The sequence below is a fragment of the Nicotiana sylvestris genome, chromosome 1 (genome assembly GCF_000393655.2).
Source record: "Nicotiana sylvestris chromosome 1, ASM39365v2, whole genome shotgun sequence".
Taxonomy (NCBI): Eukaryota; Viridiplantae; Streptophyta; class Magnoliopsida; order Solanales; family Solanaceae; genus Nicotiana; species Nicotiana sylvestris.
The window spans coordinates 99,404,698-99,548,876 of NC_091057.1; the positions used below are offsets into that span (position 1 = coordinate 99,404,698).

Below are 144,179 nucleotides of genomic sequence, written 5' to 3' on the forward strand. Positions count from 1 at the left end.
CTCCCAGAGTTTTACCAAATCAAGGATATGCCAGTGCTATTGTTCCTCCCCGAATCCGGGCGGGGAACTTTCAAATCACAAATGTTATGCTGACCTTGCTCGAGCAAAGAGGTTATTTCACGGGTGCCTCCGATCAAAATTCCTACAAGCACTTGAAGGGGTTCGTGAATACATGTTGGGGTAGCAAGCAGACAAACATGTCCGAGGATGCGTTGAGATTGAGGCTTTTCCCGTTTTCTCTTCGGGGTAAAGCATTGGATTGGTTAGAAAGGCTCCCCAATCATTCTATTACAACATGGGATGAATTGGTGGACAAATTTATTGCCAAGTTCTTCTCTCCAAGTCATATGGCAGCTCTTCGGGATGAAATTCTAGCTTTCAAGCAAGATCCAACGGAACCTTTTCATGAGATATGGGAAAGATATAGAACAATGGTGAAAGAGTGCCCTAATAACGATATGACCGAGGTTATGATTCAACAAACCTTTTATCGGGGCATCAATACCACAAATCAATGCATCGTGAACCAATTGGCCGGAGGGAACTTTATGAAACTTTCTTACCAAGAGGCATGTGATGTACTTGATGAAATGGCCGACACCTCTTCGGCATGGCAAAGCCGAGCAAACGTGCCCCAAGGTGACCCCACGGTCATCCATTTGCACAAGGAATTGCACGATCAGGGCAAAGAGGGGCAGCTGTAAGCACGTGATTTTTGCCCTATATGAGAATTACTCCCAAAAAATTCAAAAATAAAGTAATTTTTCTTGGTGTGCAATTTTGTGATATTTTGTGATATTTTTGAATAATTATTTGTATTTATCTGTGCATGTTTATTTGCTAAATTAATAAAAAATACAAAAATATGTCACATTTGCATGTAGGATTTAATCCTATAATTGTTAGTAATTAAGTTTGGTTTACAAAAAAATAAAAATTACAAAAATAGGCATCGTTTGCATTTTTAGCATTTAATGTCCAAATATACAATTTTATGCTTAATTATTACTTAATTGTGCATTAATTATTATTGGGAGTTAATTTGCGCTTTTATAACTTAATTTAGTTCTTAATAATAATTTAAGTATTTTTATAATTTAGTTTTAGAAAAATAAAAGAAGAAAAAACCCTAAAAAAACCTAAAAATGGTCCCCCCCCCCACTGTTGCTTCTTCTCCTCCAAAACTCCAAAGCATCAGCCATGGCTGCCCTCAACCCTTCACCTCCATGGCTAACCCCTTCTTCGTTGACGACCACTCCCGTCCTCGACGCTGCTGCTTCTGTTTCAACCAAACGACCTCTGAACTCGACCGAACCAGCAACCTTCTCCAACCCCGTCGTTGCTTCGTCTTCGACAACCAACAACCAGTCCGTCGAGCTCCACTATGAAAGCCCACAGTTGAGCTTTCCGTTGCTGCATCCATTTCTCACCATGGCCAGCTGCTTCTGCTCGAAGCTTCTTCACGCAGACCCAAACGGACCTCGTCGCCATCGCTGCCTCGCCGCAGCTGCTGCTTTATCTACTGCCCCGATGTCGCCGTTGTTTCTCCTCCTTCCTCTGAGCTACTGGCTGCTCGTTTTTGCTTTGGGCTGTTGCATGACTGCTGCGTCCATCCACAGATCGTCATCGCCAGCACTCTTCATCGAGTTTTAGTTGAGTTCGTCAAGTTTAAAAGGGAGGTGAGCTCGTCGTTGAGTTCGTCGTTTTTTGGTCGAGCTTTGGTCGATGGTCGTCAAAACAGTCCCCACCTAGTCGAGTTCGTCGTTGATTCACCTCCGGTTAGTTGTTTTTGAGTTTTATTTTTTGTCCGTATTTTATTTTGATATTTTCGAATCTAAAATCGGCAAATATTTGTTTTGTTCATGTATGTCGTTTGAATTAATTTTTATTTATTTTTTTTTTAGTTTGTTCATTTGCTTTGTTAAATTAATTTTTCAGATTTCAAATGAAAGATTCATTAGTTGTTTATTTCATGTTTGTTTTGTTGTTTAGGTAAAAGTTGTTAGTCCAATGTTGGTGAGATACAAATTGAAGTTTAATTAATTGTTTCTTCAATTTGTTTCATGTGTTTATGTATTTTTGGAAATTGTTAATATTGTTAAGTTCAAGTTTAAATTCATAATTGTTTCTTCTTAGGTTTTGTTTTGTTATTTGCCTAAAAGAATTTAGTTGTAACAGGGAAGTATGTTGGTTTTAATCATTTGAATCCGTCGTTTTTATTTTTAGATTTAATTCATGTTCATATTATGTTTGGTTGATCTTGAATCCGAAATTTGTATAGTTTGATTTCTTGTTTATCATTTATGATTATTTCTTGAATTTGTTTCATAATCTTGTTTAAGTTTAATATAGGAATTATTGTTGTAATGTTGTTAGAGTTGATTTTAAGTTCAATATTATTGAATTTAGAAATCTAAATATACTTGTTTGTTGTTGTTGTTGTATCCGAAAATAGGATTGGTTGTTGCTAAAATATTGTTCAATAAAATTTTAGTTGTTCTTTATTGTTCAATTTGTGTTCATGTGATTTGTTGTTGAAATGTTGTTGAAATCATGTTCATGTGATTTGTTGTTAAAATGTTGAAGAAATCATGTTCATGAAATTTGTTGTTTGAACATTGTTAGAAATTAATCATATTGTCTATATTTTGGTTAAGTTTGATTAATGGATGTGTTATAGCTCGGGGGTAAAATAGTAATTTGTAATAAGGTCGGAGGGGTAATTTAGGAATTGTACATTTTGTAATTGTTTATATAAAGCATGGGGGACAAAATGTATTGGAGTGGGTTGTGATATAATTGTTTAATATAAAGGGGGGGACAAGACAAAATTTAGTGGGGGAAATCTTGTATTTGTTTATGTTAGGCATGGGAGACAAAAAATAATGGGGTGTTGTGATATATTTATTTAATGTAATGGGGATAAGTGGGAAGATAATGGGTTTGGTAGAGAAAATGGATTGATTTTAATTGATTAAAGGGTTGAGATTATATATAGGAAGTCTTGAAATCAGATTTTGAGAGGACAGACAGACGGGAAAAAATACAGATAGAAAGGAAAAAATCTGACAGAAAGAGAATAAGAGAGAGAAAAGAAGGTTGAACATTTAAGAGAGAGAAAATTCCGAAAAAAAAAATATTTAAACTTTCAAATAAAAAAAAACTAAAAAAAATCTCCTGCTTTCTTTCATTGTTTGAAATTAGCATTAATTGTTGTTGTGTCATCAAAGCTTGAAGCTTTGTTTTGGGATTAATACTCCACCGGTTTGCAAACTCTGTTCCTGGGTTGTTACTGTTGCTGGATTGTTGCTGCTGTGTTGTACTGTTATTACTGCTGCTGATTCTCATCTTCATTTTCTTTTGCTTCCAATATCAGGTACACAACTGAAAGTTGGTTTATTGTAATCCGAAATATGAAGCATGAATACGAAAAATGAAGAGTTGAAATTCTGAATTATATTCAATTATATTCTGAATTTTGTTTGTATAAATTATTTAGCTTGCAAAAAATCAGAATCATGTAGATATTTAATACATATAGTGGAACATTCGACGATAGCTTAACAAATGAACTATCTACATCTATTGCCTAAAAATAAATAAATGGTGTAGTAATTCCGTCGAGTCAAAAATCAAACGAATAGGCCATCTAGTAGGAAGTTGGTAGAAATATTGTTTAGTTAAATAATATTGGTTAATTTCAGCATGTAAATGGTCTAGGATTAAAATTAGAATTGCTATGTTTTTTTTTAATTTGACAAACTGAGAACATGCCTAGTATAATGTAACTAGGTAATAACATGTAAATAAATTAAGATATTTCTCCTTTATTTTGTAGAGACAAATTTCAATAAAAAATGTAGGCATTTTAGGACTGTCCTTTTAAAAATAAAATGAGATGAGCCTCGCCCAATAAAATGCACTAATTGCGGGGCCCTCAATAAATGTTTAATTGAGTATTTAGAATTCGGATGGACTGTTTAGTGAATTCCACAGTCTTACCCATAAATAATAATACGCTAATCGCTTTAGGCACGATTTTAATAATAATACATTCTTAAACACAGGTGCGCATTTATGCGACCCAAATCCAAATCCCAAAACATTGAATAAAAATACGTTCCGGATCGCGGGTGCATTTTATGTGACGCAATCCAAAGACATGTTTTTAAACAATGTTCACATTCTTGTAAAAATAATTAAAAAATAATAAAAGCGGTAAAAAGATAAAATTTGCACATAAGTTCATATTTGTATAAAATCAGATAATCAAGCCGAATATAACAGTTGAGCGACCGTGCTAGAACCACGGAACTCGGGAATGCCTAACACCTTCTCCCGGGTTAACAGAATTCCTTATCCGGATTTCTGGTTCGCAGACTGTAATACAGAGTCATTCTTTTCCTCGATTCGGGATTAAATTGGTGACTTGGGACACCCTAAATCTCCCAAGTGGCGACTCTGAAATAAATAAATAAATCCCGTTTTGATTGTCCTTTAATTGGAAAAAACTCCCTTTGTACCCTCGCGGGGGCGGAAAAAGGAGGTGTGACACTTACAACAACTATGAATCAATTGGAAAAGGCGCAATTTCAACAAGTCCAAAACCCGCGCCAAGTCAACGCAATGGAAGGTGTTTCTATGTTGAAAAGGAGGCAAAGAGGACAACAACCTCAAGCTAATTGTGAACAATATGACAACAACAATGATGGTGGTAGTTATTCAAATGAGTGCTATAATGATCAAAGCGAAGAGGTCCAATATGTCAACAACTATCAAGGGAATAGAGGTAACTCTTCAAACCAACAATGGCGTCCTCAAGGTAATTGGGGCAATCAACAACAAGGCGGAGGTAATTGGAATAACAACAACCAAAACAACAATTGGGGTAATCAAGGAAACCAAGGAAATTGGCATGGTAATAACAATAATTGGGGCAACAACAACAATCAAGGAGGGTGGAACAATGGCGGGAACCAAGGCAACCGGGGGCAAGGTTTTCAAAGGCCCCCATGTACCAACAACCGAACAATCCACCCCCTTTCCTTCTCTAGGTCCGAGTTCGTCCAGAAGCGAGATGGGGAGAATTGAAAGCATGTTCGAGCAAATGATGAAAAAGAACCAAGATTTTGAGGCCCAATTAGCTTCGCATAACACATCTATCCAGAACTTGGAAGTGCAATTAGGCCAAATCTCTCAGTCTTTAAATACTCGCCCAAAAGGTGCTCTACCAAGTGATACGGTAGTAAACCCCAAGGGTGGGCATAATAATCATGTGATGGCAGTGACAACGCGAAGTGGAAGAGGCGGTGATATGCATGCCTTAAGAGGAAACCAAGTTACGGTGGATGAAGATGAGTTACGAGATAATAAAATACCTTTGGTTGTTGAAGATGTAGTTGAACCAAGTGTGAGAGATGATGTGCAGATTGATGTTCATGAGGTTGAGGAAGAAACATAAGAGGTCGTGAACCCGTCTAGGGAACACGTGATTGATATGCCCGAGCCGGTGGTGCCCAAAGCTCGAGCACCCTTACCTCGACCTCCTCCGCCCTATCCTCAACGGTTGGCCAAGCAAAAGGGTGACAACCGATTTAATAAATTCATTGAGATGATGAAGAGTTTGACTATCAACGTGCCTTTGGTGGAGGCACTCGAGCAAATGTCGGGATACGCAAAGTTCATGAAAGATTTGGTTACAAAAAAGAGATCAATGGAGTGTGAGACAATCAAGATGACCCATCAAGTGAGCGCAATTGTACATTCTATGGCTCCGAAACTTGAGGACCCCGGTGCATTCACTATCCCATGTACCATTGGAAGTGCCGACTTTGCAAAAGCCCTTTGTGACTTGGGGGCAAGTATCAATTTAATGCCATATTCGGTCTTCAAGACCTTGGGAATCGGACAACCTCGTCCAACTTCTATGAGGCTTCAAATGGCGGACCGGTCAATGAAGCGACCTTTGGGGATTATTGATGACGTCCCTGTTCGTGTTGATAAGTTCATATTGCCGGCCAATTTCGTTATCTTGGATTGTGAGGTGGATTTTGAGGTTCTAATTATCCTTGGAAGACCTTTCCTAGCTACTGGGAAGGCTTTGGTAGATGTCGAGGTGGGAGAGTTGACCTTCCGTGTTGGTGATGAAAAGGTGGTGTTCCATGTATGCAAATCTATGAGGCAACCGAATAGCACCGAGGTGTGCTCATTTGTTGACATTGTCACGGTGGTGATAGTGGATGACACAAATGCAATGGTGAATGTTGAAAACCCACTTGAAGTCATTCTCTTGAACATGGATGTTGATGATGATGCTGGGAGAGTTGAATATGTAAACGTTTTGCATGGTATGGGCTCGTATTCTTATGAGCCTAGGAAGTTATCTTTGGATCTTGAGAATCGCAAAACTCCCCCAACCAAGCCATCTATTGAGGAGCCGCCGGTGTTGGAGTTGAAACCACTTCCTCCTCACCTCAGGTATGAATACTTGGGCCCTAATTTCACTTTGCCTGTTATTCTTTCGTCTTGTTTGACTAACGTGCAGGTTGACGCCACTTTGGCGGTTCTACAAAAGCGCAAGAGGGCAATTGGATGGACATTGGCGGATATACGGGGCATAAGCCCCGCCTTTTGCATGCATAAGATCATATTGGAGGAGGATGCGAGGCCCTCACTTGAACACCAAAGGAGACTCAACGAAGCCCCAAGAAGTGGTCAAAAAGGAAGTTATCAAGTGGCTTGACGCCGGTGTGGTGTATCCTATTTCTGACAGCTCATGGACTTCTCCGGTGCAATGCATACCGAAGAAGGGAGGGATGACTGTGGTAACCAATACCAACAATGAGTTGATTCCTACTCGGAGGGTGACAGGATGGAGAGTTTGTATGGACTATAGAAAGCTTAACAAGGTGACTCGAAAGGATCATTTCCCGTTGTCGTTCCTCGACCAAATGCTTGATCGTCTTGCGGGTCGGTCGTTCTATTGCTTTTTAGATGGGTATTTGGGGTAAAATCAAATTCTCATTGCCCCAGAAGATCAAGAAAAGACGACTTTTACATGTCCCTACGGCACATTCGCATTTTCGAGGATGTCGTTTGGATTGTGTAATGCCCCAACGACCTTTCAACGATGTATTATGGCAGTTTTCACCGACATGGTGGAAGATATATTGGAGGTCTTTATGGATGATTTTAGCGTGGTGGGAAACTCCTTTGAGGAATGTTTGACAAATTTGGACCGAGTGTTGGCCCGATGTGAAGATACAAACCTAGTCCTCAATTGGGAAAAATGCCATTTTATGGTAGAAGAGGGTATTGTATTGGGTCATAAGATTTCAAAGAAAGGTATTGAAGTTGACAAAGCCAAGATTGAAGTCATTTCAAGGTTACCTCCCCCTACTTCTGTCAAAGGGGTGAGGAGCTTTTTGGGGCACGCGGGTTTCTACCGAAGGTTCATCAAAGATTTCTCTAAGGTAGTTAATCCGTTGTGCAAGTTGTTAGAGAAGGAGGCCAAATTTGTTTTTGATGAGAAGTGCATGGAGACTTTCGAGCTGCTAAAACACAAGTTGACAACAACCCCTATCATTATCGCACCCAATTGGAGCTTGCCATTTGAGCTCATGTGTGACGCTAGTGATGTTGCGGTAGGGGTGGTCTTGGGCCAAAGAATTAACAAGATGTTCCATTTGGTGTACTACTCAAGCAAGACGATGAATGAAGCTCAAAGAAACTATACAGTCACCGAGAAGGAATTGCTAGCTATTGTGTTTGCCATGGAAAAGTTCTAACCGTACCTTATGGGGGCCAAAGTAATTATCCATACCGATCATGCCACCCTTAGGTATTTGATGACCAAGAAAGATTCAAAAGCAAGGTTGATGAGATGGGTGCTTCTTCTTCAAGAGTTTGATCTCGAAATTATGGACCGCAAAGGAAGTGAAAATCAAGTGGCGAACCATTTGTCCCGCTTGGAAGAAGAGGGGAGGCCTTCTGACGACCTTGAAATCAATGATGCGTTCCCGGATGAACAACTCCTTGCCATATCTATACATGATATGTCGTGGCTGATGTGACAAATTATCTTGTGACCGGTATAATCCCGTATGAGCTCTCTTCTAACCAAAGGAAGAAGCTCAAGCGGGATAGTTTGGATTATTATTGGGATGAGCCATATTTGTTCAAGATTTGAACCGATGGTGTGATTCGCCGGTGTGTCCCGGAAGAAGAACAATTGAGTATTTTGGAGGCCTGTCATTCCTCTCCCTATGGTGGCCATCATGGCGGGGTGAGGACGGCTTCTAAGGTGCTTAGTTGCAGTTTCTATTGGCCCTCCTTGTTTAAAGATGCCGGTGATTTTGTCAAGAGATGTGATGAATGCCAACGAACCGGTGGGATTTCTAAAAAGGATGAGATGACTCTCAACACAATTCTAGAGGTAGATATTTTTGATGTGTGGGGTATCGACTTTATGGGGCCGTTCGTGAGTTCTTGTGGGAACACCTATATCTTGGTAGCGGTTGATTATGTGTTGAAATGGGTCGAAGCCGTCACTTTCCCCAACAACGAAGCTCGAAGTGTGGTGGCATTCTTGAAAAAGAGTATCTTCACAAGGTTTGGCACTCCACGTGCTATCATTAGTGATGGTGGCTCTCATTTTTACAACCGGGCTTTTGATTCATTGCTTTCCAAGTATGGTGTAAATCACAAGGTGACCACTCCTTATCATCCTCAAGCGAGTGACCAAGTTGAGGTTTCCAACCGAGAGATCAAGAATATACTGTCCAAAACTGTCAATGCCAATAGGACCGATTGGTCGAAGAAACTAGATGACGCTCTTTGGGCCTATCAGACAGCTTACAAGACCCCAATTGGTATGTCTCCGTACCGGTTGGTGTTTGGGAAAGCTTGTCATCTTCCGGTGGAATTGGAGCATAAGGCTATGTGGGCTATGAGAAAATTGAACTTAGAATAGGATGTCGCTGCGAATCTCCGGGTTGAGCAACTCAATGAGCTAGATGAGTTTAGATTTCATTCCTACTCCAGCTCGTCCTTGTACAAGGACAAGATGAAGTATCTTCACGATAAGTATGCCTGGGGGAAGTAATTCAAAGTTGGTGACATAGTTCTTCTTTTCAACTCCCGGTTGAGGTTATTTCCGGGAAAGCTTAAGTCTAAGTGGAGTGGTCCATTTGAAGTTGGCGGTGTAACCCCATTTGGTGCTATTGATCTCAAAAACAAAAATGGTGAAGTTTTCCGGGTCAATGGGCATCATGTCAAGCATTACTTGGGAAAGTTTGATGACAGTACCGTGGTGGCACTCATTCATTTGAAGTGACTGATGGTAACATGTGTCGTGTCGCGACGTTAAATTAGGCGCTTCTTGGGAGGCAACCCATGTCTTTTTCTTTCTTTTTGATTTCTGTGGTAGATTAGGATTTTTGAGCTAATGGTTTGTGAGATGTTGCAGGAATTGCGATTGAACCAGTGCAAAAACAACTGTGTAAAACAACAGTCTCTGAACAGTGATCGACGCGGCCGCAATCCCACTTTGCGTGGTCCGCACCGGCCAAAGAAATTATTGCCAAGTCTCTGAACTGTGTTCACGCGATCGCGTCCCACTTTGTGCGACCCGCTTTGTACTCATGCGGCCACATCCCATTTCATGCGGTCCGCGTGCTTTCGCTACAACTTCAGGTAAAAAGGTTAAACCCCAGTGCGGCCCGCAGTCGTGTTCACGCGGCCGCACTGGACGGTAAGTGATGGGCCCCCCTTGTTTCCTATAAATAGACCATTAAGTTCTTCAGTAGAACTTTTCGCCAAAATTCACTCCTGAGCCCTAAAAGTTACTGTTCACCTTCAGAGATCCTTCTTAGTGTTAATATCAACGGAATTTCTTAGCTTTCCTGGTAACATATCTCTCACATTACTCTTTACTTAGCATTAATTTAAACTTTATACATGTTCCCCTAGTCATAACTTCTTCAATTTTTCTTTTTGATTTTCATTTTTTCATGATTAGAATAGTTCTATAGTGTTCTTGTTGCTCTTTGAAATTGTGGGCATGTTATAAATGAGTAGGGACAAAGTAGGATGCTAAAACATGAAAGATTTGAGCCCAGTAATTAAAGCCCTAGTTGCCCCAGTATTTTCAGCTCAGCGCGGTCGCGCACCCTATTTGTGCGGTCCGCGCCATACCCCACGCGGCCGCATCAGTCTGTTACGCGGTCTGCATAAACCTTGAGCCCAAAGGTTGATTCTCTTAGCGCGGCCGCATGCCGGGTTTGTGCGGTCCGCACCATGTCCATGCTGCCGCATGCCATGTTTGTGCGGTCTGCATGGGTGAGGTTCAGAGGGCATCACTTTTCAATATTATGGCCAATGCAGCCGTATGACCAGTTTGTGCGGACCGCATTGACTTCCATGCGGCCGCGCACCCTGTTCATGCGGTCCGCATGATTCCTAATCAGAGAGGTGTTTCCAAAGTTGGTCAGTGCGGTCCGCATGCCTAGTTTGTGCGGTCCGCACTGCTGTCAGCTATTCTCTATCTGTGTTTTTGTTCTGTACTTAAACTCTGCAACTGCCTGAACTAACAATGTTAGAATTATTTATGTGCAGAAAATGGTTAAACAACGAGGTCGTGGAGCTAAACAGCTCGGACGAAGAGGTGACCCCTCCCTGGGAGGTAAAGCTAAATTGAAGAAACTCACTCCCCAATCAAAGCTAAAAACAAGAAAGCAGGTGGTGAGTGATGAAGAGCAATCGGGGAGTGAGTACCTCCCCTCCCAGGATTTCTCAATGGGTTCGTGGAAAGCCCTAGCAGGCCCTGCTAAAGCTCTAATTGTTATACAACCTGAGTCGTCTGAGGGCTCAAAAGCAGGCAGTACCAAATACTTCACCTCCCCCACAACTTCAGAATCCAGGGAAAGTGCAGAAGACAAAAACAAGAATGAGGAGGAGGTCCCGGACAGTGGGGTACCTAGAGTTGGGGGAATTGAAAGAATTAGAAACCCAGCTGTATGGCAGGATAGATTTTTCAGCGAGGTAGCCTTTCATAAATTTCGGGAAGTGTGGACAAAGAAGAAGCTGATTCCAGAAAGAAGAATAGTCACCCGGGATTTGTTACCCTACCTTCCCAGAGTCTATGGTCAATTTCTTACTAGAGTAGGGTGGGATTTCTTTAAAGATGAGCTGATCGATGCAAATGAACATATGGTGAAGGAATTCTACTGCAATGTATCCCACACCAAAGAAGGGCCAATTGCAACCAAAGTGTGGGATAAGACGATAGTGTTTTCGGCAGAGGCGTTGAACGAATATTTGGGTTTCAACGAGGAGGATGCACTTTGTACAGAGAGAAATTAGCATTGAAAGAGGAAGCTCGTCCTTGGGTGGCACAATTCTTAGCTCAGCCGGGTACCATTAAGGAATGGATTCAGGTGGGGAAGAAAATATTGAGAAAGGACCTTAATTTTGAGGCGAGAGGATGGTTAACTTTTGTATGCAACAGGTTGGACCCTTCGTCCCATGACCAAACCATTCCAATCGCCCGAGCGGTTCTCATTGCGTCCATCATGGTAGGTTTCCCCATCAATGTGGGGAATGTTATGTATAGTGTGATCACATCCGTTGGCATTGATACGGACAGAAACTACCCCTACCCGAACACCCTCACAATGTACTTTGAAGATGCAAAGGTAAAAAAATACCCCTTCGATGTTGAAGTCCGGCCGGTGTACCCATTCTCATGGTTTAATATTCAGGGGACGGACAACCCGAAAGGGGGATAAGAAGGGAAAAGCATCCACCTCTGCCCCGACTGGCCAGTCTGAGGAGCCAGTTGCGGTAGAAGCCTCTGTTGAGCCACCCACTCCCGCTGCCACTACTGTTCCGGACATCCCATCCTCCTCTACGGGTCCCAGTTCTTCAACTGGCCCAGTGGTTCCCACCTCCAAATCCAACCCCCTCACGGCCCAGCAATTAGCAAAGACATTGGCCAGCTTGAACAACTGGATGTCAGTCTTGACATCCAAGTTGTCCACTTTGGCTACCACAGTTGCGGCCCAGTCTGTTCCAACCACAGTTGAGATTCCTCAGTCCACTGAGGAGACATTGAAGACACTCCTGGCCAACCAGGAGAAGATTTTGGCTACTCAGGCTGCCTTGACAAAGGCAGTTGATGCACAGGGCAAAGCTCTAAAGGAGCTTGCCCGAGAACATAAAAAGGATGAGAAAATCCCGGGCATCCAAGGATGAGGTGAAGGAGCTCCGAGCTGAGGTTGACAAGCTAAAGGCAGACCAACTGCCTTTAGACTTGTTCTTTGATGAGTCAGCACCTCCACCATCAGTAGTTGTACTGGAGCCACAGCAGGAGGAGGAGTCTAGGCACCCAAGGAAGAAGAGGAAGCTTCCTAGCACTGAGGGTGTTATGATAGAGGTAGCACAGGTTCAGAAGGATACTTCCAGTGCTCCACCAGATGTTCAGTCGGTCCATGACCCGGCCCCTATCCCAGCAGCAGAGCAGCAGCAGGTTGGAAACCAGTCTGAGGTTCCCGCCAGTACAGAGGACCAGGGGACCACTGATCAGCCCATGACGACGGATCAGGCTTGAGGAGCCACTATATATCCTTTCTCTGTTTATATGCTTATTTTGGTAGTTGGCATTGGGGATAATGCCAGCTTTTATTCGTGGGGGTGCGCCCTACTATTTTGTATTTTGATGATTGATATATTTGGGATGACTGTACATATTTATTTGATTTTTAGCTTATGTTGCTAGTTGATAGTTGGCCTGTATATAACTTTTTATTCTAGTCACTTTTCTACTTTATGTACATATTCATTCCCCCCGTTGTATATTCTACTCCTCTATTGTACATATTCATTCATTTTTTTTTCGTTAAAATTTTTCGTTTGTAGCTTCATAGTTAGCTCGTAGCCTTTTTGTTTTGTTTTGGCATTTGCAATAAGCCCTTAGCTTTCTTAATGTCACGGTTCTTTCCAAGGGTAGAGTATTGTGCGAACCGGGTGGCTCTTCCCAATGATAGATGGCGTGACAACCTTCTTAAGGGTTTGAGTCCGTTTTTGATTTTTCGTTTTTTGATTTTCAAGTTTTGCAGTCAAGGATACCTCAGGCAAAACTTCACTTAGGCCTAACACATTTGCCTTTGATCCCATGGTCAAAGACATTAATGTTGTGCTTAGGATGGTGAAAGTCGTGGCCTTGAGACTCTTGTGTTGACAAAACAGTCATCATGTGGTCGTATTGAACCATTGTGCACTTGAATCGTAACTAAGATCGTTGTGGGCCCTCGACTCGACATCTTTAGCAATCCTTGAGTGTGTGTGGTGAGAATTCGATTTGCGAGTCCAGGTCCCGAGCTGATGGTCTAGAACTTGCCTCGAATGTTTGTTGAGGTGAAATCTTAGGTGAAATTTGGCTTGAGAAGTGATTGTAGGCTCTCCTTGATCCAAAATGCTAAGATTGAAAAATTCCATGACCTACCAATGAAATGATCCCTAGTTAATCCTTTTGAGCCTTGAACCTTCTTCTTTCAAGAACCGAAGCTACAAGCCTATACCCGTTCTTAACGATACCCTCTCGTGGCACCCAAATCTTCCCTTGAGTAGATGGAAAACGTCTAAGTTTTGGGGGGGGAGACAAGAAAGAAAACAATGTGGTAAAAAGGTACAAAAGCAAAAAGAAAAAGAAAAGATAAGACAAAAAGAAAGACCCAATTGAATAAGGTCAAAAAGGGGATTCAAAGAAAACAAAAGTGAAAAAGGGTGTGGAAAAAGTAAAAAAGGAGAAATGTGTTGAATTGCATGAAAAAGGGTGACAATGTGTCTCTCTAACCCCTTGAAAAAGAAGTGAATACTCAAATGAGTCAAGAAAGTGTGCCGAAATGAATCAAAAGAAGTGCTTAAGGGAATATTGAACCCACTTGAACAAAACTATGTCCTACCCTTACCCAAAAGCCTTCACAATGACTCCATAAAAGCCCTACATGATTTTGAGTTGAAGGGAACCTACATTAGTGGATACTTATATAAGGGGCAAGCATATGGTACTTAGAGCCGAACTTGTGGCCTCTTCCTTGAGAGAGATGAGTGGAAATCCATCAACCTCGGTTTGTGTGATAATACTCAAAATGGTGAGGTTTGCTTAGGGAGAGTTGAGGGTGTTTGAGTTTGGGTTCCACAATGGCCACGGTAATTGAGAAAAGTTCTTTGATGAAATATGTCAACTCTTGAAGCGTCACACTAGATCCACAAGTTTTCAAAGTTTAAAAGTGTTAATGATGCATTCGCATTGAGGGCAATTGATAGTCCCAATTGACGCTTGTTGAGGTTACTTTAGGATAAGCTGAAATTACTTGGATGTTGCCTTTGAGGGGTGGGTTTTGTTTTGTTCGCCTGAGGACAAGCAAAGGTTTAAGTTTGGGGGAGTTGATAAGTAGGATTTTAACATGTTTTATACCCATACTTGCCTATGCTTTGAGTGTAAATTGCTACAAAATAGTCCCAAAAAGCTTACAGATTGCGCTTGATTGCAGGTTTGAGCTATAAAGTGACAAATCATCAAAGATCGGCTCAAATTGGAGTGAAACCTACTCAAGTGCCAAAGATCAGTAGAGTGAAGACATTCAGAACTTGGTGCGGACCGCACCATCATGTCATGCGGCCGCACCATAGAAGTTCAGAGACTGTAAACTTACAAGACATGCCCCATGCGGCCGCGTCCCAATTCATGCGGCCCGCGTCTCACTCATGCGGCCGCATAATTTTGCTATGCGGTCGCGTCCCATAAGTTCAGAGAGTATTATATTCCAGAAGCAAACCACGCGGCCACGTCCAACTTCATGCGGCCCACGCGGCCACGTCCAACTTCATGCGGCCCACGCTCCCCCCCCCCCATGCGGCCGCACTCTATAGTCATGCGGCTCGCATCAGTGAAGTTCAGAGAAGCTGCAAAACTTTTCATGCGGCCGCACAACAACTTTGTGCGGTTCGCGCCAGTTTTCATGCGGTCGCACCCCAACTTTGCGTGGTCCGCATCACCATTTTCAGAGAGCAAGATTCAGAGGTCAAGCAACCCAGTGCGGCCACGTGCCATCTTTATACGGTCCGCACTAACCCTGCAGGGGCATTTTTGTCCAGTTTTTCCAGCTCACTATAAATAGAATATTTTACCATTTTTAGGTCAAGTTTTGTACAACTGACAGCTGTTGCACTCGTGAGACTTATGTTTTGGCCTATCTTGGGCATTTTTAGCTTAGTTTCATCATAGATTATTGTAGTTTAGCATTAGCAATTAATTAATATGGTTGTTTCATCTTCTATTTCTTCATTTTTGCTTTAATTATGTCTAGCTAAACCCATTAGCTAGGGTTGTGGCTCAACCCTAGTGTGGGTAATTAATGGGTGTTGCTTCTTACTGATAGATTGATATTGGGTGTTTGTTATTTGGGTTAATTTTATGGTTTAATTAAGGATTGATGGTTGCAAACATTGATTCTAGCTTAGTGGGTCTTGACCTTTCTTGAGAAAGAGAGTCTATGACCCCAGAATTGACCCAACAAGGGATTGGGGTGGATCCATGAGAAATGGTAGTCCCAATTAACGGGTTAAACCTCGAGAGAGTAATCACCCTACTTGAACCCTAGTTGCTTGGTCTAATTGGCCTACCCAATTGATCTCGAGAGAGTCAATTGGGGAAAATCGCTCTCTCTACCGAGAGGTGTGAGAGTGAGTAAAAATGTGCACGGTTATAACATTGATCCCAAATATGTCAATCTATTATTAGTAACCTCTACCCGTTAGTTAACCACCTAGGTAATACCACGACCCTAGTGCCTTCTCTATATTAATCACAACTTAAAACATACCATTTTAGCATAAATTAGCTTAAACTTGTAGTTGATAATAGTAGTGATTAAACAAAAACCCAAAAAATGGTAGAAGTACAATTAGGAGCAAACACGCATTCCTAGTCTAAACAAATACGCAACTCCATTCCAAGCTCCCTGTGAAAATTGACCCCGATACCACTATTCGGGTAAAAGTATTAGCGCCCGCTCCTCCTACCATTGTGTAAGGTTGAGTTCGCCGCGATCAACCCTCACCAGCTCGTCGTCTTTCTCCTTCAACTCATCACAAAGGGACTGCAAGTTGCTGCCCTCGCCAAAACACCTGCAAATCTCCCGGTACTTACCGCGATACTCCAAATACTTGTGCTCCTAACTTCTCAAAAATTTGCTTACGCCTCTCCTCCCTTCGAGTGCTTTCAATCTCCAAAATCATGGTATGTGAACATAAGATAAAGAAGCAAAAAATAAAGACGCCCCACAAACAAAGACAAAACACAACAAAAATGCTAGTCGAAAGATGAAACCCTAAAATACTCACCCTAAGGGCAAGGTCGGCTATGCTCCTCGATAGAGTGATGCCATCCAGCTCTCTAAGGGTTTCGCCTTCCACATCGGAGCAAAGAGGGGCGAGATAAGGGACTACATTCTCCGTATTCTTCAACAGATCACGATCCATAGGATTGCAATAGTCCTCGTATACCCCTCCAACCTCACCTAGAGTTGGGTAAACCCCCTTCATCATCCTAAGTTTAGCGACGCCGATGTCTGAACCTGTCTCATAACCATCTTTGGAAATACCTTTATCTCTCCCATAGGAAGACAAATAAATATCATCGGTTGGTTGCGAAGTCGACGACCCTCTTGCCGCAAAGTATCAGAAACCCTAGCGGCCGGCCCTTCAACTTCCATCATTGCAGAAGGAAGTGATATGCCCTTAACGGCTTCTGCCAATTTTGGAACCTCGGACACCAGTTCAACGTCGTCTTCAAGAACTACGGTCACTGTCTCACAAAGGGTAAAATCATCTATCATAGAATCCACGAGTCGAGCAATCTCGTCGCCAACATCCACTGACCTCCTCTAACGGGGCACCAAATCCCCGTCACTTGGCGATGATTCCCCCTCCTAGTCCACAAGATGGTACAAGGGGGAAGCCTGAGGCTCTACTATCTAAATATTCACAGATGGAAAAGAAATTGATGCTAAAGCAGCAGTAGGTAGGACCGAAGAGTGAACATACCTAGCTGCGGTTATAGAGGGGGCAGAAGCCAAAGAGGAAGCAACGTTCCCCTTACGAAATGCAGGTGTGGGAGCTTTCGGCCTCCTCTAAGGCCCTCGGGCTGGAATTGAAAGAAGCGCAAAATAAAAGGTCAGCCATAACAAACTATAAAAGGAAAACAACTAAGAGGCCAAAACAAAGAAACTCACTGGTTAAGGAGGGAGGGAGCCCGAATTTCTTAAAAAAGCCCGTCCACTCACGAATTCCCGCGATGTAAGAGAGGAGCCGACCGACCTAATCAAAAATGTCCCCGACCAAAGGAGGGGGCATAGTCTTGGCTGCATAAGAGAAGAGCAAAAGATTAGAACCCACAACTAAGCAAGTAAATCAAACGCCTCAATGAAGAGAAGTTAGACACTTACGAGTATGATTCCAAGTTTCGGGAAAGCCGTCTGCATTGGCCACCACGTCCTCGATTCTAACAAAGAAAAAATTGTGCCAAAACTGAAGGTTCGCCTTATCATTCATCTTCACACCTAGACACTTTCCCTCTCGGTGACGAACATTTAACATTGCCCCCTTGTAGAAACTGGGGGCAAAGAGATGCATCAAATGTCGTAATGTGATATTGACCTGGACAATTCTGCAAACTTAGTAAGCATCCTAATGAGCTTGTAGATATATGGGGCGAGCTAAGCCGGGTAAACGCCATAGTAACGGCAAAATTCCTCCGCCAATGGGAGAAGGGGAAGAGTGTAGCCGACATGAAAGGGGTAGGCGTAAAACGCACAATACCCGGGGCGGTGGACTTGTACCACATCCCGCTCTGCAGGGACCAACTCGATGCGAGCAGGAATGCCAAATTTATCCCTAAGCTCTAATAAATCGGCCTCTTTCATCGCCGCCTCATAGACCTTGGGCTCAGCCTCAAACGCCTTTGAAAAATTAGACCTGACCTTCTCACCACGAGGAACTGTCTCCTCCACCGTAGGGAAGTTCTCATCCTCAACGACAATAGAGATGCCCTCCATGTGGGGAGGCAAAACTATCGCCAAGGGAACCGGGCTATTTTCCTCGCTGGGACCAGAAGATACGTTAGCATAGTTCTGACAAAAGAGAGGGTATTCAAGTAACGAAGAATAAAAAACAATAAGGATCTCTAAAGCAGGAAAAGAAGATTCCCAACAATGGAATAAGAAAAAGGCACAAGGCTTCAATATGGAAAATCCATAAAACGCGAGTGTGTGCCTTCATATCCCTATTTATAAGAGCTCAAACATTGAAACTAAGAAATTATGCCATCATTACTTAGCACCAATATCGAAGCAACAAATACAATTGACAGATGCACACGAAACGACGTAACGCATCGAGAAGATGCACCATAATGACGCATGACATCATGACATCATTTTGATCCAGAAATAACGTAACTCCTAAAGTTGCGGCTCACGAAAGACCACACTGTCAGCTCATCTCAAACATCACAACCCGACCCACTCGTTCCACATTCTCGACCACGATAAACAGAGTTCGCTTATCAAGGTCGTCTAATGCCGACCTTAATAAAGGGAGGGACTAACTGTATAGGCTAAAATCTGCCCTAAAGTAGACAAGATAACTCTAAAGGAAGAGTCTTCAAAGCGTCATTAGTCGAGGCCGACTAGGAAGCAGCAAGATTCGTGGTCGAGACGTCAACAATGGTCAAGGTCGAGCACCATTGACAGAGCTATAACAACTAGTTTTCAAAATAGGGTATTAAAGAGAATATTCTATTGGATATTCTCTACACTTGTACTATTAGAGTTTGTTAGGGATATGTCTTATATAAATAGAAAAAAAAGGCAATGATGCATGGCAAGTAATATTCATTGGTAATAATACGCTTTGATAAAAATATTCTCTCTCTCTTACTACGATAAAAACAACACCTTTTTTGTCAAGATTCTTGTCCACATTATTCCATACTTTCTAATAGATCCGATGATAATTCGAACATTTAAGAATTTGTCTGCCATTCATTAATGTCAGGAGGAATAACATCCAGCTTCTTTTTTATTGGGTGAATCATTCTTTTATTTACCCAAATGCCATTTATTATTGTTCATTGCTATTTAATGCTCATTTATTATGAAAGATTACACACAGTTATTATCTTTCTACTAAATCTGTTTGACATTAATCAAGCTTTCATAACTCTCATCTAAAAATATTATTGTTAACTAGGTTTAACCCCTTAATATATAAATTAAATTATTTGAGCCAAAGAGTCACACTTTTTGGTCAAACATGACTCACTTCATGAATGTTCGAGTGAACTGAACTCATATTATTTCGACTCACTTTATTAACAATTAAATCATAAAAATTTGTTACAACTCGTTATGGATTTTCCTATTTATGTTAACTCTTGTGGAGTTGTGGTTCTTTCCATTACAATGTGCCTGATAATAGTAAATTTTCAGCTGCACTTTCAACTAGGGGTATTAAATGGGCGGGGTGAGCCGATTTTGGGTGGGTCAAAATGGATTGAGTCAATAATTGGTCGGGTTATTTGACCCGTCCAAAAATTATTTGGGTCAGGATGAGCTAAAATTTGAGTCATAGCTTAACCCGTCCAACTCCTGTCAAGCTTTACTTAATACGTTTCATTTTCTTATGAATTGTATAGTTATTAAATTAGATTTTCTTTTCTTTTGCTATGGTCATATATAACATATCAAATAAAAAAAATATTTTAAAGATTTTTTGGTAAAGTTATTCATGGATCAATACAAGCCAAACTTTAAATGAGTTAAGTCAAGATGGACTGAGTTTAATAAATAAGCGAGTCAATAACTAGCCCAACCTTGAATGGATTGGACAAGTCATTTGAGCTTGGACCAAATTTGACAACCCTACTTTTAGTTATAAATACTCCACCATATAACATCCTTCTTTCTTATTTCCAAAACTTGACAGTTCCTTCCTCCTCTAATTTTCCCTTCTTGGTCCCAATGTGTCACTTGTTGCAGTTATGTTTCTACTCTTTCAACAATTCTAATTCTTGTTACATCCTTAAATTGTGACAATTGTCTGTATTTATTCTCAATAATTTCGTTAATGAGTTAACTGTGAAGGCACACGATGAATTACCTAAACGTTTTATTCGTGTCCCAATCTTTAAGTAAAACACAATATAAAAATATCTAGAGAATAAATAAACCTCATCTAAGTTTTTTTTTTTACTCTGATTTCTAACTTTTTAGTTATACCTTCTCTTTCGGATTCTCAACTATAAGAATGCTACTCAGTAGTTAGGCGTATTATAATATGTTAGAGTTCGATTAAGTTTGTATAAACTTGAATGAGTGATTTTTTCTATCATTTAACTTGTTGACTTATAGTTTTTTTTTTTTTTTTACACCTTGGAACGTTGTTTATCTATATATCAATTATAAAAAAAATACTGTTAAATTGCCATCTACTTATCTCATTATTTCACATAGGATTCTTAAGAATATGAATGCTTATTTCAAATGAGAATATGAGGTTAAAAGTTATTTAAAATATTAAGAAAGTGATATGACAAGTATTTTTGAAATTTATTTGACAGAAGAGTATTTTTGAAATTTATTTGACAGAAGAAGAAAACACTTGGGGGTCGTTTGATTACCGGAATAAAGATATTAATTCAAATACAAAATTTTAGATTATAGTTATCATATTTTAATTGTGGATATTAGTTAATATCATATATTCCATAATTATAATTACGAGATATCCCATAACCGAACCAAATGAACCTTAAAGCTATACAACATTTTTATTGGGAAAACTACCAGTTATGTCCATTTATAAGTAGCTCATTATAAAAATTGACCAATTCATAAAATATTACTAATATTAGCCAATTAACTATTTGTAGCAAAAAAATAATTAAAATTCTGCTTTCTTTTGAGTGTTATTAGAATAGACTGAGCACATCTTAAGGAGCTTGAATATCGTTTTGGGATGATTTAGTGAAGTTTTGAGGTGGTTTGAATTGAAAATCCGAAGTAAAAATTGAACATGAAAAAAATGATATGTGTATTATTTGTGTATCATATATGTATCATATTTTATCAATTGTATATCACATGTATATCCATGTATACTAGTGTGTGAGATACATGCGTGATACATGTTTGACACATTTGCTGCAGAAGAATTTTTTGAACTTGATGTAATTACGACTTTTGATACAAAACCAGTTCAAATCACCTCCAATCTTCCTCAAATTTTGTATATTGACTTGTCTATATGTTTTCAATGAATTTCAACTATACCTATTGAAAAGGTTCCTTTTTTGCTTAGATTTTTTGGAATATTGTATTTTTTTTTTGTATTTCATCACCTTATTTGCTATATCATCCATGAAATTGCATTTCCGTCTTGCATCTAACGTTGCTAATAACGCTTAAAAATAGAAAGAATTACAAGAAAATACACATGACTTCATACCATAACAAAAAATGGCCCATGTTTTTAAGTTTTATCCGACCTAGCATTGTACATATTTTGAAAACACTAGCAAATTTAAAATTTGTGTTCTTACAACCATTGCTTCTAAAAGCTATGGAGTTAAATCTGTATTCTCACAACTATTGCTTTCACTCTTTCTTCTTCTTACATCTTCTACATAAGCTTCAAGGGGACGTGTATTTTTTGCTTCTCCTCTTGTGTCACTTGCTTGCAATGTAAGAAAATTGAAGAGTAGAAATCCACCATTGAAGACCATTCAAAGCTTTGGTATCGAAAATGGAGTTTTTTGAATTTGTTAGTTGTTTGGATTTGGTGTTGTTCCAAATGATTGAATATATCAAAAGGAGTTTAAAATTTAAATTTGAAGTGATTTGGAATAGATATGAGCAAGATTGAGTTAAAATTCAGAAAATACGCAAGGAAGAAGACGAAGTCAATTTTTGTATAATTATGTATAATCTTGTATAATAGTATATATGAATGTAGAAACACACCTTATACACTATTATACACTTTTATACACCTTTACAAGCGTATGTAGACGAACTTCTTCCATAATTTTCAGTTGCAATTCCTGTTCAAAATCAGTCCAAATCTCCATTAAATAACTTCAAATTTTATATACAACCCCTTATACTATTTCTAACAAGTCTAAATAACACCCACTCCAAATTTCTCACAAAATGAAATTTGAAATTTAAACCCACATATTTAAGCTTGTTAAAAATCTAATTTTCACCACCCAAATGAATTTTAGCCTATTATTGAAAAGCTTTCAACTAGCCCAAAATATTTTAGCCAATATTTAAGTTTGTTGAACTAATATTTGAGTCACACGAAAATTAATTTAAAAGCTTGAGGAATCTTTTTAAAAAATTAAATAGTAATTTTGAGAACCTATTGGAGTTGGATGTTGAATCTTAACATATTATTTTTGGGTTAGTTAGTTGTAAATTGAAATATGGGCTATAAACTTGAAAAGTAGGGAGCCCAGTTGTTCTAATGTGAAATATTCCCTTAAAAATATGAAAGGTGATTTTTGCATGTGATTCTTTGAGAGAAGGAAATTTATTTATTTGGTTTTTTAATTTTTATATGTACTTGGCTAATTTTGATAAGTTTATGACTAATGGCTGAAAATTGGTAAGTTGAGACTTATTTGGGACATTTGCGTAAGTTTCCCAATAAGCACGGAACTTGTCCAAAAAGGCCATAAAAATGTTCTTTCACGAAACTTGTCCAAGAAGATCAATAGCTAAATGGGCCTGTATCCGAGAGAAAACTCCCTACTGGGCTGTAGGGCAAAATCCATGTTAGGATCAATTGAAAGAGACTCGAACCGGGCCACTCATATAAAAGCACCAAAGCTTAGCTGATTCTTCGTAATCTAGGGTTTAATTGCAGCAGCCGCGGCTTCTTTTCTCTTCCATCAGGTCTCAGGGTGCTTCTGTAGCTCGCCAAAATGGTACTCTTTACTGTTAAATCAGACGAGCATTACTTTTTTAGATATTCAGTTATTTGCCATTTAAATAAATATACGACGTAATTGTTGAATGCAATTTGTTGGATTTCTTCTTGTATTGTTTTAATGGCAATGCAACTCCTGGGTAAAGTGTCGGATTAATCATCAATTAGGTGAAATGTTTGGTTAAGTAATTTTGTTGGTGCCTTTGTGTTTCTCAGTGTGTACCATTTACAGTGAAGTGCTAAGGTAGCTAAGTTGAGGGTTTTAAGCTTGTTGTATGAGCCTTTAATTTGTGTTTGGTGTTCAACCATATAAAAATGGGTGCTAATGTTCTTCCACTGTATCACTCCATTAGCTGGTTATTACATGCATAGCTAGGTCTAGAACATGTAATGGGTAAGGAGACTTATGATTTTTCTTATAGGTAATGAGACTCTTGTGATTTTGTTGACATGGCTAACATTCTCTGCCTTTACATTCTAGAATCTAAAACCTACTATTATATGTATTTAAAATATTTTTGACTAAATATATACACATCCACATTACAGTTTGAGCCTAAGGCAATGGGTTTGTGTGAATCCACTGTTGTATAGCTACATCTTCGCTGGCTCATACTTAATGGTTGCCTGAATAGGATCAAGTATATAGCTGTCTAACTGTTTTGGGTTGGTGATGTATTGATCTTTGGTGTAATCTCTTATCTTTTCTTGTTTGGCTGCATGGATATTTCTCAAACTTTTTCATAACCTTTTATATTATCATTTTAGCTTGACATGCTTGTTAAACTGTACTTTTATTTCGACACAGACCAAGAGAACCAAGAAGGCTGGTATCGTTGGGAAGTATGGTATGTGTCTAAAATGCTTCTATGATTTGTGTTGCTTTTGTATTTTAATGGTGAAGTAGTGTATTCTAGAAGATTTCATGCCTTAAGAGGAAAAAATGAATGACATTTGGATTTGCAGCTTAAAGTTAATTTAAATGTTTTTCTCGTAAAAAAAATTGTGATAATGTTTTGCTAAAACGTTTAGTATAACAACCACACTTATATTAATGTAAGTGATATCCTCTGAGAAGTCCCCCCCCCCCACAAACAAGTTAAGGGGAGGTGCATATTTGTTTGTTGGTTTGTCTAATGAAATCTTTGAATAACCTCCTCTTTCTCTTATAGGTACCCGTTATGGTGCCAGTTTGAGGAAGCAGATCAAGAAGATGGAGGTTAGTCAGCATAGCAAATACTTCTGTGAGTTTTGCGGAAAGGTACAATTCCCATGTGTTTTTATACGATTGTTTGCTATTGAGCACGATTCATAATTACATCAATAATAATGTCACTATGTTCTTATGTTTTAGTATGCCGTCAAGAGGAAAGCTGTTGGAATTTGGGGTTGCAAAGACTGCGGCAAAGTGAAAGCTGGCGGTGCTTATACATTGAAGTAATTATCATCTGGATTCTTGCTGTTCTTTTTCTTGTTATGTGCTTGAAGTACTAATTTTTTTCTCCTTTCTTCCAGCACTGCTAGCGCTGTTACCGTAAGGAGCACTATTCGAAGGCTTAGGGAGCAGACAGAGAGTTAGAGTCATTTAGCTGCTTATTGAAACTTTAAGGAAGTGAAGTTGAATCTTGATTTTGCTATTAAAGAGTTGTAATTTGTACTGTGTTTGAAAATTTTGATTTATCCTAAGGATTGGAACAATTTTCCCAACGTGACATGTCAGATCTTACTCATATCTTAATCAAGTTGAAATGGTTTCATGTTTCCTAGCTTTGCCTGTGCTTATGTGGTGGGCACTAAAGCTGCATGATTATTTGCTGTTTGGTGTTGCCTTGTTTGGTATGTCTGAAAGAACCATTTTCTCTGGAATTTACCCAACTAGGAAAAAGTTTTCTTTACAATAATTCTTCAGTTTCTACCTTGCTAAATGAGTTGCTAACAGCAGAATATTTACAGTAAGTTATTTGCACTATATTCAGTGTTCTATGAGGAGTTATCCAGAATGGCAAAGTGGCTTTATTTTAGTTATGAATGAATATTAGTGATGGGTTTGCATAATTGCATTACTTGTCCAGAATAGCACGAGAAGTGTACGTGGCTTATGAATGAATATTAGTGATGATTTTGCACTAGTTGAAAAAACAACTTTGTTTCTCTTCTCGTAATTCTTAAATTTGACTAGGGTTTTCTTCTCTATCAATTCTTCTATTTTTGGTCTGTGCAGTTCTGTTGATATGATAATAATCCTGATGTAAAAATTTACTGTTTCAAAAAGGTGTTTTGGCAGAATTATAACTCGTGTCGTGATTTATGGACGATCCTGCATTCCTGCTCAATAACTTGTCCTCTCGCTCCTGCATTTTTGTCCCATCTCTATGCTTTTCAAACAATTCTTTCAAATACTTTAATAATTCTTCACAGCAATTTATTTCCGGACCTACTTTTTTAATTTATTATAAGTAATGGTCAACCAACTTATGAATTTGTACGTGAATCAATTGGTTCCATGGCTTTATTTTTACCTTCACTTTGCCTCATGAGAGGGGGTTAACGGATTGCGATATTAACCCTAATTGAGAGAGAAAGGAAGAAGAGTGAGAACGAGACATACTAGTTAGGCAAAAATGATAGTCTATATAAGATTTGAGAACTAGACCTATTGATATGAGGCCACATGTGAAAACGTGGTTAGCATTGTGCAAAAATGAGACCGCGTATGCTCAATTGATATGTTTATTCGTAATAGGAGGCTAAGTTAGCGTTTAGACACAGATTTGGTTTAAACTTTAAAAAATAAATTGAAGTTGTGTTAGAAAAATAATTTTTGAAAGTTGAAGTTGGGTTTGGACATGCATTTTATTTAAAAAAATGTTGAAACTCTCTAAGTTGAAGAAAAAATTTCATCCATTTTTTTTCCCTGATCATATTCCATAAACAAATAATGTTTTCAAATTTTTTTGAAAAAAAAATAACCAAAATCTATGGCAAATTGCTAGTCACTATTTTATAAACGTTACTTGAAAAAAATTGTAATACTTTATAACTGGATGATACTTTTTCTGCCCAAAACAAAGTTAATTATAATCGAATTTACGTTTTTAATAGAAAAATGCTTGAAAAAAAAATTATTTACTTTAAGATATTGTAATCTAACATATCAAATAGGTAGAGAGACTAGCAAATATGAAAAATTATACCACTCACGGTGGAGAATATTCTATTAACATTTTCTTGAAATAGAAAAGTTATTTTTATTTAAGAAAAAAGTTAATAAAAGGTGAAAATTTGTACAATATGGTTAATTACAAAGAATCATTATTCCAACTTAGTGATTAGTTGAATTATATAAATTTCCTATCAATTGATAACTTAATTTTAATCGAACTTAACAATTTTTTAATTATGCACACCCAACACAAGTGTGTGCTAAATTAAATAAATAAATTGGCTAGATGGAGTTTCTTTTGTTTAGTATCAAAGCAAAGAAGTAAACTAGAACCACCAAAGTATTTGGTGCGAGACTGCTCTTCCTTAACTAGAGGTTTCGGGTTCGAGCTCTGGGTATGGAAATTTTTTGATAGGGAGCGCTTCCCCCGAATGGGACCCTACGCGACACGAATTCGGATATAGTCGGGCTCCAATATGGATACCGGACAACGGTCGAGAAATCCAAAAAAAAAAAAGAAAAAGAAAAGCAAACTAGAGAGTGAATTGAGCAAAGTCGACCCGCCTAAAGACCGTTATTTGTATAGTCCCCCTAAAAACGGAGGAATTGAGGAAGTGGTCATAAAATTGCTAAAACCCTACGCTTTCTCTCTCACACCCATAGCGAGGAAAAGTAACCATCTCAGAATTTTATTAAGGTACCTTTGAACTGTTCTAGGTACCTGTACAAACGTAACCCTCTTTTTTGTTTGTTTTGGGATGGATACCTCGTTGTATTCTTATGGAATTTGTAGTGGATGAACTAATAATTACATCTCCTTGATATCTTGTCACTAATCATTTACTCCTTTTTTTAAAATCTCAGTTTTTTTTTTTTTCATTTCTTGCCCAGGAAATTTTTCTTTTTCTCCCACAGTTCACAATAAAATACAGAAGTTCCATTGAGTGGTTATCTTGGTCTGGACTCTGAATTTATTAAAAGATATGAACTGCTGTTAATAATTGTAAAATTTGGATCTTTAGGTACCTCATTGGATGATTATGGAATTTGCAGTGAAATGAATTAATAATAGTTAGCTGCCCTGACGTTTTGGCATTTGATCTCGCTCTTTTAAGTCGACTGGATGTTGATAAAACAGCCATGTTTAATTCATTCCCTAATGAATGACACGGAGATTTGTCAATCTACAGTTTTGACTCTGATTCAAGTGTAACAAACATACTCACGAGTTAGGAAGGTTTAAATCAGATGAGTTAGGATTGTCAACTCCCAGCATGTAGCTGATTATTACAAATAAAGAATTCCTATCCACCTCATAACAGAGCTAACAAGCTCTCACTTCTGTACTTCTGCTATTATGCATCTACTTGATGCCATTTATAATACCACTTACTTCATCAAAAAGAATTCCTATCCATTCGCGTCCAGTGAATAAATTCACAATTTCTTGTTTTTAATAAAAACTAATCATTCTGCGTGGAATTCCTTTGCTAAATATGTATGAAGCTGATCATTATAGTTAGAATTCTATGGCGACTTTCAACAAATTTCACAAGGTGATGTATTCTGTGAGTTGATTCAGGTTACTTCGAGCATGGTGTGGTGTGGTTATTGTGCAGAGAACAGGCAATCCAACAATGTGGATGGTAAAATGTGAGTCTTGTCTCCTACGGTGTTGTTCTTTCTTCTTCTTTATAATACTGTCGTTCATTTCATTGTATATGTAAATAGTTCATTCATTCTAAGATGCTTCATTTGTATATATATGTTTTGTTCTAAGATACTTCATTCTGTTGCATTACAGATGTTGTTCCTTCTGTGGAAGAGTTCTTGATGAAGATAATTTTTCAAGTGAGCCCACTTTTGTTAAGAATGCTGCTGGACAGGTTAGTTCTTTGTTTCATATTCTTTCTCGATGCATATGGGGTTGATATATCTTAGACACAGTTCGTTTTTGTCCCCTTCAGATTCAATCCTATCTAGTTTGGGAGGTGTGCTTAATCTGGCTTTATGCCATTGTTATTAATTGTTAAAAAGGATTTCTCAAGGTGCAGCGGGAGCAGCACTAAGAAAGTCAAGAAAATTTCATTTTAAAAAATGAGGAACATGTGATTTCTGATAACCTATTTTTTTTTTTATAAATATGTCATTGCTTAAAACTTGCTGGGTTGTTATCGTCAGATGCCTAGCATATCTAAAGGTGTGACCTAGCGGTCAATAAGTGGGTCAAAACCATGGGAAACTAGGGTCCAAATTCCAACAGAGACAAAATACCCTAGATGATTTCTTCCCATCTGCCTAAGTCTTGGTGGGCAGAGTTACTCGGTACTTGTGCGGGTGGGAGGTAACATGTACCCAGCGAAATAGTCGAGGTGCGTTCAAGTTGGGCCATATACCATCATTATAAAAGCAAATACCTTGAAGATCAAATAATCTGAAAGTATTTTTGAGACTCTAGAAATTAGACAATACAAGAAACCTATTTTCCTCACTCCGGACAATAAAAATAAAGAAATCTAGTTTCTTCACTGCCTTTATTACATACATCTGGCAAGCTAAGTTTCTCCGACATGGCAGTTTAGGTGCCGCACCCGTGTCGACACGACTCTAGTATGGGTGTGGGTATGGGATCCATACCAGATTTGGTCAGACAATTTTGGGTACTTTGACTATCCAGACGGAAAAATTCGAGACGAAATACAACATGATTCCCGAAAACAGAACCAAAACTAGGGTAAATTTGAAGAAAATAGCATACCTTATCTAGGAAATCAATTCTTTACTTATCTACAACTTGAGAATAAGAGAAATCCACATTTTACAAGCTATACATAACTATTCCACAAAATTTCTCATAATTTAGAGATAATTTTATATTTTTGAATTATTTTTGGCCGGATCCCCGCACCCGTATCTAAGATCCATATCCCCGAATATTAGAATTTACATCATGAAGGATCCGATCTCTAGACCTGCACCCGGTCGGACACCCACACCGTGTCCGAGCAACTTAGCTGGCAAGTTTATATGTTTACTCAACTGTTTAAATATGCTTACTTCTGTTGTTGAAAAGTTGTACCTCATTACCTGGTTGGTGGAACTTGAAGAAAATACACATGATAGGAACATGTTTTGTATAGAGTTCTTTAATAACAGGATCATGATGTGAGAAGGGAGGGACAACCTTGTATAAAAGGCCAATCTCCTCCTCATGAGGTTGGGTTTGAGTTACCAAGAGAGCAAAGTGGAAAAGCCACTATTTGGTTTCTGGTAGGAAATTTTGTTATGGGGTTAAAATATCCGAAAAAAAGAATAAGAAAAACTCTGATGTTTAAAACGCTTCAGTGGAGAGAAAAATGGACTCCCATCCCAAACGTGTGTTTTGGGAGAAGGTGGAGAAGTTGGGAGAGGGAATAGAAGCTAGTTGTATAACACCACGATGCCTATATGTTTTAGTGTGAAGAATGACCTCCTTGCATGTAATATTGATGTAGTTCCTTACTTTCATCAACTATTCCATTTTTTCTAATTCAAATATACATATCCAATTGAGGAGATAAATAGTACTAAAATGAAAACAAGGAAAAGGAGCAGTTATATGTGGTGACTTGTAAACTACATTTTTCAATTTGTATTCCATCAAGTCTAACTTAAACCATTTGCAGAGCCAATTGTCAGGGAACTTTGTGAGGACTGTCAAAAGTGATTATTCAGCTTCACGTGAAAGAACACTTAACGAAGGTATTCATGTACCTCTAATTCTTGTTTCCTCACACTGACTTTATACTCAGTCTACCTATTTGTTTGATACTTTGATTTCTATTATTCTTTTTCCAGCTGAATGATTAACAGAAGTTATGTCTTTCTACACTACAGTTGCATTTGCTTTGCATCAAAGTTGGTCTACATAACTTATATCGTAAATGTTATATCCATGGTTTAGTTGGTCTTTTTGTCTAATGTGAGATTTTGAATTTTAGTTTCTTGAAAAACGGGTGATTGTGCTGTTCATTGCCAATATAGGCATTCTGGTGTAACAATTTTTGGAAGTCTTGCAGTAGAGAAACACTCTAATTTTGTCTCAAAATCAACTAACTGCACAGCTCAACAACGTTTCATCTATTTATCAGGTTAATGCTAAATAACCTTTCATCTACAAGATAAGTTCCAGGAAATGTACCTACCCAAACATTTATGTGGAGGATATATTAATATTCCGTGGTCAAAGGTCCTTGTTTCTGATCATCTTTAAGGTTCAAAGATGAGCCCCAAATGATAATTTTGAAAGAATATGTGAATAGTAAGTGTTTTGTTCTTGTTGATTGGTGGCAACACTGTCCTGATATACTGATATGTCAAGAAAGAGGTTTTGTTAATGGGACAAGTGCTACACAGCACTTAGAGTTGCTAATTTATGTAGCTATTCTAGGAATAAACTGACAAGATTTGTTGTATAGATTAATCTGGTTAGTATGATTAGCGTAACACTCTACTTAGAGGTGCATAAGTTATGTAGTTTTTGCTGATACATTTATTTGTTTCCCTCTTCCTGCAGCATATAGTGATATAGAGAGTATGGCTTATGCATTGGGAATTGATGGTGGTGATTCAATAGCTCGTCCAGCTTTGGCCTTCTATACGGTATGATTCATTATGCTTAGATTATACCTTTACTAGCATGATATATCATTCTATGGCTGAATCTGTAACTTCAGATAGCAGTTGAGAGGAATTTCACAAGGGGGCGTAGGAAAGAGCAAGTTGAGGCTGCGTGTCTTTACATTGCATGCAGGTGAGAGATTGTGTTTTATGATATTCTTTTTCAACATATCTTTTGTTCCCTAAGGGAAAAAAGAAGTGGGAAAATTGAGTTTTTTTTGTTTGTTTTACAATAAGTATCATTAATTGTTTGAATATAATTTATAACAAATAAAAATGACTGAAAGTTAAGTAACCTAGCCATTCATTTTGACAGTGGTTCAGATCTGCACGTTGAAATACTCTTTTGTCTTTGGTGTTTAGCTTTCTTGAGCTATAGAATCAGATGTCGTTCTCTTTAGTTTTTGTGTTTTTGTTTGAAATTGAGGTTTTGGACACTAAAAAAGTGTGTCGGACTTGCTTAATCAGTGGATAAAAAGAAAGGTGGAAGACAAAAAGGAGACCAAGTTATCATTATGTCTCCCAATTTACCTGCTTTAAGCTTGCGTAGTTACACTTGTATAGTTGAAAAAATAACATCTGCATACTAGAGAAAGTGGAATTATTTTTGCTTTATGCTATTTGTTATATCTACTTTCCTTATCGTAGTATTACCGCTTTAATATCTAGTTGTTTGGGGCAGTAAAATACTGTTAAATTTGGTAAGGCACCTGTCTGAATTTATGAAAATTTGAAGGAACACAGTTGGCTAATATCAGTTCTGTGTTGTCTGCATACAATTATGTATTCTGTGTACTTAACCCAGAAAATTTATGCTCAAGTGTTGACCTGAATCCTGTGCTGATAGTACCTAATTGTTAATAGGGAAAATGACACTGTACCTCAAAATAATAGCCGAAAAATGTATATTTTGTTTTGTATATATATACATTTTGTATGTTATATGCAAATTTTATACACTTTTTCGGCTACCGAATGTATATAGTTTCTGGCGTGGGCTAAAAGTGTAAGAAGCCCTAATTAATACGGTAGCTAAGTAAAAGAACTGATACATTATAACGCTTGACCTGGTTAATAGTGCATGAAACTATCAACTATATTATGCAGCATGGAAGGATGCCAAAGCAACAAAGTTGTTTGTACGTAGATAGAAAGAGGAACAAAAGGACAGTATCATTTTGGTTCAATCTTTTATTGTAATTTTTCTTGGCCCATGCTACTTTACTAGTGACGAAGTGGGGTTTCTTTATGTTTATTCTTGCAGGGAGAACAAAAAGCCATTCCTACTCATTGACTTTTCTGAGTACTTGAGGATAAATGTGTACGTAAGCTTCGCTTTCTTTTGATATCACACTTTGGATCAATAATCTTGAGCAAGAACTTAATGGTTGCCCTTTTGGCTAGCAATTCTTATTATCGTGTTCAGTAATATGATATTCTATTTACCCCTTAGCTCCTTCTTGTCTATATGGTGAACTAGATCTCATGTGTGAGTCATGTGCAGTCAGAGTAAATTACACAAATCTTGCTTCATGTTGAGCTAGACATTAAAGTAGTCTTACTTTCTCAAAAAATAAAAAGAAACTAAAGCAGCCTCATGTGAAGTATATTCAGTCTTGGGTTTGAGAAAGATAAAGGAGCTTAATATCTTCTTTTTAGTGGGAAGAAAAATATAGGACAACAGTGGAATTGGCTTTTGAGGAAGTTACTGAGTTATATGTTTTACTACCGGTCTACTCTTGATTAATCTTCAGTTTGACTGAAGAGAATATCTTCTTTGGTTATATTAGGCTTTTGTATTTGAAGACAGCTTTTCTTCTGCTGCAGTTAGGGATGTCAATGGGGCAGTGCGGGTGCGGGGCGGGGCGGAGCGGGTCAACATAAAAACAAATTCAGTTTTTTGCGGGTGCGGGTTAGGATTTAAAATTTCAAATAAGTACAACTTTTCAGCTATCGATCACTAATATTCAACCAAGAAATATTTGTTTTCCAGTTTTGAACTTATAATTCTGTTCTCTTACGAATTGGATCGTTGTAGTCTCAAATTGATTTAGTTTTTTAAATTGATTCATAGTAGACGTCTATTCAGTTGATTGTAAATATCAATGCTTCTGCTAATTGCATCACTGGGAAGAAAATTTGTTTTATATTTTATTTACTGCTCTAAAGTTTCACTTTTAAGTTTTTACTATATAGTTAATTTGTTTTAAGCTAAGTTCATGTGTATGGTCTCATTACATTGTACAATCTGAATTATGTATTAGAATGACATACTAATAACATTTGGTAGGATTTATAGTTATTCCCTAGTTATGGCTATTCAAAATATAACTTCCTTGGTTTGCCACTGGATTCTGATGGAAACTTTACATTAGCAATGACATATATAAACATAATTGAAAAGACAAAAATAAAAATAAGACAAATTGGAAAGGAAAAAATAAAAGAAGAGGAAAATTTTACGGGGCGGGTAACACAGGCGTGGATGCAGGGCGGGTGGATGCGGGTGAAAATGCAATGCGGGTCGGGGCAGGTTGAATTTTGTGGGTTAAGGTAGAACCCGCCCCGCACCGCACTGCTTGCCATCTCTAGCTGCAGTACCTCTTCTCTCTACTTCAATAAGTTTCCTTTACCTATCAGAAAAAAATCTAGGTGACCCTTTGCACATTAATGACTTCACAAATTGTTAATCTTTATTGGCCAATTTTGGAGGTTTTCTAGTAAATACCTTCTTACAAATCTAGAACAGTATCCTAAACCTATTGTCTTTTGGTCATACATGAAGGGTTATACCTACGGTTGGACAGTTGGGAAAACATTTACCTAATAACTATCTTTATTATGGTAATTGAAGCCTGTTCAACCCGTTTTCTTATTAAAATGCAGGTATATTTTAGGTGCTGTGTTCTTACAGCTTTGCAAACTTCTAAGCCTTGAAAATCACCCAATTGTTCAAAAACCTGTGGATCCGAGCCTTTTCATTCATCGATTCACTGATCGTAAGTATTTATCAAGATTTGATTTGCTGATTAGCTTTAATCTTGCTTCTTTCTTGACCACCTTGTCCCAGGTACCAACCTTATGGTGGAGTTTATATATATTTTTTCAATTTCCCCTTTGGTTTCTTGATTACGTTTCGGATTGAAAAGTTCAAGGATCTTGATTTATAAGGATTTTATTCTGCAAGCATGATATTGTGCCCATCGTTCTGGGCCTCTTGCAAGTTAATTCAATATGGATGCTTATTGGATGGATCCTGGTTGCATCTTTTTCTTCCTCTCATCTTTGAGCCAACTTTGTAGCATCATTTATATATCAGAATCTCTTTCTATTAAATAGAAGAGCAAAAAGATTTTAGAGTAGCACTAATAGGTTCTTGATCGGTATAGCGAGGACCGCTGAACGGAAAACGCATCACTAGTTGATATGTGGGCAAGAAATGCACTTTAAAGCAGTTGAGGTTTATCGTTTGGCCTTGGAAAGCCTTGCTGATCTTTCCGCAAACCATCACAGAAGCATCCAGGATGATGTCCTCTAGCACTTTGGTGGGGAAACCAGATCTGTTCATGTCACCTTCTGCAAAACCTCTTCTCTGTTAGACGACTCATTTGTTGCTGGCTCCTGCTGTAGACTAGAGCTATTTGTGTTGTGGTCTGGGCAGAGTTAGCATCATTAATTCATATAAAAAAATTAGTGCGGCTTGTTGGTCAAACCCATACTAATAAAGATTATAACCATGAAGATATTCGGTTATAGGCTTCTTAGATGTGTGGGGTTTCATAATTGGTATGGCCTGTATGGAAAATTAATGGGTTTTATGTCAGAGTTGGTAAGAGTAAATCATGATGTTCTTAACTATTTGTTGTGAGATCAGTAGTGTCCTAGGAGAATATACATATTCACAAGATTGAGGCCAATACCCCTTAATAATTACTAATAGTTAAACAATTAGGAGTTGTTTAATTTAGAAATAAGTTATGAATAGATTGTAATGCAAAACTACTTTTATCGGGCGTTTGATTCTTTGTATTAAAAATGGGATAAACGGTAAAATTTAAAATATGAGATTATTTTTCAAACTTAATAAAATTGAAAGGGTGTTATGATGGGTTTGAGGAAATGATAAAGGGTAGTTTTCTTTTTCGGTGTTTAATCCATGTATTAATTATCCATGTAGTGTATTCCATGTTATATTAGGTACAACATGATACCCCAATTGGTGTATCCTAGGATTGGCTATGCAGGATTTAAAATATAAACCAAACACTGGATAACATATATCAAAATTTATACCAAGATTACTTCTCTAATACATCAAATGAAACGAGTCCTTGGATTATCTCACCAAGGTACACAAAAATAACAACATTATCTCCAAATGGAAGAGAATACAACAACACAACTCAGTAAAATCCCATTAGTGGGGTCTGGGGAGGGTAGAATGTACGCAAACCTTATCTCTACCCCGGAAGGGTAGAGAGGCTGTTACTGGGAGACCCTCGGCTCAACAGAAGAGACAATAATATCAGAAAAGAATAAAAGAATAGATCCGTAACAACAAAAGAAACCAGAAAAATAATAACGTCGTAAGAGACAGCAAGTAAGTGGAAGGGCAATAAACAAAAAAATAAATAAATAGATAGTGTGAGTACAACATAAACCGCTAGCATTCCTAGACAAAAACGCTCGACTACCCCCTAGCCTACACCCCTAATGCTTGACCTCCACACGTTCCTATCAAGAGCGTTGTCCTCGGAAATTTGAAGCCACGTCATGTCCTGCCTGATCATCTCGCCCCAATACTTCTTAGGCCGCCGTCTACCTCTTCTCGTACCTGCCAAATCCAACCGGTCACACCTCCTAACCGAGGCATCTAGGCTTCTCCTCCGCACGTGCCCGAACCATCTAACCCTCGCTTCCCGCATCTTGTCGTTCGTGGGAGCAACGCCCACCCTCTCCCAAATATTTTCATTCCTAATCTTATCCAGTCTAGTATGCCTGCCCATCCATCTCAACATCCTCATTTCGGCTGCTTTCATCTTCTGGATATGTGAATACTTGACTGGCCAACACTCAGCCCCATATAACATAGTCGGTCTAACCACCGCTCTGTAGAACTTACCTGTAAGTTTCGGTGGTACATTCTTGTCACATAGGACTCCAGACGCTAGCTAACCGCCATTTCATCTACCCCACCCCAATACGTGCGTGACATCCTCGTCGATCTCCCCATCTCCCTGGATATTCCCTAGGTACTTGAAACTCTCTCTTGGGGAATAAAAAAATAAAATTATGAGAAATAGAGAACTAATGCCTGAAAACCTATTTCAAGTGAAGACATGAAGTTTGACTATGTCCCTTAAGAAATGTTCGAATAAAGCTCATCCGCACGATGTTACCAATCATAGTATGTGATCTTCGGGCTCGAGTTTGAGTTACGGTGTTCTAATACTTCATATTTGAGATAGATAGGAGGACTTTTAAGGAATAAAGGAGTTAATTAAAGAATGAGAGTCGATTCTGCCAAATAGAAAATTTGCACATGATTAGCATAAAAGATGATGCACAATCTTGGGCGTTAGGCGTGCTTGCGGTGTAGAGTCGAGCACTTGTACCGGGAGCTCGAGAGACAAGCACCTCCCACGTGTGAGCGCAAGTCCTGGACGAGTACCAGATTGCTGTTTATAACTGATTGTGAGTTGGAAAGAACTCTGCAGCTGAATCCTTTGAGAATTTCTCAAAATCCTCGGTTTCCAGATATCAAAAATAAGGGCGAGCCAAACCTCATTTTATCTCTCTTTTTTTTTAATCTTTGATGTGGTATGTTGTTTTAATGCGTTAAGTACATGTTAGCTCAATTTTCCTCCACAGTAGTGGGTGGTTCCTGGTTTTATTGGTATGTGCAGAAGACCCGTTCCATCCTGAAATTTATTTGTTGTACCTGCTGGGCACCTGTGCAATTACACCGTACTTACTATGTTGCCTTTAGCTCTACTATTTCCTTTCCTTTCACTCTTTGTTTTTATTCTTTCAGCAATATAAGATTTCTGTTAGCTTGCCGCAGTTCACCAGTGAAGACTATCATCTATAATGTAGGTTTATTTGGGGGAAGGAAGCCAAATATTTCTAGAACTGCACTTCACATTGTGGCTAGCATGAAGCGAGATTGGATGCAGGTTGTATCATTTTTCTGTGGGTACAATTTATATGGTCGAAAGTTACTGGATTATTGTTGAGGAACTAGATTTAAGATTGTTCCACTTTAGTTGAGAGAATAAGATGTCTCATATGATCTTGGACAGTCTTCACCTCATAAAAGTTAAGCTTTTAGGGTTGAGTTAGATCCAATGTCCATTTTCTTGTCATGGTATCAGAGCCAGACACACTCTATTGGTTTACCTAGTGTTGGGCCTACGTTGTCCATGCTCCAGATAACTAGGTTTGGGTGTGCTGGGAGGGGTTTAGATTGTCCCGCATTAGTTGAGACTTGATAGAGTGGTGTTGTCTCTTATATGGTCCTAGGCAATTCTCACCTCACAACTAGCATTTGGGGTTGAGTTGGACCTAAGGTTCATTTTCTTATCAAAGATAAAAATCACCTACATTTTTGCTCTAATCTTTAAATGTTCTATAGACAGGGAGAAAGCCGAGTGGGGTATGTGGAGCTGCATTGTACATCTCTGCTCTTTCATATGGACTGAGTTGTACTAAATCGGAAATTGTAAGTGGTCTTTCTAGATTTTCTTAATTTTGATGGAAATTTCAGATTTACATATTAAAACAATTGGATTTCTTGCACTCAATGGTGTGTCTAGTGGTCAATGAAGTGGATTGAGAACCATGAGGTCTCGGGTTCAAACTCCAGCGGAGGCAAAAACACTAGGTTCCATCTATCCAAGCCACGGTACCTGTGTTGGTGGGAGATAGCAGGTACACCTTGTAGTCGAGGTGCGCACAGGCTAGCTCGGACCCGATGGTTATAAAAAAAATCAGATTTCTTTATACACGGGCTCATGTTGTAATCTTCTTATTGCTTTGAGAAACTATCAAGTGTTGTAGCTAGTTTTCAAGGACTACTTGTTCTTGGTCACGAAGTTTGGACTTTTTCTTTTCATTGGACTTGACAACTATTCTCGTTCTACTTTCTCGACTTATTTCATGTTCAAGCCTATATAGCACTAACACCGGCACTAGTTGCCGACTCCCTAATTTATTCTACTAGGAATATTTCCTTTTTAACTTTTTCTTTGTTCTTTTGCTCAACAGATCAAAGTCGTGCGCATTTGTGAAGCAACATTGACAAAGCGTTTGATTGAATTCGAAAACACAGAATCTGGAAGCTTAACGGTATGTACAATCGAGGCTGGTAGGATGGACATTGCTAATACTTTAATATTCACAACTTGAAAAGCTTCATGTGCATGTATTTAGTCATGTGCGCAATTTTGGTGGGAGGCGGACCAGCTATTAAAGTAAAATCTTGAAAAGCAGTTTCGTATAGTGAGGTGCTTACTCCTGTAATGCTCAAATTTCGTTTTATCTTTCAGTTGGATATGTTGTGAATACTGAAAAACATAATTAGGAAAAACAGGCATCTCAAAGGAAGAGCAAGCATAATGGAGTTTGGGTTCTTATCTTAAGTTGGTATGATAAGGTGTATATCGTAATTTGTTACCAATGCTGAAACCAATATTGTAAATCTTGTGTTGTCATATACAATCACGTATGGAGAGAAGCGTGCTGACATTATTGGGTGAGAGATTGACAATTTTGCCTCTACTAATGAATATTTATGTTTCTTAATGCTCTTCATAAAAAAATCTTCCATTTACAAAGGAGAGCAAATAAAATCTAGTGTGCAGCTGTCATCAGATTTTGGTATGCCATGAAGCCAACCAATGCCTGCACTATGGAGAAGATTTTAATTTCATCTGCCTTTGGCTTCTTGCTTCTTTTCTCTTTTTCCTCTTCTTGTTCTACTAGTGGGGGTCTTAAAAGAACTCACCTATGGGCTGGGCACCTCAGGCTTCGAGGCATTTTGATGCTCACGTCATGGAGAAATCGTCACCAGTGATGTGCTACTTTTTATGATCCTGATGTGCTTGATGTTGTATTTTTATTTGCAGTTCAAACAAATTTGCCTGGGATCTAAAAAGTTTTAACTCCATCCTTTTTGCTTGACACATTATAGTTGGAGTTTGATGCAAGCTGCCTCTGTTGTGATGGCGTGTTAGCCAAAAATTTCCTTTCTGAGTTTCATAGTATTACTTGAATTACTTGCAACTAGATTGATGAGTTCAATACAAGAGCTGAGGAGCTTGAGAAAGAAGAGAGGCTGTCCGTGCAACTTTATTCGGCGTCGAAAGGATCTGGGATCACAGAAGTGCTATGTGAACACAAGAAAAGCGTTGAGCTGCCCTTTGCCCATGGTCTTTGTGAAAGTTGTTATACTGATGTAATTACTTGCTACCCTGACCTTTAAAACTTTAGTAGTACTGCCAAATCATATATAAAACTAATTACTGTGTTTGCAGTTTGTAAAACTTTCAGGTGGGCTTGATGGAGGTTCTGAACCTCCAGCCTTCCAACGCGCTGAGAGGGAAAGATTAATGGCAAAAGAAGCTGCTGAAGAAAACGCTGAGGATCCAAATATTCCCATGTCCAATCAGGTGGAGAACAATGGTGGCGAGTATCTGGAGGTACTCATTGGAGCTGTTACTTATCCAAAGCATTATTACCTTGTAGTTGGGAAGTAGAATCTTATGCTTTCAAGAAAGCTTTTGACTGCTGCAGAAGACACAGCTCAGGTTTTAAAAGAATTCCAGATGGAAGAATAAATTTGAAAGAAAAGAATAGACATCTATAAGAAAATAAGTGGTAGGGAGAAGAGGATCTCTTCTTAGACACTAGATTTTCTTGGGATCGACTTCTAAATTATGGGCGTGCTAAAAAGAGCTTAAAAGCACATCCTGCAGAAAGATAAAAATTGTGTGTTTCTTACAGCATCTCCTATTAGTTTTCTGATCCATCCTTTCCACCTCTTAAGGGACAATGAAGGTTCATTCCCTGTCACTCACATGTATGGTGATGATCTACTTTTTGTTAAACTAAATTTTATCTTCTTTATAATCATTGTTCATTTGAGTGATCTTTGACATAGTACTCAAGAATGAAATGAGTTTCAATTTAAAAAAAAGAAACAAGTAACCCGGAGCTAAGCTGCTGCACATGAATGAGTGAACTGTATGATTGTTGCATAAAAACCTGCAAGAGCTACTTTATAATTACTAACTAATGTGGACGTTTTTGCTTTGGCGAAAGATCCTTTCAATGGACTCATAATACTTTCCTTTGTTTCCGGATTTCTGAAGATACTAAGAATGTAGTAGACTTCTAAACATCTCATTACCCAAATATAGAATCCAAATTCTTAGTTTCAGATGATATTTTGAAGAAGTATCCACCATTTACTGCGATTTCTTTTTGAGCAGTCTTTCCTTAGGCAACACCATACTGTCACTAGTGCCAAATTCTTGAATTTAGTTGGTATTTACTGGAAATATGCCGGCCTTTTCTTGCTTTCTGAATAGTGCATTATTTATATTTTCTCTTTTTTTCTTTTGGTTGATGATAAGCCTGAAAAGGGAGGGAACACCTTGAGTGTGACTGGAAGTAAATATTTGCAGATATCAGGGTCTGAGATGATAGGTAAATGTTTATTTTCTTCAAGAGCTAAAATTTTGGAGAGACTTAGTCCTGAGTCCTGGATCAGGACTAGAGAATAAGTCACTTTTCTCTCAATTGCAGGGGCACAATCAGTGGCTAAAACTGATGATAATGCGACTCCTGATACATTACATGGCTTGGATGGTATGGGTCCTGATGATCATGACGAATCAGAGAACTTTTCCGATATCGATGATGCAGAGGTGTGCTACTCCACTGGTTACTGATCCCTAAGTGCTTTCATAAAAAAACAATGTCAGTCTAGATGCAAATGCTGTGATTTTGTCTTTATTTTGTTATTTCGTCGGATTTCATCCTGCCAGACCTCATCGCGTGATACTTAGCAAATCAGTAGGATACTACCTGACCCTGCTTTCATGCTTTGCTTAGAAAGCATCATTCTGTTATATGGAAACTAACATGTAATAGATACTGGAAAGTAAGTAATTGCACATTAAAGACTGTTTTATAGCAGTTTGTTAGTGAATATATGAGAACTATTCTGCTTCAATGGAATGCGCTGCAAATTTTTCTATGAATTGCAGTTTACTTGGCATGGAATTAGTTGTACATTTATGGGCATGTATTTCCTGGTTCACTAACTTGTCATGGCTATTACGTTATACCTGCATTGCTGTCAGGTTGATGGTTATCTTCACAATGAGGAGGAGAGGCGTTTTAAGGAGATCATTTGGGTAAAGATGAACCGAGAATATCTTGAGGTGAATTAGTTTATCTTCTGTATGATTCACCATGTAAAATCGGTATGTAAATCGCAAGGTCTTATACTGGTCTTAGGATTTATAAATACATTAAGAATATCTTGAGGTGGATTTTTGGTGATTCGTTGGTCTGTTCTACTGAATTGATTGCGGCTAAATGATAAGTCCTTTGGTTTACTTTTGCTCCCTTTTGGTCCATCTTTACAGTGATCTTCTTATCACATAACAAAGTAATCTGCACTCACTTCCTTATCTGCCTCTCCCTTTCTTCTTATGAGTGAGCTTGCCGATCAATATTTATAGGAACAAGCGGTTAAGCAAGCGGCTGAATTAGCAGCAAAGAACGATAAGGAGTTCAATTTAGCTAACTGTTCGGAGGATGTGCAAGCTGCACAGGAGCTTGCGGCTGCTGCTGCTGCTGCTGTTGCAAAATCAAGAAAGGTAGTACTCTGAACTTATCTCGAGTTTGGTACCTGTTGAAAATTGATTCTCAGAGTTTTTTTTTTTTTTTTAATTTTATTCCCTCCCTCCAAGAGCTCCCCACCTTGCTCTTGGGGTGACTCGAACTCACAACCTATTGGTTGGAAGTGAAGGGTGCTCACCACTTGAGCAACCCACTCTCAGAGTTCCAAGTTGAGGAACTAAGAAACTATAGAGAAGGGAAACTTTGCTGATGTCGACAGTAATTAAGAATTTGATTAACATATGCAAACTCAGAAAATATTTGAAACACATCTTGCATTTTCTGCTATGTTTCTAAGAACTCAAGGCTTGGGTACATTGATCTAAAGTTAGACAAAAGCATTCAGCTTCCTGGGACGGTCGGACTTTTGAGATTTTTTCCAATATTCTTGCATGAGAATAGATATTTCTAGTTTCTTAGTAAGTTCGTGAATGTTAATTGCCAATTTTGTGTGTTTTGATCTTTTGTTAGTGATGCACATTTCTGTAATATAAAAGGAATGGCAAGAATGATCTGTGGTTGTGATATTTCTCGTCTTTTAAATAAAAAAGATATTTCATTTTTTAAATAAATAAAATCATTTATTGCACTAAGATGGTACTAAAAATTTACATTTCCATCTGCAGGGTTGGCCTTCACAAATGTCTAGCCAAGTGTCTCTAACATCCTATTTACACCTAAAGCATAAAAAAAATATCAAAGGAACTCCTAGTCCTCCATAATAACTTTCCAATTCCTTCAAATAGTCATCTGTTCCTCTCTAAAAATCATCCAAAATATACACAGTGGGGCGATCTTCCACACGCCTGTACCTCTCTTCCCAATACCGCTGCTCTTCCAACTCGTTAGGTCTTCTCTTATTAGATCTTATCAAATACCAATTCTACAATTGAAGTACGAGTAAATAAAACTACACAAGCCGGTCAAAGTAGGTGGGATCTGTGTCTTCCCCCATCCACTCCGCTTAAACTTACAACACCAACTGATTACTACATGTTCTCTTTTAACTTGCCACAAGAACAGCACATGCATGTGACCTATCAAAATAATTAAGAATAGCACGGCATGTGACATTTCTATACATGATACTTGCTCTAGAAGCCTCCTGGAATTAGCTTACACTTTGCTTAATGCTATCATCTGCAGGAAAAACAACAGAAAAGGGCTGCAGAACTGAAAAATTCTGGTCCCGCTCAAACTGCTGCAGAAGCAACGAAGCAAATGTTAACTAGAAAGGTGCGTATGATAGAGGCAAAGGAAGTTACAATATTTGGCATTCTGTTTGCAGAAATCTCTGCATTCTGTCAGTTTCTTACCTTTTCCTCGAGTGTTCTCCAAAAACTATAGTATCTTCGTTGTTATCTGAAACCATGCAAGTTTTTCACTCACTGTTGCTCTATGTTTAGCCTCTACAATATGGTTATATTCACCAGGACAAGTGAGAAAGAGGAGTTTTAGTGTTTAAGGAACATACCTTTTGTTCGTTTGAGTCAAAAAAATTCCAAATGTTTCTTGGTATCTTTTATTAATTTGTATGGATATGCAGTTTCAGATTGTAGTTTTTTACCTTAACTGTAATTTCTCGGTTTAAATATAAGGAAAATCACACACCATACTAGAGACATGCAATGCTAACGAGAAGCACTCTTAAACGCTTAGTGTTGGAATGAAATGAGCCTGCATAGAGCGGAACGATTACAGACGGTTCGTATAGCCGACCTCGACTAGTTTGGGATCATGTTATAGTTGACTGATTGATTCTTATCTTCCTCTACTCATTTTCTTGCTTGTTCATTTCTTCTAGGCAATGCTTTGTCTCCTCCAACTGTAATGAAGAAAGTATATTTAAATTCCGGGACTTCTTTTCGTCGTCTCTTTCCATTGATTCTGAAATAGGAGGAAAGAATTATAGGATGTACAAGCACGGTAGCATAGACAATGAGAAATATATGATGCTGTGAGTCACAGGATTCTGCTTTCAGGTGATACGGTTACTGCAGCTTATATTTGGTTAGGGAAGTTGGAAACTTTTTCTTCAAATTACCATTAACTTTCAAGATAAGATAGAAAATGCATCGAAAAGATGGGTGAAAAGAAAGGTACTTATATAAGAATTAGCAATTCTAGACATACTAGGGATTTTCTTCCACATTGGTTCAATGCTTATGCATGGCTTGATGTTTTCTTCAAATGAACATTAACTTTCAAGATAAGATAAAAAATGTATCGGAAAAAATGGGTCAAAAGAAAGGTACTTCCAGAAGAAACAGCGATTCTAGACATACTAGGGATTTTGTTCACATTGGTTGTAGGCTTGCATAGCTTGAGAGTTGTAGTTGTTGGGAATACAGGGTCAAGCACTTTGGGGATGCTTGCAAGTGAGTATCTTTTGGTATTTCTTGAGTTTGTAGTTTGCTGTAATCACTCCATTTGCTATTACAAATTTAGACATCTTAATAAGGTATAAGTTTCCTGGACTTCAGCTTTGCTGATATCACAGATTTGCAGCATGTTCCAGTTTTCCTTGTTGTTGAGTGTTTGTTTTGCTCAATTTCAACACTTCTGTCACGTTTGGCCTAAATTTGGAAGATTTTTTTGGGATTGCAAATGAGCTTGCAAGTCCACGTATATGTAATTACGTGAAGCTCACAGAAAAGATCTAGTTTCTTCCCACTGGTCTCAACATTTATTTTCCTCTTTGTTATATGTTTGTATTGCATGGTATATCTTCCTTTTTGTATGAGGCAATATTCATCAGATTTATCGGTTGTTTTGTTTGCATCTTACGTTGCTTTATGTCACGTATGCAGAGGCTGAGCTCTAAGATCAACTATGATGTGCTAGAGAAGCTTTTTGATGAGTCTGTATGTGCTTCTCCCTATCCAAAATTTCTTGAGAATTCCATTATACCTTCTGTTACTTTTAATTTTTACTCGGATGTCAATTCCTTTGGCAGACTACTGTTTTCTTCATTCAGAATCTTCAGTTTTGACCTTAATTAAAAAATATAAACAGAATCTTTGGTGTTTGGGTTGGATGGAGATAGCTGGTGTTTGAGACACAATTATGCATAATATTGGATATTTAAGAAACAGTAACGAAAAATAAATTGTGCTGCATCAAAAAATTGTAGAAATCTCACCCCAAGGCTTTGTTTTGGTGATAAGAGCGCAGCTTGTGGTGTGTGGGTTAGACGCACATCACGGGTTCAAATCCTACCGCAGGCAGAAGCTCGGTATTTAAGTGGAGAAGGTTAAAGGAGTAGGCCCACTATCGAACCTTGTGCCAGTAGCCTTTTGTAGATTTCTCGGTAATCAAGTTCTTTTTTTTATTTATTTTTTTGGGTAGAATTCTCCATCTTTTTTGTTTCTGCTGCTGCTCATTTCATGACTACTGGGAGTTGCATGTGAGAAACTCTGTTGTTACACTCACAATTTTTGTATCCCGAGATATAGTTTGTTCTGTTCTTCTTACGAAAGCTGAGTTGTAGTTTCTTGAAAATGAGAAAGGTATCATTTATCTGTGGATCCGATCTTGGTTCACCCTCTGGATTTTCTTATTATTATTTAAAAAAAGATGTGTAACCAACATATATGTCTATCGGCTTAAAAGCTGGAAGAGAAATAATATACTTTAAAATCACTCCAATTCCTGGTAGGAAGCAGAACTAGATGAGAAGTCCTGAAGCACTCTGAACTATTGTGGTTGCAGGATGTGCGTGTGTTCATATAAAGGGCAAATTACACAAATGGTTTGTTGCTGTTGTCTCCATAAATATGTTTCAACTCATGCTCATATTATTTATGCAGGCAAAACTTGAGAACCCAAAGAAAAGTCGAAATGTGGATGATTCAATGGATGATAACATGGTAAAGAGCAGCAAAATTGATCCGGAAGTAGATGAGACTTACGAAGAAGCATTTGGCGAGGATGTGCAATATGATGAGGATTTTGGAGGATATGACTATGATCAACACTACGATGATGATGAATATTGAATTAATCTGCATTCCATATGGCTGGTTTCCCTATAGAAATGGAGGATATAAGCTATCAGATACCACATTTTCCTTCACTTGTATATTAGGAATTGTTAGTCCTGATAGCTAATTGCATTTCAAGCTATTTTGTTTTAGTTATCATGATTATTTTATTTCCTGGGAACAACTTCCCATCACTGGAATGTTAAAAGAGTGTGTCAGTTTTACTAGTAGATCTATGCTCGACTAGCGGAAATAGATCATTAAAGTTTTATATAATTTAAACAAGAAAGTTAGGACCCTCTTCGTTATTCCTGTGTCCACCATTGAAGATCGGAATGCCCGGTTATATTGTGAGTTTTTTAACACAAATCGTCCCTCAATTATGACGATAAGTCTAATATGGTCCTTCAAATATACACGAGCAAATTTAGTCTTTTCAGTTATATAAAAAATAGAACATTTTTGGTATTTGTTAACAGAAATCCTGTTAGTTAAGCTAATGGATTCTTCACGTCAAATACAGAACACTGCTAATACAGCAGTCTATGCCTCTCAATTCCCATCTGTTGTTTTTGCATATGTTGCAAGTACTTGCTGTAGACCAGTCAGAGGATTATAGGACCCATCAGAACAGGATTAATATCTGCAAACTGCTTTGTAAAAATATATATAAACCACAAACAAGATAATAAATTACTACCCTCTTGTTCAACTGAGAGCATTTCCTGTAAAGGTACTCTCTTTGCAACCTAATGTTCTTTCTATACCTGGATTTTATACTTATGATTGTGTTAGTTATGTAGGCGATTTCGGGAACCCAAAGAAAAGTTCAAATGTTGTATAATGATGAGAAAGTAGGAGAATATGACTATGATCAACACTGATTATTGAAATACAATGCATTCCTTGTGACCGATTCCCCCTTGCAAACATAGGGGCACGAAAAGTCGGATAACACAATATGCTTGGTGTCCGAAAGGAAGATTTGCGAATTGATTCATAATTGAGAAATTTCCATGAAGCACTACCTTTTAGTAGTAATTAGCCATCTATAGATACCATGTGCTATATTACGAATTATAAATATATTTTCTATGGTTATAAGATGTATTTGATGTATTTAAGCTATTGTATTCATAAATACAGTAGCAAAAATAGGCGTGAATCAGAGAAGTCCAGCTAATCAGTTGTTGTATTCGAGTATATTCGACTGTATTCATGGAGTGAAATGTGAGATTACAGTTGGACAGATTATTGTATTCGACTATATTCACAGCGTGAAATAGGGGATTACACTGTTTTTAAAACGGAAAGTGAATCAATTAACATAATAGACTCCTAATATAACTCAACAAACTCAATTATAACACACAAATTTTGTATTTTCAGTTATAAAAAAGATTCTCAACTGGAAAATACACCAAAAACATAGCAATCTTCAGAGAAATTATATAATACATCCTAATACATAAATTATATTAATTAAAAAAACATATGAATACATTCATGGCATATAGCGAGACAGTGAATACAATGAAATACATAGAATACAATGGGATACATTGAAATACAATGAAAAAAGACTGTAAATTCAATGAAATACAACGAAATACATTGAATTACAATGAAAAAAAAGACGATGAATACAATGAAAGACATGAAAATACAGCATGATACGTTGAAAATACATTGAGATATATTAATAGAAAAACAAGTTGCTCAGCCCCAAAATCCGTCGTCTTTGTTCAAGAACAAACCCTAATTTCCGACGAATCCGCCGTCGAGCAAAAACCCTGAATCTCACTGTTCCCACGCATCCTGTACATTGCTTTTGACACATCAGTACCATCGTAGCTTTTGTACCACTCCTCGCAACTCCCAGGTACGAAGCCATGATCAAACTCACCAATCCAAGTTCAGATTTTCATCTGTATTTATCCAAGAATACCCAGGTACGAAGCCATGATCAAAATCTTGGATCAAACTCTCTTTATCTGTATTTATCCAAGAATAATCAATCCAAGTTCAGATTTTCTCACTTTCCAGTAGCTACCTGCATACCCATTTTAGAGAACCAAAAAAGAAAATCCAAGATTTTCACATTAGGGCAACGAACCAGAAATTGGCTTTTTCAGCCACGTCGAGTTGAACCAGAAAAGAAATCTATGCTATAACCACTAGGGCAACGAACAGAGGCAACAATCGTGGTTTTGTGGGAGAAGAGAGTAAAGTGTATGCAAAAAGAGAGAGAACGTGGTTTGTGAAATTTACCGTAGTTATGTGAGAGAAAATTTGAAAAAGGAGAGAGAAAAATATTAATTAGCATATATGGTGCCTCAAGTGTAGGATATAACTATAATTAGATATTTTGCTATAAAGGGTAAAAGGTAGCTATATAATATAATTTTTTAAAATGGTATTTATTTAAAATAAATAGGGTATTAAGCTTTTTTATAGGGTGTAAATTTCCTTCATAATTCACTTACACTATTCACTTCCAACAAAATACATAGACAACCCATTAAACTTGGTCCAATTTTTTATTTTGGCACTTTTAACTCAGTCTTGTTCCATTTTGGCCCTCCAATCCCATTTCTTTTGTTCCACTTTGACACAAAAGCTGACTAGATTCCATGTGTGATTTACCTCACCCTTGTAGACGCCTGAGAGCCATTTTTTAAGCCAAATTTCATACTCCCAACGTAGAGGCAGATCCACCCAACGTAGAGGCAGATCCAGAATTTAAATCCTATGGATTCAATTTAATGTTTTTAACATTGAACCCATTATATTTCTAAAGTTATGGGTTTATATCTATATTTTTTTTTTACAATTTTAATGAATTTTTACATACAAATTTTTACTCCGCAAAGAAAGTTATGAGTTTAGTTGAACCCGTAGTTATTACTGAAAATATATAAAAAAAAATATATATTTTTTTGCGCGGGGCGGGGGGGGGGGGGGGGGGGTTTGTGCAAGCAACTAGGTATTTGCACGCGCTGCATTTTTACCGGGGAGAAAATTTTTTGTGTCAAAGTGGAACCAAAAAAATAGGGTTGGAAGGCCAAAATGGAACTAGACTGAGTTAAAAGTACCAAAATGAAAAATTGGGCCAAATTTAATGGTATGTGCATGTATTTGGCCTTTATACAAGTTGAACTCAAAAAGTTTCAACTGAGGGACGTGTGGCATTCTTACTAGTTTCTGTAAGTTAAATAAAAAATGGTGCTTACAATTAAGCAGATTAAGCTTTTATGCTACGAAAAGATGAATAACAGCAACGAGAAGCTCTATGGAAGACCATTAATCCGGTAGTCGCCATGCCCGACTTCAGTTAAGATCAAGAAATCTTTCTCATCGAACTGAAAAAAAAGGTGGCAATGATCTAAATAGCAGACATCCACAAATGATATTAATATACAGTACAGTCAACACTGCCTCAATTTAGCCTCTCATCCATCGTCTTGGCATATATTGCAACTTTTCCGAAAAAATATGTGATGAATCCATCGCCGAACTTATGTGATTCTACTGCAGACACCACGTACACAATATACCACGCATTGGACTACGTGAAGGGAAATGTCTCCTCTACCCAATCCTGTAACAGCAATACGAGAATCTCACTGTACATTCTCAACGAAATACATGTCAGACAACAAACCAAATTCAGAGAGACCGGCAAAATGAAACTTAGCATAACACTGACACAGCCACTTCAAGATGGCATTCCCTAGTATAAAAAACTAGAGCTGTTTCTCGAGGATAAAACCTAGCTTTCCTTGCACGTTAATTTGGAAGAAACTATCCATCAGAACTCGATTGATACCCCGCATACTGCATAAAATATATATATAACCATATGAACAAGATAAAATACTATCAAATTCCTACCTCTTCTTTAACTGAGGCAACCTAGAAATCTTAACATGTCAGCACTTGAACTTGATGAAGTTTCAGCATGCTATTTCTTCCTTTGAGCAGCCTGTGATTAGTAAAACCGTATTTGTAAGAAAATTCCTAAAGCTTACTTGTATGATGGGTGAAGAAGCACTGATATTTTATTTTTTTTTGGAGATATAGAGGTAACAAGAGACGAGTAATAGTAAAAGAAGAGGAAAATGGAGCATTTTGTAATAGTAGCAGTAACAATTCAAGAAAGGACATATAGAAATAAGAAACTCTGATTAGGTTGTGTTTCAATCCATTCGCACACCTGTAAACCCTCCAAACGTACTAGCAATGAGCATTCGAGCACATAATACATTCTTTATTACGAATATACTATTGTTTTCATTATCAAAACTTGGTGGATAATAGGTCTTGGCCCTCTGCTCTCCGATTCAATTCCAGAATTGGTTCACCGACTAGGATTCGAACACAAGACTTGACCCTACCACACATTCTACGTTGTACTATCATTGCCGTTGAACCAATGCCCTACGGACATCAAGCACATAATGCACAACATAATCAGGAAATTGTCACCTCACATAGTTGTTTTAATGTTACTAACTCCACGTGATAAATCCACAGTGGAAGGACCAACACAAGAAGCTTTCCACGTCATCTCACATAGTTGTTTAATGAACACATGAATTGGATGGTCCACAAGAAGATAACCAATCCTAGTTTCCTGGAGTGGAAGAAATGGATGGTCCCAGTTCTGTCTCCAACTTTGACGTCACAAACACACTAGTACCCAACAACAACAACAACCCAGTGTGGTCCCACAAGTGGGGTCTGGGGAGGGTAGGATGTACGCAGCCTTACCCCTACCCTGGAAGGGCAGAGAGGCAAAACACACTAGTACCCAAGCATATAGATATTGATCATAATGAGGAGACACTGTTATTACCCACTACACAGAAGCGGCACTGTTAGCAGTCATCTAAATATCACCTAGACAACCATTTTTGCTCCAATGAGACATCAAAACTCCCATCCGACTTGGTCCTATTCTCGAGCATAGCTTAAATCTTTCTGTAGATAGTAAGTTCCTCTTTGTTTTGGATACTTTAGCTAATAAACAATAGTTCTCATATGGTGGTGCTAAACCTTATTTTGACCTATAATCATTTTACTTCAGCTTCTAACCGCAACTTTAGGATAAAGTAGAAAAGGAAATTCGGAGTAATATTTCGGTGATATTACCTCTTTCTTTTCAACAGTCAAACAAAAAAATGCTAGAAAAATTTCTATTTCAAATCATGTCAAATCTAATTCAAACTCCTGGGTGCCAAAGTGTCTCATCTTCTCTTCGTCATTACTCATTCCCGAACACTTCAGCCTTCCCTTATTTGAAATCTCTCCCTATCGTGTGGTTGACTGAAGAAAGTCAGAAGAATAGTAAATGGACAGGTTATACCTAGTTGGATTAGCAAGCCGCTAGTTGACAAATTAGAAAGATAAAGATGTCATCATCAAACTTTGCAGCAGTCTAGTCTCTGTAGCAACTCATAGCAGAATCAGATTTTCCTAAAGTCTATGCAGCTACTGAAGAGTTAAAACGAACATACTAAAAGCGGAGTGAAGGTAATTAGACAATTCACCAAAGTCTAGTAAACTAAGGTGATAGTGAGACGGTTAATTCACTCTGAGATTGGGAGTTCCGTCTGCTCTTATGTTGGAATAACCATTATAATACGATGAAAGCACCTCATTAACAAGAAAGTCCTTGCTCTCCTCTTAGCAATGACCTGTCTAGGGCTACTTTTAGAACTGCAGATTCTGTAATAAGACTATTCATGGGCATTCTCCGACTTAGAATCGAATTCATACCCCGGCAACTTACGATCTACCCGGCGCCTTATGTTGAATAGACATAATAATACTTCCTCTATCACTTAGCAAAGTCAAACCCTATCAGATTTCCTCAGCAGAAAAAATTCATACATACTACGTATTTTCTAATAGAATTTAAGATACCTGAGTCAGAGAACTTCCCAAAGATTTTATGCCACAGATCAAAGAACTACTTTAGCTGGAAGCTCACTTGGAATTACTTCAAAAACTTTGTAACAGTTTACCACTATTGATTTCTCAGTCCAAGTTGCATATGTAGAAGGATTTTCGACTTAAGGTAAAATTAATGAAAAAAGTTCAGATAGAATATTCATATAATACAGAGTCTAATACTGAGTTTGAAGCAGTTCATACCTTTCTCATTTTTTCTAATACTGAGTCTTCAAATTTCTGGTATCCAGCACCTACAAGATTACTCAAACTTGGGCCCTCAGGTTCTCTATCTTTCTCAGCGTTAAAAAATGGAGATGGCATTGTGGGTTGAACTGTTGGCTGAAGAGGCACAATTAAGAGAGGATTTGATAGATCCCCCAAGACATTTCCACAAACAGCTTTCTGAAAAAGAGAAAAAACCCGTTAGTGAGGTGCTACTAACTAAAGAGATGAACGATTAAAATCAATACTCAATTTCATGAAGTACTCACAGCTGCGTCCTTGGAAGACATGACAACAAGAGCGGAGCCTTTCTTCTTAGAACTCTTGATTACTACATCTTCAACCTCACCAAACTCACTAAATAACTCTCTCAATCTTTGGGCAGTATAATCTTCACCAATCTTCTCCCAAGATACCTTAAGCACCTTTTCCTTGTCCACACTACTCCCCTTGCCTTCTGTACTCGCCTTTGCCCTTGCATGTGTCTCTTTCTGTGAAGGATCTGTAGCAGTAGGCACCTTCTTTGAATGCATTGCACGAATTCGAGCAATTTCCTCTTTAAGCTTTCTAGCAATTTGCTCCTCCTCTTGTCGAGCTAGAGCGCTGGCATCAGGTGCAAAAGCAGCACGTTCTCTTGCATCAAGATCTGACATCATCTTTCTACGCTTTGAATCTTGTTGTGATTGGCGTTGGATCTTCTCACGTTTCACACGAAGTAGATCATCAAATAACTTCCTAGCTTTCTCATCCTTGAGAACCTCGTATGAAGTCTTCAGCTTTTGAAAGTTCAAGTGAGCATTTGGGTCATCAGGCCTCTTGTCTGGATGCAACTCTAATGCCTTCTTCTTATAGGCTTTAGATATGTCTTTCTCAGAAAGTTTGGCTCCTTCCTCTCCCGAGGGTAAATCCAAAACAGCATAATGATCAACTTCGATATCCATTTCCTACCCAAATCTTTAACTCTGCAACAAATGCAAACCAACTGCATCAGAAAAATTATGATATTCAAACTACAAAATTAAATTAAAAACAACCCTGAACTTCTCAAGATAGCTTTTAGCTAACCAAGGAGAGACTCTTCCAATGACACACACATCAATAGATCAATAAAGGTTCCAGCCACCAATTAAACAAGTTCAATTAGTGCAGATCCTGCCACGGATTCTAATCCCAAGTTTAATGGTGTTATGATAAGGCAAAACAAACATTTGGCTCAGAAAGGTTAAAAAACAGCCGCACGGAATTCAATAACATAACTGAAAAAACATTAGAGAGCAGTATTATAAACTCAAAAGCAGCTTTAGCCCAGAACTTCAATAAGCTATTTTATCCTATAAAAGATCTTGTTACATGAGAAGATTTTGAACAGGAAGATTGATGCAAAATTAGCCTCAATATCAAGAATTGCCTATGTCATAGGTTGTAAGGCAACACTAAGCCGTTAATTTTAGTTCTGCAAGATAATACTAATGGAAAAGGTCCAAATTTCAACAAAAGAAAAAGGGCAAATATAGATTAGCGCACAGAATGCTCAAGATAGTTTTCAACGAACAAAAGAAAAGGAAAAAAGAAGCACGAGAATGGAGCAACCAGCAATTTTAAAAACTCACACCAGAAGGTTACATAAGGAATTAAGCAAATTGGAAAAGAACAATAAGATGTTGAGAAAGCAATTGGATAGTACAATTAGATGATTTTCGCGTTTAAAGATGGGGATTTAGCTATAAGAAAAACTTACCAGTAGCCGTTGAAATTGGGAGAAATTTGGCTATAAGGTGATACCTGAAAGTGGTAGGGTTTGGGTACGGGTATACTGTAGATATTTTAGAGACTGAAGCAGAGAATACGGGTTGAGCTTGGGGTCGTTAGGGTTATTTTGGGAGTACTGAAATCGTTTTAGGGTTGGGCTGTCTCAGAATGAACCTAACACGAGAACTGGACAACTCAAGTTAATGTACTGCTGGCATTGTCTTCTGGATTAATGACAAACACTATAGGCACAGTCATATCTAAAAGAGGTCGACTATAAATTCCATTAAATAGTTCAACAAATTAACGGTCTGGTTCGACTTGAAAAATGACAAGATTTATACAAGTGTGTGGTGAGTGTGCTGCGTCCGTATTTAATTTGTATATGTTAGGTTCCGGAGGTATCCATTTTAATGGTACTCTAATATTTTTTTTGTATTTTATGTGATGAGGCGGCTAGATAACAGAATTCAGTTGCTTGTTGCGTGGTGAAATTTTTATTAATGAGATCATGCTTGCCCTCGTACATTTTTTTGTTTCTAGTTATCCAAATATTCCAAAGACTTAATGGAAGGTAAGTGCGCCTATTTAAATTATAGGAAAATTTCTTTTGACTATAATTTAGTAGCGGAATTAACCACTCCTGGGGTGTGCTATAAGTTATCAGACTATTTATATAACTCCTCATGCCTAGCGTATTCCAGAAATTTTTTGTATTCGTACATGTAAGGAACAAATGATTTAAGGATTCTTCTTCTTTGTGACAGTAAGAGCAATCTGCATTATCAGTGATGTTACGATGATGTAGGTATTGCAAGGTTTGTACCGTGTTGTGGTTAAGTAACCAAATAAAATATTTGATTTTTGGATGTATTGGCAGGTCCCAAATTCATTTGAATTGGACATTAGTATTATGGTCATTATTAAGATCATTGTGAAGGGCTTTATAGATTGAATTTATCGTAAATTTCCCATCCCTAGTTAATGCCCAGAAGATATGGTCAGCTTCGCACTTGTACTTAGATATATAAGTGGTCTCAATTATATTTTTTAATTTCTCCGGGAATTGGAAAGGGAGGTTATTCCAGTTCCAACTATTGCCCTTGTATATTGAACTTATATTATTATTAAGATGAGCACTTGGTAAAGGGCCACTTATTAACGAACGAACAGTAAGGTCAGGCTTTAACCACGTATCATCCCAGAACTTTATATGCTTTTCTGTACCAATTTGCCACTGCAATCCTATTTGGCAAGATTTCCAACCTTTTACTATGTTACGCAAAATAGTGGAGTGATTGGTGGCGAAACTTAAAGGAACATATTTATTAATTAAAACTTTGGCCCAAAGACTTTGATTCGAATGAAATGCCCTCCATGCTAAACTACCTAGCAAAGCAGTATTCTTTTGCTGAAGACTTTGAATACCTAAACCTCCCTTTTCAATTGGCTGGGTTATCGTTTCCCATTTAACGAGGTGAATCTTTTTTCTTGTTGTTGTAGATCCCCATAAAAAATTTCGTTGATATTGTTCCATCTTTTTTATAATTGACACTGGAATGTGAATATATTGCATAATATGATTTGGCAAGTTATTAAGAGTAGATTTGATAAGAGTAGATCGTCCTGCCATTGTAAGAAACTTAGTTTTCCATCCTGCTAATTTAACTTTAAAGTTATCTAACAGAAATTGAAGGTCCGCCTTTTTTTGACGTGTGTGAAACATTGGAAAACCTAAATAGCGTCCAAAATTTGTTCCTTCCTTAATATGGAAACAGTCTATAGCTAATATCTTGTCACTATTCGTGCTATTTTTTGAAAAGAATAATTTTGATTTCTCAAAATTTATTCTTTGGCCTGAATGTTTACTAAAATGATTAATCACATCTATGATTGCATTACAACTTTTAGTAGTAATTCTTGAAAAAAGAATTATATCATTAGCGAAGAATAGATGTGAATGGACCCTTTCTTGCTACTAAGTGGTTGCCATTGAAGATAGTCTACAGACAAAGTAATACTACGCGAGAACATCTCCATACACATTATAAATAAGTATGGTGATAAAGGATCACCCTGTTTAATGCCCCTCGATGGGCAAAAAAATTCTGTATGTGATCCATTGATAAGAATTGAAGTGAAAGTTGTAGTGACACAGTACATGATAAGCTTAGTAGTATTTGGTAGGATATTGAAATATTGAAGAGTTTTCCTAATAAACGACCATTCCAACCTATCAAACGCTTTTTCCAGGTCTAATTTGAGTAACATGTAACTATTATTTCCTTTTATTTTTGCTAACTGATTAATTGCTTCTTGTACTATTATTGCATTGTCAGCAGCACGTTTTCCTTGTTAAAAACTAGTTTGTGTTGGCCCTATTATCAAAGAAATAATAGGCTTAAGACGACTGACAAGTATTTTTGTAATTAGTTTATAAGTAGTATTACACAGACTGATAGGCCTAAACTGGTGAATTGATTGAGCCTGCCTTACCTTTGGAACAAGGCATATGTAAGTCTAATTGAGTGAATGAGTTATTACATTTGATTCAAAAATATCATGGCAAAATTGCCTAACCTTACTACTGACATCAGGCCAAAACTTTTGATAAAAGAAAGGATGAAGTCCATCCGACCCCGATGCTTTGTAAGGACCAAAGCTAAACATAGCACGATCAATTTCAATATCCTCAAGAGGTGTTTGTAGAATTTGAGTATTCATCTTACTAACTGAACTGAAATTTGAATTAAAAGTAATATTAGTAGACTGATTGTGGTCAGTTGTAAATTTTTTTTTATAATAAGAGAGTATGTGATCCTGAATAGCTTGGTGGTCATAAAACCAATTTCCAACTGAATCTTTAAGAGAGGTTATTATATTTCTCCTACTTCTTTACAACGTAGACATATGGAAGAATTTTGTATTAACGTTTCCTTCATTAAGCCAAGTCACTCTTGACTTAAGCTTCCAAAAGTCCTCCTCTAACCTAAGTATATTACTAAATTCATTATTCAATTGTACTTCTAAATTTTGAAGGAAATAGCTAGTGGGGTAGTGTACAGAAGACTGGATTCCAGCAAGTCGAGCTAGTATTTTCCTCTTCCGACTATAAATGTTTCCAAAAGTAGTATGGTTCCAATCTATGAGGACCTTCTGAAAATTTGTAATAGTTTCTAAGATTGGTGACTTATCATGCCAAGCAGTTTGAACTAATTGATGGAATTGTGGGTGTGATACCCAAATAGTTTCAAATCTGAAAATATTTCTAGGTGGTTGTTTCCTATTGTCTAAGCTAAGTAATAACGGACAGTGATCAGAATAAGTACGGGGTAAATATTGCACTGTAGCCTCAGGGTATAGATTGAGCCATTCATAATTAGCCAAAAATCTATCTAGTCTTTCTAGTATTGTATGCCTCTTTTTTCTTTTATTAGTCCAAGTAAATCTACTACTTTTAAACCCTAAATCTATTAAATTACAGTAGTTAATACAATTAAAAAATTTGTCAGCCATACTAATATTAACAGGAAGCCCCCCAAATTTTTCATTAGCATATAAAATATCATTAAAGCCTCCTCCAATTAGCCAAGGGTACTTAAGATTATCATGCAAATCCATAAGACTCTCCCAAAGTTCATTTCGTGTATGGCATAAATTCTTAGCATATATAGCAGATAATATCCATTTAAGGTTAGTGGGACCTACCTGGACGAGGCAATGAATTTCTTGCTCAGTTACCCTCAGCTCCTCAACACCAATTGCAGCCTCATTCCATACTACAACTAACCCTCCTTCAAGCCCATTTGCAGACACTTATGCCATATTAGTGAATCCAAAATCATGTCTAAGTCCTTCATGGTCCTGCATGTGCGTTTCAAGCAGTATTGCTAGGACTGGCCTATAGTTGTCTAGTAGGGATCTAAACTGCCTCCTAAACTCCGGGTTATGGGATCCTCTATAGTTTCAAACTATTATATTCATACTATAGGGCATTGTTTGTGTGACTGTTGGAGTAGGCATCAACGGGTTGAGAAACGTTGATGACATCCGGTCCTGCGAATCCATCAGTGGTGGGAGCTGATGAAGAGTTGGAATTATCACCATCGAGTATTTCCCTGCCTCTTAATTCGTTGTGACACGGAAGTTCATATTGCATGAGATCATCTCTGGTGGACACTTTAGGATGAATTTTTTTGCAAATTGCTCCTTTAGATTGTAAAGATGTATCCCTTTTAACCATAAGAACTCTGTCCTTGTCTCCCTAATTTCCGCTATTATTTCTGCTAACTCCTCCCTTGTTTGCACATCTAGTTTGTTGGGAGATGGTGGTGGACTACGTGGACTGTCTGGGGGAGACTGTGTCTCGAGAGGACTCATTGGACTGGTATATGGGGAGAGAGGATTGAAAGAGTGGAGATGCTGGAATCATGGTGCATAAATCTGCCCCATGTGATGTGGTGGGTAAAAGGGCAGTAGGTTTGTCGTGGCTGGAACTGGTATTTGTAAGTACATGGGGTAACTCCACTGCTGGGGATTCGAACTTGAAGCCTGATGATCCAGTAAGAGGGGTATTTGTGTGTTGTACCATTGTTGTTGAGCATACCCCTCCATCCCTAGTCTCATTCCCTCCGTAACTATCTCTTCCAGATGCGATGGCTTCTGCACAAGAAGGACAATCTCCTGATTGTTCAATTCCATTGTAAACACAAGAGCATACCCCTGTAATCCCATCTCTACCCAATACTCTAGAGGAAGATCCATTGTGTTTGCCTAAGACGTGTATATCAGTGGGGTGTTGATATGTGGAAGCTGAGGTCCTTCATACGTAGTCGAGGAAGAAAAAAGAGTTGATTGTTGTTCCAGTTTCTCAGTACAACAGGGTTTGTATTTTGTGAGAGTGTTGGTCTATGCATCTTTGTTTAGTTGTGCAGTAGAAGGTACAAATTTAATAAGGTCAAAAGAAGATGGTTGTTGTTCTACGATGGATAGTAATAAAGAGTCTTTATTTAACTGAGTAGGATCTGATTTGTTTGTAGTGAAAGGCCCTTAAGGTTATCACATGAAAAGTCATTATTTGGTTTTTGTTAGAGTTGGGGTTGGCTAGGATTATAGGCTACTGTAGCATGTAATACACTATTGCTGCCACTGACGTGGGTTGCTACTGAGTCCTGTTGGCCATGCACTGGAGTCGAGTTGTCTTCTAATGGCTGGTTATAGGTATTATGAATTGGTTTGGTTAGCTCATGATGGGGTGTAGACAGTTGTGTTAACGTATTTTGTGTATTTAGCTAGAGTTGATCATGAGAGTTGAGTAGAGTTCTAGGGGGATAAGTATTGGTATTTGGTGTTGGAGATATTATTTGGTTTGGGATTATCTGATTTGCTTTGGACTTTAGTGAGGAGGGGATGTTTCTATTGGGATGGTTAGATGTAGTAGGTAATTTATTGTCAATGTCTTTCTCGGTTTGGCCTTTCAATTTAATATTGTCCAAATCCATGTTGTCTAAGTCCTCTAACTTGTGAAACTTGTTATTGAGTACGTTTGGTTCAGCCTTGTCTCTTGCTTGTTTGTAGGCTTTCAGAGGCCCAATTTTGATAGTCGACGAGCCTGCTTCCCAGTGTTGCCCTTGCTCCACCGTTCCCAGCTCCGCCCTAAAGTTCGCCGCATTTCTACCATTGTTGTTATGTTGCGTCGATTTTTTTGGGAAACTAACTGTTTTCCACTCCGTTTGTTGGGCCGTATCTTTCTATGGAGTAGTAGCAGTGTTTAGATTTAGATTATTCTTTGTTGTATGTGGTGTAAAGAGACAGCTTATTGTCGTATGTCCAAGTCGACCACAGCTTGTGCATAGTATGTTTAGTCCTTCATATAACAAGCTCTGTCTATGGTGGCCTATAAGAACATGCGACTTTAACGGCTTCTCTAACGGTACCTCTATACATATTCTTACATACTTGCCCCTAGTTGTAGAAGACGTGCAAGCATCCACCTTTAACAACTGTCCCAATTTTGAACCCACCTTATATAAGATTTGTTCATCGTAAAACTCAGTAGGGAGCTCTGGTAGGCAGACCCATATTGCTGAGTATGTGAGTTGGGTTGCTGAAGCTATGAACTTTGGCTCCCATTGCCTAACGAATAGGAAATGATTCAAAACGAACCATGGCCCTCCATGTAATGCCTTAAGCATGTTTTCTTCCTTTTGAAACTTTATGAGGAAGAAATCAGAGCCTAGATCAATAAGATGAATGTCCTCAGATGGGTTCCATAAGGCCAACAATTTATTTTGGAGTATTTGGTGCAGTATTTTCCTACCAAATACTTTTACCATAATAGAGTACTTCCAGGGAGTGTATAGACGACATTTATCCTCAGTAGTAATAGGTATAAATATGTCATCGTCTGTACTGTAGTGGAGGCTTTCATCCGATAAGTCAAGTTGTAGCTCCATGCTCTGTTGTATAAAAGGAATTTCTGGTGGATGTTTGTTTGAAGTTACAGTTTGTAGAAAAGATGGTTTTGGAGAAGTTTATTTTTTATCTTCTATTTGCATAGCTCCTATATCTGGTGGTTCTGTAGATGCTAAATCATAATTATTTGTTTCTGTGAAGTTTTCCATGGATGTTGCAGAGTCTAGTAATCAACATAAAAGATTTTAGATGTTGATGGAAGTTTGTTTGAATAAGGTGTGTTTGGTTTTCTAGAGAGATAAACTCTCTTTACTCTGGTTTCTCAAGATTTATATAAGTTGACCCTATATGTTTCGCCCACTTTGTGAAAATCAAGTTAGGTACGATCATGTCTTTTGCTGACTTATCTTAATTATTACTAGCTTCATTCATTATACTAAAAATATATTACTATTATTTTTACTTATCAATTTTAGCAAATTAAGAGAAAGACAAATTTTTTTTCTTGTTTTACCCTTACCATTAATTATTTATTCCCCAGATAATCATTTGCCAGTACTTTATAAAATATTATAATTATTATGGATAAACTTGTAAAATATATACTTCATTTATTTTTTCTTAAAGAAAATGCAAAATTAAAAATGGACAACTAAAAGTGAACGGAAGAAGTATAAAGAGTTAACTTCCGCTTTAGTTATGACTTATGAGCAGAGGCGGAGCCACATTATCGGCTACGGGTTCGGCCGGACCCAGTAGCTTTGGTTCAACTCATGTATTCGTCTTATAATTTTTATTAAATATGTAAAAGTTATTAATTTAGAACCTAGTAATTTAAAGATTAGGATCCCGATCATAAGCTTGTAAACATGACTCCGCCTCTGCTTATGAGTAGGTGTAAGTAGCCTCAAAGGAATAAATCTATCACTATATACAAAACCAACATGGCGAATTTAAATTTAAAAGTCAGTGACATTTAAAAAATATTGACACAACCCTAAATAGCCATTGGGCCGGGCTTAGTCCGGGCTGACCCTCACTAGTAGTATGTTATACAACACATTTTGCGTCATGTGTCTCTCTGTCCGGAACCAAAATATGGTTCATTTTAACTCAAGTGACCGAAATGTGTGGAAAAAAAATTAGTTACCCAAATATGTAAAAAGACGCTATATTTGAATTAAAAAAAGCGGGAAAGCTATATATAAAAATATAGTCGTCCCCTTCCCTTCCCCCAAAACAGAACGCCCCCCCCCCCCAATTAAAAAAACGATCTGACACCCCTCCCCTCTATTTTTAAACACTAAAAGCTTGAGTGGAGCCCACCCATCCCACATAAAGTAAAGATTCTCGGTGCCACATGCTAGCTAAGGAGTTCTCTCGGACGTTGTTGGTTGTTTCAGCTCAAAATTACAAATTCTTCGTCTTTCCTATTAAACTGAGGTATTCCAATTTAGTTTTTGATAAAATTTGTATAAAAATGCATATTAGTTATTCTTTATGTGCTCTATGTTATTTTGTGCTTGTTTTGCGATTTAACTAATTTGTTGTTTTTTATTCGGACTATAGTATTATTGTGCTAAAATAATTTTCAAAATACAGAAATTGTTATTAGTTCTTAAAAAAACGTTAAGTAGTTACTTTTTACGGTGGTATATGTAATTTCTTGATTATTTTGTGATTAAATTGATTTGTTATTTTTATCTAGTTTAGATTACTAATTTACTAAAAGACTAGTAAACTAGATAATTTTTTACTTTAGTACCCTATAATGGTATCTTGTGGCCTAATGTAGTGTTCATATTTGTAATGTAGTGACCTTTTAGGAGTACTCGACCTTTTAGTGTAGTAAAACTTAGTGCCCTTTAGCGTAGTATCCTTGTAGTTATAGAAATGAATCATTTAAGTATCTCTTATTCCCAAAAATACGTCAAAAAGCTGATATTCAAACACAAATTATCTCCAATTATAGGCAACAAACGTAAGAGCATAAAAATTCAGGATAACATTGGTGCTACTGGGCCTCAAATATTGTGTCCGGGACCAAAATATAATTATTTAATAATTAAATCTTGTATAATTATGAAAATTAATTATTTAATTTTAGTATAGTAAAAAATAAGTAAATAACAAACAAACATATTAAATAATAAAACTAAGATATACAATAATAAACTAACATATTAAATAATAAAACTAACATATAAAATAACAGACCTGTTGAGTGAAAAATCGAAAAAAAATTCTCATCATGAACATAAGAATTCAGGATACATTGATGCTACTGGGCCTCAAATATTATATCCAGAACCAAAATATGAATATTTAATAATTAAATCATGTGTAGTAAAAAATAAGTGAATAATTAAAGAACATATAAAATAATAAAACTAACATATTAAAGTAACGTATAAAAAATAAAAGTATAATATTGAAAATGTATCAACCTAATTAACAATAAAGTAAAAATATCGAATAAAATTTAATATTCAAAGTATTGCAATATATTTAAGCAGTGGAAAAGAAAAATAATATAATTAATTTTGTTCAATTTACAGTAGTCGTCATGGAGGTTCCGCCTTTGCATCCCGGACCTGCCTCCCTAGAGCTACTATTGCTACAGGCCGAGCATAAGTCTTCCTACATATGGGAGGGGGAGTTATTGGCCCAGACTTTACATTCTAGGAGGATAGACGATGTCTGGGACCTTTTTAATGAACATCAGCTCCATCCCCGTGTAATCAGACTCCTGCAGGATACATGCTTTTATAGGATCATTGAGATCGGTCGGCTGCAGCTGGATTGGTCGTTGCTCACTGCTTTGATAGAGCAGTGGCGACCAGAGACGCACACATTCCATTTGCCCATTGGTGAGGCCACTATCATGCTGCAGGGCGTGGAGGTCCTTTATGGGCTACTGGTTGATGGACTTGATGTTGCTTTGTCGCGAGGCATGAGAGATTATACGGGAGCTTAGTACCTGGAGACTTTACAGCGGCTCATTGGTTTCCGGCCAGAGGATGAGGGTGCATTGGTCGGGGCTAGTCGTATTTTGTTGACGCCCATCCGACAATATTTGGAGGCCATCCATGATGACATTGATCATGATACACCGGAGCTTCATATTAGGTGGTACACGATGTCGCTGTTGCTACTTATGTTTGGAGGCGTATTGTTCCCGAACACTTTGGGAAACCTAGTCAGCTTGAGATTTCTTCATCATCTTGAGCTGCTAGATGATTTACCTCAATACAGCTGGGTGCTGCTGTTCTTGGTTACTTGTGCCGGAAGATGTGCCGTGCATGCATGGGCACCTAGCGAGATGTTGCTGGGTTTATGCCGCTACTATAGGTTAAAACATAGACAAATACTCTCTTCATTATAACATATATCATAAAAATATACCTTAAATTTTACGTCCAAATTATATATTAGGTTTGGGCCTGGGAGCGGTTCCTACAGTTTCAACCACCTCCACCACCCATAGCTTAAGATGTACCACCTCCACCGTTTCTCCCTTTGTCTAGGAGGCGGGTTGAGAGGCGGGGATACAGACGCGAGTATGAGGCTCGACATAATCTCCTGTATTGCAGAGAATTGTTAAATTTGCTGGAGAAAGCACATGTAATTCTATACTTAAGTTTACTTGGCATGGATTTATATGTGTTGCGTATAATCACAGTTCCTGTTTTTACGTGATAGTTCATTTGGACGCCCTACAACGACGCACTTATAGCTGGTTTACCTGATTATTGCTCGACTAGGCAAGTTATGTGGAGCTCTTTCGTCCCGTTGGTATGTCTCAATATTGTCGAGCATCATGCCACCAAGCGAGTCCTTCGCCATTTTGGTCGACCGCAGTATGTACCTCTACTGCCCGCTTAGGTTAGGACTCATTACCAGCGGGATGATCGTTCGAAGGTTGACCAGGCATATGAGGCATGGCTAGAGGCGCAGATCGAGAGTTGGGACCAGTGACATGACCTGATTCCACCACCCCCTCCAGCCCATCTTATGGATGATGAGCATGCATATATTGGCTGGTACCACAACATTACCCTACTTATTGTCGGGAATCCCGTTCATCGTGCTGGCAGTCGGTTCGTTCCATACGTTGGGAGGCATGAGGCGCTGGTATGTTATTTGATAACATTACCGTTTAATGAATACTTAGTAATAACGCTAATATTACCGTATTGCAATTAATATTTTACATGTTGTGTAGGTTATTGGACTACATATGTTCCACCAGTTGGGAGTAGATGCTGCAGCATACCAGCGAGGGAGCGGCCGCTTTGCACAACTATGGCCGGCAAGTTACAAATTTGGCTGCCCGGACATTGCAGCGAGCCCAGGATAGTGAGCGCTTAGCACACGAGACTGATTATATGGTCAGAGCAATACCATCGGGGGTCAGCAATGCAGCCTGAGTGTGGTCAATGTGACAGAGGTGTGCCACAAGGCGGGGGTGTGCCACGAGGTAGGGCTGTCCCACAAGGTAGGGGTGTCCCACGAGGTCGTGGTGGTCGGCGATGAGGTGGTCTCCAACAAGGGGGAGTTGAGGAACTTGTTGAGGATGTTGGAGTTGATCAGCCAGGTGACTACCCTAATCCTAGCAATATCCCGTCATTTAGCCTGGGGCTTACTCCAGGGACTTCATAGGTGACCCCGTTAGCTCCATTGTTGATCGCAGGCACGACCTTTACCTCACATGACCGGGATGCATATTTTCCTGACCATCTAGAGGCATCAACGGTTTCTAATGCTCGTCCGGTACAAGATGTGGATAGTGGGCGCTGACTTAGTTATGGCTCACCACCGAGGTATGCTGAGGATCTTCCACATGACTTGGTTAGTTTGTATTACTATTACTTAATTTTTGTATTTATCTCATTGATTAGTCATAAATATCTAAAGCATATTTTTTTAAGCCATCATCCTCGCCCGTTGCATAGGCCAGTAGGTGCTACACTCACATACCTGATACGGATGAATATATTCAGGAGCTCGCTGCGACCGTGGTAAGACATTTTAATTATTTTTATGCAATCAACCCTTACTTTACTATTATATATTTCATATACTAATATATGTCATTATTATGTAGGTTACTGTTGCACTGACGACCCCTTCTACCGATCCTGCCAGCCTTACTAACGATCATGTTGCAGATCATCCTCCTATAAAGAGGCATCGTGATGAGGATGATCCTGATAGTGTTTCCGGGCGGAATGGGATGCGCCTGAGGTTAGGGGCTTCTTTAAAGCATAAACGATGTAGGACACATTGATATTTTATTTTGATTTTATGTACATATGACAATCAATAAATTTTGATTGTTTACATTATATGTGCATTATGTTCTTATTTCTCTGGTTCTTCGTTGTTTTAATACTACAACACAAACATAGTGTCACAACCCGAATTTCCCGCCGTCGGGACCGTAATAGCACCTAACATCGCACTCGCTAGGAAAACCAACGTTAGAGTTCTATTCACCTTTTTCCTTTATATTTTATAATTAAAATTAACAAAGCTAAATCACACTGAAAAAATACATAAGTACATAATAAGCCGGTTATCCATATACTATTAACAATATCGAAGCTCTTACTGCCCAGAAACTAGTGTCACAATCCACGAACATACTAAGAACATCTACAAGTATTAATCTAAAAGAAAAGTACATCTGTCTCAAAAGAAGATAAAATAGGAATGTGAAACATAGGAGGGGACACTAGGGCCTATGGACGCCTGCAGGACTACCTTAGGTCTCCGAGATGAATGCCTATAACCAACCTCTCGATCAGCCATAACCAGCTCCAAAATCTACACAGAAAGTGCAGAGTGTAGTATCAGTACAACCTGCCCCATGTACTGGTAAGTGCCGAGCCTAACCTCGACGAGGTACTGACGAGGCTACAGCTGGGCATTTACAATATATAACGAGCATACAGTATATAATAAAGCAAAAGGAAGTACGGTATTTTATTGATGCCAATCCGGCAATATTTAGAGGCCATCCATGATGACATTGATCATGATACACCAGAGCTTCATATTAGGTGGTACACGAGGTCACTGCTACTGCTTATGTTTGGAGGCATATTGTTCCCGAACACTTCGGGAAACCTAGTCAGCTTGATATTTCTTCATCATAGCTGCTAGATGATTTACCTTAGTACAGCTGGGTGTTGCTGTTCTTGGTTACTTGTACCGGCAGATGTGCCGGGCATGCATGGGCACCCAACGAGATGTTGCAGAGTTTATGACGCTACTGCAGGTGAAAATATAGACAAATACTCTCTTCATTATAACATATATCATAAACATATACCTTAAATTTTACGTCCAAATTGTATATTAGGTTTGGGCCTGGAAGTGGTTCCTGCAGTTTCGGCCTCCTCTACCACCCATAGCTCAGGATGTACCACCTCCACCGTTTCTCCTTTTGGCTAGGAGGTGGGTTGAGAGGCGGGGATACAGACATGAGTATGAGGCTCGACATAATCTCCCGTATTGTAGAGATTTGTTAGATTTGCTGAAGGACGCACATGTAATTCTATACTTAAGTTTACTTGGCCTGGATTTATATGTGTTGCGTATACTCACGGTTCCTATTTTTACATGATAGTTCATTTGGACTCCCTACAGCAATGCACTTATAGCTAATTTGCCCGATTATTGCTCAACCGATGAGTTATGTGGAGATCTTTTGTCCCATTGGTATGTCTCCATATTGTCGAGCATCATGCCACCGAACGAGTTCTTTGCTAGTTTGGTCGACCACAACATGTACCTCCACTGCCTGCTTGGGTTAGGACTCATTACCAGCGGGATGATCGCTCGAAGGTTGACCAGGCATATGAGGCATGGCTAGATGCGCAGATCGAGAGTTGGGACCAACGGCATGAACTGATTACACCACCCCTTCCAGCCCATCTTATGGATGATGTGCATGCGTATATTGGTTGGTACCGCAGCATTACCCTACTTATCGTCGGGAATCTCGTTCATCGCACTGGCGGTCGGTTCGTTCCATACGCCGGGAGGCATGAGGCGCTGGTATGTTATTTGGTAACATTACTGTTTAATTAATATTTAGTAATAACGTTAACATTACCGTTTTGCAATCAATATTTTACATGTTGTGCAGGTTATTGGACTACATATGTTCGACTAGTTGGGATTGCAGATGCAGCAACATGCCGGCGAGGGAGTGGCCGCGTTGCACGACTATGGCCGACAGGTTACAAATTTGGTTGCCCGGACATTGCAGCGAGCCCGGGATAGTGAGCGCTGAGCATACATGACTGATTATATGGCCAGAGCAGTACCATCGAGAGCCAGTAGGGTAGCCTGAGCATAGTCGATGTGGTAGAGGTGTGCCACGAGGTCGTGGAGGTCGGCGATGAGGTGGGGGTCGGGGAGGAGGTAGTCCCTAGCAAGGGGGTGTTGAGGCACCTGTTGAGGATGTTGGAGTTGATCAGTCGGGTGACCACCCTGATCCTAGCAATATCCCACCATTTAGCCTGGGGCTTACTCCAGGGACTTCATAGGTGACTCCGTCAGCTCCATTGTTGATCGCGGGCACGACCTTTACCTCACATGACTGGGATGCGTATTTTCCTGACCTTCTAGAGGCATCTACAATTTCTAATGCTTGTCCGATACGAGATGTGTATAGTGTACGCTGACTTAGTTATGGCTCACCACTGAGGGATGCTGAGGATCTTCCACAGGACTTAGTTAGTTTGTATTACTATTACTTAATTTTTGTGTTTATATCATTGATTAGTCATAAATATCTAAAGCATTTTTTTTTGAAGCCATCATCCTCGCCCGTCGCAGAGGCTAATAAGTGCGACACTTACATACCTGAGATGGATGAGTATATTCAGGAGCCCGCTGCGGCCGTGATAAGACATTTTAAATTATTTTTATGCAATCAACCCTTACTTTACTATAATATATTTCATATACTAATATATATGTCATTATTCTGTAGGTTACTGCTGCACTGACGACCCTTTCTACCGAGCCTGCCAGCCTTACTGACGATCATGCTGTAGATCATCTTCCGATAAAGAGGCATCGTAATGAGGATGATCCTGATAGTGTTTCCGGGCGGGATGAGATGCGCGTGAGGCTAGGGGCTGCTTTAAAGCATAAAGGATGTGGGAAACATTGATTTTTTTTGATTTTATGTACATATGACAATCAATAAATAATGAAAACTATTTTTATTGTTTACATTATATATGCATTATGTTCTTATTTCTCTAGTTCTTCGTTGTTTTAATACTACAACACTAACATAGTGTCACAACCAACCTCTCGATCAGCCACAACTAGCTCCAAAATCTGCACAGAAAGTACAGAGTACAATATCAGTACAACCGACCCCATGTACTGGTAAGTGTCGAGCCTAACCTCGAAGAGGTACTAACGAGGCTACGACGGGGCATTTATAATATATAACCAACATACAGTTAATAATAAAGCAAAAGGAAGTACGGAACGAAATAGAACAGTAACTTGTGGTAAATAAATACGGAACTCAATTATCTTGCCAATACTCAGCTATTAACAATCTTTAAGATAGTTACAATGCTACAGAATAGAATCACATTAGAAGAAGAATACATAAACAACAAAATGATGCGGCACGCATCCCGATCCCACCATATAATCAGTAACAATGTGAACATCCACCCTTATTACTCCTATTGTGGTGTGCAACTCGATCCTACCAGTCCACCCTTATTGCTCCTCAATATATCACCCTTATTCCTCCTGTTACGGCGTGCAACCCGATCCCACATGTCCACCCTTATTACTCCTGTTGCGGCACGCAACCCGATCCCACCAGATAATCACCTTTCACCGTTATTCCTCCTCAATATACCACCCTTATTCCTCCTGTTGCGGCGTGCAACCTGATCCCACCATATTAGTACCAATCACACAATAAGAACAAGTACTTCACAATTTAGCTCAAAACCCTCCACAACATTTATGCCTCAAACCAAAGCAAACGGAAATCTTTACAATTATGAAACTTCATCAATTAATACTACACAGTGAGACCATCCAAAATGTACTATGAAATACCGATAAACCAACTTAAACCAATAATGTGATACAATGTACTACAGAACAATTAATACCTTCCATAAAGAAAACAACATCTAACAAGAAGCACCAATAAACATGTAGTAGTTAAGACAGGAAAATAATATATTAGGAATGGGGAAAGGAACATGTTAAACATATAATTTGGCAGCGCATAGGTACTCTTCACCTTACCGATATGCCACACACATGGATTTTCACATAGAAATTAAGTCAGGGATCCCTAATCCCTCAGGTCGAAGTTAGACACAACACTTACCTCAATCCAATGGCCAATTCAAAGCTCAATTACCGCTTTTCCTCTAGATTCCACCTCCAATCCACTCGTATCTAGTCATAACTAACTTAATAACATCAATTATCACTAAAGAAATCAATTCCAATGCATAATTATAGGTTTTCCAACATTTTCCCCAAAAGTCAAAAACCGACCCTGGACCCGCTGGGTCAAATCCAAAATTCGGACCAAAACCCGATTATCCATTCACCCTCGAGCCCGGATATACAATTGGTTTTGGAACCCGACCTCAATTTGAGGTCTAAATCCCTAAATTTCGAAATTCTTAAGTTCTATCCAAAAATCCCCAATTCCACCATGAAAAACCGTAGATTCTAGGATGAAATATTGTAAAAGATGTAAAAGATTGAAATAAATGAGTTAAGAATTATTTACCTATGATTTGGGGAAGAAATAGCCTTTGGAAAATCGCCTATTGAGGTTTAGGTTTTGAAAAATGGGAGAATGAATGAAAAATCCCGTCTAAGTCTAAACTTAGTACCTACAAATACCGCATTTGCGACCTAAGCTTCGCATTTGTGAAGCTCGCAAATGCGAACTCCTCGCATTTCTGCTGCCACCGCAAATGCAAAGTTCCAGTCGCAAATGGGAAACTGGACTTCCACAAATACGGCCTATTCTTCGCAAATGCGAACTACCCAGTACCCTCGCCTGCTTTGCAAATGCGAGGCTCGCATTTGCGAGCCATACCTCGCAATTGGAAGTCTGCATATCTGAAGCATACCAGCAATTTCTCTAAAGTCCAAATCACTTTGTAGCCTATCCAAAACTCACCCGATTCCTCGAGGCTCTAAACCAAACATGCAAACAAGTCTTAAAACATCATACGAACTTGCTCGTGCGATCACATCACCAAAATAACACCCAAAACTATGAATTTAACACCAAATTGCATGAATTTTTCAAGATAGTTTCAACACTTCTATTTTCTCAACCAAAGGTCCGAATCACGTCAAATCGGTTCTGTTTCTCATCAAATTTCACAGATAGTGTATAAATATCATATCAGACCTGTATCGGGCTCCAAAACCAAAATACGGACCCGATACCAATGAGATAAATATTAACCAAGTTCTTAAAACCTTTAAAATTCCAGTTTTACAGTTTTCATCAAAAATTCATTTCTCGGGTTAGGGATCTCAAAATTCGATTCCGGGCATACACCCAGGTCCCATATTTTACTACGGATCCACCGGGATCGTCAGAATACGGGTATTGGTCCTTTTACCTAAAACGTTGACCGACGTCAACAAAAATTAACTTTTTAGGCCAAAAATTATTATTTCATCAATTTTTCATATAAAAGCTTTCCGGAAGCATGCCCGGACTGCGCATGCAAATGTAGGAGAGATAAAATGAGGTTTTTAAGGTCTCAGAACACGAAATCGAGTTCTAAAATAGAAGATGGCCTTTTGGGTCATCACACATAGCAACTTAACATAATTTAAATTCAGTACAACAAATGAAAATACAAGACACGAAAAACATAAAGATAAAATACTACACTCAACACATACATGTCATTGATTAGTCACTACCGCCTAGTATTCTCTGCTCCAACCACTTAAATTTCTCTTTCAGTTTTTTTTTTCTTCTTCCGCCTCTTTTAGTTTCTCCTGCAATTTCGTAATTTTTTGTTTCATTTCAAACTCACGGTGTCGGTACTCACAGTTTATATTCCAAATATACTGCAAAGATTTTTTGTAGCATTCCTACTCAATGGGTTAATCATACCATTCCTTAAAATCGTAATAATTTCCGTCATTGCCTCCAAACCTGTTTACACACATCCAACATATGCACCCAACATGACCATTGGACCAACATGAGTTCATCATATAGCGTTTTCCACAATAGCATATTGGTTGGTCATTGCGTCCAGACATTTGTTAATGAAAAAAAACCTTGCTTTTATGAAAAGTGTTGCTATTTGTTTTGGTTAAGCGCAGATAATAACTAAAATGCGCTAGTTATTTATAGGCAAGGCAACACACATAACATGGTATGTAACCGTGCTATGCTCCGCGTGCTAATGATTCTTTACGGTACAATACATCTTTTCCAGGCGAGCAGCTTTTGTAGAATGACAACTTTATCAGGTTGACAAGATAATACACATAACGTGGTATGTAACCGCGCTATACTTCGCGTGCTAATAATTCTTTACGGTACAATATAGCTTTTCCATAAGATAGCTTTTCCAGAAGATAGCTTTGGCAGAACGACAGCTTTATCAGATCGAAAAAACAATACACATAACATGGTATATAACCGCGCTATGCTTCGCGTGCTAATCATTATTTCGGGTATAAGAAAGCTTCTTAAACTGAACCAAGTCATATGTATCTCAAAGACCTTTTGAATAAACATTACAACATCTATTACAAAAAGCCACTAACATTTAACAAGTGGTTCAAAAAGAGGCAAAAGGGTGAAGGTAGTTCAACAGATCCCCATGGTTCACGTCTTAACACTATCGATCCCCACCTTGAAAAAATATTCTACGTTGCTACATTGGCTTGAGTGATGACAAGTGGTATGGTGTTATATGTACCTTGGAAAATTAACTTATCAATATACACACTGATCTCAAAGTCGCAGGGCACATTATTGAGGGCGAAGCGCATTCTACAAAGACTGAAGGTATGCAAATTTGTGGAGAAAAACTACAATGGGTTCCTTTTACTCAAAATGATGTGATTACGAAGTACTGTGTCGTAGGCATGGGCTTGTTGTGCCACAAGCACTGTCTGTAGCCTTCCAAACAAACACACACAAAGATGAACCAGAAGTGATTAGGCATTTGATGAAGGAGATTCTAGAGATGGAAAATGCACTTGCTGTTCATCATGCAATGGATGATCTTAACTTCTTGAGAGGAACGGAGGATCAATACTGGGATATATTAGAAAATGGTAAATTTCATAGAGACAATGATTATCCTGTTTTCCCAACAGTTGTAGAGTGGGAGGGACTACCTAAGTTCCTACCACAGACGTTGGACGTAGGTGTCCCATATTGTTGTAGAAATCAGGCAAGTGATCTTCTTGATGATAGCGATGAAATGAGAGAAATGTGAGTCTACTGGAGCCTAAATTACGATGCCCTTAGTCCCGAAGGGTGCATACACAATGTTGATGAAGAAGTTAATGACATTGACAATGAAATAGTGCTAGACCGCAACGATAGTGGCGAATGACAATTTTTTTGGTTGTTTAAATGGATTTTTGTTAGATTGTTGTACTGAAGTATTAGTGTTAAATATCAAAAAGATATAACAACAATAGAAACATAATTTTCTTTCATACATTCTGCAAGATAAACAAGTACATATACTTATTATAGAACACATTATGAAAATAAAACACTACGTGTGTCATTGATAGTTGGGCATATTAGATGAACTTCCCCCAGGAGCTGGATTACCACAGCCACCCAAACCAGTTGAAGGACATTTATAATGGTCTTGTCCTATTTGCGAGCATATGCCATATTTACGCGCATAAACGATATCACCAACATCCATTTGGTTCTGTATACGCGTTCTTTTTTGCACTTGTAGCTTACACAAATAGTCCTTGTTACGCACCATTTTAAATGGTTTCGGCGACCAATAATGCTCAGCACCCACTGGTTGTAACTGCCCACTATATGTGTTTAAGTATGCAACAACAATGTATTGCTTATTACCATAGTTGGTTGGCCCTAAACCTGTATGTTGAAAGCACTTGATGGCATGTGAACACTGCATGTGGTAGATGGACCATTTCCTACAAGAACACAACCTGCTGGCGTCATTTATAGTGTGTATATTATTTCCTCAGTTTTGATGGATAGCGGTGCGAACTTCAAAAATATTTTGCTCATTGCGTTACTATAAAAATGAATGCCAATATGCTCGCCTCCTGTATTTCACAAATCTTTTCTTTGGTATTGACATAAATTTAATACCCTCTCCATTAATTCCAATGCACCTCTATGCCTTTCAACAAACCTCTCTGCCATCTATTTGAATGACATCCACACCATGGCAGTGACAAGCAATCCACGTACAGAATTCAATAACCCGTTGAAAGACTCCGACACATTTGTAGTCAGGGTTCCCCATCGTCTTCCACCATCCGCATGCAATGTCCACTTGTGAAGCTCATGTTGCATCCAATGATAGGCTCTTTCGTATTCCTGCCGGATTGATTCCATGTGCCTCCTGAATTTGCACTCCTAGTGATCAGTTATAGCCATCCACATTAAATCATGTAAGTCCTTGTTGGGATATTTCTTCTGGAAATTGGCCTGCAGGTGCCTCACATAGTAACGGTGGTATGCATACGGTTCCTTCCATTCAGGAAAATGCTCTACAGAACTTAATATACCCCCATGCCAATCAGATATTAGATAAATACCTAAACATTGTTTGACAATGTGCTCCTTTAAGTAGTTCAAAAATAGCGTCCACGTCTCTTGGCTTTCATTGGCATAGATGGCAAAAGCTAGGAGAAATATTTGTCCATTGGCATCTACTACAATGGCGATCAACGGCTTAATATCATACTTTCCATAGACATGAGTATCGTCTATGGATATTATTAGGCGGCAATGCACAAAACCATCAATTGCTGGTTTAAATGCCCAGAACACGTATCTAAGTATATATTCTGGTATTCATGCACTCTACTCAAGCTTCCATTCAACAATAGTCCCGTGGTTATAGTGTTGCAATGCATCCATGTACCTAGGTAGAGATGCAAATGACTTATCCCAGTCACCATAAATAATTTCAAATGCACATTTGCGCCCGAGATATGCCTTTATTTTGGTAATAGTACACCCATATTCCTGGTGGATGGATGTAATATACTCTTTGATTTTGTAACTTATGGACACTTCAATGTGTGGAAATAGAAATCAAGTCAACATCCAAGTTGAAGTGATTCCTAGTGAATGTGTCCATTTCACAATTGTGGGTGCTAATGTGTTTACCCACTTTCCACATATTTGTTTTCTTCTATATCGCACGCAGTATCCAGTTACAACCCGTAAACCATCTACAACAAACAACCTTGTATATATCCAGAGATGACTCATATACAGTCATCTCACGACACTCTTTTATGCTGTACATTTTCACCGCCCTGCTTAGGTGCGCCTTATCAGGTAAAAGCATGCCCTTTGACAGCACCGCTAGTCTGGATTCATCCTACATTATTGTTCAAATTTTGTCAATATCCCTTGTAAGGGCATCTACATACGGCATACTTGGCAAATGATCAAGGTAGGGAATATGCCTTGAATGAAACGACACGTGGGACTCATACTCTCTTGGTCTAATGGGAGGTGGAGCATGCTCCCTCATCAAATCAGGTTCAACATTCTCTTCCTCCTCGTTTTCACCCTCATCACGGAAGGGTGTGTCATCTCCAGACTCATCGGCATTATTGTCATAATCACTATTATCTTCCTGACTCTGCGCATCTGCCAAATTTCGAGTAAATACATCGTCTACAGGCAATTGAGTGAGTACAGGACCATCAAGTTGCTCATTTTCAATACACAACCAAAGAAATAATGAGTTATTGAAATTGGTCCAAACAATACATATAACTTTATATATTCACTTACAAATCATAATGTGCTGATATCCCATGATGCACATTATCTTGTTGATCCTGACTCCAGGATGGACTACCATGATCCAACACACCAAAACTAGGCATATTCCAACTGGCCATTGGTTCATAACTTGAAAAATTCATATCTGGTCGGTACCCCTTGTGGTACATATGAGTGTTAATATAAATACAATACACAAAAATATACATCGTAACATAAAGAATAATTGAAGCTTATCACTCGGCTTGGCGATTATGTATACTAGGGGAGAAATTATTTCCTCGCTCCTCATTCACCCGTGGAGATAAGTTTAGATCCGATCAAACTCGTTCAGACGGAACCTGTTTGGCTAAAACAACTCCAAAATAACCACCCGATGATTAAGGGATTTCCCTACTTTACGCAACCTCATTATTGCGAACGTCTTCAACCTTGACGTACATTTCCAACAATTTTATCACAATAAATTCCCTGTATTCATCCGGAGTCCCCAAAAATCTCTCAGAGTTTCATCGTCTTCGATGTTAAACTCAGCATAACAAGCGACCCTTTGCGGTGTCATAGAATACAGATATCTCCAGGTTATTTTAAGATTCACCGAACATTTGCTCATACACATTTTATTACATAATAATGATACAATTATATCATACTCCATTTAAAGTGGCAACTAAACATGACACTGTTGAGATAAACTATAGCTTACTGAGTTATTCGCCACCACAACTGTGATGACCCAAAAGGTCATCACTTGTTTTAGAAATGAATTCTATGTTCTGAGGCCTTAAAAACCTCTTTCTATCCTACCTCGATTTGTGTACATAGTCCGAGCGCATAGCCGGAAAGTCATTATGTGAAAATCCGTGAAAATGAGGAATTTTGCCTTTTAAATGAGTTTAAGTTGACTTCGGTCAACATTTGGGTAAACAGATCCAGACCCATGATTTGACGGTCCCGTAGGGTACATAGGAAAATATAGGACTTAGACGTATGCCCGGAATCGAATTCCGAGGTCCCAAGCCCGAGAAATGAATTTTTGAAAGAAATTGTTTTGCGGAATTAATTTTGAGTTTTTGAAAGTGAAGTGTGTCTGAAACCATTGGTATCGGGACCATATTTTGGTTTTGGAGCCCAATACATGTCTTATAGATGATTGGGTCGAGCCTGTGAAAATTGGTAAGAAACGGATTTGAAATGATGTGAATCAGACCTTATTTGAGACATTGGGCAAATTTGAAGTTCTTAAGAAATTCCATGATTTTGATGCTAAATTCATAGTTGTTGATGTTATTTTGGTGATTTGAATGCACGAACGAGTCCGTATGATATTTTTAGGTTGGTGTGCATGTTTGTTTTGGATCCCCGAGGGCTCAGGTGAGTTTTGGATAGGCCACAGAGTGAAAATTTCACTTAGGAATTTGCTGGTATGTTGAAGGCCTGCAGGCTTCGCATTTGCTGGTATGTTGCTGGTATTTGCGAAGCCTGGCTCGCAAATGGGAGCATTGTATCGCAAATGCGAGAAGTGGCCTGAGCTGCCTTATTCGCAAATGCGAAGGAATGGTCGCAAATGCGACATCACAATTGCAAAGGCACAATCGCAAATGCGAAGAGGAATGGTTTTCCTCAGGGTTCGCAAATGCGAACCCATGTTCGCAAATGCGAAGTTAGCAGAAGTCTGAGTTCGCAATTGCGAACCCTGGTCGTAATTGCGACATCTGCAACTTGCAATTTTATAACTTAGACGAAAATCTTTCATTTTTCACACTTTTTTCAAAACCAAAACACTCTTGGGCGATTTTTCAAAGACAACTCTTCTTCCAAATCGATTGTTAGTCAATTTTAACTCATTTCCTTCAATCATTAACATCTTTTCACATGATTTCAACTCAAAATCAATGATTTTCATGGGGAAAATTGGGTGTTTTGGGTAGAACCTAGGTTTTTCAAAAATTGGGGATTTGGACCTCGATTTGAGGTCCAATTTCAAAACAAATTATATATTTGGGTTCGTGAGGGAATGGAATCGGGTTTTGGTTTGAACCTCGGGTTTTGACTATATGGGCCCGGGGCAATTTTTGATTTTTTGGGTAAAACTTTGGAAAACTCTTTTTCATGCATTAGAATTGATTCATTTAACGTTCACTGATGTAATTAAGTAACTTGTGACTAGATACAAGTGAATTGGTGGTGAAATCAAACAGTAAAGTGATAATAGAGGCTTGAATTGTGTTCGTGGAATCGAGGTAAGTGTTTGATCTAACTTTAGCTTGAGGGATTAGGAGTTGTGTCATATTTTCTACATGTTACTTGTTGAGTATGACATATAGGCATGGTGAAGAGTATCTATACGTTGGTGTCGAGCATGACCGTGAGCCTTAAAGTGAAATTGTTGTGTTCTTAATAAATACTACGAATGCCTAAGTTGTTGATTCATTGTGTTGAGTAAGGATTATGATTATGCTCGTGGAAATTACTTATGATTGAGTATTGGTGCTAGTTGAGGTAGTTAGATATTGGAACAAGTCTGGTTATAGCTGATTTTCCCTTGTCATGACGTATTTACTTGTACCGTTTATTCCCTTGCTGGGACTTTCCTTGTGATTGGTGTTAAACTGTATATGAAGATCGGGTTGCACGCCGCAACAATATTTTGTTTGGATCGGGTTGCACGCCGCAATAATATTATGTTTGGATCGGGTTGCACGCCGCAACAATATTATGTTTGGATCGGGTTGCACGCTGCAAGAATATTATGTTTGGATCGGTTTGCACGCCGCAATAATATTATGCTTGGATCGGGTTGCACGCCGCAACAGTGATAAATGATATGGATCGTGTTGCATGCCGCAACAGTGTTTTTATGATTTGGATCGGGTTGCACGCCGCAACAGTAGATAATGAAAGTGTTTATTGGTTGGTTACGATTTCCTTATTCTTTGCTATGAATTCTAAGTTGCCTTTATGTTTTTCTCTTGAATTACTATTGATAAATGATATTAACCCGCAACATGTCCCCCTCCCATATTTACTTGTTTATTCCTATTTTATTTTCCGCTGCCTATTATATAACTGCACAGGTTTATTTGGTAGTCTGGTCCTAGCCTCATCACTACTTCGCGGGGTTAAGCCAGGCACTTACCGGCACATGGGGTTGGTTGTGCTGATACTACACTCTGCACTATGTGTAGATCCCCGAGCGACAGCTTTTGGACCGTAGCATTGGGTGGCTGCCTTCAGTCCAGTTAGAGATCCCGAGGTAGTCCTGCAGGCGTTCGCAGGCCCGTCATTCTTATATGTATTCTATTTTCATTTGCTTCCGAGACAGATAGTAATTTCTTTTCAGACATTTGTATGTAGTATTCGTAGACAGTCTGTGATTTTGTGACACCGGATTCCGGGTAGAGATGTATGTTGGCATTGTCGTATTGTTTATGGTTAATTTATCAGATTAAGTCTTCCGCTTGTATTTATTTATCGTTAGTATTTCATTGTTAATCACATGATAGTTTAAATTGTTAAAAAGGGTTAGTAAATGATTTATTGATCCTATAATATGCGGCTTGGCTATCTTTCACGAGTGGATGCCATCACGACTCCCGAGGGTGGGAAATCCGGGCCGGGACAAGTTGGTATCAGAGCTTTAGGTTACATAGGTGTCACAATTCATGGACAAGCTTAGTAGAGTCTGAGGGATCGGTATAGAGACGTTTGTATTTATCCCCCAAAGGCTACATAGTTAGGAAAAACTTCACATTTATTCTTTCCTGTCGTGCGGTTTGGTTCCTCAATGCTAATTAAATTTTACTCTGTTCTTCGCAGATGGCGAGAACACGTGCTTCCTTATCCACCGATCAGCAACCCGAGCCCCCAACAGCAGCTCCCACGAGGGGCAGAGGGCAAGGCCGAGGCCGTGCTAGAGGCCGAGGTAGGGGCAGAGCTCAGCCCAGAGCAGCAGCACTAGCGGTGGAGCCTCATGTTGACTTTGATGATGAGGTTCCGGTCTAGACAGATCTGGTGGTCCCAGCTCAGGTCCTAGAGGGGTTTATTGCTACCCCAGTACTCCAGGATGCTCTGGTCCATTTAGTGGGACTTATGGAGAGTGTCACCTAGGTAGGCTTTCTTCCTGTAGTACCAGCCATATCTCAAGCTGGAGGAGGAGGCCAAACTCCTGATACTCGCACTCTGGAGCAAATGGCTCCCTTGTTTCAGACTCCAGCAGCTCAGCCAGTTGGAGCAGTTCAGCCGGGCGTGGTAGCTCAGACCGGTGATGGAGCAGCTATGTCTGCCGATGCTTTATGGAGATTGGACAGGTTCACCAAGCTCTTCCCTACTACTTTCAGCGGTGCATCTTCTAAGAATCCCCAGGATTTTCTAGATAGCTGTCATGAGGTTCTCAGGAACATGGGGATAGTGGAGACCAATGGGGTCGATTTTGCTACTTTTTGCTTATCTGGATCCGCCAAGATTTGGTGGAGAGATTATTGTTTGGCTAGACCAGCCGGATCGCCAGCTTTGACTTGGGAGCAGTTTACTCAGCTATTTCTAGAGAAGTTTCTCCCTATCACTTAGAGATGTGGTTCAGGGTAGTGGGGCCCAGCCCCGATGTTATGCTCTACCAGCCAGGCCTGTGGCTGAGGCTTCCGATGCAGTTATTATAGGTACTATTCTTGTTTGTGGCAAAGATGCTTCAGTTTTATTTGATCCAGGGTCTACATACTCCTATGTGTCATCTTATTTTTCACTGTATCTGGTCATGCCTAGAGATTCCTTGAGTGTCCCTATATATGTGTCTACACCGGTGGGTGATTCTATTGCGGTAGATCGAGTCCATCGTTCGTGTATAGTTGTGATTAGGGGTCTTGAGACTCGTATAGATTTGTTACTTCTGGACATGGTTGATTTTGATGTCATACTGGGGATGTACTGGTTATCACCTTATCGTGCTATCTTGGATTGTCATGCCAATATTGTGACCTTAGCCTTGCTGGGTTTGCATCGTTTAGAGTGGAGAGGGACTCCTGATCATTCTACCCATAGTGTTATCTCTTATGTGAAGGCTCGGCGTATGGTCGAGAAGGGGTGTTTGGCCTATTTGGCATATGTTCGTGATTCTAGTGTCGAGGTTCCTTCTATTGATTCTATACCTGTTGTTCGTGAGTTCCATGAGGTATTTCCTTTAGACCTGCCGGGTATGCCACCCGACAGGGATATTGACTTTTGCATTGATTTGGCTCCGGGCACTCAGCCCATTTCTATCCTGCCGTATCGTATGGCCCCGCCTGAGTTGAAAGAGTTGAAGGAGCAGTTGCAAGACTTGCTTGAAAAAGGTTTCATTAGACCTAGTATTTCGCCTTGGGGTGCGCCGGTGTTGTTTGTTAAGAAGAAGGACGGATCGATGCAAATGTGTATTGATTATCGATAGTTGAACAAGGTTACAATCAAGAATAAGTATCCATTGCCGATGATTGATGATTTGTTTGACCAGCTTCAGGGTGCCAAGGTATTTTTGAAGATTGACTTGATCTAGCTACCATTAGTTGAGGATTAGGGCATCTGATGTCCCTAAGACCGCTTTCCGCACTTGGTACGGGCATTATGAGTTCTTGGTGATGTCATTCAGGTTGACAAATGCCCCAACATCTTTTATGAATTTGATGAACCAAGTGTTCAAGCTTTACTTGGATTCGTTTGTGATAGTCTTCATTGATGATATTTTGATTTATTCCCGCAGCCGGGAGGAGCACGAGCAACATCTTAGAGTGGTTCTTCAGACTCTGAGGGATAGTCAGTTGTATGCCAAGTTTTCGAAGTGTGAGTTCTGGTTGGGTTCAGTTGCATTCCTGTGTCATATTGTATCCTTAGAGGGTATTCAGGTTGATCCGAAGAAGATTGAGGCAGTCGAGAACTGTCCTAGACCAGCATCAGCTACAGAGATCCGAAGTTTCTTGGTTTTGGCAGGGTAATACCGTCGGTTTATGGAGGGGTTCTCATCTATTGCAGCCCCGATGACCTGGTTAACCTAGAAGGGTGCCCAGTTCAGGTGGTCGGATGAGTGCGAGGTGAGCTTTCAGAAGCTCAAGACAGCTTTGACTACGACACCGATGTTGGTTTTTCCCACAGGTTCAGGGCCATATACAGTTTATTGTGATGTATCTCTTATTGGACTTGGTGCGGTGTTGATGCAGGATGGCAAGGTCATTGCCTATGCTTCGCGACAATTGAAGATTCATGAGAAGAACTATCCGGTTCATGATTTGGAGTTGGCAGCCATTGTTCACGCGTTGAAGATTTGGAGGCATTATCTGTATGGTGTGGCTTGTGAGGTGTTCACGGATCACAAGAGTCTGCAATACTTATTCAAGTAGAAGGAGTTGAATTTGAGGTAGAGAAGGTAGTTGGAGCTATTGAAAGACTACGATATCACCATCTTATACCATCCGGGAAAGGCCAATGTGGTGGCCGATGCTTTGAGTAGGAAGTCAGCCAGTATGGGCAGTCTTTCTTATATCCCGGTTGGTGAGAGGCCGCTTGCTTTGGATGTTCAGGCTTTGGACAATTATTTCGTGAGGTTGGATATTTTTGAGCCCAGCCGCGTGTTAGCTTGTACGGTCTCTCGTTCTTCTCTATCAGAGCGTATATGTGATCGGCAGTATGATGATCCCCATTTGTGTGTCCTCAGAGACACGGTGCAACGCGGAGGTGCCAAGCATGTTACCTTAGGTGACGATGGAGTTCTGAGATTGTAGGGTCGAGTTTGTGTGCCTAATGTGGATGGACTCCAAGTGTTGATTTTAGAGGAGGCCCATAGCTCCCAGTACTCTATTCATCCGGGCGCTGCTAAGATGTATTAGGATTTGCGGCAGCATTACTGGTGGAGGAGAATGAAAAAGGACATTGTTGCATATGTGGCTCGGTGTTTGAACTGTCAGCAGGTTAAGTACGAGCATCAGAGGCCTGGTGGTTTGTTTCAGAGGATTGAGCTTCCCGAGTGGAAGTGGGAGCGGATCACTATGGACTTCGTTGTTGGTCTCCTACGGACTCAGAGAAAGTTCGACGCAGTGTGAGTTATTGTTGATAGGCTGACCAAGTCAGCCCATTTCATTCATGTGGCAGTCTCCTATTTTTCCGAGATGTTAGCTGAGACCTATATGCGGGAGATTGTTCGTCTTCATGGTGTGCCCGTGTCTATCATTTCGGACTGAGGTACGCAGTTTACCTCATGTTTCTAGAGGGCTTCAGCGAGAGTTGGGCACATAGGTTGAGTTGAGCACAACATTTCATTCTCAGACGGATGGGCAGTCCGAGCGGACTATTCAGATTTTGGAGGATATGCTCTGAGCTTATGTCATTAACTTTAGAGGGTCATGGGATCAGTTTTTGCCTTTTGCAGAGTTTGCCTACAACAACAGCTACCGGTCGAATATCTAGATGGCTCCTTATGAGGCTTTGTATGGTAGGCGGTGTTGATCGCTTGTTGGATGGTTTGAACCAGAGGAGGCTCGGTTGTTGGGTACAGATCTAGTTTAGGATGCCTTGGACAAGGTCAGGATTATTCAGGATAGGCTTCGTACAGCTCAGTCAAGGCAAAAGAGTTATGCCGACCGCAAGGTTTGTGATTTGGCATTCATGGTTGGTGAGCGGGTATTGCTTCGAGTGTTGCCTATGAAGGGTGTGATGAGATTTGGGAAGAAGGGAAAGCTTAGCCCTAGGTTTATTGGCCCGTTTGAGATTCTTGATCGAGTGGGAGAGGTGGCTTACAGACTTGCGTTGCCGCTGAGCTTATCAGCCATACATCCAGTGTTTCATGTGTCCATGCTTCGGAAGTATCACGACAATCCATCCCACGTGTTAGATTTTAGCACTGTCCAGTTGGACAAGGACTTGTCTTACGAGGAGGAGCCGGTAGCTATTCTACACCGGCAGGTTCGTCAGTTGAGATCGAAGAGTTTTCCTTCTGCCCGTGTTTAGTGGAGAGGTCATCCTGCTGAGGCATTGACCTGGGAGTCCGAGTTCGATATGCAGAGCCGTTATCCCCATCTTTTTCCCGATCAGGTACTTCCTTCTTATGTCCGTTCGAGGACGAACGATTGTTTTAGAGGTGGGGAATGTGATGACCCTTGGGTCATCACTTGTTTTAGAAATGAATTTTGTGTTTCGAGGCCTTAAAAACCTCTTTCTGTCCTACCTCAATTTACGTGCGCAGTCCGGGCGTGTAGCCGGAAAGCCATTATATGAAAATCTGTGAAAATGAGGAATTTTTCCTATGGGACTTGGGCGTATGCCCGGAATCGAATTTTGAGGTCCCAACCCCAAGAAATGAATTTTTGAAAGAAATTATTTTCCGGAATTAATTATGAGTTTTTGAAAGTGAAGTGTGTTTGAAACCATTGGTATCGGGCCCGCATTTTGGTTCCGAAGCTCGGTACATGTCTTATAGATGATTTGAGTCGAGCCTGTGAAAATTGATAAGAAACGGATTTGAAATAATGTGAATCGGACCTTATTTGAGAAATTGGGCAAATTTGAAGTTCTTAAGAAATTCCATGATTTTGATGCTAAATTCATAGTTGTTGATGTCATTTTGGTGATTTGAATGCACGAGCGAGTTCGTATGATGTTTTTAGGTTGGTGTGCATGTTTGGTTTGAAGCCCTGAGGGCTCGGGTGAGTTTTGGATAGGCCAGGGAGTGAAAATTTCATTTAGGAATTTGCTGGTATGTTGCAGGCCCGCAGGCTTCGCATTGGCTCGCAAATGCGAGAAGTGGCATAGGCTGCCTTATTCGCAAATGCGAATGAATGGTTGCAAATGTGACATCGCAATTGCGAAGGCACAATCGCAAATGCGAAGAGGCTTGGTTTTCCTCAGGGTTCGCAAATGCGAACCCATGTTCGCAAATGCGAACCCATGTTCGCAAATGCGACATCTGCAACCTGCAATTTTATATCTTCGCCGAAAATCTTTCATTTTTCACACTTTTTTCAAAACCAAAACACACTTGGGCAATTTTTCAAAGAACTCTTCTTCCAAATCAATTGTAAGTCAATTTTTACTCGTTTTCTTCAATCATTAACATCTTTTCACATGATTTCAACTCAAAATTAATGATTTTCATGGGAGAAATTGGGTGTTTTGAGTAGAACCTAGGTTTTTAAAGAATTGGGGATTTGGACCTCGATTTGAGGTCCGATTTCAAAATAAATTATATATTTGGGTTCGTGAGGGAATGGGTAATCGGGTTTTGGTTCGAACCTCGGGTTTTGATTATGTGGGCCCAGGGGCGATTTTTGACTTTTTGGGTAAAACTTTGGAAAACTCGTTTTCATGCATTAGAATTGATTCATTTAGCATTTATTGATATAATTAAGTAACTTGTGGCTAGATACGAGCGAATTGGTGGTGGAATCAAGAGGTAAAGTGATAGTAGAGTCTTGAATTGTTTTCGTGGCATCGAGGTAAGTGTTTGGTCTAACCTTAACTTGAGGGATTAGGAGTTGTGTCATATTTGCTACATGTTACTTGTTGAGTACGCGATATAGGCATGGTGACGAATATCTATATGTTGGTATCGAGCATGATCGTGAGTCTTAAAGTGAAATTGCTATGTTCTTAATAAATACTACGAATGCCTAAGTTGTTGATTCACTGTGTTGAGTAAGGATTATGATTATTCCCGTGGAAATTACTTATGATTGAGTATTGGTGCTAGTTGAGGTATTTAGATGTTGGAACAAGTTTGGTTATAGCTGATTTTCCCTTGTCGCGACATATTTACTTATACCGTTGATTCCCTTGCCGGGATAGTGTTGTTTCTTTATTGATCCCTTGCCGGGACTTCCGTTGTGATTGGTGTTGAACTGTATATGTGGATCGGGTTGTGCGCCACAATAATATTATATTTGGATTGGGTTACGCGCCACAACAATATTATATTTGGATCGGGTTGGACGCCGCAATAATATTATGTTTGGATCGGGTTGCACGCCGCAACAATATTGTGTTTGGATCGGGTTGGACACCGCAACAATATTATGTTTGGATCGGGTTGTACGTTGCAACAATGATAAATGATATGGATCGGGTTGCATGCCACAACAGTGTTTTTATGATTTGGATCGGGTTGCGCGCCGCAACAGTAGATAATGGAAATGTTTATTGGTTGGTTACGATTTCCTTATTCTTTGCTGTGAATTCTAAGTTGCCTTTACGTTTTTCTCTTGAATTACTATTGATAAATGATATTCCCTCGCAGTATGTCCCCCTCCCATCTTTACTTGTTTATTCCTGTTTTATTTTTCGCTGCCTATTATATAACTGCACAGATTTATTTGGTAGTCTGGTCCTAGCCTTGTCACTACTTTGCCGGGGTTAGGCCAGACACTTACCAGCACATGGGGTCGGTTGTGCTGATACTACACTCTGCACTATGTGCAGATCCCAGAGCTGTAGCTTTTGGACCATAGCATTGGGTGGCTGCCTTCAGTCCAGTTAGAGATCCTGAGGTAGTTCTGCAGGCGTCCGCAAGCCCGGCGTTCTCTTATATCTTTATATGTATTCTGTTTTCATTTGCTTCCGAGACAGATAATACTTTCTTTTTAGACATTTGTATGTAGTATTCGTAGACATTCTGTGATATTGTGACACCAAATTCCGGGTAGAGATGTATGTTGGCATTGTCGTACTATTTATGGTTAATTTATCAGATTAAGTATTCCGCTTGTATTTATTTATCATTAATATTTTACTGTTAATCACATGATAGTTTAAATTGTTAAAAACGGTTAGTAAATGATTTAGTGATCCTATAATACGCGGCTTGCATAGCTTTCACGAGTAGGCGCCATCACAACTCCCAAGGGTGGGAAATCCGGGTCGTGACAACAACCTCACCTCCCCCTCCCCAATATAATAAAACCCTAATTTTTCGCTCTTCAGACATTATGACAAAAGGCAAAATACTTAACAAAAAATTTCAGAACACTTGAAGATGTTTATGAATGGATTTTTACAAAATCGTCCACCTCTTTAAATAAGGCAAAAACCAGCCCGGAGGTTCAATTATTAGAGGTATAGCATTTTAAAAAAAAAAACGCTATACCAGTTGAATTATTGTTATGTCAGTTAACTACAAAAGAATTATTTGTGGGCCCACTTAATATATATAACATTTTAGTAAAAAACGCTATACATATAGCGTCTTTTAAAAGACGCTATACTTAACTGGCCAAACGACCGTTAAAGTATAACGTCTTTTAATTAATTTTTTTAACACATTTCGGTCACTTGAGTCAAAATGAACAATATTTTGGTTCCAGACTCTCTCTCTCTCCCCCCCCCCTTTTATTTCTTTTGGGTTTTCTTTTTCAAGAGACTACGATGTACTTACTTTGTAAAATTAGACGAATCAATGTAATATCCTATACTTAAGTTGCATTGTTGAAAACTGTTATGGCTTTAATTAGGGTTTTTTTTCTTTCTTATGCACTATATGAAATCTTATTACCAAAATTGTCTCAGTTTTGAAAATTACCCGCCCTAAATAAGAATTGCTTATAATTTATATACAATCCATTATTAGTGCCTTAAATTAGAGGATTAAATTATACCCTTTTCCTTTTTTTTTCTCTTCTCTTCTCTTTTCATATTTTCTACCGCCTCTCTCCATATACTATCCATTATTAGTGCCTTAAATTAAGGGATTTAGTGATATCATTTTCCTATTTTCTCTCCTCTCCTCTTTCTATAAGCGTAAAAGGTTAACAAAAAAATGTTACCATATATACAAATACAAGAGAGATTGAAAACTTCTAGGTTTTGAATATCAGATTCATTTTTGGCCAATTCACTTTATTCGCCCAACAAATCACTTTAATTCCTTCAGCATAGAGATGGCAACAATGGCCAAGAGAAAGAAAGCTTAATACACCGTCATCTCCAATAGTGACCTTATTGGCATCGCCGTACTAAACTATATCCTTAAGGACAAATAGATGGGGGTCGTCATACTGACACTCTCTGATACGATCATAAAGAGAAGACCGAGAAACCACATAAGCCAAAACTCGGCTCGGCTCAGAAACATCTAATCTAACAAACTAGTTGGCCAAGACCTGAACATCCAAGGCTAATGGCCTCTCTGCTACAAACAGATATGATAAACTACCCAAGCTCTTCGCTTTGTGACTCAAGGCATCAGCCACCACATTGACTTTTTTGGGATGATATAGAAGGGTGTTATGAGGTTCAGGAAGAAGGGAAAGTTGAGCCTTAGGTATATCGGGCCCTTTAAGATTCTTGAGAGGATTGGAGAGGTGGCTTACCAACTTGCACTTCCACCCAGTCTAGCTGTAGTTCATCCAGTATTCCATATTTCTATGATCCAGAAGTATCACGTCGATCCGTCTTATGTGTTAGATTTCAGCTCAGTCCAGTTGGACAAGGATTTGTCTTATGTTGAGGAGTCGGTGGTCATTTTGGACAAGCAGGATCAAAAGTTGAGGTCGAAGAGCATTGCTTTAGTGAAGGTTCAGTGGAGAGGTCAGCCAGTCGAGGAGGCGACCTGGGAGACCGAGCATGATATGTGTAGCCGTTATCCTCATCTTTTTACCACTTCAGGTATGTCTCTATAGTCGTTCGAGGACGAATATTTGTTTTAATAGGGGGATGATGTAATGACTCGGCCGGTCATTTTGAGTATTTTAGCCCCGATCCCCTAAATTTTACTTCCTCTATGCTATATTGTAGTTATGTAACTTTATAGAGTGGTTGGTTTTGGTATCGGGTAAGTTTCAGAGTGAATTTGGACACATTGTCCCTAAGTTAGAAGGTTAAGTCGTAGGAGTTGACGTAGTTTGACCTGAGTGAAGATGACTCCTGGATGGAGTTTTGAAGGTTCCAATAGCTCCATATGGTGATTTTGGTCTTAGGAGCATGCTCGGATGTTGATTTAGAGGTCTGTAGGCCGTTTTGGCATAAATTGACGAAAGTTGGAAAGTTGGAGGATTTTGAAAAAATTGACCGAGTGTTGACTTTGGTGTTATCGGATTTGGATTCTAATTTCGAAAGTTGAAATAGTTCCGTAATTTCATTTATGACTTGTGTGCAAAATTTGGTATCAATCGGAGTTGTTTTAACTCGGTGTTGGTTTCGGAATTTAGAAGTTCATAGTTCATAGGCTTGATTTGGGTTGCGATTCGTAGAATTTACGTTGTTTGCAGTGATTTTAGGCCTCGAGTACGTCCGTTATGTGGTTTGGAACTTATTGGTATTCGGACGGGGTCCTGAAGGCCCCGGGTGTAATTCGAATCAAATCCAGAACAATTCGGACTTGCTGATTTTTGCTGAAAGTGCCCAGCTTCTAGTGTCATCGCACATGCAGAGAGTTTGACCGCGGGTGCGTACTCGCAAAAGCGAGCACTTACCCGCAGATGCGGCAGTAAGGTCGCAGGTGCGATTTAACTAGGTAGAAAAGGGAAAAATTCGAGGGTTTGATTCATAATTCATTTTTGTGACTTAGAGAGCTCGGTTTAAGGTGAACTTTCGAGGGATTTTCAAAGAGAACTTTGGGGTAAGGATTTCTAACTCGTTTTTGATTAATTCACATAATCTATTGATAATATCATCAATAAAGAGAAGACCGAGAAACCACATAAGCCAAAACTCGGCTCGGCTCAGAAACATCTAATCTAACAAACTAGTTGGCCAAGACCTGAACATCCAAGGCTAATGGCCTCTCTGCTACAAGCAGATATGATAAACTACCCAAGCTCTTCGCTTTGTGACTCAAGGCATCAGCCACCACATTGACTTTTTTGGGATGATATAGGTGTTATGAGGTTCAAGAAGAAGGGAAAGTTGAGCCCTAGGTATATCGGGCCCTTTAAGATTCTTGAGAGGATTGGAGAGGTGGCTTACCAACTTGCACTTCCACCCAGTCTAGCTGTAGTTCATCCAGTATTCCATATTTCTATGATCCAGAAGTATCACGTCGATCCGTCTTATGTGTTAGATTTCAGCTCAGTCCAGTTGGACAAGGATTTGTCTTATGTTGAGGAGTCGGCGGTCATTTTGGACAAGCAGGATCAAAAGTTGAGGTCGAAGAGCATTGCTTCAGTGAAGGTTCAGTGGAGGGGTCAGCCAGTCGAGGAGGCGACCTGGGAGACCGAGCATGATATGTGTAGCCGTTATCATCATCTTTTTACCACTTCAGGTATGTCTCTATAGTCGTTCGAGGATGAATATTTGTTTTATTGGGGGATGATGTCACGACTCGGCCGGTCATTTTGAGTATTTTAGCCCCGATCCCCTAAATTTTACTTCCTCTATGCTATATTGTAGTTATGTAACTTTATAGAGTGGTTGGTTTTGGTATCGGGTAAGTTTCAGAGTGAATTTGGACACATTGTCCCTAAGTTAGAAGGTTAAGTCGTAGGAGTTGACCGTAGTTTGACCTGAGTGAAGATGACTCCTGGATGGAGTTTTGAAGGTTCCAATAGCTCCATATGGTGATTTTGGTCTTAGGAGCATGCTCGGATGTTGATTTAGAGGTCTGTAGGTCGTTTTGGCATAAATTGACGAAAGTTGAAAAGTTGGAGGATTTTGAAAAAATTGACCGGGTGTTGACTTTGGTGTTATCGGAGTTGGATTCTGATTTCGAAAGTTGAAATAGTTCCGTAATTTCATTTATGACTATCAATCGGAGTTGTTTTAACTCGGCGTTGGTTTCGGAATTTAGAAGTTCATAGTTCATAGGCTTGAATTTGGGTTGCGATTCGTAGAATTTACGTTGTTTGCAGTGATTTTAGGCCTCGAGTACGTCCGTTATGTGGTTTGGAACTTATTGGTATATTCGGACGGGGTCCCGAAGGCCCCGGGTGTAATTTGAATCGAATCCAGAACAATTCGGACTTGCTGATTTTTGCTGAAAGTGCCCAGCTTCTAGTGTCATCGCACATGCGGAGAGTTTGACCGCGGGTGCGTACTCGCAAAAGCGAGCACTTACCCGCAGATGCGGCAGAAAGGTCGCAGGTGCGATTTAACTAGGTAGAAAAGGGAAAAATTCGAGGGTTTGATTCATAATTCATTTTTGTGACTTAGAGAGCTCGGTTTAAGGTGAACTTGCGAGGGATTTTCAAAGAGAACTTTGGGGTAAGGATTTCTAACTCGTTTTTGATTAATTCACATAATCTATTGATAATCATCAATAAAGAGAAGACCGAGAAACCACATAAGCCAAAACTCGGCTCAGAAACATCTAATCTAACAAACTAGTTGGCCAAGACCTGAACATCCAAGGCTAATGGCCTCTCTGCTACAAGCAGATATGATAAACTACCCAAGCTCTTCGCTTTGTGACTCAAGGCATCAGCCACCACATTAACTTTTTTGGGATGATATAGAAGGGTGTTATGAGGTTCAGGAAGAAGGGAAAGTTGAGCCTTAGGTATATCGGGCCCTTTAAGATTCTTGAGAGGATTGGAGAGGTGGCTTACCAACTTGCATTTCCACCCAGTCTAGCTGTAGTTCATCCAGTATTCCATATTTCTATGATCCAGAAGTATCACGTCGATCCGTCTTATGTGTTAGATTTCAGCTCAGTCCAGTTGGACAAGGATTTGTCTTATGTTGAGGAGTCGGTGGTCATTTTGGACAAGCAGGATCAAAAGTTGAGGTCGAAGAGCATTGCTTCAGGGAAGGTTCAGTGGAGGGGTCAGCCAGTCGAGGAGGCGACCTGGGAGACCGAGCATGATATGTGTAGCCGTTATCCTCATCTTTTTACCACTTCAGGTATGTCTCTATAGTCGTTCGAGGACGAATATTTGTTTTAATAGGGGATGATGTAACGACTCGGCCGGTCATTTTGAGTATTTTAGCCCCGATCCCCTAAATTTTGCTTCCTCTATGCTATATTGTAGTTATGTAACTTTATAGAGTGGTTGGTTTTGGTATCGGGTAAGTTTCAGAGTGAATTTGGACACATTGTCCCTAAGTTAGAAGGTTAAGTCGTAGGAGTTGACCGTAGTTTGACCTGAGTGAAGATGACTCCTGGATGGAGTTTTGAAGGTTCCAATAGCTCCATATGGTGATTTTGGTCTTAGGAGCATGCTCGGATGTTGATTTAGAGGTCTGTAGGTCGTTTTGGCGTAAATTGACGAAAGTTGGAAAGTTGGAGGATTTTGAAAAAATTTGGCTGGGAGTTGACTTTGGTGTTATCGGAGTTGGATTCTGATTTCGAAAGTTGAAATAGTTCCGTAATTTCATTTATGACTTGTGTGCAAAATTTGGTATCAATCGGAGTTGTTTTAACTCGGCGTTGGTTTCGGAATTTAGAAGTTCATAGTTCATAGGCTTGAATTTGGGTTGCGATTCGTAGAATTTACGTTGTTTGCAGGATTTTAGGCCTCGAGTACGTCCGTTATGTGGTTTGGAACTTATTGGTATATTCGGACGGGGTCCCGAAGGCCCCGGGTGTAATTCGAATCGAGTCCAGAACAATTCGGACTTGCTGATTTTTGCTGAAAGTGCCCAGCTTCTAGTGTCATCGCACATGCGGAGAGTTTGACCGCGGGTGCGTACTCGCAAAAGCGAGCACTTACCCGCAGATGCGGCAGTAAGGTCGCAGGTGCGATTTAACTAGGTAGAAAAGGGAAAAATTCGAGGGTTTGATTCATAATTCATTTTTGTGACTTAGAGAGCTCGGTTTAAGGTGAACTTTCGAGGGATTTTCAGAGAGAACTTTGGGGTATGGATTTCTAACTCGTTTTTGATTAATTCACATAATCTATTGATAATATCATCATTTAATTAGTGCTTTGGAGTTGGAAATTGGGAAAAATTATTGGTAGAAACTCCTTAGGCTAAATTTTTGAGTTTTGAAAGGCGAATTTAGGTCGCATTTGAATAATTCTTGTATAGCTAAACTCGATATCGAATGGTGTTCGGTTTTTGTAGTTTTGGTCGAATTCCGATAGGCGGGCCCGGGTTGACTTTTTGGGGCGATTTTTCAATTCTTTGTGAAGATCGTAATTTCTTTGTTAGAATTAGTTTCCTATAGTTATATTTATACTATGAAATTGTTTTGGCTAGATTCGAGCCGTTCGGAGTTGGAAAATTGAGGGAAATGCCTTCTAGTTGATTGATTTAGCGTGGTTTAAGGTAAGCAACTTGTCTAACCTTGTGTGGGAAAATTTTTCCTTAGGATTTAGTATTGTTGTGATAATTGTGATATGTGAAGGCCGTGTATGCAAGGTGACGAGTGTGTACACGGGCTAAATATTGAAATTCCGATTTTTAGCTATGTAGTTTTCTTTCATGTTTTAATTGAGTTACTTTAACATGTTATAGCTACCATATTTAGTTTAATTACACATGTATACTTGTCGTATCTCTTATTTGCAACTTGTCCTACGTGTTTAGTTGAATTACTTGCTTTCTTTTATTCCATAATCATTATTTAACTGTGAATTCTTTACTTGAAATTACTATTCTTGGAATATCTTGTTGTTGAGTTTGGTATTGAGTTGCAAAGGCAGTGGTTTCTATTGAGGCAAAGTGTAAGTTGTGAAATATCATTTTATTGAGTTACTTTCCGGTTGTTATTGTTGAGACTTTGTGTACATTGTGGTTGAGTAGTGGGCTCCTTATTGTGAAATTACATTATTGTTGGCCTTTTCTGGTAAGTTGTGATATTGGACACTTGATGTGCGAATTGTGATACGTTGTGATATTGATACGCATGCGGTGGTATAAGGTCTGGGTGTTGAAATGCATGCGGTGAGATAAGGTCAGCTTGATACGCGTGGCTAGCAGGGGAACTACTAGACACCATGCGTTGTGATAAGGTGGGCTAAAACATGGGGTGCTAATTCGGGAAAAATAATTCTCAAAACTAAATGTAAAAGGCTCCCGAGGAGATATAACGAAAGACTGTAAGTTAATTTTATGATCTGGGACTGTGAGGCGGTACCTTGGTAGTAGCCCTTGTTGATCTTTCTCAATTTGCTGTATTTGTCTTGGTTGTCCGTTTCCTTAGCATGTAAATCTTTATTTCCTTTCGTGTTGTATTAACTGTCTTGATTCTGTGTTGTTAACTTTTCGTAAATTTCTTATTGTTTCATTTCCAATGTCATTGTCATTATATCGTTATACCTTTCGTCTAGTTTTTTATTATCTTCAGTAGGGCCTTGACCTGACCTTGTTACTACTCTACCGAGGTTAGGCTTGGTACTTACTGGGTACCGTTATGGAGTACTCATATTATACTTCTCAACATCTTTTTATGTAGATCCAGGTATTTCCTATCAGTCTCGACATTAGTGAGCTGAGGCTGCCTTGGAGAGTTCAAGGTACACATGCCCGCGTCCGCAGGCCTCGGATTCCCTTTCTATCATGTTCTTCCTTATTTCATTACACTATTATAGACACTGATATATAGGATTGTTCAGCACTGTTACTTAGAGCTTGTGACTTACATTTCACCAGGTTTTGGGAGTTGTACATATCGAGTTGCATATTTTATTTATGTAATTGCTGAAGTTTTGAGATTCTAAGTTGTATTTCAGTTACTCTGCATATTATTAGGCTTACTTAGTCTTAGAGGCTAGGTATCGTCACGACATCCTACGAAGGAAACTTGGGGGCGTGACATTATTTTTAAGTATTAGGACTTTTAACTAGTACTATTAAGTAGGAGTATTGTGCTCGTAAATTTAATCCTTTGGGAAAAAAATAAATTTCGTACAAATTTGATACATCTGCAAATTAAAAAATAAATTTCGTACAAATTTGATACATTTACAATAATACATAAACTAAAAATAAATTTTATACAACTAATTATATAGTATACAACATATTTACAACTTATCTACAACTTTCATACATTATTTTTACCCAATAAATACATCTACAACATCATACAACTTAAATACAATGTCTTTTATATGTATTTTGTATGTATATTGTATGTCATTGTATGTCTTCTTTTCTTAATTCGGCCAAAATCAAGTCTAATCTTCACCAATACCCTCAAAACTGAGACATAAACTTCAAAGAATATTCTCAATTGTTTGCAACAACACCAATCCAAAGAAATTATAGTTTTTAAAAATCCAAATTCGAATTTAAAGCTTCGAAGTATTTTAATGGCTGTCAATGGTGGAGAATCAAACACCTCCAAAATTTATTGATTGACAATTTTAATTCGAACATCAATTGTGCAACATGAAAGAAAATGCTAAATTAAAACTCTATACAACAAGAAATCATAAAAAAACAGAAAACATCAAAGGAAGAAAAATTGGGGGACAAAATATATATATATATATATATATATATATATATATATATATATATATATATATATATATATATATATATATATATATATATATATGAGAGAGAGAGAGAGAGAGAGAGAGAGAGAGAGAGAGAGAGTGGGCAGGTATAAAGGGATGAGGAAATAACTAATATTCCTTATTCAATTCCTAATTTAAAGAGATACTAATTTAAAACTTATTTGTATATAATTGGTAAAATGTATATGACCATGTAATTAAGTAGGCGTTTGGACATGAATTCCATATATATTTTTTTTAATTTGGAATTTCACTAAAATTTGAATTGAAGATGAAGTTGTGTTTGGTTATAATTTTTGCAACATATTTAGATGTCTTCTTTTAAACATATTTTGCAACTAAAAACTAACAATCTTCTCATTTTCAATTGAGTCAATTGAAAAATTGGTCAAAATGTATTTTCAAGTGAGATTGGAAAAATGGTAAGATTTTGATAACCAAACATTTTTTTCAAAAAAAAGGAAAATTTTCTTATGTCCAAACGGGCTCTAAATTAAAACTTGATTAGGGATGGTAATATGTAGTATAGGAAGGTAAATTTTTTAATTAGTATGTCTTTTGTTTTGATATCAATAAGCATTCTTATGTTTGTATACTTGAGTCGCATTTCTTGCTTTTGAGGGTCAAAATCTCTTATCTAATTTAAACCTTTTACATATATTTCTCAGATTTGCTAATAACTCTTCTACATGATCTACTTTTCATGTAATTTATTAATATTTAAATTGCATTTTTCTAGAAATAATTAAATCTTATTTCAAATATAATATTACCATAGAGTTTCCATGAGCAAGTTATAGTGGACAATGTACTTGAAATAAAAAATTAGGAGAAAAAATGCAAAACATACAGAAATTTCAAGAAAAAAGCTGTTGGTCAATTATTCCTCCCAAGTTGCAACTTCTTCATAAGACCTCTTCAAATGTACAAAAGATTTCCCAACCTCATAAGTCAACCTCTTTTACATGGTCTTATCCCTGACTTTCCAAAACCACTCTTGCTGAAAACTCCAAGACTTCCAAATAACTGGCTGATCTTGAAATAATTATCGACTTCCATAGTACCAAACACACCACACACACACAAAAAACAAAAAAAAAGCGATGAATTATTTTTCTTACGTAGATTTTTCTTTTTATAATATTTCCACTAATTCTCAAGAGTCGTTAATACACATAAAAGGCCGGCTGGCTGGGTTGAAATTCTCTCTGGGCACCAGCACTCGAAATGTTACAAAACTAGCTAATCTTTACAAAACAGAAGAAACAGGTTGGCTCTCTTAGCAAGGTTTCAACCACAGAAATACAGGGAGCTTGAAAAGTGGCTTAACTTTTAGACACTCACAACGCGAAAATCCTGGCAAAGAGAACAGCCCTGCTCCAATTCAGGGAATGAAAACGTAACACGAGGTAGCACGCATGGACACAAGGTGGTTAAGGTAAGATTATTCCATTGCAGTCCTCCGTAAAAGGATGCAAAATTTCTATGAGGTTAAACTGAAAAAACACTCCATCATTTGGAGGTCTTACGCCACGGGGATTGGAAGGTCATCACTGTTACTCCGACGATGCATTTGCTTTTGCATGGCTTTTACTGCTGCCACTCTAGCTGCATTGGCTGCCCTGTTGGCAGCTGCAACTGCTCTGCCCACTCTTTCATCAACCTTGGCCACATCATATGCCCGCTCTGCTGCTCGACGAGCCTCCTGATAGAATTATGTAAGAGCAATTAGCACACGATTCAAATTCATATGCCATTTATATTTATTTTTTTCACTATTCTAAAGAGTGGAATCAAATTAGTTAATGCACATGTCGGAGTAGCTATTTCCACTGAGAGTCCGATTCCAAGATTATATAGAGCAGCCTAGTGCATGAAGCATCCCGCATTTACCGAGGGTTCGGGGAAGGGCCGCACCCCAAGGAGGTGTTAGGCAGCCTACCTGATGCAAGCATATCCGTGAACTATAAGTCACATGAAGACAACTTTATCATTGTTCCACTATTCCAAGGCTCCCCTTCTAAATTTTAAGATTATAATGCACCCAAAATTGAGTGCCAATGAAGTCAATGTATATTCCTTTAGGAGTCTACCAAGTACACTATTAAAACCTATTAAGTGAATGAAAACCTGAAAATCACAATTCAGAAAAGGAAAAAATCTACAGAGAAAGCTTTCATGACTATGCTTTTTGTGCTTCCTGGGACTCTTTCTAGCCATGTTAATAAGAATGCAGGCTCCTTCTAAAACTTTTTTTGACTGGTCACATGCATTTTCTGAAATTTTAAAACAATTTCCTTAATATTCAAGAGAAGTAAGTTGCAATTATGACATAACTTTTGCATATCCAAAAGGCGAATACTGTTCTAGCACAAAAGTCAATTTACTTACAATGGAAGAGTCAGAAACGAAGGAAAAAGAGAACAAGTGCATCCTACTGATCCTAACCTAAGACGACTTAAAGATGTGCCAACTAAACTTAAAAAAGCCTCCAAATCACAGCAATAGATATCCGAGGATTCAGAGAGCATATACTTAGACAGTCAATAAACCATGAGCTTTTGAAGGGATTGGAAGGCTAATCTGTGAATCCTTATTTCCCATGCACTAGGGGGGGGGGAGCAGACCTCAGATCAAGTTTGATTTAATCTTTACCTGTACACCATTTAGCACTTTGGAGTGGTAAACAGCAACAGGGGATACAGGATAGGAGGCATTCTGCGTGCTTGGAATGTCAAGAACCCCATTTTGCCAATGACCACATTGGGTTTCTCCATTTCTAAAAGTATACATCCCAAGCCCTTGTCTCTTTCCCTCATGCCACGCTCCTTCGTAGCGATGCCCATTTGCAAAACAATATACTCCAAAACCATGCATCTTATCTGCAAAATATTCTCCAGCATATGTATCTCCATTCCTTCACATTGGAAAGAATAAACCAAGTTAATCATTTTTTTTTGACGAGAATAGAATTCTTTCTTACTTTACTAAATCATCTCATCACAGTACATGCAAGGGTGCCCACTGCCCAGTGCAGACACTAACATTCAAACTGAAAATCAATACAAATAAATGAAGGGATATAGATAACAAGTGTAGAAACCTAGTGGAAAAAAGAAGGAAAACCCACAGTAAAACTATGTTATATGTGTGCGTGTGTATATTTTAAAGCCCACAGCACGACTATGTGCAACATAGCTCTATGTCCTGGAAAACAGCACTATATTTCTCCAGCAAAATGCTACTTCAAAGCACCTTACCATCTGAGAGACAGAAATAAAAGAGGCCAAAAATTTATAGCATTTACAATCATGAAAATCAGAAAGAAACTTCAAAGCAGTCAAGACATCAAGTAAACTTCACTCCTCCTTTATCTTGAATCCAAATAAATGATTTTGGACCTGGTAACACTCTTTCTCAGTCTGTTACGTGCTATCTCACTATATGTCACTAAAACCATGCAGGCAATACTCTGGGATCATCACATCAACAATTTTTTCTCTTACATTTTAGAGATAAGCTAAAACTTAACATAGCACAAACACTGTTGATATCAGCTGTATCTCTTCAGTTAAAATAAACTTAACATCATAATTAATGGAACTTTATCAATGTGACTCTAGGCAGTCCATAATTAGGCTCATAATTAGTCAGAAGTTGCAATAGGTAGTGAAAATATTAATATCTCATCTAGACATAGAGTCAAGGCATGAATGCTACCCTGTTTTGCACTGCCAATTTAGCAAAGTTATGCATAATGCAGGCACAAAATTACAAAAGGTAGTTTATCTTTTGCAATTATTTTGCATATCTTCTGTTCAACATGCAAAAGATTACTTCATAGTCTTCACCTGGCTAGAAGATTGTCTTTCTGTAGTCATGGACTAGAGGAAAACTGGAAATATTGACAAGACTCTAGTCTGAAAGAATATTTTCTTGAGCACATGGTTCCATACATTAATAGTCAATTATAGAAATTAATTTGAAAATGATAGAAGAATAAACTACTACATAGAAGCAACTGGAATGACATAATATGCATTTCAAAACAGGAAAGGAGAATAGTGCTTGCTTAACTAAACAAAAAGGAAGGCCTTTTTCGAAAACGCCTAACTGTATAGAGATGACAAAATACAAAGGGGGACAAGGACAGCATATCTCCCAATTGGACAGAAATCAACTAGTTGCTCACAAAATAAAATCCACAAGTCTACAACCTAATGTAATCAACTAGAGGAAACTATATTTAGTTTTGTCTACTCTCCAGTAGATTGAGGACTACCACCTTACTTCTAGTCTTCCCCATTTTTTTTAGACTCCAGTAGATTGAGGACAGTTGTACACTATACTGTACATCTGGAGTTAAAAGTTTACGATGCACAACATCGAGACATATAGCAACAAGCTCAGCAACTCTTTCACTTCTCTCCCGCCTATTCGTCTTTAAGAAATAACATAATCTATGTTTAATACATATGGTATACCACATATAGACAACTAAAGCTTCTAAAGCTCAACTAGGTAATTAACGAGAAAGATTAAATTTTCTGGTTACATATCCCTTCAAAAGTCAACAAATTTAGAAACGAACAAAAACATCTCCATGAAAAATTACCTGAAGTGGTAGTGGCCAAGGCCATGCTTGACTCCCCACTTGAATTCACCTACATACCGGCTACCATCCTCACATGTATGAACTCCACAACCATGACTTTGACCGTTGGACCACTCCCCAGCATACACGTCGCCTGTGTAAAACCTATATACTCCAAAACCATGCCTAAGGCCCTGCCTATACTGACCCCTATATCGACTTCCCCTCGCCCACGTCTCCACCCCATAGCCGTCATACTTCCCATCAACCCAATCACCTTCATACCTCCCACTCATGTAATAGTAATAAACTCCACTGCCACTACATTTCCCCTTATGGAACTCACCCTCATACACATCTCCATTACTGTAAGCCTGCACCCAACAACCTGAATTTACCCTTTTATCGATCTTAGGCCGCGACCCAATTGACCAAAACACTGGTAATTGCTGCCTAGATACTTGGTTAGTTGAAGTAAGCTTAATTGGCAAGGACCTAGCCAAGAACAACCTGATTGAAGGAAGCCTAGGCAGTGCTAAATTGAGTGAAAACAGTAAAGCAGCAGAGAAAGCAAAAGCAGATAGAAAATCCAAAAAGAAAGAGTTAGTTGGATGAGAAACCAAGAAATAGAAGAAAGGAAGGGAGAGGAGGAGTATTAACCGGAGATGGAGGCGAAGGACACGGCGGAGGTGGCGGAGCCGGTGGTAAACATGGAAATGGTTCAAAATTCTTGATGGGTATTGACCCTTGGGAGCAGAAGAAAAAGGGTATTTGTGAAGAGAATCAGATAAAGTTGGAGACTTTAGAATAGAAGAGCTTGAGGAAGAAGAAGGGTTGTGGTGGTTGTTTGTGGAAACACCCAAAAGGGGTCTCTTGTGAGGGGTGGTCTTGGTGGTGGTAGAGGTGGGGCTAGGGACAATTGGGTCATTTCCATTGTCAATCAAGATTTGAAGGGGAGGAGGCACAGAAGGAGAGGAAGAAGAAGAAAAAATCAAAGCTTGAGGAGGAGTAGGAGGGGGGTAAATATGGGGGTGGGGAGGTTTGTGATGAAGAGAAGAAGAAGGAGAAAGAAGGGGTGGTGTGGGATTGAAATCGGAAGAGATGCAACTGCTTTCTTTTCCGATCTGAACTTCAGATTTCTTCTGATGCATTACATACACATACAGAAATACATATCACACTACCAAAAAAACCACAAACCAAGAACCTGGAAAATTGATAAAAATCCAATCTTTTTCTCTTTTCTCCTCAGGAAAGCCACAAAGATTCAATTTCTCTTTGTCAGTGATGATTCTTTAGTTGGAATTGAAATAGGAAAATGAATTTTCCCTTCTGGGGTAGGTTGTTTAGCAGTTCTACCTCTATCTATCTAATTATATCTACAAAAGATGGACAAAATTATTGTTATTATTCCTATATATGGAAGTATGCGGGTGAGAAGTGAAAAACAGTTTTGTGTGTATGTGTGTGTTTTGGAGAAGAGAGCGGAGAGAGCAATGCGATGAGGAGTTTTTTGAGTTTTTTATGCTGAGGGTGGGGGATGGGTAGGGGGTGAACTGAAGGGTAGGGCAGTTTGAAATCAGAGGCAACCAACTTTCCCTTATAATAACAACAGCGTACAAGAACCGAAGCGCACGGAACTTCCAATACTTCAGTGTTGCTCTTTTTTTTTTTTTTTTTTTTTTTTTTTAATGTAGATTGTGCCAAAAGTTTCATTAAGGTAAAATGCTTACTAATGAAAAACATATTCATATTAAGTATTCGAATTCGTGATCTCTAAGTAAAATATATAAAAATACACAGTTCTAGATTTATCCTTAAATTTTGGATGGAATTTAATCTTTTGGACGAATTTAATTCTAAACCTATGGATTTTGAATCTTGAATGCACCTTGTCATATAACTTACACTATGTTAATTATACTACGTTAACTTATACTCCAGTGTTGCTCTTCTTTTTTTCTTTTTTCTCCGTAATCTAGATTGTGCCAAAAGTTTCATTTAGGTAAATGGCTTCCTAATTAAAGGCGAATTCATACCAAGAATTCTAATCCATAACATTTGACTAAAGAGGTAAAAATACTTACCATTTCATCATATTTTTATAAACTTATCGATTCTAAATCTGAATGCACCTTGTAATATAGTTTATACTATGTTAATATGATTATGTGACCTTGGAAGACATGTTTTATGTATATGTGTCTAGCCAATTTAACTTACATATCACACAAATCGCTTCTTCTTACATATTCGAGTAGAGCAACTTTCGAATTATTTTTTCTACTCTCTGGTAATTATGTGGGGAAAATGTAAGAACAGAAAAAGATTCATTTGTCATAGCGATAATATTATTTCCTTTTTATGTAATTCTAGAATCCATACTTATCATTTTTTGAATTACCTTATGTAGTAGTAAGTGGATAGGCTAGAAAGCTAAGTATTATGATGGATACAAGTAATGTAGAAAAAGAGACACAGAAAAACACTTTACTAGATTCAATCATCACATTCCTTGGGGCCTATGTTTTTTTAGAATATTCGCAAGACATTCAGCACAATAATAATTTAATTAATATGATTTTTCTATGTCTTTTTTATGTCATTGTAAGAAATTTCGGCAGAAGTAGCTAACTAAAGCATGTGAATATGTCTTTTGGTTTCTTCTTATCATTTAAAAGTAAAAGGTGTTCTCATTTTTGTTCCTCTAAATTTGATGATACATTAATACCTATGTATATACAATACAATCTCGCGAGCAAGTTTTTACATCCATACATGTGTATCTAATTAAAATAATTTAATTAACTCATTGTGGTATTAATTAGTACTAAAAATACAAAGTGAGGTAATCTTAGAAAAAGGTTAAAAGGCAAACAACATAATCCAAAAAAAAACTCTTTGAAAAAGGAAAAAAATATGTAGATATAGAATTAAAATCCACCTCAAAAGGGGAAACAAGAAAATAAATCAATGTCGTGAATAATGTTGATGGTTACAAATCAAAGTGGTCCAAGACTCAATAGCATGGTTCAAATACAATCATATACACAATTTGGTAGGAACGGCAAATTCCGAAATATAATGAAGCATAATAGAAAAAAACTTACTTGACTGAATAAATTACATTTGTCTTCTATCTACATGTTTATCATTTGATCGCAATTTACTATACACTTGAACATGACAAATTCATGATTCAGTGTAGACACAAAATGTGAATAATTTTTTATATTTATTTTCGATTCATAAGATAATTTGTGTGCTATTGTTTACGTCTTTTTGGGTATATGTCTGAGCTTCTTGATGTTTTTCCTTTTGCATTTTCTTGTCTTTTGGAAGAGGGTTTGGGTTGAATTAAAATTTTAAGCCTTAATGGTTACGTCACGAATATTTCAATATCTTAATTGATGAGTGCTATTATTACTTGGGGATAAAGTTCTGCGATCCTATTTAAACGTTGAGCAAATATTTTTTCTTCTTCTTAGATTTTGACCCGAAGACAAGAAAATGAGTAGGTGGTGTATTGACTTATCCCAGCCTTTTAAAATATTTATTATTCGAATGGTTCATTAAAGAAAGTTTTGGAGTATCATCTCAATAATTGGTCTGGTACAAATAATTTTTTTCTTGCACTGATTTTTTTTTTTTGGGGTGGGGGGGGTGGGGGTGGGGGTGGGGGGGTTAAAATATGAGGGGTTTTCGGTATAAGAGAAGGGAATGCAAGAAAATTTATGTATTTGCGTCAAATGGAACGGCTGAATGCAAGATGTGTTTTATGAATTTTTATCATTTACCTAAGTTGAATATGTAGTTTATCTTCAATTTCTATCTCCGTAAGTTAAATGATTTGGAAAGAAGAAATTGGTACTATTCGATGCCTAACATTTAACAGAAGAACTTAACTTATATATATATATGTGTGTGTCGCACCTCCTTTTTCCGCCCCCGCGAGGGGCGTAGGGAGTTTTCTCCAATTAAAGGACAGTCGAAACAAGATTTGTTTGTTTGTTTCAGAGTCGCCACCTGAGAATTTTAAGGCGTCCCAAGTCACCGGTTTTAATCCCTGAATCGAGGAGAATATGACTCTGTTTGTTATTCTGCGAACCAGAAATCCTGAGTAAGGAATTCTGTTAATTCGGGAGAAGGTGTTAGGCATTCCCGAATTCCGTGGTTCTAGCACGGTCGCTTAACCATTTTTATATTTGGCTTAATTATCTTGATTTACTAAATACCTTTTTTCTTGTTGCCCGATTTTATTACCGCTTTTGTTTAGATTGTTTACAATTATATAAACGAATCACGCGTACGTATATTCGTATTATATACCTTTTATAATTGTAGAGAATCGTGCCACGCATACGTGTACACAAAAAGGTTGATAATATTTTTATATTTTTATTATAAAAAAATTTATTTGATATTCGAAATTGTGCTTAAAATAAAATTAAGAACATTCGCCTTTCTTAAATAGTGGACCGCACATCTCGGGTTTTATGAAATTAATTTAATATCCTCCGACGAATCTTTTTTATTAAAATTTTGGCTCAAAGTTGCTCGAACGCATAATCCGAACAGCCTTAAAAAAATGTAATTTAGGCCACGCGAACGTATCCTTAATTTCACAAAATATTCTTGATAAAATTCTCTACAAATTGTTTATTGCATCCACTTATTTTTATATGAAAGCCATAGAGAAACACTGATTTAGACGTCTCTAAATTTTCTTGAAAAGAATTCAAAAGTTATTATGTGTTGACCGCAAGTCTTATTTTACGCGTATGAATTATATACCTCAAAACTATTCAAATTTTAAAGAATTAATGATATGAAAAAGAAACAAACAACATGTAACTAAAAAAAACTACCATTTTTATCGTGGATACAACATTAATATATCCAAAAATCGAATCGCATATAAAACTGGAAAAGAATTAATTTGATAAACAAATTAATAGCTTCTGAAGAATTTTCATTGTTATATTTAATGCGAACTCTATTTCTACATATCCTTGACATAAAATGTTGCAATTCGTGCTTATAAATCCCATATCCTTCTCATATACTTGTTTTTAGTCCAAAGTTATAATTGTTTGGTTAATTTGTTTACAATGGTAGATAAGAATCAAGTTGATAAGAAAGAGAACTATTATACAAATTGATTCAATAAAATTGCATCACATGCAATATAGTTGTACGTCTGAACCATTCCTAATATTCTAACCTCGTAACGAATTATATCAACTCACCTTTCACTTATGGTTATACATGTAACTGTTATCATGCCATGTACGAACAACATACAACTTACATCAATCTAGTTTTAAATAAAATCGGACTTTTGTGACAAAATATGCTAGTAATGTAGTTTCTTGATAGTTCCATACTATTCCATACTTAGCCAACAATATCATAAGATTTAATTAATGGCTAGCTTTCTGCCATGTTCCCTATCTTATAATTTGAATATAGCTATACTTAATGAAATTCTGAAATAAATAACATTATTACAAAGCTTATGCGAATTTCAAAGGGATGATTAACTAACAGTTCTCACATCAAATGTAAGCTACTATATTAATCAACTGAAACAAAACTGAAATTTAAACTAATAGATTTAAACGAGTAAAAGACATAATTATAATTCCGAACTTCATTTATTTGGCAATGTTGAAGCTTTCCACAACATGAGTCTAAAATATATACCTGATATTGGAAGCAAAAGAAAATGAAGATGAAAATCAGCAGCAGTAATAACAGTACAGCACAGCAGCAACAGCCCAGCAACAGTAACAACCCAGGAAAAGAGTTTGCAAACCAGTAGAGCAGTAATCCCAAAAACAAAAGCTTCAAGCTTTGAATGAAACAACAACAATTAATACTGATTTCAAACAAAGAAAGCAGAAGATTTTTTTTTAGATTTTATTTTTATTTTGAAAGCTTAAATATTTTTCGGAATTTTTCTTTCTCTTAAATGTTCAGCCATTTTTTCTCTCTATTTCTGTATTCTCTCTTTTCTGTTCTCTTCTTTTCAGATTCGTTTCTCTTATCTGTGTTCTCATTCTTCTTTGTCGATTTCAAGACTTCTACTTATATAACCCATCCCATAAATCTTTCAATCAATTAAAATCAATACTTTTTCTCTACCAAACTCATTATCTTCCCACTCATCCCCATTACATTAAATAAACATATCACACCACCCCATTATATTTTGTCCCCCATGCCTAACATAAATAAATACAAGATTCCCCCACTAAATTTTGTCTTGTCCCCCCTTTATATTAAACAACTATATCACAAACCACCCCATTTCATTTTGTCCCCCATGCTTCACATAAAAAATTACAAAATGTACAATTCCTAAACTACCCCTCCGACCTTATTCCAAATTACTATTTTACCCCCGAACGTACTACAAATTACCAAACTACCCCATCAGCTATAACAAACAATTAATCAAACTTAATCCAAAATATAGACAATATGATTAATTTCTAACAATGTTCAAACAACAAATTTCATGAACATGATTTCTTCAACATTTCAACAATAAATCACATGAACATGATTTCAACAACACTTCAACAACAAATCACATGAACACAAATTGCACAACAAATAACAACTAAAATTTGATTGAACAATATTTTTAGCAACACACAAACCTATTTTCGGATTCAACAACAACAATCAAACAAGTATATTTAGATTTCTAAATTCAATAATATTGAACTTAAAATCAACTCTAACAACATTACAACAAACAATTCCTATATTAAACTTAAACAAGATTATGAGACAAATTCAAGAAATAATCATAAATGATAAACAAGAAATCAAACTATACAAATTTCGGATTCAAGAACAATCAAACAAAGTATGAACATGAATTAAATCTATTTTAAACAACAAACTTGACGGATTAAATGACTCAAACAACATTAATAATTTCTGGAAAATACATAACAACATGAAACAAATTGAAGAAATAATCAATTAAATTTCAATTTGAATCTAACAAACATTAAACTAACAAATTTTTTACCTAAACAATAAAACAAACATGAAATAAATATGAAAAATAAATTAATCAATTTACCATTTGAAATCTGAAAATTAATTCAACAAAACATATGAACATGAACAAAACAAAAAATCGAATATCTAACCATAGACATGAACAAAACAAACATTCACCGATTTTAGATTCGAAAAATATCCAAACGAAATACGGACAAAATAAAACTCAAAAACTACTAACCGGATCGAAACGAAATATGTACGGACTGTTTCGACGAGCCTCGACCAAAGCTCAACCAAACGACGACGAACACGAACCTAAGAAGTTGACGCCGAAGCAACAGCAACAGCTGACGCGGCAGAAGTAATGAAACGGAAGCAGCTGGGGGTTCGTTTGCGAAGGAAAATGAAGGAAGAAGAAGCAGCGATGAAGACTGGCCATGGTTGTTCGAGCTGAAGAAGACAAAGTGAGGCAGCAGCAGCTGCGACGACGTCGGGGCAGTAGCGTCGGAGGGTGACGAGGTTGGAGAGGAAAACGCAGCTGGGTGTGTGTGTTTGTGTTGTGGTCGGATTTGTTGTTTAACAATGGTGAAGAAGGGGTAAAGGGGGCAGCAGCTATGGTGATAGGTTGACGCGGGGGAGGCAGCCATAGTCGAGCAAGCTTTGAGCTTGACGAGCTTCAATGGCGGATAGAGCTGGGGTCGTTTAGTTGAGCCGGGGTCGTGAGGGTGACGTTCGTGTGTGTGTGTAGCCATGGCTGCTTAAGGTTGAAGGCAAAGGGAGGCCATGGGAGGTGGGGTTTGGAGGTTGGAGAAGATGAAGCAAATAGGAGGGGTGGCGGATGGGTTAACATTTTTTAGGGTTTTCTTCATTTTTTCTTTTTGTTTTGTGTTGTTTGTAAGATAATAGGGATGTTGGGTTATGGACTGGGTCGACTCAGTTCGAAATGGATCGGGTCATGGGGAAAGTTGGGCAATTATTTGGGCCTGTAGCTTGAATTTTGAAGAAGAGGCCCAATTCCGACTTTCTTTATTTTTTGCTCTCTTTTCTTCTTTTATTTTTCTAAAACTAAATTATAAAAATACTTAAACTATTATTAAGAACTAAATTAAGTTATAAAAGCGCAAATTAACTCCCAATAACAATTAACGCACAATTAAGTAATAATTAAGCATAAAATTGTATATTTGGACATTAAATGCTAAAAATGCAAACGATGCCTATTTTTGTAATTTTTATTTTTTTGTAAAACAAACTTAGTTACTAACAATTGTATAATTAAATCCTACATGCGAAATGCGACATATTTTTGTATTTTTAATAATTTAACAAATAAACATGCACAGACAAACATACAAATAGTTACACAAAATATCACAAAAATTGCACACCAAGAAAAATTATTTTATTTTTTTGAAATTTTTTTTGGGAGTAATTCTCATATAGGGCAAAAATCACGTGCTTACAATGTGCAAATAATTTTTGCAGTATCATTTCACCGTTGCATGTTGTTCTAAATAATTTGTCTTATTTTTCAAGATTACAAATTTTACTTTTTATGGAGTATTATTTGTAAATATTTTTTGGGTGATCTAATTTTGTAAAATGTAATTTCACATTATTATCTTTGATGCAATGCTAAAAAAGCCTTTAGGGGTCGCTTGATAGGAGGTATTAGAAAAACAATGCATAACTTTTTGCATTACTAATTCCTTGTTTGATACTACTATTAGTTATACATCCTATTTGGGATAGCAAACCATGGTATTAGCAATGTAAGGGTTTTTAATACTTGCATAAACATGGTTAAAGACATAATTATCTCTCAAATCACTCAAAACCTAATTCCAAATACTTTTCACCATATTTTGTATATTTTCTATTGTGATATTTTAGTTAGTTTTTCCCCTTAGCATTCTCCTATAATCAAAATAATATCATATTTAATATAAAATTTGATTATGAATTCGTTCAAAGTATAAACTGAAGTTTTCTTTATTTGATAAAAATCTATCCATTTTTTTTTCAAAATATGAAGTTTTTCATATTTTGTATTATAAGTCATAGTAATTAAAATTTTCTATCATAGTAATTAAAATTTTCTTCTCTTTTAACTTTAATATTTCAATTAATTTTCTTTTGTAATTTTGCTCCTCTGAAAGGATTGCAATAAAAAGGATTGCAATAAAAATAGTTTACAAAGTTAAAGAATGTTGAGGGTATTTTTGTAAATAATTAAATTTTTTAGAAATTATGCAATGTTTTAATACACCAAATCAAATAGTGGATAAGAAATAATCTCAGCATAACTAATCCCAGCATTACTAATACACCATATTCAACATTACTCTTACAGGTCACTTGGTAGAGTAGATTAGAGAAAAATAATGCATACATTAGCATTTTGTATTAGTAATACCTTATTTGGTACTCTTTTTCAACCTATGTATAACTAATACAAACGTTAATTATACATCTTATTTGGTATTATCCTATGTATAGTTAATGTATAGTAAATCATGATATTAGTAATACTGTCATGATGCCAATTTTCCTCCATAGGATGTGATGACACCTAGTCGTAGGAACTAGGTAACCCTAACACTTACTAAATTAGTGGCAAAATTTAATCAACAACTATAATTACAAAGCAGGAGTTTCTATACAAAACCAACAATCCCAAAATCGGTAGTACAAGTCATAAGCTCTACTGAGTTTGCTAGAAAATTCCTAAATACAGCTATTCCGGAAGAGAAATAAAACAATAAAAGATGAAATTTCAGAAGGTGACTCTGAGGCCTACGAACGGGACGACAGGTTTACCTTGAGTCTCCACAATAAACCCGAACAACTAGCTAGTGAACAACCAACTCCGAAGTACCTGGATCTGCACAAAAATATGCTGAAGTGTAGCATGAGTACACCACAACGGTACCCAGTAAGTATCAAGACTAACCTCGGTGAGTAATGACGAGGGACATTCAAGACACCTACTGGACTAAACAACCTGAACAATTATGAAAGTGAACTAACAGAGAAACAATGTTAATATAAAGCTAAGCATGGTAAGGAATACAAAACAATACTTGCAATGGTACACTAGTAACAACAATTTTTAACAGGAAGCAAACATGTAATAATGCTGAGAATAAGCTGAACACAGTCTAAGTCTGGTGAAACCAAATAAAGAAAAAACCAGTAACAACTCAATAAGAACAACTGCTTTCACACCAGATTTATTCAAAAAATTTCACGAGTTACCAAACCTCATAATCACAGATCACGAGTCCCAATTTATGAACCCTAATCACTTAGCATCTTGTGCCCACATTATAATTCATAACCGCACGAACGACTCACGTGCCAAGAGAGTAACAATATCTAATATCCGTACGGACCACTCACGTGCCAACAATAACAATGACTCATGACCGCACGGACAACTCAACGTGCCAATAGAACAACTCTCACACCGAAGGCAAGTAGACGAGAGTACATGTAAATGGTCAATAACATCAGGATTCATCTTCTTAAACCGATATGGGTGATTAAATTACGTGTATGCTTGTGCAAGTGTCCTACCACAATTCAAGTCAACAAGTAAGAGTAGAGACAATGAATGACACATAAAAAACCGATCATCACAAAATGTACAGTGTAATGAAGATAGTAATGAAACTGAAACAACGAACAATACACCAAGATTAGCTATGCAGAATTAAGTAAATAGTGCAACACAGAGAAATATAATTAATAGTATGCTAAGGAAACAACGATCAAAGACAAGCACAAATGAATGAGAAAATGTCAACAAGAGTCACTACCGAGGTACCGCCTCGTAGTCTCAAATCACAAAAAGAATCACAATCTTTCCTTATGCGGGAGCCTTCACATTTAGTTTTGAAAATTATTTTTCCCGAAATAGAATGGCGCATTTTAGCCCACCTTATCACATCGTATGGCTTCTAGTAGTTCCCCTACTAGCCACGCGTATCAAGCCCACCTTATCTCATTGTATGCATTTCAACACCCAGACCTTATACCATCGCATGCGTATCAATATCACAACATATCACAATCGCATCTCAAGTGCCCAAAATCACAATATGCCAGAGAAACCAAACAATAACATAATTTCACAATAAGGAGTCCACGACTCAATCACAATGTACAACAACAATAACAACAATAACAACAATAACACGAGAATACGACAAGTAAATCATTACAAGAACTTCAGAACATAAAGAAACGGAAGAACGAACTCACAAAGAAAGACACAACAGGGAATAATGGTCTCAACAAGAATAGCTCAACAAAGGAGAGATAATGTGTAATAATAATTCCACAAAAGTACAATTCGGTGACAGAGAGATAGCATGAATCAATGACCTCAAATAAAAATACGTCAACAATGAAAGGAATAACAAACTTCAATTTAAGCTAAGCAATTATGAAAAAGATAATAGTAATTTCAGTTAAGGTTAAGCAAATTACGGAAGAGATATTACTAACTTTAATTAAGGTTAAGCAAGTACAGAAGAAATAATAATAATTTCAATTAAGCAAATTAAAGAAGAGATAATAGAAATTTCAATTAAGGTTAAGCAAATTACGGAAGAGATACTAATAACTTCAATTAAGGTTGAGCAAGTACGGAAGAGATACTAATAACTTCAATTAAGGTTAAGCAAATTTTGGAAAGGATAGCATGACAATAAAAGAGGCAACAACTTCAGATAAGACACATAAGAGTTTAATCGATAATAAGGTAGAACATGAAGCAATTAATTTTAAATAAGACATGTAAGACTGAATTTAGTAAATAGGGAATTTACATGACAAAACAACTTCATATCTAATAAACATAAGAACCTAAGAGCCCTAAACAGTAAAATTTTCATAAATAAGCCCGAGCACGTACTCGTCACCTCGCGTACACGGCCTTTATATGACACAATTAGCACAAATGGCTCAAATCCTAAGGGGCTAGTTCCCTCCCACAAAGTTAGGCAATATACTTACCTTAAAGAAGCTAGACCGATACTCTAAAATGACCTTCTCGAGTGAAACAACCTCCAGACGGCTCAAATATAGCCAAAATAACTTCAAATCATAAGTAAAACTCATAGGAAATAATTTCGGATAATAAAGTCTCGTTTTTAATTAAAACTAAAAAGTCAACCCCCGAAACCGCACCTCAAAACCCAATAAAATTTACAAAATCCAAACACCCATTCCGATACGAGTTCAACCCTACCAAAATTATCAATTTCCAACATCAATTCGTCCTTAAAATCATCATTTTACATTTTTGAAAGATTTTACAAAATTTCACATTTTTTTCATTTCAATCCACTAATTTAATGATATAAATAAGTATAAAATCATGAAATGTAATCATTTCCGGATAGAGAACACTTACCAATACCTAACTCGTGAAGAATCCCTCTAGAATCGCTCAAAATAGAGGCTTCAAACTAAAAAATGAACAAAAATACCAAACCCTCGAATATATGTGAGTCTGCCCAGGTTTTCCGCATTTGCGAACAGAAACGCCTCATCTGCGGCCTTGCATTTGCGAGAAAATGTTCACATCTATGAACCCAACTAGCCAGCCCAACGACCGCACCTGCGCAAGAATGAGTCGCACCTGTGACTCCGCAGAAGGGCACAAACAGCCGCAGACGCGAACAGCTTCGCATATGCGATCACTAGGCCGCAAAAGGGACCATCGCATCTGCGACAAAAACTCCGCACAAGCGAAGCTTCCTCCCAGGACTCAACATTGCAGAAGAGACAGAAACCTCGTAGAAGCGGCTCTGCATCTGCGATCAACCCTCCGCAGATGTGGATACACGAGAACACTGCCTAATAGCCTTAACCAAATATTTCCAAAACGATCTGAACCTCGCCCGAAACTCATCCGAGCCACTCGGTACCCCGTCCGAATATACCAACAAGTCTTATAACATAACACGAACCTACTCAAAGCCTCAAACCACATCAAACAATGTTGAAACTACGAATTGAACTTATGAACTTTCAAATCTTTCAACTTCCAAAACTCGTGTCGAAACATATCATATCAATCGAAAATGACGTCAAATTTTGCTTGCAAGTCCCAAATGACATAACTGAGCTAATCCAACTCTCGGAATCGCAATCCGAGCCCGATATCAACCAAGTCAACTCGGTTAAACCTCTCAACCTTCCAAAACTTCAACTTTTTAATTTTTGTCAAAATGCTTCAATTTACTCTACGGACCTCCAAATCCAAATCCGAACGTACGCCTAAGTCAAAAACTCACCATACAAAGCTATTGGAATTATCAAAATGTCGTTTTGGGGTCGTCTACACAAAAGCTAAAACTCCGGTCAACTCTTACCGCTTATGCTTCTAAAACAATAATCTTTCTTCCAAATTGATCCTGAATCATTGAAACCGAACTCGACCACACACATAAGTTATAACATGTAATACGAAGCTGCTCGAGACCTTAAGCCGCCTAACGGGATGTTAACTCTCAAAATGACCAGTCAGGTCGTTATATTCTCCCCCTCTTAAACAAGCGTTCGTCCTCGAATGTGCCAAAAATCATTCTGAAGTCCTCAAATCATTGAATGAACTAACCATACATATACTTGCGGGTGATCCAACCTCACCTCAATCGACATAAGCCCGACAACACCTTCTCAATTGAAGATTATTTCTCCTATCCACACTGATAAACCCTAGAATCAAATTTCTCACCATCCAATCATTTCCAAAAGAACCATTTCCCACATCAACACACGATATCAGCCCCAACCAGCCGTAACAACTCATCCCTACACCCACACGATACAACCACACAATATAATACATCACACATATGCCCATAACAATAACTCTGGCAACAATAGCTTCCAATAATCAACTACAACATCGGCAATTAACATCATCTCAGTTTAAGCCTCATTTCAAACCTTCACAATACCGGCAACGATGTAAGAAACATGAAGACCTCGTAAACATTCACTTTATTCATCCAGTCACATTTAACGTCACCTGGGCACATACCTCGTAAACTAAAACCCAATAAGCACAACGCGAATATAACTAATTATACAAAGAGAACCACATAAAAAAACTATCAAACAAGCCCGACAAGCACCACTCCCTATTAGTACCATACTAGGAATCAATTTCATAAGGGAGAATTAAAACACATAAATTCAGTGGCGGATCTAGAGTGTTGATACTAGGTTCCTTGGAACCCTATAACTTGTGCATAGACACTATATTTCTATTAAGAAATCCACTAAATATTTATAAATATTTAAATGTAAATCCAGTTATTATTGTATATTAATTTAAAATTATGATAGAAAACCATAAACTTCAAATTTTGGATCCGCCTCTGCATAAATTAATCACAAGGATCTCATCCTGATAAACTCCACCGCGGCCCGTTGCCCGGTTCAAACATATCTGATAGTTTGTATGAGTCCACCAAACTGTAGAGTACCTGGTCTTCTATGAGATAATATTGAGAATGATAACCCTATTTGTAGGCTTTTAACTTCACTAACTTGCAATCTCATTATTACAAGCCACTTTGCAATAACCCTATTACAAAGACTTCAACTAACTTGTGATACTCTCACCACAAGCCACTTTATAACTCTCCTAGTTACAAAGACTTTAAATTTATGACTAATCCTAGTCACAACATAAACCCAGAAGTTTACAGATTTTTGGTTTTCCTAAGACAAAGCTTCTAAGAAAGCAAGATAGGAGATACAATGATGAACAAATAATAATATTACAACTCAACTATGGATATACATAAACTCATTTAAGAAACTGATCCATAGTGGAGTTGTCTTCTTATTCTTGATGCACCAGTGACTTCAATGCCGGATGAACACTGTTATGCTTGAGAGAATATCACTGAATGCACAAGTGAAATGTTATGCCTTGCACCAGGTTGTTATATCACAAAAGACATCACAATGGACAGTGATGTCAATTCTTGGTACACGCTTCTTCCCAATGAGAAGTGACTGCTGTACTGTTTGCTGCACAGTTACTTTTGTGCAGTTACGTTCTAGCTGTATAGTTGACTTGTACTTCTGTCAGAGAACACTAAAGGACCAGGTCCCAGTTGTGTTCCTCTTTTGTAACGGTTGCGAGATGGTCATTTTCTGCCGTTATGTTCTAGCTGTACAGTTGACTTGTACTTATGTTAGAGAACCCTAAGGGACCAGGTCCCTATTGTGTTCTTCCCTGTGGTTGTTCATTCATTTGCTGATTTTCAGACTGGACATTATGTAGTTGAAATGTATACCATGTGGGTCAGGTTCTCTATCTGGTTCTTCACAATAAGTTTGTTAGATCATCAAAACATAAGAAACATAATGCAAAGACATTGAGAACCCATTAATTTCCCCCTTTTTGATGATGACAAACTTAGGCATGGATAGTATTTGTTTAGAGTAGAAATAACCAGATAAGGTAATAGAAACTACACAAAGTTCCCCCTTAATCTCAAATCTCTTTTTCTTTTTGATTCCCCCTTAATCTATTTTCCCCTTAATCTCAGATCTCTTTTTCTTTTTGATTCCCCCTTAATCTTAGAGCTCTCCCGAAATCTTATATTTTTCCCCTTTTTAGCATCATTAAAAAGAGCACAAGCAGGTAATTAGCATAAAGAAGTCTAACACAGCTAGCTCATGCCACATATGTGCATACAACATGATAGAAAAGAGAAGCCAGAGGAACACAATATTTTACAGGCAAAAATAGGAGCTGTTTTATTAATGTTTACAATAGACTGAGCAAGACAGGAGTAGTAGTGGTGAAATCCAGCATGCCTATGACAAAAACAAGGCAAACAAAAGAGAAATAACAACCACAAATTGTTAGAGCCAGAAATTAGCTGGTTCACTGAGAGGATCCTAGGGGACACTAAGAGAGGGAGACTTGGAAGAGGAGGCAACAATGGTTTTCAGAACCAGGTCCAGTCGAGCATTTGAAGATAGTTGTTGTTCAAGTAATTGTGACCGAAGTTTATCATTTTCCTTTGTCAGTCGGGCAACTTGTTCATTAATAGAATCAAGTCCTTTAACTGCTTGACTGAGCTGAGTTTCCATTATGACATTTTGAGCCCTCAACTTTCTCATCTCTTCAGAAGCTACATTTTGAGCGTTGATCAGCTGAGAAATGGTCGAGATGCTTCCACTAATTCTTTCTACAGATTCACATTCTTCTAAAGTGGTCTTAGAGAAGGTTTGCTTGCGTGTGCCCACTCTGGGATTCCCCAAGGGGACCTTGTAGAATCTGAACACCTGAGTGAGGAGAAAGCCATATGGTAGCCCATGATTTCTACCTTTAAAGTTTGCTACCTTTCGCATATGATCTATCATGATTGCTGGCAGATTGATTGGGACAAACTCATCAAGCGCTTCCGTTAAGACCATATCTGATTTTGTAGCAATAGACTACCTCTCAGAACGAGGTAAGAGCACCTTATTGACCAGTTCAAAGAGAAGTCGATACTCAGGAAGCAATATCTTCTTATACACATGTTCCCCCTGCTGAATAGCTTGCTCTTTCATGATGACTCTCCTGAAGTTTACACCACAAACACCTTTGACTAAGGACATCCCTTCACATGGAATTCTGAGAACCTTTTCCAATGCTGAAGTATCGAGTATAATGTCTACTCCATTTACTAGTGCACAAATGTGATCCCCCTCAACAGTGAAGAGAGATGCGTAAAAAGTTTGTACCACATCTTCGTACACCAGAGGCATGCTCCCTTCAAACAAGTGTTTCCATTATTGAAATTATATAGTCTCCAGAATTTGTCTCGTACTGGCCATCTCTGAAATTGATAGGTCAAATGTACAACCCCACAAGACTTTTTGAGTTCTTAATCTCTACTTCCAAAGACCACTATCACTGGGCATGGTCCTCAGAGCACCAGGTTCTTTAACAGTTTCCCATTTTTGTTTGCTAGACCCTTCAATAGACTTTCCTTTCCAGTTTACTAACCCCACAGTATCATCTTCAGACATAGCTTGCTCAACTTGACTCTTTTTAGACTTGCCGCTGCCCTTCACAGATACACTATTTTGTTTCTCAATGGTTTCATCGAATGCTTTATCCATAGACTTTTGAGCTTTCATAGATTGTTGCACTAAGGAACCAGGTTCCTTTGGAGCATTTTTGTCAATCCCACTTTCTGGAACACTCTTGTCAGTAACAAATTTCCTTTGATTCATCCACCTCCTTTTCCTTGTCTTGACACTCCTGCTACTTTTCTGTAATGTAGACTCAAAACTCTCTTGCTGCTGTGACCTGATAGTGGGTTACTTGGAGGATCTACAGGAGTGGGCTTGCATGGAAGAGAATCAGGTTCTTTAGAAGATCTTTTTGAGAATGTCTCATGAGCCAAAGACTCGAGGAGTACTGTGGTTCTTACATCTCCTAGGAATGGAGTTTTTCCCCCTTGATACTCAGATAAGAGATACACTCCTTCATTCATCAGACTCTCAGTAGCGATAGCTATGATGTTATGCGCTGCTTCCTTTTCTGGTGAATCTAAGAGAGTCACTAAGTCCAGAATGGAGGAGTTCAAATATTGGTCAGGATCATCCTTAAGGACTTCTGACACTTGAGAGGTAAAACCTCCTGAGTGTTCTTTGATGAGATCAGAGGAATGGCGAGACATAGGGTTTTCAAAATATGGAGGGAAAACAAGGTTTATTAGAAAAGGGAAAACTGTAGGAAAGGAGAAGGAACCGGGTTGGGATACAGTAGTATTGGAGGGGGTGAAATAGTGAATCTCTGGAAATGATTTGAAGGATGATAGAGAAGTGGGAGTGGTGTAAATGGTGGGAGTGTCGCGCCCCCTTTTTCCTCGCGGAATCGGGTTTATGATATTTTTGGTTGGGACAACTCTTTCCTTTTGGAAAAGGGGTTGTATTTTAGAAGAGTCGTCACCTAACGATTTAAGGTGCGTTAGGGCACCTATAGAGTTCATTTATAACTACGTTTGGTAACCAGAGACATGGTAAGAACTTGAAATTATCCTAAGGGGAAGGTGTTAGGCACTCCTCAGGATCCACTAGTGTGGTTCCCGGCCAAATAGTTTTTGTGAATTTGTACAATTAGCAAACAAACAAGTATGGCTAAAAATTGTAGGGGATTTAAGTTTAAATACACAGGTGTTTGAAAAAAGCAAGATTTTTAAAAGAATTACAATCTAAGCATATTTGGGGATGTTAGTGGGTATCCTAGGTTTGTTTATAATATGGATCACATCAATACAATACCCGGTATGACATTCCTCAAAGAGGGGATACACGTGGTATTAACGCATCGATCATCATATCTATATCTACCCTTTCCCGCCCTGTGAAGGTAATTAAAGTAAGGGTTGGTCTTGACCTCTATTGCATGCTATTACTCGCCCACTCCTATCAGTCCCGGAGGAATTTAAGACTCCTATCCTATAAAAAGGGGGTTCTAGGTAGACCCTCAAGTTTAAAGGTAAAATACTAAGGTGACATATAATAAACAAGTAGGACTTCAATTAAGGGGAGCATGAAAGACAAATGGAAGGCTCAGATATACCTCCACATACAGTACACATAAACAACATGACTCATACACAATTAAGGTCTAAATTTAAATCTTAAGCATGGTATCTAAGTGATAACAACAAAGTTAGATTTATGACATAACTCAAATAGGAAGTCCTAATCAAGCTTGCCTACTGATTTTAACATGCTAACAGCTAAACATTAATCACAAAGACGATTCTGGTTTTTATTTTAAAGTTGATTACCTAAGACTTGCCTAAGCGTAAAATGATGTGCAACAGTTACCAGAATTATTAAAAAAAAATTTGGAAGTTATTTTACCTAAAGCATGCTATTCTAAATGTTGCAAAGACACGCATGGATTGTGACCAGTTTCACTTAAATAAGATAATCAAACATGAGACTGTTTTATGTCATTTTTCATGCATCAGTAGTTTAACTAGGTGTGACTGAGCGAGTGTGAACAAGATCTTAAAACAGGGTATCTACCGTACACATATAAAAATGCAGAATGATTGCAGAATTCCTAAAGCATGATATCTAAATGCCCAAAGAGTTACAGCTTGACTTCAAGATATGCAGGAGCAACAATTTTATATTGATGTTGTTATTTAGCCTAAAGCAGGATTTCTAAGTGGTAAAGTGATGACAACTGAGATGCTGAAACAGTAAACCTAAGAACATGGTATCTAATGCATGACATGCTTTGAATGGGTTGATCTTACACATGGATTCTAATACACAGATAAGAAATGTAAACCTAAGACATGGTTTCTACCCATTGATGTTGATAGCATATATAACTACCCTCCCCTTTTCACTAGCCAGCCCCAATACTTGTTTACAATAGAGTATTACAGACCAATACTGAAATGAATTACATAAGTAGAAAAGTTACACTATAGAGAGCCTGAAAATAGGCCCAGATTTCCAGCACCTGATTAGGACTTCCTTTCTGAGTTATATAATAAATCTAACTCCAACACCTCAAATGCCAAGATTGTTTCACAGCCCTTCTCATATCTGGGTGTGTCAGAGTTCCCTAAGGACCTCAAGGGATTCCGGGCAGTGCTCACACCCAGATTTCATAGCCAAGATAGAGTAAGTGCAGTGTGGAAAGGCCAGCTTTTGTGTATCAAAGTTCAGAGGGCGCTCAAGGGTCCCAAGGCAATGCTCACACAAAAGGGGAAGTACTTAGTTGTCTAAGAGTAGAGTGAGAGTGGTCGACATAGTTTTGAAGAGTTTAAGTAAGAAAATAGTTTTGAAAAAAAGGTAAGCAAGAAACAGTTTTGAAAAAAGAGAGACTTAATTGGAATAGCTTTATGACAAATTTTAACTGATGAAGACATTTTGAAGGAGCATACATACTAATCTCAGAACCAAAACAAAGTCAGCATCACACCAAGGACCAGGAATAGTCCAGCAAACACAAGCAAAGGAATGGGATTGGAGGGACAAATATGGAGCATGTGAGGGCAAACATGTTGCAGGCAGGAACATATACGAACACATAATCAGAAACTCCTACAGGTTCAGAGGATCAAGGGGGACAATAGGGTATTGGATTAGATTAACATATCAACACCAAACAACTAAGACCATGATCGTACCAATCATGGGGATTCACATAAGAAATATGCATTAAGTATATAGAAACATGTTGGTTATTGACAAATAAAGCATAACTTAACATGTAGAGGGAACTCAAGATCCTAATTACATGTTGAACACAAAAATAGTAAATAAAAGCATACCAGAAGTACAAGGAATTGTAACAGTAATAGAAACATGTTGGTTTAAGGACTGGAATCTGAATTAAAACATACCAGTAAAGTGAAGAAAGCAAAAAAACACAAAGCATAAATAGGAGAGGTACAGTAGTTAGCCTTGACTTGTAGCCGGCTAGCTTAGAATAGTAGCAAGTAGCACGGAAGAGAGAATATAGAGTTTTTAGTTGTGTGAGAGAGAGTTTTGAACTACTGTGTTCGTGTGTAATGAAAAGAGAAGTGAGTATCTATAATAGTTTGAAAGCTAGGTAAAAATAAGGCAAAAATCAATTGTTCAGCAATTATAGAACTACAGAATCAATTAAGAATCGAAAATCAGCCAAGTCTCCCTTAATAAAGGGAGTAATTTACCAACAGTAGAAAGCATGTGACAAATAAGGAAATAATCAAACAACATAGGTACAAAATATGTAAATTAGGGATAGATACATAAGGGTTTAATTAAGGAAATAACAGTAGAAACCAATTAGTAATATAGTCAACCACATAATAAGGTAGAAAATAATTTAAGGGATAGGAAAAAATAGGAAAATAGCCGGAAATCTGTATAAGAGTATCTACACAGTAAATCAAGGATTCAAGAATCGAAAATAGTACTAATATTAAGGGAAATAGTATAGACTTCCATGAATAAACTAATAAACGGAGTATAAACAGGAAGAACCAAATCGAAAACCCTAACAAGATACTACTAGTATAAAAACCATAAAATACTCTAATTAATCAAAGCATATTCATGAGAATCAAACATACGGACAAATCGAATGAAGAAACAGTAAAGACAAACTCAGAATCCAAAACTAAAGCCAAAAATTAGGGTTTTCAACATAATAACTCAGATAAAGGAGAAGGTCAAACAAACGTTTAAACACAAAGACTCACAAATTAATACAAAAATCAGAAGAAAGAAGCATTTTTGAAAAGGTGTTTAAGAACCCTAGTTCGAAGATGAAGAGTTACTTTAGAAAAATCGGAAAAACCTTTGAGGAAAACAACAAAAGCTCATAATATACACAGATCTAAGACAGATCTAAAAGAAATCGGAAAGTCTTAAGAGTTAGGGTTTCAAAAGAAGATGAGAAAACCTTAAAATGTTACTGGTTTTAGCTGGACAAGTCATAGATCTTACTCAAATGGCCGGAGGTGGCCGCAAAATGGCATGAAAGACCATGGGTAGGAGTTGAACCGCTCCAGGTTCACCTGAGGACCTCAGGGTAGTGTCAAACCGGCGTGGGGTGAAGCAGAGGCCAGGAGATGAAGAGAGGCCATGGTTTCCGGCGAGGGAGGTGGCCGAAGAAGGTGGACAGGGTCCATCGGAGAGGAGGGGAGAAGAGAAGGTTCTAGAGAGAACCAGAGATAGAGAGACCGGTTGAGAGAGAATGAGAGGGGGGATGAGAGATGGGGATAGTCATTAAGGGGTTAAATTAGGAAGGGGCCGATCTGGACCGTTGATTCAAATAATCAATGGCTCAGATGGAATGGGGATTGGGCCGGGTAGGATAGGGTATTGGGCTTGGGGTCTGGTGGGTTATTTAATTTGGACCAGGTTTAATTGGGCTATAATTTAAATAAGAATGGCTAATTGTTAAATACCCATCAAAATTAGATAAATAATTAATAAAAATAGCTAATAATTAGATAAAATTAAATTAAAGCTAAATAGGTGAAATTTAGGTAATTAACTAATATTTAAAATATAAAATGACTGATTATTAAATTAAAATAACATAAAGTGTACAATTAGGCTATAATTGCAAAATTATTGTAATTATAGCCAAACAATGCCAAATTGGCTAATTTGTGAAATAATTAAATCCTAATAGAATTAAAAATGATATATTGAGCTAAGAAATACTTTGAAATTACTTGTAATGTAATTTATGAATAATTATTGGATATAAAGTACTGAATAAATTAGAAAATAAAAAAATAAAAAAAATAAATCAATAATATGGAAAAATACCAATTATTATAAAAAGTGATTTTGAAGGTATATATGCAAATTTAAAAATAGTTTGAGAAAAAATTGGGTATCAACAGGGAGAAGAAGGCAATCGTTCAATTTCCATTATAGGAGCATTTGGTAGGCAAGTAGAGTGAGAGAGAGAGATATGATGAGAAAATCACAGATATACAGAAGAGATGAAGGTTCATGACTTACTGTGAGGGAGAAAAAAAGTTTTATTGGAAGAAGGGCTAATGATGAGAGGAGAGAGAAACAAGTTCTGAATAGTTCTGAAAACGGCGGTAGGTTTGTGGGAAAACGTTGCCGTGCAAAGGGGATGAAGGGATTTGAAAGACAAGACATGACATGCAGACTTTGAAAAGTCGGATGATGTGTCGGTTGAGTTAATTTTGTTAACATTTTTTGAGAAGGCATGCAGAACAAGCACATTACTATTAACCTGGGGTACATGAACCTGATGCCAGAACAATTTTTTTTTTGAAAAAGGTTTTAGCAGCTCCTCTTTCGCAGTTCATAACTGTGCCTTTAGATTCTATGATCATCATGCGTGTTTACCTGCAACAGTATCGATATGAGTTAGGCTTGGCCAGAAAACACTTTAGCTAATTTTACCTGAAGGTGTTTTTCATAGCCATCTGATGGAGAATCAGGTTCTTTATTAGATTTCAATAACTCCAGCTTCACCTTGTTTCTTCCAAAATGTTCCCTCGTCAAAGCTTTGGTGAGGATATCTGGAATTTGGTCTACTTATGCCGCATGACTTTCCATAGATCAACCCTTTCTCCACATTGATCCTCAGAAGACAATGCTTCACCCCAATGTGATTGGTCCTCTTGTCTTGAACTGGATAGAGAAGGTATATCATTAGAAGATACCCCAAAATCTTCCAGTTGCTGCTTAACTCATAGGGTTTTAGCATATCAGGATGCTGCCGCTACACATTCTGCTTCAGTTGTTGACGAAACTATTGAGTTTTGCTTCCTTGTTCCCCAGGAGATGAATTATGATCATGGCAGCTGAGCTATTCCAGAAGTGCTTTTCCTTTCCACATGAAAACCTGCACATTTAATATCATCATACCCAACAGGATTAACAACTGTCACCTGAGGGGTAATACAGGACCAGGTCCTGAGTTCCCTTAAGGTATCTCAAACTTCTTTGGGCAGCCTTCAAGTAGGATTCCTAAGGACTTGACTTTGGATTCTATTTTGGAGTGGAGATGTAGAAGAAGCTAAGAAAAATATTTTTTTTGAGTTTTTAATACTTATCTATCTCTAGAATAAAAGGGAGTGATTAAATTGTCACATAGATGGGAGCTTTTGTGTTTCCAGTTTGGGACTGAGGTTTGATTGGTAGGGGAAATTGGGAGGTTAATTTGATTTCCCCTCACTCTTTGTTTTGTTGCTTGTGGAGTGCCATGAGCTGCATCTCCACTCTTTCTTCAGCTTCAGTGGTAGTAAGTGAAGTACCAGGTTTCTTGTGAGAAGTGGAAGATGATGTTGTATTGTCTTTCACCAATCTCCTTCATCTTACTCATTATATCAGCCTCCCTATTTGAAACCTCAGATATTTCCCAGGGACCAGAGTTGGTTCATCATGTTGATCATTACCGTTTCTTCCTTGGTTAGAGGAAGGTGTCTTGTTGAATACCTCATGAGCACTTCCTTCCACTTAGTGTGCCCTTTGTTGTAGACTTTATGGCCTTTGCTTTGTAGAGAGTATCCCAGAAGGATTCCTTCATTCGCCTTTTGCATTGAACTTCCCAAGCCGGTCCTTCCCGTTGTCGAGAACATAGCATTTTCAGTCAAGAAGGTTCTCATATGAGTTGTCTTTGGTTTTCTTCCATTTGGCAGCTCATAGTGGGTTTTGATTCAGGAGAGACCTGATTATACACCTGCTCACCAAGTAGAAAGCGGTATTTACTGCTTTTGCCCAAAAAGCTTGGCGATTCCATTGTCGATGATCATTGTCCATGCCATGTTTTCCAGTTCCGTTCTTTCTTTCAGCAATACCATTTTGCTGTGGAGTCCTTGGTGTTGAGAAGTTGTGTGTGATTCCATTTTTGTTACAAGCTCATCAAATTTTGGCGTTGTCACATTCTGTCCCGTGGTCAGATCTGATATATACTATCGTCAATTTTACCTTCACTTGGATCTTCTTGACAGAGGCCCTTAAACATTTTGAAAGTCTCATCCTTTGTTCTAAGAACCAGTGCCCAGGTGAATCTTGTATTTGATAGACCACGAACCATGTCCTTCTCAAGCATCTCATATCACCAACTTGTAAGGATTCAAAATCAGCAACGTAGATGTTCTTATTTCCTTTTGGCCACTAAGACCACCTTGCCAGTCACCAGATTGGTAGATGTGCACTCTTTTGACAAGAACTCTACTTTGTTCCCTTCAACGCAGATTTGAGAGACACTCAGGAGACTGTACTTCAGGCCATCCACATAGTACACGTTCTCAATTGAGTGACAGAGATTTTCTAACTTTTCCAGTACTAAGAATGTACCCTTTCCTTTATTAATGGATATATTCCTTTCCTGCAGGGCTTTTAGTGAGAAGAAATCTATGGTGCTTCCAGTCACGTGCTTTGAGCATCCACTGTCCTTGGTTCATTGTAGTCCGCTTCCTCTCACTGTTCCCTGCACATGCAAATTATGGGTTATATTTAGGAACCCAAACTAATTTTGGTCCCTTATTATGATAAAAGGGATGGATAAGGGCTTTTCTAGTCCATGCAGGCAATATTCGTTTCTTGCGATCGGTACCTGGTCCCTTGTTAGTAGTCACTTTATTAGTAAACATTTTGTTTTTTTGAATAGATCGAACCCTATCCTGGCAATTTTCTTTGAAGTTCCCATTGTTCCACAGTGGGTACACAACCAGTTATCAGGAACAATGACGTACTTGCTGTGAGGGTTGTAGGAAGTTTTCTCCCTTTAGAACCCAATTCACTGCATGTTTCCACTGTTATTCAAATACATGCAGTCACAACATCTGAGGACCAAGTCCATTTCAGAGATTTCTCAAGATCAATTTTGACTTTCTCTAATTTAGCTTGAAGTTGCCAATTTTTCTCAAGTTCACCACATAGGCTAGTTTTTACATAATTTAATTCATGTTCAAGCTTGATGTGTGTCTCACTAGCTACTTCCATCCCTTTCCCAAGACTCCCAGTCCTATGTTCTCTATTGAGTCCCTCAATGGTTTTCTCTAGGTCAGTGATTATCACTAAGAAATCATCCCTCTCTTGCTCAGTAGCAAATTTTTTTTCTTCTAGGGTGTGTTTCTCCATGCTGAGACCTTCTATTGTTTCCTTCAAGTCAACCACCACAACCATTACGTCATTTCTCTCATTTTCTACACTAGTTATCTTTTCATTTAGAGCTTCCTTTTCTTTTTCAAGATTAGCTATGGTCTCATTTAGGTCCACTACACGGACCACCATATCATCTCTAGATTGTTCGGCTTCTCCTAGTTCTAAGGTCAGGATCTCCTTATTATAATCAAGGTTATAATAAGCATCAATTAAAACATTGGCTAATGACGTTAACTTCTTAGAAGAGTAGGATTTTAGATTTCTCTGAACATCCCTGAAATTTACCTCATCGTCTTCATCTTCTTCATCCTCATCAAACTGAGCTATCAGTGCGAACAGTGAGTCATACTTAGTTGCTTTAGTTTCCACTACCATCATGGAACTATTTTCTGCATTTGGTTTCCTTTCTGATTCACTGGAGGAGTCTTCCCAAGCAGCAAAAGCCTGCTTCACAATGTTGTCAGCAACACTTTTTTGATTGAATCATTTGTTTGGAACCAGGTTCCTTTTTGCTGCTTTGTTAGGATTTTGTTTGTATTGCTCCTATTTTATGAGTGGGAAGTCTTTGATGAAATGCCCTGGCTTTCCGCACATGTGACAAAGATCATTGTTCCTTGCTTTACTTGAACTGTCCCTATTTGGTATACCACCATTTCTTCGAACCATCTTTTGAAATCTTTTAGTAAAGTAGGCCATGTCACTATCTTCATCACTTGAGTCACTGCATTTAGCTTTAAGCACCAGAATCTTTTCCTTCTTCGGCTCTCTCCTTTCACTGTCATTCTTTCTTTTTATTTCGTATGTCTTCAGATTACCAATCAACTCATCCATGGTTAAAGTTTGTAGATCTTTAGCTTCAGTAATAGCATTTACCTTACTTTCCCATGAACCGGGTAGAACATTGAAGATTTTCCTTACAAGCTTGTTTCTGGGAATAAGATCTCCAAGTGAGTGAAGCTCATTTGTGATGGAGGTGAATCTGGTGTGCATATCTTTTATAGACTCATCATCCTTCATCCTAAAGAGCCCATACTCTATGGTGAGCATGACAATCTTGGACTGTTTAACCTGAGTAGTTCCTTCATGTGCAGTTTGCAACGCTTCCCATATTTCTTTGGCAGTATCACAAGCTGAGACTCTATTGTACTCCTCGGGTCCTATGCCACACACCAAGATTTTCTTGGCACGATAGTTCTTTTCTACGGATTTTCTATTAATATCGCTGTACTCTTTTCTATCTTTCGACACCATTGGTCCAGTTTCTTCAAGCTTCTTCATAGGAACATATGGACCATCACAGATGATGTCCAACAATTCTGAGTCTTCGGCCATTATGAAATCATGCATGCGAGTCTTCTACCAGCCGTAGTATTGACCATTGAATCTAGGAGGTCTGTAAGTTGATTGTCATTCCTCAAAGTTGGGTGGAGTAGCCATTGAGATTCTTTCTAGGTGTTAGCCTTTTAGAAAGAACCTGCTCTGATACCAATTGATAGTTTGTATGAGTCCACCAAACTATAGAGTACCTAGTCCTCTATGAGATAATATTGAGAATGCTAATAAAACTGAAAGTAAAGAAGACAAGGGGATAAAAAACCACAACCTACACTTATAGGCTTTTAACTTCACTAACTTGCAATCTCACTATTACAAGCCATTTTGCAATAACCCTATTACAAATACGTCAACTAACTTGTGATGCTCTTACCACAAGCCACTTTATAACTCTTCTAGTTACAAAAAATTTAAACTTATGACTAATCCTAGGCACAACATAAACTCGAAAGTTTACGAATTTTTGGTTTTCCTAAGACAAAGCTTCTAAGAAAGCAAGATAGGAGATAAAATGAAGAACAAATAACAATATTAAACTCAACTATGGATATACATAAACTCATTTAAGAAACTGATCCTTAATGGAGTTGTCTACTTGTTCTTGACGCACCAGTGACTTCAATGCCGGATGAACACTGTTATGTTTGAGAGAATATCACTGGATGCACAAGTGAAATATTGTGCCTTGCATTAGGTTGTTATATCACAAAAGACATCACAATGGATAGTGATGTCAATTCTTGGTACATGCTTCTTCCTAATGAGAAGTGACTTCTACATTGTCTGCTGCACAGTCACTTTTGTGCGGTTGCATTCCAGCTGTATAGTTGACTTGTACTTTTGTTAGAGAATACTAAGGGACCAGGTCCCAGTTGTGTTCCTCTTTTGTAACGGTTGCGAGATGGTCACTTTCTGCTATTACGTTCTAGCTGTACTGTTGACTTGTACTTCTGTCAGAGAACCCTAAGGGACCAGGTCCCTGTTGTGTTCTTCCCTGTGGTTGTTCATTCATTTGCTGTAGATCATACTGAACATTGTGTTCCTCCCTGTGGTTGTTCATTCATTTGCTGATTTTCAGACTGGACATTATTCAGTTGAAATGTATACCATGTAGGTCAGGTTCTCTATCTGGTTCTTCACAATAAGTTTGTTAGATCATCAAAACATAAGAAGCATAAGGCAAAGACATTGAAAACCCATCAATATCAATTCATAAAAAAATATGGGGATCCCATCCTCAACTCTGAATCACAAGTACTATACACATCATACCAACCGGAGTCTTTCAGCAATACAATTTTGATAAACAAAATCACAACACTTATTGAACCCCAGCATCTAAATCCCAAAATTGTAATCAAACCATCAAAATCACATGAAAACCTAACCGACTTGAGGAGTGGATCAGGGAGTTGGATAGGGAAAACTTCGAGCTGCATGATTAAGTGCTGCTCTAGAGGCCGAGAAAACCCAATTGCTCGCACGACCTTCTTCGTCTAATGCTTCTAATTTCCCCAACATTTTGTTGAATTGCGACCAAGGTCCAGTAGGTGTTTGTTCGAGCTTGGTCGAACTTAATCTTTCGTTAAATTATGGCTGAGGGCTGGTAGGTTTTTGTTCGAGTTTGGTCGAACTTTACCTTTCGTTAAGTCATGACCGAGGTCGGTAGGTGTTTGTTCAAACATGGTCAAACTTAACATTCTATTAAATCATGACCAAGGACCAGTAAGTGTTTAGTCGAGCTTGGTCAAACTTAACCTTTCGTTAAATCACGGCTGAGGGCCGGTAGGTGATTGTTCGAGCTTGGTCGAACTTAACCTTTTGTTAAATTGTGTCTTAGGGCCGGTAGGTGTTTGTTCAAGCTTGGTCGAACTTAACCTTTCATTAGAGCAGTTTTGATAAGTGAGAATTTCTATTACGTTGACATCATTGCTTTGATTACATAATTGGAGAGTTACAAGTTTTTGAGCGTTGGCTGGCGTTCCAGTCCCGGTATATCTAGTCCCTTCATTATTAGACTTAGATAACTTTGAGGAGTCGGGCAATGAAAAAGAAATCAGTCCGTTCTTCGTATACTTCAACTCGAAGTGTCCCTCTCGTCGCCTCGTTAAAAACATCCTCGAGAAAACCCTAATGGGGCAAAACACATGTGAGGGAAAAAAGAGTACGATTTGGGGGCATTTCTTATTTTCTAGAACTTAACGTATTTGATGTGGTTGATACTCCAATTATCTGGTAGTTGTTTCCCTTACATTATCTCTAGTTGGAATGAAACCTTGTTTGCTTTGGATGTAATTTTGTATGGTCCATCACAGTTGGTTCCCAATTTGTCTTCTCGTATATCTCTGTTTGCTTGGGTTTTGGCTTTGAGTATGTAGCCCCCGATCTTGAGTGGTTGGACCTTTTCCTTTTTGTTATAGTAGCCTTCTGCTTATTATTTTTGGGCGAAAATTCTTATGTATGCCATATCTCTTCGTTCATCAACCTCGTCGAGCTCTGTCTCCTACTCTCATCGTCATCGGTGTCGCTCTCATGGGAGTACCTCAGGCTGGTCTCTCCGACCTTGACTGGTATAACTACTTCTGTTCCGAGACCAGGGAGTAAGGCGTCTCTCCTGTGCTTGCCCTTGGGGTGGTTTTGTGCGCCCATAAGACTTTTGGGAGTATCTCCGGCCACAGTCCTTTGGCTTCTTCAAATTTCTTCTTCATGATGTTTAATATGGACTTTTTGGAGGTTTGTGCTTGCTGGTTGCCTTCTGGGTGATAAGGAGTTGAAAGTATCCTCTTAATGTTCCATTTCTGAAAGAATTCAGTGGTTTTCTTTCCCGTGAATTGGGGCCCGTTGTCGCAGCTTATCTCCTTGGGTAGGCTGAATCAGTAGATGATGTTTTTCCATATGAAGGCCATTACCTCTTGCTCGTGCACTTGGGCAAATGCTCCCGCTTCCACCCATTTAGAGAAATAGTCAGTTAAAACTAAAATAAATCATATATTACCTCGCCCCGGTGGGAGTGGGCCCACGATATCCATTCCTCATTTGATAAATAGACATGGAAAGGTGACTGAATAAAGATGTTCGCTCGCTTGGTGAATTATTGGGGCGTATTTCTAACATTGCTTGCATTTCTTCATGAATTTTGAGGCATCTTTCTTCATGATGGGCTAGTAGTATCTGACCCGTATAAGATACCTGACGAGTGCTTGATTACCGGAATAAGTATCGCAGTGACCTTCATGGACTTCCTCAAGAACGTGTTGGATTTGGTTTGGACCTAAACACTTCGCCAAAGGCCCGCCATATGTTCTTTTGTACAAGTAGTTATTAAGGAGATTGTATCTGGCTGCTTGCATCCTTAGTTTTTTAGCTTCCTTTTTGTCGTTTAGGAGGGTGCCATCCTACAAGTAGGTAATAATATAATTGCGCTAGTCCCAAGTTAGATTTATAGATTTTACCTCGATTTGGTCTGGCAACGAGTTGAGGAGATGGACTACGCTCTATCCCCGATCGTGATGCTTCTGGTAGTCGTAGCCAACTTAGCGAGTCCATTTGCTTTGATGTTCAGATCTCGTGAGATCTAGTCAAGCTAGCATTCATCAAAATTGGGCAACACTTATAGGTCCCAGCTTGATATTTTTGCAACCTTTGTTCTTTGGTTTGGAAAGTTACCGTAACTTTTGATCACAAGCTGAGAGTCACAGCGAAGTTTTAGCCGTTTATCTCCATAATTGAGTGCTAGCCTTAACCCTTCAATTATAGCCTCATACTCGGCCTTGTTGTTAGTCATATCTAGGCATAATATAGATTGGCGAATTGCTTCACCAGGAGGGACCTCGAACACGAGTCCTAGTCCATATCCGGAGGCATTGGATGCATCATCGGTGTATAGGACCAAGAGGTCTTGGGTTTGAAGAGAAGCCTGGGCGGATTCCTTCTCGGCCTTGGGCATTACTTTTGCATTGAAATCTGCATCCAAGTCGGCGAACACTTGAAACATTATTGTTGTTCGAGGATGGTATGTGATACCGTGCTCACTTAGCTCGATGGCCCATATGGCCAGCCTCCCTGACAACTCGTGTTTATGTAAAATCCTTATTAAAGGAAAGATAGTGATGACTGAGATTAGGTGGCACTGAAAATAGGGTCTAGGCTTTCGTGAAACTATGACCAATGCCGAGGCTAATTTCTTGAGGTGTGGGTACCTCGTCTCGACATCGACAAGTGTTTACTGATGTAATAATTAGGAGATTATGTATCTTTGCTTTCTTAAACCAGGACCGTGCTTACTTCCACTTTAGAGATGGCGAGGTAGACAAAGAGGTGTTCCCTGACTTCAGGCTTCGAGAGTAGAGGCGGTGAAGACAGATAGACCTTCAATTCTCGTAATGTTTGCACGTATTCGGACATCCATTCGAGGTTGTTATCCTTCTTGAGTACGCCAAAAAATCTACGATATCTATTGAATGATCGTAAGATAAATATTGATAGGGCGGCAATTCGACCAATCAATATTTGGACTTGCTTCTTAATAGTCAGCTGCTTAGGTATCCCCTCGATAGCCTTGATTTGATCAGGGTTGACCTCAATTCCTTATTGTGATACTAAGAAACCCAAAAACTGTCCCGAGGCTATGCCAAATGCGCATTTCTCGGGGTTTAGTTTCATCCCGTATCGCCTCAGTAAGTCCAAGGCTTCCTTCAAGTGGTCGATGTGGTCTTCTTCCTTTATAGATTTAACCAGCATGTCGCCGATATATACCTCCATGGTGTTGCCGAGTTGATCTATGAACATTTTTGTGACCGACCTCTGATAGGTGGCCCCTACGTTCTTCAGCCCGAACGACATGAGCATGTAATAATATGTTGATATGTGGGTGATGAACGTGGTTTTCTCTTCGTCTTCTTCTTCCATGAGTATCTGGGTGTAGCCCGAGTTTACGTCTAGGAAACTTAGCAACTTGTGCCCGGCCATTGCGTTAATGAGTTGGTCAATGTGTGGCAATGGGAATGAATCTTTCGGGAATGCTTTGTTTAGGTCTGTGAAGTCCACACACATCCTCCACTTCTCATTTTTCTTTTTGACCATCACCACGTTAGCCATCCATTTGGTCTACTTTGACTCCCTGATGGAGCCATTTGCTAATAGTTTCTCCACTTCCTCGTGGACGACATCGTTCATGGTGGGGTCGAACTTTTGTCGGGCCTGTCTTACTAGGGATAGAAGGTATCAACATTCAATTTGCGTGTGGCAATCTCTTTGGGGATGCCTGGCATATCTACATGGCTGAAGGCAAATAAATCTGCGTTAGTAATTAAGAATTGACTAAATTTACCTGGTTCTCGAATTTTGCAGCCGATGTAGGCCTTTTTGGTGGGATCGTAGAGGTCTAATTGAACGGGGTCGAGGTCCTCTATGGTTGATTTTGCAGCTTCGACCATTTCGGGGTCCATAATGACGTCCCTAACTCTTATTGTGATGACCTCAACCCTGCTAATTGCTATGCTTCTTTTTCCTTATATTTCTTTTGTTGAGTTGTCGTGCTATGGTGATTCGATAGCACTCCTAGGACGTGCGATGTTCCCCTCGTATGTTGAATATCCCCCAAGGTATTGGGAACTTGATCATTTGGTATAATCTGGAGGGGATGGCTCTCATAGGATGATCTGTGGTCATCCCACTATGGTGTTGTATACGATGGCCTGATCCATGATGTGGAACTTTATCTCTATTTGGGCGAGGACTCGGGGATGAATGATGCACACTCCATTCCCATTATCTACCATGATACGTTTAACATCAGTATCTAAAATTCTCAACGTAATGACTAGAGCATCTTTCTGAGGGAAAGTCAAACCGTCAACATCTAACTCGTCGAAGATGATACTTTCTTCGAGTCCGTCATACCGTTAATGGGTGATCGATTTTTTGAGCTTGTGGGTGGTAGTGGACTTGACGCCATTGATGGAGGCATCATTGCTGCTACTAATAATCATATCAATGGTACGCACTAGTGAGGGCGGCTTCGGCGAGCCTTGATGTTCTCAACCCCTAGAAAAGTGTTCCTTCCCTTGTCGCTCAATAGCTATTTGAGGTGCCCTTGCTACAACATGTTCGATACTTTTTGCCTTAGGACGATGCAATCTTCTGTCTTATGCCCACATTCCTGGTAGAATTCACAAAGTGCGTCAGATTTCCTGGCTCAGATCGGATCTCTTATTTGGTGGCCACTTTACCTTTGTTCCGAGCTTCTCAAGGGCGTAAACTACCTCTATAGGTGAAATACAAAATTTTTGAGCAGATAACAAAGAGGGCATACCTTTCTCGTTCCTATGCGTCCCTATCCTTTGCTTGAAAGGGCCATTATTATAGCAAAAGGAAGGGGGGTGCCTTAACATAAGGCTGATGTTGTTCCCTGTTTAGCCGTGTGATTGGGTGATCCCTCCTCATTGTATCTCTTTGTTCTTTCCTGGGCTCGGTTTGTACCGAGATGAGTCACCAAGTTGGTTCATTGAGGTCATCATCATCTGCTCGGACCTCGACACAATAGGAATTATGGATTTCGTCCCAAGTGGTTGGAGGATACTTCATCAACCAACTCAGCAACTTTCTGGTCGCTCTTGAACAGTCTCTACTCAACCTATTTAAAAAGGCTGTGACTGCCATCCCTTTGTACACATTAGGTTAGGTCATCCTTACCTTGTTGAATCGGGCGAAGAGTCTCTCAGTCCCTCTTCTAGGGATTGCTAGATGGAGAAGATATCGTTTACTCTTGTTTCGACTTTCTTGGCCCCGGAATGTGCCATCACGAACTTGTCGACCATTTCTTTGAATGTTTCTATGGAGCGGGCTGGTAGCTATGAATGCCATGTTAATACCCCTCAGTGAGGGTTTCACCGAATTTCTTCAGCAGGACGGGAGACATCTGTTTCTTGGTGAGGTTGTTGCCTTTCAAGGAGGCAGTAACATAATGGGTCACATGGTCTTCGGGGTCGGTCGTCCCATCATATATTTTGAGATACGACACCCTATATCTTGTCTACTCATTTTTGATGTTCCTTTATTTGGTCTTTGAGCGCCTTATTCTCATTCTCTATTTCTTTCATTCTTTTCAAAACAGTGATGAGGATGCTATCACCTACACTGTCAGTAATATTGTGAGTTATACCTGGAGTTGGAGGGTCTGGTTGATTGCCCTGTTTGTCTCCTTGATGTATTGTGTGGACTCTCGCGGTTTCTGTAGTCGTGCATGGGGCCTGTTTGATGAGCATGCTTACTAAGGTATCAGTTAACCATGTTTCGATGAGCTTTTTCATGGCAAGCATCATCCGTTATCCTGTGGATGTGGATGCCCCTTTCCCATTCAGTTTCATCGTGCTGCAATAAGGGAGAGGCAACCTCTCGCGCCTGGGAGAGGCAGTGTGTGTCACATTATCGCCCATTCTTTCATAGCTCTCATTGATAGTGTTCATGAGGTTTTTGGGGATGTCGTCTTTCGCCCTAGCACTATTTCCTTAGTTACCTGCCATAAAAATTTCTACACATGCAGAGAGGAGAAAAACTTTGTGGCTCGTTAGGTTAGTATCACGTGAGTTGTAAATCTAATATAAACTAAAAGATTAGCTAAGAAATTTTCACAGACGGTGCCAAACTGTTTGACCCAAAATTTGGATCTAGGTTTAAACAATTAGATTTACTAATAAAATAGAGTTAATCTTAGCCATGTTAATATCCAAATATGTCTTAACCGATTTGGTGGCAAGATAATATGGGTATTATCTAAGTGGCAATAAAAGGTGGCAATATGGTTATATTCAATGATCCCAGAATGAAAGAGGTATCATTAAATGACAATAAATAGCAATAAATGTCATTTAAGTAAATAAAAGCATGCGAGTCACCTGAAAAATGTGAGATTCTTTGGTAACCTTTCTTACAATGATGAATGATTGATGAGCCTTTAAACATTCGGGTTCTCCTAGTATTGTGGGAGAAAAGTTAGACAAGAATCTCAAGAAAAAGTATATTTTATATGTGTATAATAAAGCAAGAATCTTCAAAGAATGTCAACGTATTGTCTTACAAGTGAGTGTTCAATGTCCCCTGTAACTATATCTCTTTCTACTTATAAGGGAACATGTGCCATAAAACCCTAATTGTACAAATCCAGAGAATATTCAGTGGAAATTCTCTTTGAAGTCTTATCCTAAAACTAGCTGTTATTTCTCTGTTTAAGAAGAGTGCTCGTCCTCGACCTCGATCTCTATTGACGCCTCAACCCCGCCCTTTATTTCTTGTTAGATAACTTCGACCTCGACTATGCCTTTTATCGAAGTCACACCGGCGACACATGGCAACCTTTGAAGCCTCCTTTTGATGCTTATATGGTTTAAACATAACTAAGATAATTTTTGGCCTATACAATCATACCCACAAAATAAGTCGAAATATATGATTATTTTCAATTATCTTCCTCTGCCAACATTTTTTATTTATTTAGTATCATTTTCTTTTTAGAAAGATCGCAATTTGGATCTAAGTATATTCTTTGGATTTAAATACTCAAGCCTTTACAAACGAAGATGTGATGACCCAAAAGGTCATCACTTATTTTAAAAGTCAATTCTGTGTTTCGAGGCTTTAAAAACTTCTTTTTGTCTCACCTCAATTTGCGTGCGCGGTCAAGGACATATATTTGGAACGCTTTTATGTGAAAATTTGAGAAAAATACTAATTTATCCTAAAAATTTAATTTAAGTTGACTTCGGTCAATATTTTGGGTAAATGGACCCGGACCCATGATTTGACGATCCCGAAGGGTTTGTAAAAAAATATAGGACTTGGGCGTATGCTCGGAATTGAATTTTGAGCTTCCTAGCCCGAGAAATAAATTTAAAGATATTTGAATTTGATGGTATCAGGCCCATATTTTGGTTCCGGATCCCGGTACAGGTCTAATGTGGCATGTAAGTTATGCTTGTAAACTTTGGTAAGAAACGAAATTCATTTGATGTGAATCGGACCCTCGGTTGTGAAATTTTAAACTTGAGAGTTTTTGATATTTTTCTTTGATTTTAATGCTAAACTGGTAGTTCAAGGTGTTATTTTGGTGATTTGATCGCACGAGTAAGTCCGTATGATATTTTTAGGGTTGTGTGCATGTTTGGTTTGGAGCCCCGAGGGCTCGGGTGAGTTTCAGATAGGCTTCGGGGTGTTTTTGACTTAGAAAAGTTGCTGGTTTTTGCTATTACTAGTGTTCAGATAATTTGCTCATCGCATTCTCATTACTCTTGTCGCGAACGAGTAGAGTAAAATAGTTGTGGGTCGTTTTGTGCTTCGCGAATGCACCCCCCCCCTCCGCGAACGCGAAGTGTAACTGGGCCTGGGGGAGGGGAGCCCATTACTCTATGCGAACGCGGCCTTGCAACCGCGAAGGCAAAGGCCTGAGGAGCTAAAGCTCCGCGAACGCGGGTCCTTCAGCGCGAACGCGTAAGCCACGGGGCCGGTACTTTATGCGAATGCGGGCAGGCCCACGCGAACGGGATGATGGCCTGCCCAGCTGTTTAAAGTCAATTTTAAAAATGGGCAGAACCCTTTTCTTTCTGTTTTTCGAATTACCAAGCCCTAGAGATGATTTTCTTCACCAAAGTTTATTCCCAAAGTGTTGGTAATCAATTTTAAACTCTACTCTTTTAATTACCCAATGTTTTTCATCACTTTTAAATCAAAATTAAGAATTTTTATGGTAGAAATTGGGAATTTGGGTAGAGTTAGGGCTTTTTGAATAATTGGAATTTAGACCTAATTTTGGGGTCGGATTTCGAAACTAATTACATATTCGGGCTCGTGGATGAATGGGTGGTCGGGTTTTGGTCCGAACCTTGAGTTTTGATCAAGCAGGCCTCGGGTCGGGTTTTGACTTTTTGGAAGAATGTTGGGAAATCTGTAGTTTTTCATTTGAATTGGGTTCTTGAGCATCAATTAATGTTAATAAGTTACTATTGACTAGATACAATTGAATTGGAAGTGGAATCAAAAGGAAAAGTGGTGTTTGAGGCTTGAGTTTGGTCGTGGAAGTTCGAGGTAAGTGTTTGGCCTAACTTTAACTTGAGGGAATAGGTATTGTGCCTTATTTGCTATGTATTTGAGTCGAGTACGGCGTATATGTGAGGTGATGAGTATCTATACGTTGGTGTTAAGCATGCCCGTAAGTCTCATATTAAGATTGTTATGATTTTGTAATGTATTGATCATGTTTAAATTAATGATTAGCACTGTGGAATAAGACTCATGATAAATTCTTGGTAGTTGACCATTATTGAGTATTGGTTCAAGTTGAAGTTATATTGTGAAGTAATTATTGAAACTGGATTGGTTATAGCTGATTCCCTTGCCGGGACTATATTGTTTCTATTGTTGACTCCCTTGCCGAGAAAGTATTGTTCTATTGTTGATTCCTTGCCAGAATATTATTATTTCATTGTTTGGGTGAGGAAAAGTGTAAAACACGAAGGGTGATGACGTGCATGATATTGTGAGAGAGTGTTAATGCACGAAGGGTGATGCCGTGCCATGTTATTGAGAGTAAAAGCACGAAGGGTGATGTCGTGCCATGTTTATGAGAGAGTAAAAGTACGAAGGGTGATACCATGCCGTTTTTTGATTTATGTGGTGAGGATGAGAGTAAAAACACGAAGGGTGATGCCGAGCACTTGTTTTGTATTATTATCTCCGTTTCTTCAAGTTTGATATTTGCTTAGACGCATCATTTCATTATTGTCAGAACCTGATATCCTCCCCTCAGCATGTTCCCCCTTTTCTGCCTTATCCTGTTTAATTCTCGTTATTATTGCCTCCTGTTATTAGTGCTTCTTGTTATTTTTGCCTCTCGTATATGATAAAATTGCACAGGTTTATGTGGTTGTCCCATCCTAGCCTTGTCAATACTTCGCCAAGGTTAGGCTCGACACTTACTCAGTACATGAGGTTGGTTGTACTGATACTACATTCTTCACTCTTTTGTGCAGATCCCGATACTGCAGCATACGAACCTTAGCTAGGGGTTGCTGCCTTCAGTCCATCGGAGACCCGAGGTAGTCCTGCAGGCGTCCGCGGGCCTTGGCGTCCCCTTCCTATCTTATTTCTTTCTGTTCTTTTCTATTTCGGAGACATATATGTACTTTCTTTATTCAGACCTATTTGTAGTTTTCTTAGATAGTCCGTGAGATTATGACACCAGTTCTGGATAGTTTATTATTATGGATTCGTATTGGTATTAGCTTAATTGTTAAATTTCGTTCTTCCACATTATTATTCCGTTGTTTATAATATGTTAACGTGTAATTGTTAAGAGATTAAAAATGAGAAGGGTAAATTAATCAGAATAGTTGGCTTGTCTAGCTTTCATTAGTAGTTGTCATCACGATCCCGACGGCGGGAAATCCGGGTCGTGACAGAAGATTGTACGAAAGTGGGGATTATTTTACACTTTCAATTTTAGTAATTTTTTCTAAGGCTGATGATTATCGACTTTTATGATAATAACTTTATGGTAAAGGGTTAAAGGGCCTACATATATAATTTCAGTTATAAGTGGCATCTCTATTACGTTGATTATTGATAATAAAATGTGCAATGACCCATATAAGTGATATACACCAGTTTTAATATATCTGCAATACAATTGTTTTCTTTTAATTTCAGCTATTATAGCTTTTGAGGTTATTACTAAAACGAAAATATGAATGTTGAAAGTGTTTGACTCAAAATATATTAAAACCTTTTTGAACAAATCAATCAAAGAAGAAAAGGTAAATTTTAGCTGAGAATAATAATCTCTAGAAAAGGTGATAGATAAAGAGAGGATAGGTCATGAGGTTTCTTTTTATTCGTAAATAGTAATGTCTCCAGAGTTCGGAATGCCCGTTACAAAATTATTGTTCTCTTTTTATACTAAGAGAGAAACTCTTCTAAACTGCAAAAGATTAAATACAAGGAATATTCCTAATGTCCCCTAATGACCATACATTATTACAAAGGTCGTCTAGTCTTTAGTTTGTCTCAGGGTTGTCTCCCTCAGGATGTCAATTCAAGGAGGCTCTGTCAATCGTCGTACTCATCGTCGGTCGTGGTCGGTCAAATTTGGACCCATACAGTTAGTCACTCCGCTTGTCGGGGTCGCAACTAGGTGCGTCATCGATGAGCGGAAACCATGCGTTCCTATGGAGAAATTTGAGCCATTGAGACGTTACAGAGTGGCCCATGGGAGAAGGTCAACATGCTTAGCAAGACACCAGGTAATATGGTTTACCGGGAAATGATGTCATCTTCAGTGCGTCATCATCATGCATGTTTTCGAGGCAGGAGTTGGTGGCTTGATGCTTCGATTTTAGCGCTACTTTGTGACTCTTTGCTTCGATTCTGGCGCCACCCAACCCTATAAATAGGTGAAGGGTTTGTTTTTTCGAACGTTTTTGGCCATTCCACTCTTGATAACCTCCTTTATTATTCCGAGCATGCCCTTATACCTTTCTGCTTCTTCTTATATTCTTCATTCGAAGCTTCTTCCTCCTTCTTCCATTTGTATTGATGCCTCTTTGAACGATATTATGCCAAAGTCCCGTCGTTCTCGTGAAGAGGTTCCTGATGCCACCCTATTATCCACGACGCCCTCTTCTGGCGGTGAAGATACGGTGGTGAAAGAGGGTGACAACCTTCCTATGGTGGAGGAGCTACTACCGAGGTATCCCTTATCTCGTAGTGACTTCTTTAAAGAAGCCCCTCCTACTCCAGACCTCGTATTCTCTAAGACAGAGCAAGTTCATATTGATGCTCTTCGTGTAAAGTATGGCATTCCCGCTCATGTAGATATGGTTCCGGCGGGGAGAGATTTTGTAGATGTCCACAGACCTGGGTACTGCACTTTCTATGAATACCCTTTCATGATTGGCTATACTCTTCTTCTCTTTCCCTTAGCGGAAGAGTTTTGCAGGTTCTACCAAGTTTGTCCGGCACAACTTTCGCTGTATACGCTCAAGGTACTTATGCTGCTGACCAAGTATGCAGAGTTGGCAGAGTGTAACATTTCTATCCACCACCTTTTGCACCTGTTCACGCGTGGCTTCCATGGGGGTACCATGGTGCATTTGAGGCTCCGTGGTACTAAAGGGCTGGTGGTCAGGACGGATGACCAGGCAAGTCGCAAGTTTTGGCACAAGTACTTCTTTGTCAAAACCGAACATGTCGTTTCTGACTCGACAAGGTTCCCAGAGCGATGGAATGAGACCCGTAAGTGTCATCACTCGTTATACTCTTCCTTCATCTGTATTCGTTATAAAGTTCGTTTGCTTCCCATTTGCAGCTATGGGGCATCCACCTCGCCAGATTATGGATATCAGGGATTGAATAGCTCGTCTGTTGCCTCATGCAACAGAAACCCGAGATTGGCCCGCCTTCATGAAGCGTTACGACCCTAAAGTCCCCTCTGGTAAATGTTTTCCTTACCACTTTGTTGGTCGTATGACCTTGTTTATTAATACGACCCTTCGTGATGTCAGGTCGAGGAGCTTTCAGGCATAGGGCTCTAGTCCCTACGATTCGATAGGCCGTTGCTACCATGGATACAGAGTTTATTTTGAGTGAGTCTGTTTGAGGGGGTTATCCTCAACCTATTCAATTAGAAGGTCCCTCTCGAGTCGTGGTCGTGAAGGAGAAGGCTTCTTTAGTACCGGCCTCACACCTTTTGGACGAATCCTCTAATGGGGACGAGCCGTTATTGAGAAAAAGGAGGAGGATAGAGCTTGGGAAGTGCGTGCCTATGGGCACTGATAGAGGTAGGGCGTCACAGACGGCGCCCGTGCTCGTATGTATGGCTGACGCCATTTTGTCGAGGAGATATCCTCAAGTGGAAGGAGTTTACCTAGGGGCCGGCTTAGTACGTTCTGTTGAGGGTGGTGTATCGTCTAACGTCATAGGCTGTTGTGTTGAGGGTGACGACTCAGGTTCATATGTTAACCCAGGGGATGTCAATGAGTTCGATGGACGCCATACTCATGTAGAGGTTAGAACGGAAGGGTATGATCGTCACATAGTCATCCCGGGGGACTATAACTTGCTGCTAAACGGCGAGTAGGTGGCATCTGCTCTAGCTCCTCTATGTGATGCCCCTGAAGATGAGGTGCTTAGGGCGATGAGCGATGTGGAGTTGTCTCAGAAGGTCGCCGGTATGGCCTTGCGGGTAGGTGACTTTCCTTCCCTTTTCGTCATTAGGTTTGTATGGTAATCATCGTTCTGCATTTTGTTTCTAACTTTTCCCTTTTTTTTGCCAGACCCTCATCATGGAGATTGAGCGAGAGCGTAGGGAGAGGAGAAGGACGACCCTTTACAAGAAGATGTCGTCCAAATATCATCAGTATCGTGCTAAGCATCGCGCAATGGCCGACATTTATCACCAGGACCCTGAGTTTCAGTTGTTTCGCGAGGGGCTCAAACAGCGGGAGGACCAACTAGAGCGTAAGATAGAAGAGTTGAGGAAGCGGGATGAGGAGCTCATGAATACTGCCACTCGTAATAGTGAACTCGAGGCTTCCCTTAAGGTGAAGGATGACGAGCTTGAGTTGAGCAGGGGGTTGATGGCCGAAAATGCCGACTTGCAGGCAAAGGTGGCTAGTTTGACTGCTGAGTTGAGTGCGAAGGCGGTGAAGGTAGAGGGGATTAAGGGCGAGCTGAGCATCGGTACTGATAAGTTGGCGACAGCTACCTCTGGAACTGCATCTTTGGAAAATGCCCTCCACATTTGCAGGTCGGAGCTGGCTGAAGAGAATGAGGCCTCTAGTTGTAAGGTTGCGGGGCTCGAAGGGCATATCAAAGAACTGGAGGCGGAGTTGTCTGCGTTAAATGGACAAGTGGCCTTGCTGAGGGCGAAGGATGCAAATCGATGTTCTCAGCCTTCTACGTCTCATGCCTCAGCCGATCCGGTCGTTCCTTGTCATTTATATGAGTTGTGGGTCCATGCTGAGGCTCGACTTGACGTGTACAAGTCTTTTCATGCGGAGGGGAGGGCAACTGAGGCGGAGTTTTAGGACGTGCACACCAAAGCTCATGCAGCTCATGAGGCATGTGGGTACGACCCCTTTTCACCTGATGGGGATGACATCAACTCTGATGATGCGAACTGTCTTGCTTCGAACTCGTGGCACGAAGATGCTTACCCCACTGTGGGTGATGTGTAGTCTTTGTTTGTACTTGCTTTTGGTTTGGGGTTTTTGCACAGGGCGTAATTGAGCCTGTTTGTAAAGACAAGTGTAAACATTTTGATGCAATGTAAAATATATTTTGTCGATTCGCTCTTCTTTACAATGTTTATGATATTCGGGATACCTGTCGAGCTTATTAAGTCGATTTAGATTTTGGGTGAAGATTCCTCTTTTTTTTTTGATGGCCTTAGCCATTGGGATGTTGCTTCGGACTGTCATCGAAGTAGTATCCCATCGTAGTTCGAACAAGGTCGCTCATGTTTTTGTCGATGGAGTTGGTTATTGGGATGTTGCTTCGAACTGTCGTCGAAGTAGGATCCTATCATAGCTCGAACGAGGTCGAACTCATGTTTTTGTTGATGGTCTTGGCCATTGGGATATTGCTTCGAACTGTCGTCGAAGTAGGATCCCGTCATAGTTCGAAGGAGGTCGAATTCATATTTTTGTCGATGATCTTGGCCATTGGTATGTTGCTTCGAACTGTCGTCGAAGTAGGATCACGATGTACTTAGAACGAGGTCAAACTCATATTTTTGTCGATGGCCTTGGCCATTTCTTCGTGGAGATTTTATCGTATTCCCGTAGAAGACATGTCGACTTTGTTCATGCAATGGAGGTTTGATTATATACTTGTTAGGATCACATGATTCTATACATACAATGGAGATTTGATTATATTCTTGTGAGAATCACATGACTATACATACAACGGAGACGATTATCTATATCCAGTCCCTACATTACTTCGCTTTGAAGACCATGTTGACGGGTCAGGGTAATGAACAACATGTCGAACCTCAAGGCTTCTCCCTTTCCGCCTCATTAAAAACCTCCCCGGGAAAACCCGATTGGGACAAAACTCGGGTGAGGGAAAAATTGTACGACTTAGGTGAAGCCTTCTTTTTAAAGTGGAAGTATTTGAGATGAACATTCCAGCTGTTTTGGAGTAGTTTTCCCTCCATTGTTTCTAACTGGAATGCTCCTTTATTTGCTGTGGCTATGATTTTGTATGGTCCGTCCTAGTTTGTTCCAAGTTTTCCCTCATTAGGGTCTTTGGCTTCTTGTGTTTTAGCCTTGAGGACATAATCTCCGACTTGGAGCGGTCGAACCTTGGCCCTCTTGTTATAGTACCTTTACACTTGTTGCTTCTGGGCTAACATTCTTTTGTGGGCCATGTCTCTCCGTTCTTTGACTTCATCCAGATCTTATAGCCTACTTTCGTCGTTGCTTGGTCCGCTCTCGTTAGAGTATCTCAAACTGGGCTCTCCAACCTTGACGGGTATCACTTCTTCAGTCCCGCAGACCAGTGAATATGGAATCTCACCTATGCTGGTTTTTGGCATAGTGCGGTATGCCCATAATATTTCCGGTAGTAGTTCAGACCATAGCCCTTTAGCATCCTCAAGCTTCTTCTTCAATATATTCAGTTTTACTTTATTGGAGGATTCGGCTTGACCAATATTGGAAGGGTGATATGGCGTGGAGAGTATTCGTTTGATGTGCCATTTTTCGCAAAACTCAGTCGTTCTTTTCCCGACGAACTAAGATCCATTGTCGTAGTTGATTTCTTTGGGGATGACAAAGCGGCATATTATGTTTTTCCATATAAATGCGATGACCTCTTGCTCACGTATCTGAGTGTATGCACTTGCTTCCACCCATTTAGAAAAGTAATCAGTTAGAACCAAAAGGAAACATACCTTACCTCGTCCTGCTAGGAGGGGGCCGACTATGTCCATTCCCCACTTTATGAATGTCCATGGTGAAGTGACGGAATGAAGGAGTTCCCCTGCTTGATGTATCATAGGGGCATACTTCTGACACTATTCACATCTCCTAACATAGTCTGCGACTTTTTTTTCATGGTGGGACAGTAGTATCCGGTGCGAATGAGGCATCGTACGAGGGTATTGTTTCCCGTGTGGATGCTGCAGTGCACTTCATGTACTTCTTCCAGTACTCGCATTGTTTGATTTGGCCCAAGACATTTGGCTAGGGGGCCGCCGAACGTTCGTTTGTAGAGATTACCGTTTATGAGGTTGTATCTGGATGCCTGTACCCAAAGCTTTTTGGCTTAATTTTAATCTTGCGGGAGCGTTCTATACTGAAAATATGCTACAAGGCGGTTACGCCAGTCCCAAGTTAGGTTTACAGAATGTACCTCAACATGGTCTATTGCGGAGTGGAGGAGGGTGACCACGTTTTCCCTGTTGATGTTTTTGGTGGCCGCAGCTAGTTAGGCGAGGCCGTCTACTTCGATATTCCGCGCCTTGGGTATCTGGTCGAGGTGGCATTCATCGAATTCCGATAGTAGTTTGTGAATTTCCGACTAGTACTTCTATAATCTCTGTTCTTCAACTTGGAAAGTCCCAGTCACTTGGGTCACCTCGAGTTGGGAGTCACAATGGAGGACGAGCCATCGGGCGCCATATTTGAGGGCTAACTTCAAACCTGCAATCACGACTTCATACTCTGCCTCGTTGTTAGTCATCTCAGGGCATCGTATGGACTGGCAAATTACTTCGCTTGTAGGGACTTCGAGGACGAGTCCCAATCCCGATCCTGAGGCGTTAGAGGAGCCATAGGTGTAAAGGACCCAGAGGTCGGTGTGCATGGAAGCGTGAAGTGCTTCCTGTTCTACTTCAGGCAGTATTTCTGCGCTAAAATCAGCGACAAAATCGGCGAGCACCTGCGACTTAATGGCAGTTCGTGGTTTTTATGTTGTGCTCGCTTAATTCTATGACCCATTTGGCCAGTCTACCTGATAGTTCGGGTTTGTGTAGGATCCCTCTTAGGGG

At 38.6% G+C, this 144,179-nt stretch overlaps 6 protein-coding genes across 10 annotated transcripts; 4 read left to right on the forward strand and 2 right to left on the reverse strand.

Moving 5' to 3' along the window:
• The first annotated feature begins 11,712 nt into the window (after positions 1–11,712).
• LOC138872570 (uncharacterized) lies at positions 11,713–12,607 on the forward strand. Its single transcript, XM_070150838.1, has 2 exons — positions 11,713–12,238; positions 12,330–12,607. Exons 1-2 carry the CDS (start codon positions 11,713–11,715, stop codon positions 12,605–12,607), a joined length of 804 nt encoding a protein of 267 aa, XP_070006939.1.
• A 10,306-nt stretch (positions 12,608–22,913) lies between these two features.
• LOC104238495 (large ribosomal subunit protein eL43) lies at positions 22,914–24,817 on the forward strand. The gene is made up of 5 exons (XM_009792860.2): positions 22,914–23,053; positions 23,864–23,903; positions 24,228–24,316; positions 24,410–24,492; positions 24,571–24,817. The coding sequence occupies exons 1-5, from the start codon at positions 23,051–23,053 to the stop codon at positions 24,632–24,634; spliced, it is 279 nt and encodes a 92-aa protein (XP_009791162.1). The 5' UTR covers positions 22,914–23,050; the 3' UTR covers positions 24,635–24,817.
• A 1,982-nt stretch (positions 24,818–26,799) lies between these two features.
• On the forward strand, positions 26,800–46,079 carry LOC104238496 (transcription factor IIIB 60 kDa subunit). Of its 3 annotated transcripts, none has more exons than XM_009792862.2 (20): positions 26,800–26,915; positions 27,801–27,871; positions 28,023–28,104; positions 29,884–29,959; positions 30,774–30,859; positions 30,934–31,010; positions 32,142–32,198; positions 33,764–33,876; positions 36,974–37,053; positions 37,512–37,598; positions 38,144–38,224; positions 39,165–39,332; positions 39,412–39,576; positions 40,513–40,585; positions 40,685–40,806; positions 41,245–41,325; positions 41,629–41,766; positions 42,935–43,024; positions 44,599–44,652; positions 45,598–46,079. In XM_009792862.2, the coding sequence occupies exons 2-20, from the start codon at positions 27,813–27,815 to the stop codon at positions 45,784–45,786; spliced, it is 1,878 nt and encodes a 625-aa protein (XP_009791164.1). In that variant the 5' UTR covers positions 26,800–26,915; positions 27,801–27,812; the 3' UTR covers positions 45,787–46,079. The 3 variants fall into 3 exon arrangements, with proteins under 3 accessions (XP_009791164.1, XP_070022117.1, XP_009791165.1); XM_009792863.2 differs by having other exon boundaries at positions 26,838–26,935; XM_070166016.1 differs by lacking the exon at positions 44,599–44,652.
• A 2,773-nt stretch (positions 46,080–48,852) lies between these two features.
• On the reverse strand, positions 48,853–53,876 carry LOC104238497 (uncharacterized). 3 transcript variants are annotated; one of them, XM_009792864.2, is made up of 5 exons: positions 53,690–53,876; positions 52,221–52,913; positions 51,931–52,131; positions 49,666–49,756; positions 48,853–49,372 (listed from the first exon to the last, which is right to left on the reverse strand). In XM_009792864.2, the coding sequence occupies exons 2-4, from the start codon at positions 52,890–52,892 to the stop codon at positions 49,736–49,738; spliced, it is 894 nt and encodes a 297-aa protein (XP_009791166.1). In that variant the 5' UTR covers positions 52,893–52,913; positions 53,690–53,876; the 3' UTR covers positions 48,853–49,372; positions 49,666–49,735. The 3 variants fall into 3 exon arrangements, with proteins under 3 accessions (XP_009791166.1, XP_009791168.1, XP_070022128.1); XM_009792866.2 differs by having other exon boundaries at positions 48,853–49,397; positions 53,690–53,828; XM_070166027.1 differs by lacking the exon at positions 53,690–53,876 and adding an exon at positions 53,562–53,625 and having other exon boundaries at positions 49,106–49,372.
• An 8,804-nt stretch (positions 53,877–62,680) lies between these two features.
• Positions 62,681–63,091, forward strand: LOC138872571 (serine/threonine-protein phosphatase 7 long form homolog). Its single transcript, XM_070150841.1, has one exon. It carries the CDS (start codon positions 62,681–62,683, stop codon positions 63,089–63,091), a length of 411 nt encoding a protein of 136 aa, XP_070006942.1.
• Positions 63,092–95,608: 32,517 nt separating this feature from the next.
• Positions 95,609–100,595, reverse strand: LOC104212054 (uncharacterized). The gene is made up of 3 exons (XM_009761238.2): positions 99,125–100,595; positions 97,165–97,426; positions 95,609–96,214 (listed from the first exon to the last, which is right to left on the reverse strand). The coding sequence occupies exons 1-3, from the start codon at positions 100,252–100,254 to the stop codon at positions 96,035–96,037; spliced, it is 1,572 nt and encodes a 523-aa protein (XP_009759540.1). The 5' UTR covers positions 100,255–100,595; the 3' UTR covers positions 95,609–96,034.
• Between the last annotated feature and the right edge of the window lie 43,584 nt (positions 100,596–144,179).

Coding starts and splice junctions, on each gene's coding strand:
- LOC138872570 (XM_070150838.1), top strand. CDS start 11,713: ATGTTGAAGTCCGGCCGGTGTACCCATTCTCATGGTTTAATATTCAGG. Junction 12,239..12,329: donor AAAGGATGAGAAAATCCCGG/GCATCCAAGGAT, acceptor TTGATGAGTCAG/CACCTCCACCATCAGTAGTT.
- LOC104238495 (XM_009792860.2), top strand. Junction 23,904..24,227: donor TGGTATCGTTGGGAAGTATG/GTATGTGTCTAA, acceptor TTTCTCTTATAG/GTACCCGTTATGGTGCCAGT. Junction 24,317..24,409: donor TCTGTGAGTTTTGCGGAAAG/GTACAATTCCCA, acceptor CTTATGTTTTAG/TATGCCGTCAAGAGGAAAGC.
- LOC104238496 (XM_009792862.2), top strand. CDS start 27,813: ATGGTGTGGTGTGGTTATTGTGCAGAGAACAGGCAATCCAACAATGTG. Junction 30,860..30,933: donor CAGCTTTGGCCTTCTATACG/GTATGATTCATT, acceptor CTGTAACTTCAG/ATAGCAGTTGAGAGGAATTT. Junction 39,577..40,512: donor ATGGTGGCGAGTATCTGGAG/GTACTCATTGGA, acceptor GTTGATGATAAG/CCTGAAAAGGGAGGGAACAC.
- LOC104238497 (XM_009792864.2), bottom strand. CDS start 52,892: ATGGATATCGAAGTTGATCATTATGCTGTTTTGGATTTACCCTCGGGA. Junction 52,132..52,220: donor TGTCTTCCAAGGACGCAGCT/GTGAGTACTTCA, acceptor TCTCTTTTTCAG/AAAGCTGTTTGTGGAAATGT. Junction 49,757..51,930: donor TATTAGAAAAAATGAGAAAG/GTATGAACTGCT, acceptor TACTAATCACAG/GCTGCTCAAAGGAAGAAATA.
- LOC138872571 (XM_070150841.1), top strand. CDS start 62,681: ATGGAGGTTCCGCCTTTGCATCCCGGACCTGCCTCCCTAGAGCTACTA.
- LOC104212054 (XM_009761238.2), bottom strand. CDS start 100,254: ATGCATCAGAAGAAATCTGAAGTTCAGATCGGAAAAGAAAGCAGTTGC. Junction 97,427..99,124: donor CTTGGCCACTACCACTTCAG/GTAATTTTTCAT, acceptor TCCAATGTGAAG/GAATGGAGATACATATGCTG. Junction 96,215..97,164: donor AAGTGCTAAATGGTGTACAG/GTAAAGATTAAA, acceptor TAATTCTATCAG/GAGGCTCGTCGAGCAGCAGA.